At 38.2% G+C, this 133,890-nt stretch overlaps 6 protein-coding genes across 15 annotated transcripts; 1 reads left to right on the top strand and 5 right to left on the bottom strand.

The window, feature by feature from the left end:
- Positions 1 to 3,173: 3,173 nt before the first annotated feature.
- Positions 3,174 to 21,538, bottom strand: LOC131786505 (bone morphogenetic protein 1). Of its 2 annotated transcripts, XM_059103557.2 has the most exons (18): positions 21,303 to 21,538; positions 14,796 to 14,948; positions 14,582 to 14,705; positions 14,172 to 14,347; positions 13,480 to 13,695; positions 13,114 to 13,282; positions 11,819 to 12,069; positions 10,968 to 11,135; positions 10,254 to 10,542; positions 9,468 to 9,589; positions 8,990 to 9,181; positions 8,509 to 8,658; positions 7,782 to 8,000; positions 7,286 to 7,528; positions 6,810 to 6,947; positions 6,183 to 6,432; positions 4,844 to 5,001; positions 3,174 to 4,289 (listed from the first exon to the last, which is right to left on the bottom strand). In XM_059103557.2, the coding sequence occupies exons 1-18, from the start codon at positions 21,433 to 21,435 to the stop codon at positions 4,171 to 4,173; spliced, it is 3,270 nt and encodes a 1,089-aa protein (XP_058959540.2). In that variant the 5' UTR covers positions 21,436 to 21,538; the 3' UTR covers positions 3,174 to 4,170. The 2 variants fall into 2 exon arrangements, with proteins under 2 accessions (XP_058959540.2, XP_058959541.2); XM_059103558.2 differs by lacking the exon at positions 8,990 to 9,181 and having other exon boundaries at positions 21,303 to 21,537.
- A 10,710-nt stretch (positions 21,539 to 32,248) lies between these two features.
- On the bottom strand, positions 32,249 to 39,638 carry LOC131786512 (uncharacterized). Of its 2 annotated transcripts, none has more exons than XM_059103566.2 (8): positions 39,511 to 39,638; positions 37,597 to 37,938; positions 36,712 to 36,987; positions 35,854 to 36,219; positions 34,957 to 35,238; positions 33,989 to 34,354; positions 33,332 to 33,601; positions 32,249 to 33,073 (listed from the first exon to the last, which is right to left on the bottom strand). In XM_059103566.2, exons 1-8 carry the CDS (start codon positions 39,587 to 39,589, stop codon positions 32,691 to 32,693), a joined length of 2,364 nt encoding a protein of 787 aa, XP_058959549.2. In that variant the 5' UTR covers positions 39,590 to 39,638; the 3' UTR covers positions 32,249 to 32,690. The 2 variants fall into 2 exon arrangements, with proteins under 2 accessions (XP_058959549.2, XP_066020172.1); XM_066164075.1 differs by having other exon boundaries at positions 37,597 to 38,019; positions 39,511 to 39,584.
- Positions 39,639 to 41,446: 1,808 nt separating this feature from the next.
- Positions 41,447 to 55,053, bottom strand: LOC131786499 (zinc finger CCHC domain-containing protein 7). 2 transcript variants are annotated; one of them, XM_059103549.2, is made up of 16 exons: positions 54,805 to 55,053; positions 53,658 to 53,739; positions 53,243 to 53,337; positions 52,234 to 52,473; positions 50,631 to 50,689; positions 50,128 to 50,173; positions 49,291 to 49,322; positions 48,384 to 48,503; positions 47,891 to 47,992; positions 47,632 to 47,703; positions 46,745 to 46,780; positions 46,019 to 46,114; positions 44,478 to 44,745; positions 43,944 to 44,056; positions 42,519 to 42,605; positions 41,447 to 42,007 (listed from the first exon to the last, which is right to left on the bottom strand). In XM_059103549.2, exons 2-16 carry the CDS (start codon positions 53,735 to 53,737, stop codon positions 41,717 to 41,719), a joined length of 1,737 nt encoding a protein of 578 aa, XP_058959532.2. In that variant the 5' UTR covers positions 53,738 to 53,739; positions 54,805 to 55,053; the 3' UTR covers positions 41,447 to 41,716. The 2 variants fall into 2 exon arrangements, with proteins under 2 accessions (XP_058959532.2, XP_058959533.2); XM_059103550.2 differs by lacking the exons at positions 53,243 to 53,337; positions 53,658 to 53,739; positions 54,805 to 55,053 and adding an exon at positions 52,798 to 52,862.
- Positions 55,054 to 55,169: 116 nt separating this feature from the next.
- Positions 55,170 to 59,497, top strand: LOC131786500 (phosphorylated adapter RNA export protein-like). 2 transcript variants are annotated; one of them, XM_059103551.2, is made up of 4 exons: positions 55,170 to 55,823; positions 57,101 to 57,297; positions 58,060 to 58,184; positions 58,915 to 59,497. In XM_059103551.2, the coding sequence occupies exons 1-4, from the start codon at positions 55,175 to 55,177 to the stop codon at positions 59,108 to 59,110; spliced, it is 1,167 nt and encodes a 388-aa protein (XP_058959534.2). In that variant the 5' UTR covers positions 55,170 to 55,174; the 3' UTR covers positions 59,111 to 59,497. The 2 variants fall into 2 exon arrangements, with proteins under 2 accessions (XP_058959534.2, XP_058959535.2); XM_059103552.2 differs by lacking the exon at positions 58,915 to 59,497 and adding an exon at positions 58,379 to 58,880.
- Positions 59,498 to 59,762: 265 nt separating this feature from the next.
- LOC131786501 (TBC1 domain family member 9) lies at positions 59,763 to 79,674 on the bottom strand. The gene is made up of 26 exons (XM_059103553.2): positions 79,524 to 79,674; positions 79,322 to 79,433; positions 79,136 to 79,187; positions 77,911 to 77,988; positions 77,351 to 77,530; positions 76,472 to 76,605; positions 75,617 to 75,682; positions 74,323 to 74,399; positions 73,258 to 73,311; positions 72,213 to 72,290; positions 71,912 to 72,044; positions 71,349 to 71,459; positions 70,261 to 70,346; positions 69,951 to 70,112; positions 69,748 to 69,856; positions 68,586 to 68,680; positions 68,338 to 68,432; positions 68,093 to 68,239; positions 67,897 to 68,008; positions 67,211 to 67,271; positions 66,650 to 66,835; positions 65,613 to 65,729; positions 65,244 to 65,345; positions 64,233 to 64,409; positions 63,583 to 63,969; positions 59,763 to 62,302 (listed from the first exon to the last, which is right to left on the bottom strand). Exons 1-26 carry the CDS (start codon positions 79,565 to 79,567, stop codon positions 61,349 to 61,351), a joined length of 3,909 nt encoding a protein of 1,302 aa, XP_058959536.2. The 5' UTR covers positions 79,568 to 79,674; the 3' UTR covers positions 59,763 to 61,348.
- A 10,646-nt stretch (positions 79,675 to 90,320) lies between these two features.
- Positions 90,321 to 110,109, bottom strand: LOC131777303 (death domain-containing ATP nucleosidase). Of its 6 annotated transcripts, none has more exons than XM_066163393.1 (9): positions 109,898 to 110,109; positions 109,531 to 109,644; positions 109,085 to 109,179; positions 108,762 to 108,853; positions 106,830 to 106,899; positions 99,471 to 100,166; positions 97,992 to 98,177; positions 97,257 to 97,325; positions 92,228 to 92,403 (listed from the first exon to the last, which is right to left on the bottom strand). In XM_066163393.1, the coding sequence occupies exons 6-9, from the start codon at positions 100,135 to 100,137 to the stop codon at positions 92,378 to 92,380; spliced, it is 948 nt and encodes a 315-aa protein (XP_066019490.1). In that variant the 5' UTR covers positions 100,138 to 100,166; positions 106,830 to 106,899; positions 108,762 to 108,853; positions 109,085 to 109,179; positions 109,531 to 109,644; positions 109,898 to 110,109; the 3' UTR covers positions 92,228 to 92,377. The 6 variants fall into 6 exon arrangements, with proteins under 6 accessions (XP_066019488.1, XP_066019490.1, XP_066019493.1 ...); XM_066163396.1 differs by having other exon boundaries at positions 108,762 to 108,850; XM_066163394.1 differs by having other exon boundaries at positions 109,531 to 109,585.
- Positions 110,110 to 133,890: the final 23,781 nt, after the last annotated feature.

Genomic DNA, 133,890 nt, shown 5'->3' with positions numbered 1-133,890 from the left:
GTTTCTACGCTATCGTGTATCCACGAGTTAAACAGTTGTAGCAGAATTTTTTTCAATTTTTTTTCAATGACTGTTACGAAAATATTTACTGCTCCAAGTATTTCCAGTATTGCCGTATAAACAAATAAATAGCCTAAGCCACCAAGAGGTAATTTATTTGTTGAAGACGATTACCAAACGTTCAAAAACACGCCAAAAAGCTTCCAGGGAGGGAGGGAAAGGCATATTGCTTGATAAAAGTATAAGTTAATACCCCAGATCTCTCCTGTGAATCTGTATTTGTTCAAATAATTCCCGCACAAAAATAACTATTCAGGCTGTTGATTCCAGGCCTAATATCACCCCTGTAGTACAGTTGACTCACGGTGAGCGACAGGTTTGCTTCCGCTCAAAAACCCCTTGCAAACACTTTGTCAATGAAATCCCACACAAGTACGCATTGCGGACCTATTTTTTAACAATAACTATCTTGATTTATTCAATTTTGAACCTGGGATATTGCATTTCTAGCCTCTATGGCTTCACTCACCTCGGTAATCAGTCCATGTACCATATGACTATAAGTGGAAACTACTGAGCTTTCTTTTTCCATTGATATATTCATCTATCATTTTTCCCTCACAGCGAGGAGAAGAGATGAAGACAAAAAATTAAATAAAACTTGAGATGACTGTGCTAGATATGTTTCCCGATATTTTGGTTCGGGAACTGATGAACCGTCTTAAGGGGCTAAAGGAAAAAAAAGATGAATGGTTCATAACGCTGTAGCTCAAGAGTTCAACTTGACTCTTGTGTGGAAAAAAGCAACATGTCGAGACCTGTGGTCGTGAAATGGGATGAGAGAGGATTGGTCAGTAGATATCTCTCTGTAAGTCACTTTATTGTTTTTTAGAGGGCACGGTAACGAATCTTGCAATCTGAGTGGTTCTTTACCCGGTCAGTATTTTCCTATCTCTGCCCACGGGCCACGGTAAACGCTTTCGTGAGTCGCCGAGTACATCCCAACTTTCGTTGTCATTTTTCATAAATATACCTCGTTTCCGGCTGGGCAGTATTTTTAAGCAAAAAGGTCGGTCACTACCTCAAGCCGATAAATAACTTATGAATCTCTCTTTTCTCTCTATCAAATCACTTTGGTGACAGAAAAATATTGGTTTCAGAATGAATTTGTATAAACAATAGTGTCATTACGTTGGTTGACAAGCGGCCTAAAAACTGTCTGCAATTGATTTCAATCATTCACAAAAAGTACCTAGAAAGTTAAAACGTGAGGTATTGGTTTACAGGTAACTGAACAATGGAACTTCCATTCATAATCGTTCACAAAAAGTACCCAGAAAGTTGAAAGGTGAGGTATTTGGTTGCAGTTAAACTGAACGATGGAACTTTCATTCATTTAATATCTGAATTTTCTCGAGCAATTTGTTCATAGTGAAAGAGCGAGCGAAGTTTTAATTTAAGTTCTACAACAAATATACGCTCCTGGTGAGTCTTTCCAATTCCGTTCAATTTGGACATTTGTACCTTAAATTGCACAACAGAAATTGAAGGAATTTTTTGAGAAAAGGCTGCATTACATTCCCTTGTGTCTCGTTGGAGTGTGCCGTTCGAATTTAGTTTTTGTGAAGGAAAGATCAGAGTTAAACACGCCATTACAGCAAACAAACGAGCAAACTCTCACAACTTCAAATAAAAAATTGAATTTACTCACAACTACTTTCCTCGCCGTTTACTTAAAGAACAGAGGTAAATTTTCGTACATGAATGAAGGGTCGATGAGAGTGAATAATACTTTCCGTTAGATCATTAACTGATTTTGAAGAAAACATTGTCGTGACAGTCCTTGCCAAACTAGGTCTGTTTGTTTTCAAATGTTCCTACGCTTTTTTTTCTTGCGCGCTCTCTAATTGACTTTCAGAATGTATTTCGTTAAGCTAAAAAAAAAAATGTGATTTACCGGCTAAGGGTCGGTCCTCGGCCTTGAAAATGCTGCGGCCGAGGGCAGCATTTTCAAGACCTCGGTCACAGTTTTTCACCATACGGACCTCCCAGCCAGCAAATAACATATATTTATATACAGCTAGCAGCGCGCGCGGGCAAGGTGAAGTGAATCCTGTGTTATGCTTGGATACCTGAGCGGGCAAGGTGAGCCCACCCTCGCCCGCTCGGGATTCCTGTATTTTACCGTGCGAGAAAACTCACAAGGTTTTTAATTATGGACAATGTCGGCATATACATAGAAAAAATTTGACGACCCTCTTGGGTTTATTGTGCTACAAAAACAGTTGGCTTTCACTCTCGACTCTCGAAATAAAACAAGTCATTCTTGATTCTTATCAAAGCGAAATCTTTTGCTATACAATGAATCCTGGATATTAGCCTCGTTCTTTTTCTACTTTTTTTTGGACCGAGACTTCATCTCCGTTCCTAAAAACGCAAAAAAAAAAAAAAAAAACTCGGCCAATATCCAGCCATTTTGACCGAACGCTTGGTCAATAACGCATATGAATATATTTCAAGCAGACCCATACAAATCTGGCAAAGGAAGACAGTACAAAAAATGCACTTCCGAGCCCGGAATTTGTCAGACGTATAGGTCAGTAGATTTCTCATAATTCGGTTTATGACGTGTTAGCGTCAGCGCTGATCACACAAGTATATCGTCAAAATCTGGTTCTCTTAAGAGTCTGAGCCAATGATATAAATAGAGCTATTGGTCAGCGTTCTCATTGTTTTTGCGTCTGTCAATTTGATGCTAAAAGCACGTCAGTATAAGGTTTTGTAGCCAATGCTTCTCAACCTACGTCTCTAGAAAATAAAAAGACGCTGATTAATATCAGCGAGCCTGCAATATGCCATAATATTGGTCAGAAGATTTTTGGTGCAACAGCTGTCACTCTAACATCTCAATGTGGATGTCTGCCATAACAAACAGTGCACTAGCGCAGGGGGGTCATAAAAATGCTACAGAGCTTAAGGGAGGATCAGGCGAATCTTATCATGAATCATGATGAACCAAAATCCTCCACCAATATCTCCCTCCCCTCCCCCCGATTATAAAATAACGGTCTGTGCTGAATAGCTTGTACAGCCCCTCTTAAACAATTTGCACTCTACACGTTCATGCGCACAGCACAACAAAAACGAGAGTTATTCAATTGTCATAGAAAAGACTTGTTTTAAACATGTCAGTTAACTATTTATTCTCTTTGCACTATTCACATATTTTAGCATACTGCCGTCCAGTTTTAAGCTGTACTTTTACACAATATTTTAAAAGTACTACAGAAGTCGGCCAAGTAAATGAGCATATAGCCAGGTCTTAGGTTCTTGAACAAAGTAAGTAGTGGAGTGGTTATTGTTATTGTTAGTACAGACAGAATCTCACATACTAATGTCGACGCAAGACCACCCGCTTGCTTACCCGCTTGCAAGCGCTCTTTAACGTTTACCTAGTACATCTTATGCAGTTATTTGTGGTCTATCGAAAGAACACTACGATTTGACCTAAACCCTGATAACGAAGACCAACGTGCCACTGGAAGATGTTATCTACACTTTCTCGAGTCTCCTAGTCACTTTCTTAAATTCCCATCTTCTCGCTATTATTTGTGCAGTACTTCTCGAGGGTAGTCGGTCTTTCATAAACTAAAATGCTTCTTTTCTCGTCGCTAGATTTTTCATGAATTGATAACTACGCGCTAAAGATGACATCAGCTCATGCCGCACAGTTTGGGCAATTCGTGGAGCATGATACACTATTTCAATTAGGTAAGTAAAATTAATTCCATCGAAACAACAGTCTGAACAACATTTTTCTTAATAGGTTATAATGATGTAGTAAAACAACTGCGATTTCTTCGTGACTCCAAGTGAGGGAAACCTACAGAGCACTAAAAGTGAATCTGTGGTAAGTGTTTCTCATTCAGTTAAAGCAATATCGCTCATTTGTGTTGTTTATCCGGTTCATATGTGTTTCCTGATGTTTGATAAAAAGCGTGAAAAGTCTGTATATCTTACAGCGTTCCTCCATGATTATGATACAACCCTTTCATTCTCAGTCTTACTGGCGCCGAACCACCTGTAGGGAAAGGGAGCCGTCTGTCCCCGCTCTTCTCGTACAGGACCTGCTTTACAATGTCAAGGGGATAGTCCGTCTAGTCATCATAGTCATATTTGATATTGAGTGCTAAACATTACCAAATTCGCGATGTACAGCTTTACTGAATGGCTGCCTTTTATCTTGGATCTCGCCTCCTGGAGTGCAACACCTTCAACAGACAGACGACCTGCAGAAATTTCGAACAAAAATGAAACACTAGATCCTTGAGGCTTAATATTGATTAACAGATCACCAGAGAGAATGAAAGTGATGAAAAAAAAGGTAACCCAGCAAAAAGAATATCAGAGTAATTAAGAATATCTCAGAAAAAAATGAGATCATTGGAAAACGTAGCAGGATGTTTTTCTTGGTTCGATTTTAAAGAAAGATCGTTGTTTTTATAACAGCGGCATCCATCGTAAAGGTTTTGTTTTTACTCCCCCAACAAGTTTTGTCCAAGCTACCAGCTACGCACGTTTCCCTCCAGAGGAAAACAGGCAAAGGGAATTTAAGTGAAACGCCCCTCCCAGTCGTTGTTTTAAAAACCTTTGATTGTCCCGTGCGCTGGAAACTCGATGTAAATGTACGCTCCACTCTATACCTAATGTTTCAGGAGTTCGTCAAATAATTATATATTCACAAGATGGGAGAGTTACGGACATAATATTCGCACCATTCTATTTGCTATGAAGTGACTAGAATTGGCATAAAAGATGCCCTGTGCATTAATGTGCAACTTACTTGCTCTCGCCTTGCAGATGTATTTGAAGCGTGTGGTGCACGGGTAGTCATTCCATTTTCCGTCGGACTTCAAGACAGCGCAGTCCTCGTCTTTTTTTCTGGACCGACCCCCATTGTTTGGATCACCCGTCGCCCAGTTTTTATAACTTTGATGAGTTCTAAGAGAAAGACATAGCGCCTGAACTTGAATTGCCGGGTGAATAATCAAACTTCATTTTACCCTTGAGCAATGACTTAAAGGGCGATATCGCCTTTTATCATATAAACTACTGTGTGATACAAGGATTTCCAGCCCTGAGAAAAGCCGTAACAACACGCGTGAAAAAATATCGTATTTTTCACTTGTCCTTCACCATTCTCAATCCAAGGTCGCTTGTCGAAATTTTTTCGGATTATGGCTGCAAAAACGCTGAAATAAATTTGTTTCACGCACAGACAGCGACAGCGTTTATTGAAAATCACGCCCATCGCCCATGAAGTTAGTATATATATATATATATATATATATATATATATATATATATACATACATATATATATATGTATATATATAACTAACTGCAGACAGTACTGTTTCGGCCTTCTGGGCCTCATCAGTGCAGTGCTGATGCTAGGATGGAGGTAAGGCTATATAGCCACCCCAAGTGATCTCACACGTGTGGTATCATCTAAGCCATGCCAGAGTGCTCAAACTAGATAAACTAGTGAGCATGCATGCAATATATATATATATTATGTACATATATATTTATCCAACCATAAACTATATTGACCAATTTCCATTAAGCAGTAAACAACAAGGACAGTACACATGGTCAAACTCCTAACAGCTTTTTCTACCCAGTCCCCCTTTTTTTGTCTTGTGCCTCCACGCAGAGTTGTAATTAATATATAATAATAATAATAATATACAGTATTTATAGAGTGCTAATTCCCAATGGTCCAAAGCGCTTTACATAATAAAAATAACAAAATCCTAAACCTACAAAACTACATTGTCATTCTATAAAAATTCCCAATGGTCCAAAAGCGCTTTACATAATAAAAATAAGAACAAAATCCTGAACCTACAAAACTACAAAACTACATAGTCATCCTATAAAAACATCATCATTCTATACAACATCATAACCAATTTTAAAAAGCCACGTCTTGAGCTTAGATTTAAAAGAAGAAAGGGAATTACAAGATCTAAGTTCGAATGGAAGTGCATTCCAAACAGAAGGGGCGGCAATAGTAAAAGACCGGCCACCATAAGTTTTAAGATTAAATCTAGATGTAGAAAGTAAAAATTGATTGGAGGATCTGAGAAGTCTACCAGGTGTATAAGGCTAATTACCTGTCGCTCCACGCCCATTGTCCTTCCCTTTGTATATCATTGTAGCCAATCCACATGAATGACTCAGCCAGCAGATGTTTTGTGACAAATTCTTGTTCTTTGGCGTTACTGATGCTCAGCAGGTCAGAGCGAGATCTTATGCAATCATTTCTTGCCATGTACCACGTGTGCGTGTTGTGTCTGACCAGGTAACAGTACACCATGTCTGTTCCGTTCATTAGGTGGGAAACCCACCCACGGGGACATAGCGCTAGAGAAAAATCAATCAAAATAGGTTGTAAAGCCGCGTGAGATGAAAAAAGAGAGAAAATTTTGAATTTAGTCTTGGAATAGACCAAGTTGAATATTTGTTGCAGGTGGGGGACGAAGAAAAATATGTTACCCGTCGGAACGGCTCGAACCTCAGATTCCTCGGTCATGCAATCGGATGCTTTGCCCACTGAACTTCAGAGAAATTTGCTTCTTATTGGTTTTGTACCATTCAGTTGGTGAAAATACAATTGCGTGGATGGAAAATTTTAAGATTCAAACCGTCACAAGGGACTCGGATCTATTATCAACATCCTTTATCATGAAAAAACTCACTTATTTGATGTCGCCTGCAGATTATACAACATAGGTACTTACGTTTAGTGGTTGGCTCCTGTGTAACGACGGGTTTTCGGAGACTCCTCCATGTAAGAACAAATCCTTTCCTCTCGCGGGAACCGTCGGAATGCAGACGTATGCGAGCGTGGTTGGACATTGTTTGGAACTTTTCATCAACTGAAATGAAAGGAAAAAACTGTCAAACTACGAAAATCCAAATGGCCAGTGCAGTGCTCTTTTTCTCAGTATTTCGTCATCATTCTTGGAATCTGTTAAGGTCAACCTAGTGGTGTGGATGGTACCGTCGGAGACGACAAAGCACTTTAAAAATCAAACATATTTAAAAAGACAAAATTGAAACTGAGACTTCCCAGAGAAACTTGATATTTTATGTCTTCAAAATACGGGACGTAACAAGAAAGGAGACTTTGAACGAGCAGTCAAGTTTAAGTGAAAAACCACTCAGCTTATCAGTTTTATTTGGTCTGATGTATCGAGGAGCAAGAAGAAATTACCTGATTGTCCACAATGTCTTCCTAATGATGGTGAATTCCTTGAGTTACCATCACGTACTTCGACATAATCGTATCGGCAACCTCTACCGACTTTATGTATGTCAAATATTTTGAATTTCAGCTCAATGTAGTGGCCACGTGGCGCCGTAATTACCCAGATACAGTCCGCATTAGGAGGATAGCTGCCTGGATACCCGGGACTGGTCAGTGTCCCAGTAGACTCCGTTAGCTGCCGGCCACACTCTGTAAACATCAGGTGAATGAGCTTCGTAAGAACAAGCTAACTCTAGGTATATAGACCATGATTGGGCCTGTTGTATCTGAAAATGTTGTGATTGTTCTCAAATGCCCAGAGCCAGACAACAGTGTCAATAAAGTAATTGGTTTTCACCGATCACCTCTAATCATTTTTGATAATGGTGATGATGTTTTTGATTATTTTGATGTTAAATAATGCTCATGATAATAAGTAATTATATAGTACTAATAGCCTCACCATTTGCAGTTTCCTTAACTTCCACCTTCTTCGCTTCCCATTTGGCATTAAACCCATAGTAACCACGCTGTACATTTGAGTGGAATTTAACCAGCAGGACGTTGGAACTTGAACGAAGAACAGCCGGGAGTTTGGAGCCACAGAACTTGCCGATGCGACGGGACGAGACAGTTTGGCCATCGTACACTGAGACGGAATCATCGCATAATGGATAAGAGCCTGTTGATCGATAGGATAACAAAAGGTAATTTTTAAGTTGCATTCAAACTATATCGAGGAACGAACGCTTTCCTCGCTGCTCTAGAACTGTTACTCATTTGAGCAATCGCTGACAGGGTTGTACGCAAAGTTAACGGTTAAAGAAATTCACTTTTGAAAAATTGTGTTATACCAACGTTTCTCAAATCCACTCCAGATATAAAAAAAAGCGGTAGGATTTAAGGACAAAGTTGTCGAAGGGTCCTGCCTCCAAATTTTGACCGAAGCGAAGGGTACATGCTTCAGAGGCGCGTTTATTCAAGCGATACCTTAATTTAAAGGAAAACCCTTGTTTGAAGATATCATGTATCGTTTATAACGATCTGTACATACCAGGTTCATAGTTTAATGTTTCTTGATAAACGTTTTTGAAAAATATTGTGAAATATCAACTTAAAAAATGGCCACAGTATCCTCAAAATGTCGGAATGGTTTAACCCATGAAAAGGAAACATGAAGTCAGACTCACCATAAACATTAAAGAAGAGAAACTTAAATTCAATTCTTTGTCCATCTGGCACACGAATAACCCACTCGCAGTTCATTTTTCCTGGATAAGGCTTAGGATAGTTGGGTGAATTAAATCTTCCGCTGACCGCTTGGAATTCGTGACCACAAGCTGTAAGTGAAAACAACAGTCCTCACTTTAAACATGTCACATATATGTTAAAAAAAAGCAAAGGTACAGCAAAGAGACATGATTATGTAACATTTGAAAGGATCAATTTTTTTTAAACGCATTCATAGACGTAATGTTCTTTGCAACCCAATCCGTCGGGTAGCTTTACAGGATACGCATTCAAACTCAACGAAAGAGAGAACGAGACGCTAGAGTTTGGGGTAGCTTTATTTGGAATCACCGGCGTGGCGGATTTGGTGCAATATGACAGTGTCTATCAGGAGTATTGGTATTAGGCTTTCAAGGTCATATCGACTTCTCAGATACATACCGGACGGGCATTTCTGCTCATTGCATAACCTCTCATCCAACGGTTTTCCCTGGCAAGTGCGTCCATTTCTACTGGGTTTTGGATTGTCGCACTGCCGTACTCTGTGCTGTTTACCACTACCGCAGCTTTTACTGCAAGTGTTCCATGAAGTCCATAACGACCAACCACCATTAGTGATCACCACCGGAGTTACTGAAATCATATCAATGGAATATCCGCACAATGTGACTTTTTTCTTTTGTGCGCCACAAATGTTCCAAATTTAGACAAGATGGAAATGCAGTTTAATGAATGTTGTCCTTTTTTTTGGTTCTTTCAGGAGGACAGGGCGTGTATGAACCTCTGCTAAACTTCAGAATGAGCCAATTTCTTCCCACAGTGTTTAATAGGTAGCAATAACACCATTGTAGTTTATGCAATTATATGGCATGATAAATTTAAATGAGGGACACATATTTTCTGTACTTGCTTAACTTACCTGGAGACTTGAAGCGATCCTCAGCACATAAATAAGTTTTGTCCCAACCATCTCTTCCGTTCTTCGCATACCATCTCATACAAGGTAAGCCTGCAATGCGGTTCGAATACGACCACACAAATCTAGACGACCAAAGATTCATGTTAGTCTATGGGACGTTTAAAATTAGAAGGACTTTGGATATTACTGATACTCGACATGTCTCTCAGGTCCATCCTCTCAAAAGCATTCAGCTTTCCGTCGAAGTTTCCCTATTGGTTGTCTCTCCGACAGGAACTACAATTTTGACATCAAAATCGCTGTTCCTTGTACATAATTACAAAAGAAACATTGTGTCACGATTCCGTATTCTTGAAATTAGCTTTCTGTTTCTTGGGATCAGTAGAAATATAACACCACATAAACTGCGTCAATTCCACGGAATGTTTTTTGCTTTTGTTAAAACACAGAATCCAAGGAGGTCATCCTCTCTAACTCTGTTGTTAGCACCAGTTGGTTGTTTTATGAGGGTATGATACTTTTTTTATAGAAGTAATTTATGAAAGGAAAATCATTTTGTATTTTTTTTCATCTACCTGTAAATCTTATTGAGGGTGGAGGCAGTGAACAATCAAGCATAGCTACTTTTTCAACAATTCTTAGCCACGTTGAATTCAATTTCTTTGTAAAGAAAACGCTTGTCAACCAACCACTCTTCTACAATTTGTTACTTTTATTTTACTTCCTGGTATTTGAAACTAACCGTGAAATTGTTGCCTTAAACCACTTCGACCCTCGCTAGCTCACCTGTAGGGAAACCCGCCGTCTGTTGAGATACACAGGTAGTTATTGTCCCAACGACCTCTTTTAGTACCTTGTGAATCCTCAGGAACAAGGATTCGTGTACACTCCCTGTTATTAACTTCTCCTTGGTCTGACCAGCGCATTTCTGGTTGCCTCTTGTCCGCCGCCGAACACAGTAGGTAATCCTTAAAGGTGAAATAGTCCAATCGCTCAAATATTCTTACGCATGTTTCATTTGGGCCTGCTCTTGGTTTTCGACCAAAGCTGAAATCTTCCGGGAATTTTGGCCATTCTGTAAAAAACGATGATCGGTTGACCAATGGTTTAGAATAACGAAGAATACCTATGACATGCTGCATAGACCTCTTTTACAATTGCTGGGCTAATTTGTTCTCTCTTAAATGCATGTAGCTCTTCAAATACCTTGAACGTACACGAGAAGAAAGAATTATCACAGAAGCAGGCCAATGTGCAATGACGTTAAAGAACAATAACCATGCCGGCGTTAAACCAAACGAAGTCTTTGTCTTACTCTGTCCTTGAACAGGAAAATAATATCACATGTACTTTTGTGGAATTGGACTACACCAAAAGTCAGCCAAACTCGTGAGTTAGGGGGTTTATAAGGTAGGAGGGCTGGTACAGACAATTGAAAACTTTCTATGTTACAATACACACTCCCAAAGTATATGGGAACTTTTAATGCTTCAAACATACCTGCACACTCCTGTGTGTTACACATCCTTGTATCGGAGGCCTTACCCACGCAGTATTGACCCCCGGAAGACGGTTGAGGATTGGTGCAGGAGCGAAGGCGACTCTGAACTCCTCCTCCACACTTACGTGTGCATGTTGTCCAGGGCGTCCACCGGGTCCAGTTGCCGTCTGGGAACAATTTTAAAATAAAATTAAGGAACATTTAAGATGGAACAACTATAAGAATAATTATTTTCTTGTTGTTATTGCAATTTTTGTACAGAGAGCTGGCAGAGATGGTGTAGTATAAATGCACCCTCATGGAGGAGATTTTATTACCGAGTTCAATTCCAGGACGTAGTGTCATATATGGGTTAGGTTTGCTGTTGGTTTTTTTTGTGCCGTTTCCCAAGTTCTACTGTTTTCCATGCCTCTCTCTAGAAGTACCAACTTTCCAAATGGATAATGATGTAGATGGACGGTGAAACCACTTCGAGGATGTGCCTCGGTTTAACTCCCTGATTATATTTGTATTTTTGTATTATTTCACAATTAACTTAAAACTGACGCGAGCGTTTTCACTCTCTCTCATTTCTCACTGGTAAGAAACTAAAATTTACTTTCATACACGAAAGGTAAGGCGAGATAACCTTTCTGCCGAATAAGTTTTCAATCACAGCATTTACTTAGATTGTACTTGCCGGGAAAAAAAGCAAACACACGCACACACACATACACACACGTGCACATTGAAATAGCTAAAGCCTTAATCTGTTGCAGACCAAAACGCTTCCTCTGACGATTGAGGAACGGAAAAGGGAAACAAAAAAAACACGAATAAAAGGTAACACTAATTTAAAAAAAAAACCTACCGATGGGTTTTCGATCTTTTGTAGCACACAGGAAATATCTGTTGCGTCCCCAAGTCGGATCACGTGGTTCACTCCATTCCAAACAATTGGCTCTTTCCTCAGCAGTTGGCGCATGCGTTAACCACTTGAATTTGTAAATTCCGTCATGTGGCCAACAGAGATAAGATCTGTCCCAGATCTCATAGTAGGATTTCGTTGGTGTGCGAATTTGGAGGCACTTTTTGCCAGGTACGGGTCCTCTGGTTGAAAAACTAACACCAAACACAATTGAAAAATAAAATAACGTGAGACGAGGCAGTCATCCTGTTTGGTAAGTCTGATTGGTTTAGTTTGGCTTCCGAGACTTAAGATACACAATGCACGTGTTGAGGATTTCTTCATAGTGAAAAAGGGGCATTTTAGAGTTGGTTTTTTATGTCAGATAGATTGGTATGGTTGCCGATGTAAACGAACCTCTATAGGGACAACACGAAGAAGTGAGAGACAAGAGCTTTTACAATGTACCCAAAAAAAGAACTGGAAACAAAATATTTTTTATCTACAATTATGACTCCAGTTAAACTAAGAAGGTTAAACGTTGGGAACGAATAAGAACAAGCTTAAAAAATTTGTTCAAACTCGTGCAAAGGTCTCTTCCAGATAAATATACGGTGATCGATGAAATTTAATAAAAAAAGCCCGTACTAGTTCAATGGCCTTAAAATTAGGATCAGTGCTCTGCAATGAAATTGCAACTAAGTTATTGTTCAATTCCTCTAATTTCAATGGTCTCTAAGTACGGTTTCCGTAACAGTTGTATAGGTTTGCACTTATTCCCATTGCGCATCCTTGATGCACATTCGATTCAACGCTAAGGCATGCCTTGTCATATATTGAGCTCGCGCAAAGAATCAAAAACTCAACAAATTAGAATGCAGATGGTTAAAGGGGGTAAGTTTCTATAGAAACTATGGTGTTGCGTCGGTTGGAGAGTATAAAAGGGTAATTTAGAGTTAATAACGTAAATTGGCCACGTTAAAGGGTTTAAATGTTAACGTTTTGAGCGTTGGCCCTTCTTAAGAGCAATTGGTGAAGCTCTGACGGAGGGCTAACACTTACGGTGGCCAATTTACATTATCATCTCAGTTGATAGTACTAAATTACCCTTTAATGCAGATGGTTGCTGCATTTTACGCGGTGTAACCATATTGCCTTTGTATGTAGGGTGATCCCCACATTTTAAGGAAGATCACATCCTTTTCTTCTTCAAAGGACTAATTAAGGCGGTTTAACTTCAAAGCGGTGGCTGCTGTTACCTGAGCGAGAGAGATTTCTTGTCCTTTCTGTAGCACATATAGTTGTCTCTCCAACTAGCTGATCTATGGTGAGTTATTCGAATACATCTCGCATAAATACTGTAAGTCGCGTTCTTCCTCATCTGCCCATTGCTACTCCAAACAAAATCTTGCGGGAACTTTGGATAATCTAAGAATGAAAAGTTGAATGACACGAAAAAGTTGAATGAAACGAAAGACTGACTTTTAACAGCTGTGGAAATCGATCCTGAGTCAATTCACAGACAGTTCTTAATTTTATCATCTGAGTATAGGAGACCATGAGAGGATATTGCATTTTAAGCTATTTTCAGAGTGCATTCCGTAAAAAATAGTGATGGTACGAACCTGGACACCTGTACAGGAGGTTTACTTGCTGGATGTCCAGTATACTCAAGTTAGTATTGCCAAACGTTTTAATGGACCGTTGTCGTGCCACAATGGTCGGTAAACCGTTTTTAGAGAAGGCTTTCGCGCCGTAGTGCATGACAGACTTATAATCGTACTCCACACCAAGACTGTCAATCCTCCGTGAACTGTATTTGTGAAACGCGTACTTGAACTCTGCAAAATGAGAGAAGCAGATAAATTCGTCTGGGAACAAACGTTGTATATTAAAACAGAACATCATACATTTGGGTACCAATATTGTCGGAATCATGGACCAGTCGATTGGGAGATTTCCCAGACCTGAGGTCTGAGACACAAGGATTTGTGTGTCAAATATCACCCTTGTCCAATCGTAACTTACAAACAACTGATTGAGAGATTGATAGACTAATCGATTGCTTTATTGAAGAGTTCAAGACGCTGATGAGAGGTAATGCACGCGAAAATGTTCGGTGCGATAAGGTTGACTAAATCAGGTAAGGAATAACATAGTCCAACTCAACATCCATCAATAAATCCCTCTGTTAAACAATTGAACAAAAATCCCATCGATTAATGAAACATAACTAGGTAGCTCGTCGTGAGGATCTTATAGTGCAGAACTTCCTTAAGTGAATTAATGTGTTTTCTATTTACAATTTAAAACTCACTGGGTATTATGTTTTCCTCCTTGATTTCAATATAGTTATCTCTATCGGGGCGGTTCTGTTCGTGCCAAAAACCAACCAAATGCCCCAGTTCATGGACCACAATACCATGGTGCGCGCATCCTCGTCCAAGGGAAGTGGTTTGTCTACCACCAATTCGGCCAACATCAGAGTTACAACTTCAATGGAAGAGTAAAAAAGGGTTCAAACCAATAAAGCAATGTGCTATCAAAGCATCGGACGACGTCAGTTAAATTATTCCTTTTTACAGCTAAGATATTATACAGTCTAACCTCTGCCTAACGGCTACCATGGGAGGGAGGGAGGGGGGGGGAGGGAGGGAGAAAAGTGCACATATTGAAATAGAGGAAAAAAGCTCCATAATCAAAAAATATTATCGTACGGATACTTACCCTTCACCGTAATAAAATTCCACGTAATCCACCTGATTCTCCCTTTCTACGAATTTGATACAGGTATGTTTTTCGTATTCTGCCATGGCATCTTTTAGAAGTTGACGAATTTTGCTGTTTCCAGCTGAAATATAAAAAAGGGGAATTACGGATGATTACCGACTCATCAGCTTCTTCCATATGAAAGATATTATAAGAAACTTGGAAAACTTACGAATGCTGTATGCTATTGTATACGGTATGATTCCCTTTGGCCATAGGTTTGACCTGTCTCTTATTGGAGCCGAGCCATCAACTCCCTTTCTTCCTACATTTCTCCTTGGCAGTTTCATATCCACCTGCCACTCGCTGCCTTCTTGATATTTAGCTGCAAAACACCAATGATGATAAATGTGATTTATTGATACAATCGAACCTGTATCAAGCAGAGAATAACGGGGTGATTCCTTAATACAGGTTCCACAGACTAGGCGTATTTTAGAAAACGATAAACAACACCACTTTATGCCACAATTGACCACTCAAGGAGTCACCATAGGGTTTTCTGACCGAGCGAAATCTGGGTGCGAACATAGCGCGAGCTTTAAAAGTGTAAAAATGCAAAACAAAGATGGCGGTGTGTTTAAAAACAGTTTAACATAATACAGTTTTTATGTGGTGGAATCTAAGGTTTCTAGCAACCGCACCCGTAATATTCATAGGCCTTCTACGCCTGAAAAAGAGGTGAACCGAAGAGAAAACACCGTGGAAAAGATTGCCAAAAGGCGACAGATTCGAAAGTTTACGCATGCTCCGATAGAGATCTTGGCGAAGTTCTATACCATTACGTAATGTTTTGTGACAAAGAAAATTGAGATCTTTCGAGCAAGATATATGGCGTTTCCTTCGGTGGAATTTCCTAAGATTTTCTGGACCATCAAACATATTTGTGCCCTTCCTAGTGCCTTTTGATAGAAAATATTCATAAGACCCAAATTTGAGAATGAGCGAGAAAGCATAAAAATTACAAATAGCGAGGAAATTGCCTCTGTAACCCCTATGCTTTCGGCTTTTAAATGGTTGGCAAGACAAATTCCACAAATTGTGAAAATTTTGAGAGATTTCACTGGAGCAAATTGAAGAAACTTAAAGGGAAAGCCAAATTATCGCTGGCGAACGCCTCCCTTCGTGGAGAATTAGCTTAATAACGAAAATCATATTGATAATATTTACGACAGCAAATGATAGCCCGAACCTCGCTCATCGCCCTTTTAATGGCTTTTAGTGACCTAAAAAAGCGAAAACATAAAAATTTTCTAGGTAAGCAATTAAAACCCTATGAAGCCTCCTTAATGAGCAGAATCTCGCTCAAAAATGTTACTTTGATTTTGGAAAGAGTCTTGGATAAAAAATTACTTGAAAGATTATTCCTAGTTTTATTTGCGTGGTCCTACTTTGACCGTTTAATAGAGGTAAAAGAGAATAAAAACAGGTCTCTGGGACTCAGTAAAGGGTGACCGATTAATACGGTGCTGCTAAATACAGGTTTGACTGTGATGAGTAATTTGTTGCTCCTCTCATTTCAAGTGCAGGGGATGAGGAATATTTCCCAATCTATAAGCGGAGGACACAGATCCAATCGAAATTGCTTTTCGCGGTCAATTAAAGACAATATTTCTCCTGCTGTTGGTCAAGAAGTGATTTGGTTCCTCTTAACTGTTGTTAATTTAAATCTGCCAGAATTCTCACACAGCTGTTTTAGTCTGATCGACTACACTGCTCGTGAGTAGCCCTATAGTGTGCAGTTGTAAGACAAAATGAATAACTAATTCTGTTTCACAAACATACAGGCATGACGCTATCGACATTGCTGATTCTAACAGTATGCAGGACGGGTGTCATATGAACTTCGTAATATAATACGTTCACCGTAGAGTCTCTGTAGCTCGTTGGTAGAGCATCGGAGCGCGGAATCGATTCCTCATGGGGACTCAGAACTTTTTCTTTGTCCCACGCTCGTGACAAGACGAAACATATCTTTCACTATTTCATTATTCTGTTTTGTTGCTTAGTTTTGAACGACACGTAGATCAGCCCTAAACGACAGATTATGCGCTTTCGATTTTTACGCGTGGTGACTGATTTGGGCTTTGCCACGGGATAGAAATCTCTAGCTCATTATCCAATTGAGTTTAACACGGAACGAAGATAAGGCAATTAACTCTGAGAACAGAGAGACCGACCATGCTTGTTGGTCTCATAGAAGAGCTCTAAACGGAACTATATATATATTGACAAGCGCAGAAAAACATAGATACGATGATGGCGTCAGAAAAGTACTCACGATCTCTTGCAGAAATTACTTACGGGTTTGTTGAGAAAACCTGCAAACGTGAGACGTACGCGGCAAAACGCAACAAAACCCCAGAGGGTTTTGATTCTTCAGCTTTAAGTTCTGCTTGTGGCTGAGCCGAAAGGACAGAAAAGCTAATAAAGTGAGTTAGTAAAATCATTTTTTATTTTGCCGACTAACCATTCGAGGAAATGAAATGTCCAAGCAAAGGGTACCCAGGGAATGTTTGCAGGTAAGACGGTGAAGCATCAATACACGTCGATTGACAAAATGAACTAACATTTCCTGCAAACGTCGCGGGCGGCTCATGATGTTAATCGTTTCGAACGCCGCCAGAACTCTCCTTTGGTACAACAAGTGAGGACAGTGGCGTTGGATTCCAAATAGAAAAGTAGACAAAATGCCTTCGAGAGTCTCCGGACAATTTTTCTGCTCAATGAATATTTTGTTTTGTCATACCCTTGTCGCTGTCGCGTTTTATTATATTTATTAATCGGATTTGGAGGACATAACAGAACAGAGAAAGAAAGGCAGCGAACGGAAAAACAGACACTGAGTGTTAAAACAATGTGGACAACAGCCAAAAGGGTCATCACTTTCGTTAATTAATTTAAACCATAGTATTCGATTGGATTATTGTGTTGATAAGACGCGTTGAAACATATATCACTGATCACTCAAACGTCACTTTACAACAAACAAATTGAGAGCAGGTTTCTTTTTGTTCATGAAGAGCTGTTTTCTTATGATAACTACTTTACTCTTATGATAACTAGTCAATTTTTACTTATGTATTAAAAGTTATTTGATTATCTTTAAACTGGAACAGCTACCAAACTTTCCTGTTATCGCAAATCTACAACAACAACAAACAAAATCTCTTTTCTCTTATCAGCTTATCAGGTCATGGGTTAGGTTCTAGGCATTTCTGGACCAGATTCAAAACTCCTGCCACTAAAATTTGTTTTAGCTATCAAAATGTGACCTTGAAAGCAGTATGGAATTCCTTAATGTTTCTACATCTCAACAGTCTCAAGTCAGTCGTGTTTTGGCGTTTTTGTTCGAATTTCCAGATTGTTCTTCCCCACAAATCCCCTCACGTCCAATTCCAACCTTAAGACATCGCACAAGGAGCTGTTTTGTGGACGTGCTACTTAAAAATCCAATTTGTCCGATCATTAGAATTATCTTTGCAACACACCAGTGTCAAATGTTCCTGCGAAGTGTTACAATTTTATGTCCAATTGACTGCCGCTGACAGACGACTGAACTCCGGGTCAAGAGGTTGACGTGATCTTGAAAAATAAACGTGTCTTTAAAGTACACAGAAAGCCACAGGCGTGATCGACTTAATGGAAATCCTAAGAAATGAATCCACAAATCTTTTCAAGAAAACACCTTTTCCACGCACCCCCGCTCTTGCACGTGTGAGGTGCACGTGCTTGCTGAGCGTTCTGACGTTTGCATGAGTTAAACAGACCAAGTTAATTGCTACCGCTTTTTCTTCTTTTAATACCACAGTGAAATCATTCAAAAGCGGGTCTTTTTCAAGTGGACACTCTATCTTAGACAATGATGGCTATCCGCCTGATGTATTTAAAAAAAGATTTAACTAAATCCCTAGCCATAATGACACCTTTGATTTATTAATACACCTGAATAATGCTATTCGTAGAAAAGACTGGGCTCAAAGTCTAAGAAGAAACAAGACGGCAGAGAAACGAAAACGACCTCGTTAGATTGCCTAAGTCAGCTTTAGTAGTATTGCTCATATCATTGGTTTAAAATTTGAGCTTAAACCTTTTGAAGTAACTGCAGCAAAAAAAATACTTAATTTACAAAGTTCTCGAGTTAGTTTGTTTTTGATGTTGTTGAGTGTGAAAATCCACCATGCCTCAGAAAAAACTGAAATAAACAGTTAAAATAAGTAAAATACTTAAGGTAAGAGAGAATCATCCCGACTGGGTTAAATGCTAACTAGAAATGTACATGTACATAGAGTCCATTTTTATGACGATGTTCGTTGCATTGGAGTTTTTGAGAGCTTCCGTGAAGTCGTGCCGGTTATCATTAAAACCACTTTCGGACCCGATTTAAAGGAAGTGTAGTTCCGGCTTGGAACTCTTTACCTTTTCCTGTTATGACCAGTCAGCGCGAACGAACAATAAACAATGTGAAAATTCATTTGCAGAATCTACCGCCACAGACAATGCCTTTTATGAGAAAAAAGTCTTCAAAAGAAACTTTGAAATGCGACCGGTAAATGCATTTACGCTCACTCTCTTCGAGTGAATGGAATGCCAATTGGAATTGAGTTTTCGATTAAAAAAAAAAGGAATATAGAGAGGGAGAGAGAAAGAGAGGGAAGATAAGAAAACACACTTGTAGCACCAGAATAAATATTTAAACAGTTAATGCCCAATGTGCACATGTGCGTGTCACGATGTTTTATCCGCTTACCAAGATTACCTCACGAACCGGAAACAGTCATGACGTGCCTGTCTACACCACATGTGTGAGTCTCAATTAAATTCGCTATGTGTTATCTTAGAATCTATGCGGCTGATATCTTAAGAAAACTCAGCTACAAAGTATGCTACTTCCATCATCTAACAATCTGAGGCAGAATCACAGCTGGAGTGCTTGGTTTTCTCGCTTTTATTTTTCCAACGGATACCTTTTATATAAAAATTACTACACCAGGCAAGATTCAATAAATTTTGATGTCTGTAGTGAGAAATACAATCGAAAGTATGATGTAATCCGTTCGCGACGAGGCGTCGAAATCGTAAAAGAGCTTTTCAATCAAGTGATTATGAATTGGAGACGGTTTCATTGTGACAAAGTTGCAGGTCACGGGGTAGGCCGGCTTCTGTCATTAAGTAGTTGTGTATGTAGTATCACTGGTAAATACGTCAGTTAAACACCCGATATTTGTCGAAAATGAATATAGATTGAAAAATAGGAAAACTTGGCAAATCATTTTCTAAGACAACCAGTCAATTTGAAGGCCTGCGGACCAACCGGGGAGTGAAGACAAAAAGGACTGGATTCGAATGAGTGTCAAAGTCGGGCCTAATGACCTTCTCTTTATCTCTGGTTTAATCAAAGCCACGAGGATTTGCTACCAAAGCTTTTGCTTCCCAGCTTATATTTGATCTCTTGGCCACCTCGTGTTTTGTGCGACAAGCACAATGTTAGACAAATTTGTTTCATAGCTGAGACGTGGCTGTCACGGAGCTTGAAATGTACGAGAGAGAACTCCCTCCCAGACAATTATTTTTTCGCTGTGGAATGCTTTTCGGTGAAATACCGACACAAAATGACACAATTTTTTTCCTGAACGATGGATCAAATGAACCGACCAGGTTCTAAACATGTGCCCTGATCAAGTTCCTAATTCGTTTTTGGAGATTTTGAGTCTGCTCACAGTATGTTGTCTGTAATCACTTACGAAGTTTAGCATATTTGGTGTAATATAACCTAGTACAAACACACTCAAGAATTCTGCCGTGTTGAAGGTTTCAATCTCCTCAGAAACCGAACACAGATATTTACTAAGTGTTCACTAAAACATTATCAGACCCGTCAAAACCTGATTATTCGTATTGAAGGCGAAATTCCCGGCTTAAGAACACAAATAATCTACGCGGGACCACTGTTTGCGGTTCTCTCTTGTGAAAAGCATTGCGAAAGCTGAGATGTGTACTGCCCTTGCTGTTGTTTTGCTGCAATTAGTGTCATGAATCTTACGCATTGAAATCTGAGAAATAAACAGACTACTTTTATCCGCATCAATGCCTTCTTTGCCGAGTTTTATCTCTAGAAATTTATGGCCACTGAAATGGTTACGGCTTCCTCTTAAAAAATACCCTCGTCGGACAAACCATTTGAGTTATCTATTTAGAGGAACAATTTTCTTAATTGAGCGAAAGTAAAATAAATCTTACTAGGGAATAAAGCAATTTGATTAAAGGTTTAAACTATGACACCAATATTAATCTCCATGATACGTTTGTGAATACATGGATGGTGGGTTTGCTTTCTTAGCGATGAAACTGTTGAAATGCTAGCGAAATGTTGGTTTTATTGTGTAACTCTTAAAATCGATTACGAAAAGATTATGTCAGAACTGAGTGCACTGTGTTTCTTCTTGGAAGGGAAGAAGCAATTGCACTCAGGGACCTCACTGAAACCGATAAGGGCTCAAAGATCACTTAGCTTGCGCAAACCGAATGATTCAAACAACCAACCGATGGGAAACAAATAAACTGTTGTTGGCCTTAACACCAGTCTACATACAATTGATCATTCACATACTTTCAAGATCTTTCTCGTAATAAAACAAACATCTGCTATAACGAGAAAATGAGAGTGGAAAATCCTTACCATAATTCTGATTGACTCTGGTTATTTCATCAAAAGCTGCTGTATGTTGTTTCGCCACAGGCGACATAAGCGATCTGCTGATCCAACTCGTTATTAGGATAAAGTAGAGCAAACCGTTAGGTACCAGCGCCATTGCTTTCACGCGTCGGATGCAGTATTTGGAAGATTCGTGCTCCAAATTCGCGGCTTTATGTAGAGCGCTGAGCGTACGTCACACGGGAAACGATGACTTATATCTATCCCTCTAAAAGGCGATGGCAGGTAGCAAATTACCTTGACAGGAAGCTCATAAAATGTAACACGTAACCGCGGGATATCGGGTGACAACATTCTAACCCCAGAGGACTGCGCTAACAATTTGAAAACTTTCGCGATCGTTGACAAATATAGTGTGAAGTTTAAAGTCTTTTTCCTTTTAGTTTTTGCTTGTTTTGTATGCAATCAGAGTTGACAAGAATAACTCCCAGAATTTTTGAAATGCTTAGTGAAAGAGTTTTGTTTTCTCAACATGAGACTTTCAGTACCTTTTGTTACGTTCTTATGCGGTACTCAAACTTCTCAACGTTAGACCAAACAAAAAAAGTTTTTTCAGGATAACTGAACTGACCATATTTTGAGTGCAGCGGGAGATAATATTTGTTTCAGAAAATGGCTTAAACAATCTCTTTAACTTTACTGGTGATAAACTAATGAAATGATTCAAGAGGCAAAAATGACGCAAACTTGTTTGGTTTCATCAATACGTCCAGAACCTGTAGTAGCAAATCTTACATCAGTTGTCTCTTTGAAAGCCCAAAATGAAAAGGGCCCGTTCAAATTGCGTATTTTGGTTTACGTCAGAGGAGTTTTTCGGACGTGTGCTCTGTCAAAATTTCAGTGGAACTTTATATAGTTTACTTAAGGGTTTACTCGATTCGCTATGTTCGTTTGTTTACAAGGCCAAGACCAGATAGAATTCTGAATTTTTCAAGGAAATCTAGGTAAAATCGAGACAGATTTTTTTAGTTTAAAGCTTTCAGATAATAGCTTTAGGGTAATGAGTAGTCACCAGAGGTCACAGCCCAGAAAATGAAACACAAGTGCGGCAGGAAAAGCGCCTGGCTAAAATTTGAAGGAATCAATGAATTGATACGAGGAAGAAAACAATGATATCGAAAAGAGGATATCAAAAATCCGGAATGAAAGTAATAAGATTAGGTTTAATCCGAATAAACGTTTATATTGTTTTTAACTACAATCTGTCACTCTTGGCATTTGGGCTGAGTGCGGAAGCGAAACTTAAGACAATTTGTTGGATCAACAACCTCTCTACCCTGAATTCTTTTCTATATAAATTAATGGGATCACCTCGACAATGTTTTAAAAAAGTTTATCGTTCTAGTATTTGTTTTGTCCTGTTTGTATACGAATAATCCTAATGGCATGAATGGTAGAAAGATTTGATAAATGTTCCTCCTTATCTCCAACAAAGAGACTTTCGCTGAATCAATGTTACATTCTTGTGGTGCACATAAACCCTTTCCATATTTCGAGCAAACTCGATTGAAATTTAGCGTCTTCACGAAAATAAGTAGGAAACAAAATGATGTATTGTAACTTCGCAACTTATTATTCTTTTAGCCCGCAGATGTTGCCTTTTTCATTATTTTTTTGATCTTTAACCTTTCAGTGTCTACATGAGAAGTTTCATATTTGAGTGCTAAAGAAGCTTTGCAGTAGGAAGTTCCTTGACCCAGCATACGTTTCTCAAGGTGAATATCACACGTGTTAAGCAAAGAAAACCATTACAAATGCCTCCTTTTTCCTCAGCACGTGCTTAAAGGAACACGTGAGCCATACACGTGTTCATTTCTCTTTTCCTTCTATTTTGTGTTCATATATAAGTATTAAGTACGTGTTTCCCCCTTTTGCTGACTCATAAAGGCCGGGTTTGCCTTTGAGAGGCATTGGCCCGCCCAAAATTGTCCTTTTCTCTCTTTTTTTCCAGAAAGAAAAATGGGTTTCATTGGGTAAATACGAAGGACAGCCAATCTGTTGGGTGTTGAAGTTTGATGGCAGAGATGAAATAACCGCAGACATTATAAAACCACAAATGTCAAGCAGGAAGAGTGAGAGATTGCTTCGCCACTCTGTCATCTTCACCGAGCGTGGAGGACATCTCTGATTAAACGAACGTGACAAAAACAAGAGCATTAACCAGAATACAACCTATGATTTCCGGTTCCTCTGTATTTCTCGTGAAAGCAAATGAATGAGTAACTTTCACACTCAAAGTAATATTACTCGCTTCAAAGGAATATGAATCAATGCAGGAGAATTTGACGAATTGTTCTTGGTGAGGGAGGTCATCTTAGCAGGACTCCTTCCAATTTACGCCGTGAAAACTGGGCTAGACTCCAGGAGTCGGCGCCGGGTGACACTTTACTAGAGATTTCGCCCAATTTCGATATTCATTTAAATATCTTTGACAGTAAATGTGTCCCAGAATAGTAAAGTTATTTTCTTCATTTCAAGATAAAAATATCCATATTTATTTGTAAATTTGTCAATCCACGTTTAATGGGACATGATAAAATTTGTTGCACCGAATCTTCCTCCGCTGGTGTTGTGACATTCACTGGATGTTATAATCATAAGTGTTGAAACTCTATTACGACACTTCTACAACGAAACAGTTTCTTCAAAGTTTTTTCTTTTCAAGGAAATTATAGCATTTTTGTTTGAAGTTTTACGGTAAACAATGAAATATAACCCAGATTTGGAAGCATAAAAGAAACAAAAAAACCTTCATTGGACGTGAAATAATTCTCTACTTTCGGGTGTTAATTCCGCCTTTAAAAATTGAGGTTGTCCTCAAACCAGCCATGTGGGTAGGGTAACGATTCCGATCCAATGCGATGTTTTAAATTCTCATGATTTACTTTCCGGTCTATTTGTGGGCAAAAATATCTACCATTTCACAAGGATTTCTACTTTTAACCCTTTCACTCCCAAGATCTCATCAGTAATTCTCCTTACTATCTGCCATACAATTCTTAGGATGTTAGTTTGGAGAATTTGGTGATGTATCAACTAAAAATCCCCGCTATTTCTTTATTCTCATCACTTGTCTGCTTGATATTGCATCAAACTTTAAAGAGAAATTCTCTCTTGGTCACTCATGGGTGTTAGAGGGTTAACTTTCTGATGCGATGTTTACTGCGACGCGCAAATTATCGTCAGCTTTAAGGAAACCACAAAATATTCGATCGGTGAGATGGGAAACTTGCCATGGTAGGAGTACACCAAACAGGAACGAAGCTGATGCAGAAAAATTGACACAAACTGAACACGACAGACCGAAGAAAAAATCCAACGGACATTGGATCTGTTTGCCGACATAATTGAGACGACTTTGTAACAATAAGGGAATCAAAAGTTGGAATTTATGACGGAATTTGTTACCACACTGAACAGAACTAATACGGAATACTTCGGCTAGCACTCCTTTACCTGTAAATTCCCTTTTAATCACAAGTTGATGCTGGTAAAAAAAAACGGGAAAATACGAAAAGGCGTATTCACCCACATAAATGGCGAATCAGTCCGCAAACGTCGCCGCTGGATTATAAACTTTCTGTATCAGGAAATTCCTTGAGGCTGAAAAAGCGATGGGTGTGTGTAAAACGCCTTTTGTCTCATCGAAAGAAGACCTTTGTGACGCTCATTGACTTTCCCCCTTCGGTTAAGTTTCACGACACTGAATTTCGAGAAAATGGGAGGTAACCATCCAACGAGAATTGAATTTTGCTGAGTTTGGCTGAACTAAGTTTACTGTACTATTACTGATTCACTCATTGATGACTTGTTCGATTTCACTCGTAGCTCGGAATCAAATCTTCATTTTGCGCGGAAGACTTCGATAAGTCATTTGGATTTAAGATGGATTATCTCCAAGTTTCGAATATATTTTCATCAAAAGTTTTCATTTTAAAAATTTTTAGGTAAAAAATGATAAAATTTACACTCGCGGAAACAACAAACGCGGTTCAAAGGAAGCCTCATTTGAAAACAAAAGGCAGGAATCAGGAAAGAAAACAGTGATCTAGAAAAGCCGAAATTTAAAATCCGATAAAAAGGTAGTAAGATTAATTTAAATCCGAGTTCAGCGTCTGTTTTTGTCGGTTGTTGTTGTTGATTTTCACGAGTCTGTCGCTGCTTGTGTGTGTAATAAGAGGTCGAGACGTCGAAAATGTGCCTAATCGCATTCTTTCGTTTGCATTTAAAAGGATCTATTTTCATCACCAAAACCCGAATCAGCCTCTGTCTTTTTTATCTTTAACCTTCTTTCCGTGTTTGAAGCTATATCATCCTGCAACTGCAACTGAAGTGTCGCAGACTTGCATTCGTGTCCCAGGCCTGCATTCGTTTCCCACGATCCATTTCATTCATGGATCTGACGATAGCATGGATAAGTGTTCTTAATATTTATCAAAGATAAGTTGCCGAGGAAACAATCATTGCCGCCACATTTCACCTACGTTACCCTAAGTTATTCGAATCAAGCATATTTAGGGGTGTTTCCGTTTTTCTTCCTTTTCGGCGCACACGTGTGTGTAGGTGTCTTTTGCTTACACTGAATCATGCAATCTCCAGCCAACCTTAAACTTATCAGTCGTAATTTAAAAATTATGTTCGATGCACTGCGAGTTCTTCTTTTATTCGCTTTCTTCTTGTTTTTATTTTCAACAGAGAGGATTAGCCTGCTTTCATGGGTGAAAAACTATCCTTTTGTCGGTTATTATTGTCTGGGTAAAAACGAAAAAAAGGATCAACCAACAAGGTATCCTAATGTTGTTTTATCTGCTTCGATGGAGAGGATAGCTCTGATTTCACAAATGTAGCTAAAGCGATATTTTCTCAGAAAGAACCGAAAGGAACTTAATTTCCAGCTTGTTTTTGGATTTCCCAGCGATTGCCTCTTTCAAAATCAAAAAGGCATTGTAGAAATAATTTGATTCTTTTATCATGAATAAAAACCTTTGTAACAGACAACGAAAGTGTCATGTGTTTAAGTAGAATAAGGAAGAGATGGTAAAGTTCAAACTCGGTCGACGAGTTTATTGATGTAGTCTCTTGGGTGGGATGAAAAAAAATTTTGAGCCTCCTACGAAGAAACAAACCCCAGACATAAGCAGTGACCGCGGAATCCGAAGATTGGACGAATTAAAAACCTGACGACTAGGACTCTTTTTATAACCATATACAGATATACGAGTTAAGAAAAAAAATACCGAATAAAAGAGCATGGTTAAGGATAGAGAGATTGAGACGAATTGCAAGTTATAAGATACGATAGCGCTGTTCCTTTTTGGCATATAGACAGACTTTTTTCCCTCATCACACCTCAATTATCACAGATAGAAGAAATTTTGGTGTGTAGCATCGCTGAGTATTTTAACTCGTTGTTTGTATTTTGACTCACCCTGCGGGCTTGTCAAAATAAGACAACCTAAAAATACATAGCCATGATACACACCAAAACGTCTGATAAGATATTTATTACTCAAGAATTTCATTTTGTTGAGGAGCTCGCATTTCCATAACTAAGAGATTATAAGTCTAAATCCACCTGGCTGAGAAACGTTTTTATGGCGACATTGTCTCTGGAAGGGTTGAATATTTTTATGGCTATGGTTTTATCGAACATTTCTCGCCAGATCAATTATGACAAATAGCTTTTGAGATTTCGAGCGCCGGTGGTGTGGGGTTGATAGATTATGAACTTTTTACGTGACAGAGGTGAAGCAAAAAAATAACTTTAAAAGCTTAATTAGCAGGGTCCTAGTGAAGCTTTCCAAATTATGCGGAGAAAACTTTGGCCTGTCAAATTTCATTTTATGACGTTGATGCATCTTAGACTCAACGTGCTCAGTACATGATTGAAGATTTAAGTTCCTTGATCACACCCGCGAAGAGAGAAAAAATAGGAGCTCCATGTTTTGGCCCGGTTAAATTTATATTCTAAGTGATATTATGTTAAACATGTAAATGAAATTTCTTTATTGAACTACTAATTAAAAATATTTTAAAAATACAATTTAAACAAAGCAACCAAAAAATAAGACAAACTAAAGTAAGTCTTCATGACGATAACTCTCGTCTTGTCGTGAAAATCCATCGGTACTACTCAACGTCTGAAAATAAGAAATGAAAAAAAAAAAAAAGACAATCAATGTATTGTCAGCCCAAGATAAAAGGAAATCTTTCGTGCGAAGTTTACTGCAATTGAGTCGCAATTTTTTGGCGCGACCTCAATTTCACCATACTCGTAGGTGGGTGATTTCGAGGAGATTTCTTTGATAACGTTACTTAAGTCTCCTTGAGAGTTTCGGAATCTAAAGAAGCTTTAAAGGCTCCTTTTTATTTGTTGAAACGTTTCTTCAAGTTTAGAGTGAGTGGATGGCAGTTTTTTTGCGCTTCAGCAATCCTCGCGGCTCCGATGCTTGACACTTCAAAGCGCTTACAAAATCGGTAGCAAAACAGGCTATTTCAGTTTGCCCTTTGAAACTGCCAAGAATCCGTCGATCGCTAAATTTCGTAATCGCACTTCATTCTCATTGAATAAACGGATTTTTAAACAGATTTTTTTTCTGAAACTGAAAAGTTATGAAATATCAATTTAGACTTACCTCACCCATGAAAGATGTCGACGAACTACTAGAACCTAACATGATTGGTTTGAAGATTTCCAGAATCAATCGAGGTTTTAATTTCTTATACTAATAAACTCTTAGTAATCCTTCTAGAAAAGAACGCAGTGGCATGACCTGATGACATTGTTAAATCTTACTCTGTTCCTTGAGCTTTCTTCACTTTGGGTCTGTGCCAAATCTCTTTTTTTTTTTCTTTGAGCTTCCCCTCCCCTCCCCCCCCCCCTCCTTATGATATAAACATGGCTCATAGAATGTCACATTTAATGATTACCTGATGAATCTATAAGCACCAAATAACACAACAGCCAATGCACTGCATCCAATTGCAGCCTTAGTATAGTCTTTACATTGCCATTTTCTGCGTGACTTAGCTTCCCTCTCCAAACTTTCACGTAATAGTAGCTCCTCGACTCTGAATTGTCCATACGAAAGAGTCGGAGCTGACTGTGCGTAGTCAGTCATGAATCCACCAAACTCTTCAATTTCCGCAGCAGTCTCTATTGTTTCATTCATTGGAACGTTTGGCTCGTCTTGGAAATGACTGTCTCTTGTTTCTATGTCTTCTTGTACAATGCAAATTTGTTCTTCCTCTCTCTCTCTCAGCTCCTCGGACAATCTTTGAAAGTCATCTGTAAGGCCTCCCGCCAGCATGTAATGAGCTTTAAGTGTGCGCTTCATCTCTTCCGCAGTTTCATTCGAAAACAACGCACTTTCTCCTTCAAATTTCATTTGCATGGCTTCTCCGTATCCTCCAGGAGGCAAACGAAGCGGCTTCTTACTCTCCGCAAATAAATTTTTTATCTTTGAACAAACTGAGTCTTCCCAATCTTCATCAACCTCACTCCTTTCAACGCAGGGCACACACATCGACAAAATCATCTCGGTAATGTCCTCTACACGTTCCTTTGGTGTATTAAACGTCTTTAATTCAGCTTCCGTGTGTTGTTTCAATATTTTCAATGGCTCAATCTTGCACACCATGGACTCCGTACTCTTATCCAAGTTTCCTGCAAATAGGAAAGAATCGCATGGTTTTCATCTGGTTTCATCCAATTTTTATGCTTGAATCTAAGCGCATACCTTGTAGTGCTTTGGCCGTGCATAAGAATATAACTCAATCTTTAACGAAAAGTGACTACGAAAAATCATTTATTGGACCACATATGGAAAAAGTTGATAATCTTATATTTGCAATTTTATCAATTTCGTTGCGTGTAATATATTGATGTGCATTAAATATATTTTACCTGTCACCAGGACATCTTGTAACGGGTTAAATCCTTCTACTGTGCCTGCTATGATGTTTTGCACTGTGTAAACAGGTCCAAGCTTGAAGGACTCGAAGGAAAAAAATCGCTGAGCGCATGATTCTACGGACACTGAAACGAAAAAAGATTAAAGAAAATGTGGTGTATTTCTGCAGTGCGACTGTTTAGTAATAGATCACAGATGACGTCAAATTATGGTAAGAACAAAAAAATGGCACACGAGGTGCAGTCAGAAGTGTCACCGATATTCTTACCACATTTTGACCTCTCATCCGAAGCATATGGGCGTGAAATAAATAATGTCAGCTTCCGAGTCTAATAAACCGTCTTAGAAGTATAGGATATAGGCTAACCTGTACCCAGGTTTACTTATGAATTGAGAGAGGCGCTGTGAGATTAAAAATAAAGAGGAAGTCTTTATTTTACGTTAGTTTTAGTATCCACAGATGGACATGCAAAATCCTAGATAGATCAACGACTAGGAGAAGCACTAAAAAAAAACTCACACATGTTGTGTAGAATGACCCAAATCAACATTTCCAGTTTGTGGCTGTTTAGTTTCGTGAAGATTCCATGTATGGTTCCCATCGGTGCACGGTTTTTATCGAGCTTCAAAGACATCGCAACCGCAGTCTTACGTGCTACGAAAGAAAACCACTGTTATGTATGTAACGATGAGTTTAGGTCAAAAAAGCTTATTTAAATACTCCAACATAAACCGAGTAGTTACATGTTCGACAGCCACGAAATAACTGACAATTCGTAGAGCGCTCATTGGGATTAGTTTGCGTAAACGTGCGTATGTCCGCCGCTTATAATGATAGCCCGGTATTTTATGCCTACATACTTCCAACAGTATTTTGTCACAATGTAAAATTTTCATCGCCAACAATTGGCATGATGCTGTGGCATCTATCCTTTTGAAACAGCCTGAAGGTAAAGTCAATGATACTTTTTCATTAATTAAGGGGCTAAGTTTTGAAAGAAACTGTGGTGCTGAGACGGTGGAGAGCATTACAAGACAGTTTGGTTTCATCAACTCAGAGTTGATAATGTTCATTGGCCACCATAAAGAGTTTCTGCAGCTGATATTTCGAGCATTAGCTCTAAGGAAAACGTCAGTCTCAGAAACTCTTCACGATGGCCGGTTAACGTCATCAAATCGGTTGTTAAAACCAAATTATTTACTTTTTTTATGGGTGACTGACTGACTAACAGAATGACCGCCAAACTGACTGACTGGCTGACTGACCAACTGACTCATTGATTGTTGACTGATTGACAGTCTGGTTAGCCAACTGATCGATTGACTTATCAACCTTCTGATTGACTGAACGCATGAATGACGATGGAATTGAATGTTTCATTCGTCTTGTTTACGTTGGAGTGTAGCGATATTAAAACAATACAAAAGCTTTTATTGCAATTTGAATTTCAAAATAGTAATAACGCCGAGAGGAACCAATCATAGATAACACAAGGTGTGTTACAAGGTGCAGTCTCACTTACCTACAGAATTCTTTATCATTTGTTCAAGTGCATCCATGACTTCTTCGTTGAAGCGATTCCCAACGTCATGTTTTGAATTTCCACCATGACAAACATCGGAAGGTTTCACTTTCCTTCGACTGATTACATTCGTGATAATCACATGCATTACACACAAACTCCAAAGGAGAGTCTGAATGAGGATTTCAGTTTCAGCTGCTCTTTCAAAATCAAATAATCCTGGAAAAAGGAGAATTAGATCGAAGTTTTCAAATGAATATTGAAGTAAAGGTGTTGAAAAGAATGGGGTAATAAATGGAATGTTTAGAGAAAGGACTTTTACAATTTGAGGTGTGTTTTTCAATGGTTGTTGTACTAAAACTCCAAAACATACTTCCGCAAAATCTATTTTTATACGATATCTACTGGATATATTAATTGGATCAACTAAATATATTGATTGAATTTTGATAAGACGCACACAATTTTACGAATTTTCCAGCCAAACCAGTCAAATTTGAAGACGAGTATGCTTTTGTCTCCGAGAATTATCGAAATAGTTTTTACATGTACACAAATTCCGTCAGAATTGTGGACATTGTCTAAGTGGTAAAGCATCCAAAGTACTGATCAGAAGCTCGTGCGTTCGACTCCTATTGAGAGCAGTTGGTTTATATTTCTCCGAGTATCCCGGCGCCATTCACTGAATACCTTCATTTTTCATTGTCCCGGAATTTTAACTGATCTGGCGGGATGATTGTGAGTATTGAGGAAATTATCTTTGTCAATGGAATGTTGTGATCGATAACTTCCATGAGACGTTTGTTGCTTGTTTAAGGTTAATTAATTGGGTTTGAAACGAGAAATACTTTATATATGCTAACCTCAGGAAGCCACATACGGTGCAAAGTTATGATTCAACATGAAAACGCGGTTAAAACAATTAATGCCGTCGTTGCTTTTTTTGTTTAACTGTTCTTAGCCTACATTTCCAAATTTCTCAGTTATTCCCATTTTTCAAAAAGATATATTTGCGAGGTTATTTGGAAGTTTAATAGTTTTGGTAACCACCACAAACAATCTCTAAGGCAAGATGAAGAGATGTAGTAAACTTGGCGCCCGTTGATCGTTTAACGAAGTCTGTTATACTGGGAAATTATGTTGAAAGATTAATTATCTCTGTCAAATAAATCTCAACTTTTGTTATTTCTATCACTGTATGAATTATTTAAAAGGCATCCTTCTTAAAAAAAAAACCAAACGAGCCGCAAGAAATCATGTTACATGAGAAGCGCTCCTTTTCAATTACCTTTGGATTTCTTCTCGGATAGTCTGAATCCAACAATTGATTTCTCATCGCATGATAGCGGTGCCAACAGGATGCACAGTAAAATTTCAACGCACGAGTTCATCTTCGCAAATCCACGCAGATGAAACAGGACAAAATTTTCTCAACTGATAATCCATTATCCTTTATTACGTTATAAGCGTTTGGCTTTGCGCGCGCGCGCGCGCTTTTATCGAAAAACTGAAGCTACTTTATATAATAATTAACAGCTAGTCGCCGAAGTGGAGGATATTTCCCATTCTGCGAAGCGACGAGGTAAATTTCCACAGCTAGCCACCGGTACTGAGTTGAATAGTAATTTTACTGTATATTAAAACAGTGAGATATTATAGAGAAAAAAGATTATTTTAACTCCTTCACTCCTGCAAAGATTTCAAAGGAATAACAAAGGATATTCGGAGTTTAAGTAGCCAATCAAAAGGCGCCTTCAACGTCATTTTCTATTTTAGTATACACTAATTGTGGATATAGTCTACATTTTTAAAAAAAGTTTAATAGTCTCAATTTATGATACATTTGTACAAAAAGCGATGATTTTTTCAACGTTTTCTTTTTATCGAAAGGTAGTACGTATTGAATTTGGTTTCTTTTACTTTAAAAGGCGCCTCTCGCTGACGCTTTCATTCCTCGAATTAATGCGCCTGTATCTGCACAGAAAATAAACTTTCATCAAGGTCTTCACTTCCTTCTCCTTGTAGCTTCCACGACTTTCCTCGAGAATCAACACTCGATTGGTAAATGTTACTTCAGTTGGAGATCTTATGTGCCTGCTTCCACAGCTTCCCACGGGTATCTTAAAACGGACATGCTCGTTGTCAACATGGGATGGTTTGCAGAGCGGGTCATTGAGATGAATATGCATGCGTGCTATGTCAAGCCAGGGGAACCTGGAGCGATGCAGAGTGACGGTTGTAAATTGGGAGTCACATTTAGTCACAGCTGCTTCTTCATCAAAGATAACACCACGACGTGCTGCAAAGTAAAAAAAACATGATGAGGATCGAAAATGTAGTATGACCGCGCGCCGAAACGTGCCAATAACTGCAATCCAACACGTATACATTTGGCCTCATCGCCTGAGGAAGGCTAGCAGTGTAATAGTCGAAACGTTGCGATCAATACAATTGAAAGCCTGACTTTATCTCTAGTTTGAGAAACACGAAATGTCGTACAAAACCGGAACCTAACTATGATCCGATTCAATTGACTTGAACACCTACAACTATTTACCTGGAATTTTCATTTTTATCACATGCCTCTCGGTCTGTTTCCGGGCATCAGTTGCTTGGCACAAGTAACGCCCACTATCTTGAAACTGAGGCTTTAACACGTAGCTCAACACCCTCCCTTGCGCACGCGCTATCACCACGTTGCGCCTGCTGATGCTGACCTGTATCGGGGGCTCACCTCCGTGAAAAAAACATTTTAACTTGATTGGAATGCCGAGTGGGGCAAATATTGTGTGTGCACTGGACAGTAATAAGTCAGTAGAGAGCGGCTCTGGAAAGAAAAGAAGAAAGGATGAGGTAAGTATTCAAAATTTTCTTGCGAAAGACAATTTTATTCCGTGAATGACACAAGCGAACTTGTAATAATAGATCCGAGTGTTCCCGAACCTTCGACCTTCCAATAAGTAGTTCAGATGCTCTACTGTTGAGCTATAAGACACTCGTGGCAAGCTAGGCCACTTAAATTGTCTTGTTCACTATTTTGATGTCTTTTAATTACAATCCGGAGACCAAGACTCAACAAGAGTCTGTCCCAAGTGGTGTTAAGGTATTACAATTTTTGTCAAACCTTACATAGCCAAGTAGGGGTCATGCGTGCATCAGATTCTTATGCTAGTTTTTGTCGGTGGGATTGATTGTTTTTTTGATGGTAACTTACCAAGAAGTTTAAACACTGGCTTTCCAGCTGAACGGGTTATTTCATGACGACAGAGGAACGGAAAGTACACATCCGGTAAATATGTGACTCTGAATCCTTTTGGTCTCCGCACTCGGGCAATAACTACGTTACGAGACTCCAACACAAACTTATTCCTCCTCACTGTCCTTGTGCCGCAACTAAAGAGCGGAGCCTGGATTCTAATTATCATGTCCGTCGCGTTGTACGTGTTGCAATTTAATTGGACAAGACTAATGTGAAATTTTTCTGGCTGTAGCCATGGATACACGAGTCTGCTTAGAGAGATGTCAATGGTATTTGTCCTACACTTGACTGTTAGACCGTCCGATTTCATATCACGGGGCCCTAGGATGAAAAAGTGCATAAGGAGCCGGTCATTATTTATCGTCTGGAGGGGGATGGGGGGGGAGGGGGAGGGGTAGAGGATTTTGATTGTTCCACTCCATAAGGCTCTGTTATATTCTTTTGCTTCCCCCCCCCCCAAATTGGCAGGTAATCAGCAGTCAATTTTCTATATTCCCTCTCCATGCTCTGTTAGCAACGACTGAACCCACTCCATTCTCCAGCGTCGAGGTTGTCAGTCTGTGAATGTCTCATTTTGTTGCGTGAGTACCTCAGAAATTCTGCTTAACGAAGACTTATTGAATAATTTTAAAATAACCAATTTATAATGAGTGGTATTCATGTAACTAAATAGATAAATAAATTCGTAATATGTTAATAGTCAATAAGTTAGTTTGAAACAAAATTTTCATAAGAGTCCTGATAGAGTATGTCTTACAATAGAATAATACTATAAAGTAGTGACTCACAGACGCAGTTTTGACAACCTTTGTGTTAAACTTGATTTGCAGGGTTTTTCTTCCTTAATGACCGTTTAGACTGGTCACTCAGCCATCTATCTTTGCTTCCGGTATTTTAAAAGTTTCATCCTCTAAATTTCTTACCTGCTTTCCTCAAATGAATTTTATGCTTTATTTTCCTTGCCTTCGAATCTGTTGCTATACATTCGTAGGAACTAAAAACTTTGGTGTGAGTGGTCTTGATGGTAGCGTACAAAACTGTTCCCCTCACCACCACCCCGCGTATAACTCTTTTCCCTCTCCTGGTCAGTTTGATGTTGACCGGAGGGTTCCCACCCTTAAACGTACAAACCAGTCTGACGTCAAATCCTTTGTACGTTTTAACCACTGGTGGGCTACTCTTGGACTTGTCTACGGTCAGCGGTTCTATTAAAAAACGGAAGTGCATTACTCAATTTCAATAAATAATATTACATTTTGTTAAACATTTCAGAGAATACATTTTTCGCAATATCACACGAAGCCGATAAAAAGCTGGAGATACAAGTTTGCTTAAGATTTCGTAGTTTTTTAGTGACTTAGATGCTAAATAACGTATATATATCTTTAGCAGTACTCCTCAGCAGTCATTGTCAACCTCGAGATGAAAATTATCGTCAAGACTTGATTGACAAAGGCCTTAAGATGAACGTTAAAAAAAGCATATTGACAGTCCTTTTTTTTAAGCAGTCCTTACCGCATTACTGACTAATTTATTCGACTCTAAGTGCAGCCTTTGTCTCTTTCTCGTTCGATATTTTGTCTTCCCTGCGTGGGGAAAGGAGTGTGTTGCGTGACAAGACCAGACAACGGCTGCTTAAGATACTAGTGAACACTTGGTGAAGATATGATAAGCATGCGAGCAATCTTTTATTGACATTGTCACACGATAGCCGCGCGTTTCTGTCTAACCCAGACCCCGCTCAGACTTCTCCGCGACTCGGATTTCTCGGTTAATATTTCATTAAGCTAAAAAAGCTTTCGTACTAAGTAATTCATTACCTTTTGGAATATCTTTTGTTGAAATCGATGATAATTTTCCATGATGAGGCTGACACTGAAAAGGGAATAGAACATCCGGGACCCTCGTTATTATTGTCCCTGGCTGGGGCCTTAACAATGCAATCAACGTGTTTCGATAGGTGACACCACTTGGCGAATTCCTTTTGACTGTTTTGCAGTTAACGTATTTTGTTTTCACCATGATATGTGTGAAGTTCACGTGATATGGTCGACAGTTGCTGTCGAGCAGATGCATATCAAAGTACTTGGGGTGTAACCATGGATACGTCAAACGGTCAAGAGTCAGTTGCATGTCATCGTGCGTGCAAGTGATCTGTTTTCCAGCCATTAAAATAGTTGATATATCTGAGACAAACAAACAGACAAACAAATTAATACAGAGGGTAAGTTTCTAAGAAAACTAGTCGAACGAACGGGGAGGAGGGTGTGGTTTACAAGGAAAGTTGTTTGTATCAACTGAGTTGATCATGTGAATTGGCCACCGAAGAAAGATTCTAAAGCTGAAGTTTCGAGCCATACCCCCTCGCCATTCGTTATGACGAAGGGTTACCGCAATTCGGTGAATAATTTACATTATCAACTCAGTTAAAACAGACAAACACACGATTAAAAAAATCTATTGATCTGTCCGCTTCACAACCTATGAAAGTAACCAATAAAAATTTAGCAAAGTTTATAGCAAAAAGAAAGCAGAGAAAAGAGATAATTTTGTCTGAATGAACTCATATCAACCACAATGTACTACACATTCTGTTACAGATTTAGCTCCTTTGTGTAACAATTGTAACAACACAGTTATACTGGCAACTATTCTAGCCTTATCAAGTAAATGCTTACCAATTTTCTTCAATTGGATTTCGTACGTGATTTTCTTGTGATTTGCGTCCTCTGCCTGACAAGTATATACACCAAAATCGTCGTTCTTTTGCCCAGCTGTGAGCGTGATAGCCTGGGTACTATTTTGCTGTCTGGCTACAATTTTCCCTTTGTGAGATATCACAGCTTGCACGGGATAGGCGCCATATTTGAAAGTACATCTTAACTCCACTGGTAATCCATAATAAGTCCTGACTTCTTTGGGACTCGAGCGGAGTTTGTCCAGTTGTAGGGAGGCTAAATAAAAACAATATAATTGTTTCTTGAAAAAGAAAGATCAAATCATAACATTGGTTTCTTTTTTCAATATTTCCTCTAGTTTTTTTAAGGTAAAATGTTCTAACTTCTTCTAACCCGTTAAAATATCCAGAAGAGATTGACTTATGACTGTCCCTTGCAATATCAGTGCGATATCAAGCAAATAAGCGAGACAAATTGCTAGTATGAGGTTTCTCTCTTGACGAAATGCCAAGTTCTCCTAACTTACTTGCAGGGAAATATTTGGTAGCTAGAAAAGAGAATTAAGTTTCAGATTATGAGAGATAAAATCGGTTGAGGAGAACAAGATATCTTAATAAAAGTGCATTCATTCTAAAATTAGTAATGGTAATTGAACTGAGTGGAATGCAATTTGGTCTGAATTTACTTTATTACATCCATTTTGAAATCGAAAAATTTATCCGCTCAGTAACAGGATTTTTTGCCAGTACAAATGTTTTGTTGATCCAATAGTGAGCTAGTTTTAAGAAAGTTGCAAAGTTTGTTTTTTCATTGTCCTGTGATTTGATTGGTTTATTTTAACAAACAATCGGTTGCTGTATTTTGGTAAAGCATTTCATCAAATACCTGAAACATGGAGAATTTTGTTCCTGTTGTAAGTACATCGAAAACCAACGTCCAAGTCTGGGATGGGAGACACAAGCTGTTTAGGTCCAGTCTCTTCTCGGGCAATGAAGGTGTTGGTGAAAATCACGTGATTTTGCGTGACCTTGAACTTTGTACCGCATTCATAATGCGATGTTCGTATGAACACATGTGAGTTGTTTGCAAAGAATGGCTTGCAGTATTTCTCCGCCAAGTGCATTTCCAGTCTAGAAGAAAGGCTTTGCCAGAGATGCGACTTAAATTTTATTTCAAGTTCGATGAAGTCGTCTGCACACGTCACGTGACTGTCAATGTAACGTTGCTCTGTTGAAAGAAGTTGAGGGACAGATCAGCACGTTTTCCTTCCTTTTGCTGTGTTGAGCACAACAGTACAAGTGACACTTCCTATACCACACAGAGAGATTTCCGCAGATTACCACTTCATTCTAAGCATATTATAGTAAGTAATTGGCATCAGGCCATCATTGGTTTTTTTTCTCTCTTTTTATTTTCCCTATTGAAGTGTTGCACATGCTTGAATCAGCGGTTTTGTGCTTCGGAGAGCGGAGATTTAGATCTGAATGAGTCACAATGATTCCTTTGGATTTTCTTCAAGATCTTATCCAGAAGGGAGTCCTCTTTCATTCCACCATAGAAAATTACCCCCTCTACCTCTTTTTCGCTAAAGCTTGAGAAATCAGTACGCGCGAAATTGAGGTTGCGCATAATACCGCTGCGCATCGGATCTTCAACCGCATGCCCAGCGCACGCGCTATCAAGTAACAAGAACCACCTGAAAGCCATTAAAGGATTACTGGACAATTAAGGGAAAATTAACAACATTCCTGCTGTTTAAAAAATCAAAAGCTACAGGGTAACAGCGCCATAACAATGCTGGCAGAAAATTCACTTCAACTTTCCGTGACCTTTCTGAAGTGAAATGATGAGGGAGGTATGTTAAAACGATGTAGGAATAATTGTTTCTTCCGTTAATTAGAGCACGTAAGAGTTAAAGGAGTCTGCACAAAATTATTTAAAGCTGTGTTTTGTTTTCTTTCTCTTAAATCATGGAAAAGCGAGTGCAAGTATTTACTGAATTTTTTTCGCATGTTTATGTTAGATTTTAAACTCGAGCACAGACCTTGAAAAGACTGATGAAAAGCTTTTCAGCACAAAGATATGCAAATATTTTATAATTTCAAAAAAAAAAACAAAACAAAAAAAAACAGAGTACTTTAAGTGTGTTGTTACAAGAAAACCATGCCACTTTCTGGCTTCATTCCTCGAAAAAGTTGTACATAAATGTATTTCACTTTTTTGCTATTGTAAGAGTCAAAAAATCGACAAAAGTTATTTAAGGTACAAAACAATCTTTTAAAATTGCGAGCCGTAGTCTTTCTATTTCTCCCGGGAACTCGTTGAAGTTTATTTTTAGACTGGCTCAAAGTCCTAGTTCGAAAACAAATGACCTGCCAACAAACATTTGTAATACATCGAATGGAGAACTTTGCAAAAGTGGGTTACGTGATTAAACGTACATTTCTCATCTGTACATTTTGTTATCCATGTTCATTTCAGACATGAATTATCATTGAACATTATCGAGTTAATGTCAGCTATGAAGAATCGCCGGTTTCAAGTAGAGTAAAATTGAATGATGTCTGGCAATAAAAAGCCTCCTGTTATTTTATCTGAGGTGAATTTCTCACACTTCCCTCCCCGTCGCAATGAGTTCAGCTATCAGATCTTCATCAGAATTAATTAAATCTTAAGTCTTTGAGATTTCCTCACTGACGATAATCTGAGAGGGAGACTACGCTAAACCTTACGCGCAACGTTATCAGGTGAAATATGCCGGAAAACTTGGTGCTCATGTAAACAGACAGAAACAAATACCTTCCAGGGAAGAGACGTCACATAACAAAAACAACGTGAAGAAAAGAACCCATTTGCCGCATAATACACCGGCGGACATCCTGATACGAGATACTCGGTGTGTTGTGAGAAAGCTCTGCCTTGCAGGTTTGCTGCTCACGTAATACGATAAATACTTTAGTTACATGATTAAAATGGAAACCGGTCCACGACATAGTTGGTTTGGATCCAACTTTTTCAGTAATCAGAGAAGGGAACAGAAAATCATTTCCGGTCGATGAAAGACGAGACAGCTTTAAGGAGGTCGCTCTTAATGTTTGTTGTTCCGGAAAGGTTAGGATGCTGTTTATAATGCGAACAAACTCTTCAGGGAGTACTTGAGGATTTCGCAGGTCACGTAAACTTCTAAATCTCTTTACTGTATGGCATGGACTGTTCCACTCGTTCAGTCAGTAAATCGGAGCGAAACAGTTAACGGCGAGTTAATGACGGCGGAGCGAAAGAGTACACGGCGTGATAAAAGCGGCCGAGCGAAAAAAGCAGATGGTTTGGGTCGAGTTCATTTTCCTGACTGAACGCGTGAACATGCTGGTATAGCTCAATTAGATTCGCCATTCCCTGAGTACATCTTTTGTAAGTCTGACTGGTTAATGAAGCCGATTAATTTCTTTATCATACGTTTTTTCTTTTAATACTGTTGTATGTAAGTTGAAAGTTAATGATGATTGTTAACTACAAAAAAAAAACGTTTTATTGCGTGACCATGTACAAATTGAATAGCTTCTCAATCATTTTGGAATAACAGACCAATAAAAACCTCCTACTTAGTTATTGAGTCGCACTGTGTGAAAACAAAAGCAAAAGAATGAGTTAGGGGGCAGCACGTTTGTTTCCATCTTTCATTTGTGGCGTCTCCCAAAGAGTTTCCTTCACAAACTAAGCCAGCTGTTTAGAACATGTGTCTTTAGTTCTTATTCTTAACCCTTTTTTCCAAGCAACAATAGCTACGTCAAGATTTGAACTGAAGTGTTGTCGTTTTTAATCATAAAACTGAACTACCTTCTTTTAACGTTTCTTAATTTTTTTGCACGGTTCAAATCTTGTTTTGCCCAAATGCGTGTGCAACAACTACCAACGACGGTGCATGCAAATAGATTCCATGTTGCTGTGGGTCTCTTCGTTAATGGATCACAGACCGGACGTCAAAATGTGGTTAAAAAAAAAAGTGGCATACGAGGCGCATCTGAGTGTCTGATGCTCTTATCACATTTTGACGTCCGGACTGTGATCTATTACTGAACAGACATACGGCAACATGGAACCTATTGGCATGCACCGTCGTTGGTGTACGCAGTTTTCATCTAAGCGCCTGTCCTCCAACACATCATCAGTGGGAACCAATAAAAGTGCATCTAAAATATTGCATATGCATATTTTTGGCGGCAGTGCTCAAACAGTCCCGAAAGTACCAACAATACTGTGCAATCGTAACTGACTTAGATGTAGCGAATGACCCTCGGTACCTTCATGGATGTGTCGAACTGTGATACGCATCATCATCAAGCACCCGTGCGCAAGTACGTTTTACAATGCATTTCGAATGTCAAGTTACAAAAGAAGGCATTTCTGTTTCCTGTAAGCCAAGTGAGAGACAAGCGAAGGTTTGTTAAGGACAGGGTACAAAACCACAACGACGCAACAGAGTAGAAGTGGAGAAATGATCCTCGCAGGTGAGCTGAAATTCAGGGAATTGCGAGGGAAACATGACGAATTGCCGGGGGCGCGGTGAGGGAGGGGGAGGGGGGGTATGGGGGATAATCTGAAATATACTTTCGATGGATAATGGAAATCATCCATGACCCTCTGACATCAGAAAATTGTGAGCCCCTGGGTGAGATTTCAATCGACTTCTTCCCCCTTCGCAAGTTCTAAACCATTGATTGAAAAGGAATCGGTTTCTGATCGTTTAATAAAATTCGTTGCCGTTATTCAAATGTAAGGATGTCCTTTGTGAAGGTCGAAATTTGAGTACGCCAACAAAATAGTCTCTGGTCAGTTGCAGGTAAAAACTTATCCAATAAATCGTAATACTGTTTTGAAACATCATAAAAAATTCTGAGATAAATACAGATTTAGCTGAGGATTGGAGACTAAAAGCTTAAAAACGAAACTTGGTTAAAGGTGCAAATAAAATCGTCAAAAGGTCATTCAAATATATATTCACAGTTCAAAAAGTATATCTCTTTAGGAATTGCGCATTGGATTTCTTTCCACGCTTCTCATTGTCAAATCGAAATCCTCTGCGGGACGTAAAATTGAAGTCTCTCGCTTGCTCAAATGAAGTATTTCTAGAGTCAAACTCTCCGTCGTGGAAAGACCTGTGCTTGAAATCTCTCTTGTGACGCGGATTTTGGAATCTTCTGTCGTTTTTTTGATGTGAGTTACTTCGGGCATTTATCAGTCGATTGTCGAAGTTGTCGTCAAGACTTTCCTCGCCTCGCCAATGCTGTTTTCCTTGCTGCAAAGAAGGAATTAAATAAATTCAATATAGTATCCAATTTGCTGCAAAAAGAGGGGTTCAGTTGCGATCAGACATAACAAACCCAGCACGTATGAGTGGAGTTTCTGTCGAAGGGTCAGAGGTGTGAGTCCTCGTATGAGACTCCACTTTACTTTAGCTCACAATCGTAACAAGTGTTTGAAAAATTTCCTAGAAAATTGGTGCGTATGCATCAGATAACCAGCGAGCTTGCACACGGAAATGAAAGAAGGTTTGATTCTACTTACTTTCTCTACATCCCTTGCACCCGCCCACAAAGAAAAATCACTTTAAAAGTCATGTCCCAACTTAATCCGAGTATTTTAACTGAGATGCACGATCGGCTGAATTCAAAAGGCAACAAGTTTAAATTTTTGCCGTTTGCTGTTTCCGTACTCCAATTCACTTTTTTGAGGTTTCTATTTTCAATCGAGACATAGATTTCTGACTAGAACCGCCAAAGGGTTCATGGATGGAAAAGACGTCTCACCTTTTTCTTTTTCCTTCTATTTACTTGATACGGTTCCTCTGCCAGGCCATCCTCCGAGAGATCGAGTTCTACAATCTCAACAAAACGCTGAAAAAATAAAATTAAGTTAGCAAAACGTAAGTGACATTTACAAAGAAAGAAGCAAAAACAAAAAGAGAAAAAGGCAAATAGGAATTTATTTCACAAGTACTCGTCGAAGACGAAGTAAATATATAGAGGGTATTACATGACCACACGGAGATACGAAATTACTCTTCTCGTGTTGAAATATTTTTTAGCACCCGAAGAGAAATTTCGTACCTCCAAGCCGCTATGTAACATTCTAGTTATTATACAAACACCAACGAAACACTAAATCATTTCACTTTAACATTCTTTAAAAGGAGAACAACGTGTCATGAAAGTAGCCATAGAAACAGTGATCCTTTTATGTGTGAAGATAACATGTTTCCGCGCAAAAGCTCACTTGGTATTTCACAGATGTTTATATAATAATGTTGAATAATCCTCGAGACGAAGTCGAGAGGACTATTCAACAACATTCACTGAGCCTGAGGCGAAAAATTCCTTTGGTATATTTGCTCAGGTGCTTTCGAATTCTGTTAAAAATTCGTTTGTTGTTGAAACCAATAAATTATAATCTTTTTGATTACTCGTGTCGAGATAAGCAGCCATTCTCCACAGGAATTCATTGGGTAAATTTAATTCAATTAGCAAAAACTTCAAATCTTTCTTTTGAGAAGTGTTATACCGAGCTAAATAGGATCTATCGTTCTCTACGGAAATGAATTTTTTATTATCACGTTTATCACTTGCTCGGTAACATTAACAAAACGCAAGGCAGCCATTCTAAAATTTAGCACTTCTGCTATAATCTTCGCGCGTGAGGTGATTATAAACAATTATTGGATGAGGTTTTTGTGATATCCAGAATTATCAAGGTCAAGGTGGGGTTCGGCTGATAGCCCTAACCAAGACCTTAAATATTCTAGAAATCACAACAACCGAATCTAGCAATTGTTTTATAACACAATGAAGGAGAAAAAAAATGATCACTACATTAAGTAGAACTGATAATATATTTCTATACAAAAAAGTACACAAATCAGCAAGCAACACATAGCGCACGATCTTGACATGATTACTCTTAGAAATCACGCACCGCGGTCATACATGAAATGAATACCCGTGACCTTGAGCGTCCTTGACATGATTATTGTTTAATCTGCTACTAGGAGACGTCCGAGGCACTGATTAAAAAAAATTCATTGTATGCTTTCGGCCAATCAGAAAAGAGATAGTGAGTTGAATGTTTAATAAATGCGAGATATGACGCAATCTTCGACCAATCAGAGCACGTGCATCTCTTTAATCACCGGAACAGTTATACTAATAGCAAACAAAACTATCCTCCGACTATATTACCTCGTTCCTTCCATTCGTTTCATTATCCTTCTGCCTTTTCCTTTTCCTTTTACGATCTGAATAAGGTGAATTATCGAAGTTCCTGCTTTGGTAGTCGTCAGTGTAAAGAGACACTATACAGGAGGCGAGAAAAAGATATTCTATTATCAGTTGAACAAGATGATAACAAATAGTCAGCAACTGTGAAAAGAAAACAAAAAAAAATCTGTATCAATGAACCAGTTTGTATACAGTTAAACCTAACTTATGAACAAGGCAGCTAAGCAACACGACCCCATTTTGCATTTGTACGCGCGTCGCGCGCGTTTCAGTGTCGAAGCGAACCTGAACAAAGGTTGGAACAAACCTTCATCTATGAACCCCTCTCACCCAAGAGTAGACTTCATCTCCAAGATAGCTAAGTCAAACAAGAATATTATCGGGAGAAGTCAAGTCACTAGGCAACATGAAGAAAAAAACCGCGGGCTCAGTTAAACTCAACATCGCTGCCAACTAGTACTTATCCTCCTCACTATGTTATAGAACGACACTCACCTTTTCTAGCATCATGATCTACGCCTCCGCCAAGCTTCCTTACTTTGCCCGGGGTAGGTTGAAACACTCCTTTACCAATGTCGAAATTTTGATCACAGAACTCTTCGGACAGGGATTGATGATACGTGATTTCTTGTGATTTACGCTTGTGTTTGTTTCTGTCGTAATCCTTTTCCATGAGCGACGAAGACGCGTGACAGCCGTCGTAGCAGACAACAAAAGGCAATGGCAGTTCTCGTCTTCTAGTCGCATTTTTTTCCTGACATTCCTAGACGATGTCACAAAAGAGAAAAGGGATAGAAGGTGGAACAAATCTGCGGAATGTATTACGTCACAATCAGGCAGGTGTGTGGGTCTGTGGCGGGATTTTTGGCGTCCCACTCAGGGGATGCTTTCCTACCTAATGAAATAATTCGTATTAAATTAACTTAAATCCTACGCGCATTTTGAATGGTTCTTGCTTATGAACGATTAGAGGAAAGGTGCATAGATGACGTCACCAATGATAAATTCTGCTTTTTAATCAATAAATCAAATAGATTCCATATTGCCGTGGGTCTCTTCAGGAATAGATCACAGATGACGTCAAATGTGGTAAGAATATCAGTGACACCCGGCTGCACCCCGTGTGCCACTATTTTGTTCTTGTTTGCAAATAAAATAAGAGGCATGGTTAGTTTTAAGCCCGGTAAAGACATAAAGAAAGATGTTTTTCGTCTTGTCACGAGCGTGGGACAAAGAAAAAATTCTGACTCCCCACAAAGAATCGAACCTCAGACCTTCGGATTCCGGGCTCTGATGCTCTATCACTGAGCCACAGAGACTCTACAGTCAGTGAGGTCTATTACGAAGTTCATATGACACGCGTCCTGCATACTGCTAGGATCAGCAGTTCGATTCCTCATGAGGACTCAGAATTTTTTCTTTGTTCCACGCTCGTTACTGGACGAAAAAAATCTTTCTCTATTTCTTTACAGGGCTCAAAACTTAACATCTCTCTTATTATATTTACAAATATTACGCTATCGACATTGCTGATCCTGGCAGTATGCAATATGCGTGTCATATGAACTTTGTAATAGACCTCACTCACCGTAGAGTCTGTGGCTCAGTAGTAGAGCATCGGATCGCGGAATCCGAAGGTCTGAGGTTCGATTCCTCGTAGGGACTCTGAATTTTTTCTTTGTCCCACGCTCGTGACAAGACGAAAAACATCTCTCTCTATTTTGTTCTTACCACATTTTAACGTCATCTGTGAGGTCAAATTAACAAATATATTCCATGTTGCTCGGCAACATGGAATATATTTGTTAATTTGACTTCTAAATGAAAAGTGATAGTGAGATGATCTCAGGCGAGAAAGAAAATGCACGGTTGGAACCCACGCACTTAGTTTATGGTCAGTTGCTTCCATCAATTTAGTTACACAGTCAGATGTTGGGAACGATGAAAATTTTGGGATTTTTTTTCTTTCTCGTTACAGTAATTTCCTTAGTTTTAGGGCTCGATTAGCAAGCCTTTTACAACTATAAGATACTCACATGTCCATAGTGACCCTGCTGGCCACAGTTATAACAAGATACAGACTTCGGAGGAGATAAAGGTCTTTCAGGACGAGTTATTGGACCCACTTGTATCTGGGATCGAAGAATATCACGCAGTCAAAGTTAATAGCACAAAATTATATTACAAATTGTTGGAAAGGCGTTGCAACTCAACTGACTACCCATGACTGTGACAACCACAAAGTAGGCGGCAATCACCCCTTTTTCTCTTCACTCTGTGAAAAAGATAACTGCAAAGAAAACAATTTGTTTCTAAAGAAACTGTTCGACTTCGTCGGTAGCGGGTGCGCAAATTACTGGATCAATCACCAATGCGGAGATGATAAGGCTAACTATAACTTGATAAAAGGGCCTTCGTCAACAAAGCACATGGGAGAGGAGGGTTACTGTCGAGAAGTCTAGCTTTTAAATCGTTTCCTGATAGAGCAAGTGACTCGGATAATTCTCTATTGAGTAGGAGGGCCCGTAGAGAAAACATTTGGTCGAAGTTACGGTCGACGATCAAATTCAGTCATCAAGCATTTCATTACATGACTGTCGAGCCTTTGTTTCTCCCCTTCTCCAGCGCGCAGCTCGCGGGGCAGTATGGCTCTTTACTGCCCTGCTCACGTCATCTCATATGGAAAGCCTAACACGAGGATACTCGGTTAGGAGTTTTATAAGAAAAAATTTTTTTTTCATTGAAGAAACTTTGTTACTTACTGTAAGATGGTACTGCCTCCAACGGTCAGGGCAATCCTGTTAACAACAAACACATGAATACAAAATATATAAAAATTAAGTCTTTCTTTCGTTTGAGGGACATGTTGTATTAAGAAATTTGATCAAGATCAAAGCTGTCATCAGCGAAACCTTAAAAGCTCAGTGAAAATTTGGCCATAAAGAAAATATTATCGCTCTGACGAAGGGCTAACGCACGAAATGTCAACCATGAACTCTTTACGGTGGCCAATTTAGATTAAACTCAGTTGATAATGCTTAATTACCCTGTTATACTCTCCCACCGACGCAGTACCATAGTTTCTTTAGAAACTTACCCCCTTCAAATATTATCCTTGATTTATTTGTAACATAATTAGAATATGATCTAAGGCATCTAATTCAATTTGTTCAAACCACCAAACACTTGTAGATAGATAGAAATAAAATCACAGCTCTAGATCTGAACTGGAAAAAAACACTTGACGAACGAATTTGAAGAATTTTAAAATAAGACCAGGCAAAAATTGGATACACGGGAAGATACTTGGTACTGTGCTCCCCCAAGCATAAAACATAGAGTACTTTTCGGTTGAGTGCGTAAAACCAAACCATTGTAACAACAACGGTCAAACAGAAGAAAGGGAAATACGTCTAACAGCCAATGAGAACTCAAAGTAAAAATAACCAGACTCCGTAAAGCGCGGGAAAACGCGGGCGACCAAGTTATGAATGATTTTAATTTCGAATCTGATTGGCTGAAAGAGAATGACGCGAGTTTTCTGGACTAATCAGAGAGCAGAGTAAAGCAAAACCAATGCAGTCTCTGTTTATTTTCAAAACTCAATATAAAATTTCTAAATTAAGCGAACTGGTTTATAAAAACTTACAACTGCAAAATGACCGAGCACATGACATCTGTTACAGCGATCAAATGGCCGTCGTCTGGGCATCCTACAATCCTAAATGACAAATACAGTGTAACTTGTAATGTTAGACACGACTTTTTTTCGGATTTACCAACTTTTTTCATGTAAACAGAAAACACCTTTTTTCACCTTTTCGCTTTGATTTCTGAAAACTAGATTAAGATTTATCTCTCGTAATTTCTAGGACTCAAATTTCCATCAGCAGAGATAGTACACGTACCTTTGACTTGTGACCGGGTTCACGGCAGTTGAAGCAGAGTTCATTCGGACAGAATCTCTTCACGTGTCCAGAAACTCCGCATAAGAAGCATACGCTGGTTTTCTATTCAATCACACAAGGAGCGTTAAGAATAAGTATAGGGTTAAGTTCGGTGAGAGTTTTCGCTCAGTGACCCACTACAACTAAGCTCATCTTGGTTTTTGTTCCTCTATGCAACTAGGAGTATTGCTACTCACCTTGGATGAGATACTGGTCCATCACAGGTTACCCCCACCCCCACCCCCCATTGCAAAAGCTGACAAGATTTCAATCACATGAAAAGATTAGCACCCATGATTTTACATGGTACCATTTGCCAGCACTAAAATAATGTGATGAAAGAAGCAGCAATTACCAAATAGTCATGGAAATACAAATGGTCCATATCTTTCACTCTGTTCAAACAAAAAAATCAATTGTATCTGAAAGACAAATATCAGCTAAAGATGTGTACCTTGGGTTCTGGACAAAATTGAGACAAGTGACCCTTTTCATTGCAATTGAAACACCTCATATGTGGTAGTTCCTTCCCGGGCGTGTAATATCTTGAACGTTTCTTGCCTCCTCTGGGGTCCTGGAGAAAACAGAGATTATTTTATGTAAAGTGCACGTGAACAATTTTCATTCACGAGTTGCGATGCATCGAAAAAACGAACGAATGAGTGCAGCGAACGAGACAGTTCTTCGATGCATCCCAACCAGTGAATAAAAATCGTTTGTGTGCACTTTCCATGGAATAACGTTCTTATTTCATACATATTAAGACTTTTTCACATTTCAATTCTAAGATTGGAAGCGAACGACTGTAAAAATGCATCGTTCGACCAGTCAGAGACAAGAATGATAGTACTTCACAGCGTGTATCTCAGTATGTATGAAATAAAATATAATCCTTAAAAGCAAACATCCCTTAACCCTTTACAATCTAACATCAGCAAGCATATTCTCCATACTGCTCCATACACATTTCCTAAGGTGCTGACAAGGAGAATTTGTTTAACAATCGAGAGCTTTTTTATTTGTTGAACATTACCTACATTCTCCTGACCTTAATGTGTAATTCAAGGCCGATTATTGTAAGACAAAATACCATGGGTTCAACTAACAAATGTTATCCTTTCACTCCCAAGATCTTAATAGTAATTCTCCTTACTGTCTGCTATACAAGGCTTGTGATGCTAGTTTGGAGAATTTGTCATTGGATTAACTAATAATCCCCTAATTGATATCTTTCTTTATTCTCATAGCTTGTCTGCTTGATATTGTATTGGTATTGTAAGGAGAAATTCTGTCTTGGTTGGTGATTGGAGTTACAGGGTTAAACATTAAATGCAAGATAAGATCAAAATAGTGCAACATACCTCAAGGTCCCTTTCAATCAAGTCCCAGTTTTCTGTGGAAAAATGGGAAATATACAGTTCAAAAGACTGGCAGCCAATAATAATGAATTAATAGATGTATAATTATAAGTAATGGTAATAGGACTGAATGGAGTCCAATTCCATCCATAATCATACAAATGATAATAGAATTGGACAACCGTGCAGCAGGAGTCTGATTTGTTTATCACAAGTATGATTACAGTCCGAATTGGACAACACAAAGTCTTATTAGCAATTAAGCATAAAGATTACAATTTCCAATAAACAAAATCACTACTGTCTTCTAAAATATTGTCATTGTTCAAGGGAAAAAAATTCTTCATTTTGAAGAGAGCCCCAATTTAGGAGTCTGTTCACTGTTTCTATGGTGATCGGAGCCAAGGCTGTGATAAGTTGATTTGTATTACAACTTTTAATGTGATTGGTTGATTTATACTACAACTTTTGATGTGATTAGCCTTTTTGACCTGTTAAATAACAAACTGTCTGATAAAAAACTGTCCGATAACAACTTGGCAAGTGAATAAGTGAAAAACAGGAGTTTTTTTAACCTATCAAAAATTGAGGAAATTGTAATTTTCATGACTAGCATAGATAACATGAGTGACAAGGGGTCTCTTGGCATAACACTGATGAATGGGGACGAGTGCTTTTGCATACCCCCTGGAAAGGGATTTTTGTCCACTGTTTTTCAAAAAAAGGGCTTAGGGCAATAAGTAGTCTCCTTCATAGCTGTTTTTGAGCTTGTTGTGCAAAGAGACTGGGCTGTAGGAGGGCATGCGATAACTTTGTTAGTTATTTCTTAGGGTTAAGTACCTGTTATCTCCCCTTGCTCTCCTTTCTTCTTTTCAAGTGTTGAGTTCTACAACAGAAATAAAACATATCAACACTGTTTTGTACATGTACAATATGTGCCATCTACAAACATATGTACATAGCACATACTTTAATACTGCAGGGATAATGACAAGATTACATGCAGCTGAAAGAGGAGTATATAACTTTGTGATCAAGATGACAGGGTAATTTAGTATTATCAACTGAGTTGACAAAATAAATTGGCCACTGTAAAGAATTTCAAAGCTGACATATCAAGCGTTAGCCCTTCAACAGTGCAAATGACAAATGGCTAACACTCAAATTGTCAGCTTTGAAACTCTTTACTGTGGCCGATGTACATTATCAACTCAGTTAATAATACTTAATTACCCTGTTTGACTCTTCCACCGACACAGAACAACTGTTTCTTTGCAATCTCCCCTCTGATTTATTTATTGGTCATATGACTGTCACAGTAGAATCAACAGTGGATATAATACCTTGTTTAGTTTGTCTTCTGAAGTTGGAACATTTTCATCAGGAAAGAGATTGACAATTTCTATAAACCAAAGGATATAAATATGTGTAAAGTAACAAAACTTCATACAGCATTGGTCAAGACAAGAACTACCTTCAGAAAATCTATGCATAAATCAGTAACCTGTGACAGAACAAGAATCAAAGAAAAAAGGAAAAAGGGCAATGGGTTCCTGCCAAGAGAATATTATGAAATGAATTATATCTGTAGGACATGCGATACTGAAAGTCTGAAAATCTTTAACTTTTGTAATTAAAAAAAAAACAGTTCTTAGGATGCATTTCACAACTCCTAATGCATTGACCAAAAAAAAATTAAGAAATATTTAATTCAAACAAATTAGAAAAAACATAGTAAATGCACATAAACACAGAGTTTAAGAACCCCAACAGGCAGGAGGCAGACTAGTTGGTTATATACAATGAGAGCAAAGGAGTTGAACCCAAGGCAACTGAAAACAAATCCACTGAATAGCAGAGTGGAGGGCTTGAACCTTAGACCATCAGATTACAAGACAGACCAGCTCCCTAACCACTCAATCACACTGCCTCCTTCTGACAGGGTAAGTTAATATTATCTACTGAGTTGATAATGTAAATTGGCCACCGTAAAGAGTTTTAAAGCTGACATTTCAAGTGTTAGCCCTTCCTCCATTTTCTCTGATGAAGAGCTAATGCTTGAAACATTAGGTTTTAAACTCTTTACTATGGCCAATTTACGTTATCAATTCAGTTCATAGTACTAAATTACCCTGTTATACTCAGTCCCACCAATGCAGCACCACAGTTTCCTCAGAAACCTTCCCCACTTTATTCATTTGCCTCCCTCTGAGTCCCATATCTCACTCCCTATTTTAAGGAACTCTATCATTACTACTACTCTTGAAACCACATTTAGTTAAGTTACCTCAAGTTCTGGATGGAACAAAAAGGAACATTGTTTGAAAACTGTGCTTACAGTTGAAAAATACTAATTTCACAATCCAAAAACTAAAACACTTGACTGACCTCCTTAAAAATTACATCCTAACTGTTATCTTATGTTAATGACTTCTATACACTGTTTGAAACAAAAGTGTTTGAAAGCCCTAATTAATACTGCAACAATAGTACCTGCATAACTTGCTGCACAAGTGGAGACAACCCATCCCATATAAATCTGAGACCCAGTTACTAATAGGTAATAACATGATTTTGGGGGCAATTATTTGTTAATAAGCATGGGTAAATTTTTGAAAGACAACAACATTGCACAAGCCTGTAGAACGAGTGCAATTTGTAGTCTGAAAAATTTAAATGTGCTTTTTACACAAAAGTGCATGAGAAATGATTTTATGTTATTAATAATTTACATAAAAATAGCATCACAGAAAATGAAGACATACAATTTGACAACATGCATGCTATTTGTAATTTGCACTCATGTCACAACTTTGCTTTTGTGTTGATGAAAATGCACTGGTTCTCAGCCAACCAGAGACACATAATTTTTTCATGTGTATTATTATCATGGTAAGGTGAATCAAGATAATGAAAGGCTCCTCTCTTTTTTTTTTTCCTACATACCTGGATAGTTAAATGAAGATTTTAGATTCAAATTCTCCCCTGTATTATTACTGTCCACCAAATCTCCACCTTCATTCTCATCATCATCATCATCACTGCCCTCATCCATGTTGTCATCATCATCACTGTCCTCTTCATTGTCACTGGAAATTTCAATCACAGAGTTGTCTGACTGATCCTTGTCTTTTTCAGTAACTGATTCTGAAACTACCCCATCTGTCCTCTTTGATGTTCTCTTATCTGAAACATCCAACAGCAAACTTTAATAAAGTTTCAATGACATAGACAATTGAAGATAAAATCCATTGTATCGTAATAGTTCAGTACAGTCTGACTGCAAACAATCTGGAAGTTTCCATCCACTGAGGTATATAACAGCTTAAGATCAACTGATACATTGCAAAAAATAAACAGTTACCCACAGTTAGGGTACATCAGTGACACATTTGCCCGAACCTTGTATGCCACTTTTTAGTTCATGCCATATTTTGGCATCATCTGTGATCTATTACCAAACAGATGCAAGGCAACATGAAATCTATTAGTAGATTAGAATCTACTAACCCTTTACACCCTAACATCAGGATGCGTATTCTCCATACTGTTTTCTGTACATTTCCTAAGGGGCTAACAAGGAGAATTTATTCAACAATCAAGAGCTTCTCTAGTTGGAAACCATTTCCTTTATTCTTGTGACCTTAATGTTTGATTCAGGAATGATATGCTAAGGAGAAATTAGATGCCGGTCACTCTTTAAGGGTTAAAGGGCTACTGGAATCTACTGTCCCTATTATAGGATGGTAGCTTGTGATGTTGTGATCTGGCCTTGATTCTGAAATTGTGGGCATCTACAAAATTTCCTTCAAAAATTGTGAAGTGCTCAATGTAGTCTAGTCAAAATCTCCCACAAAGAGTTGTAAAGTGCAATTAGCCAATGGATATGTCACTATAGAAATCCTTTATTATCATTATTATTTATTAAACAGATATCAATTTGAGAAGTTCATACCTGGAGTGGACTTCTCTGATACCAATAGAGAAGAAGCGTAATGCACATGGCTATAGATTGTCTCTTCTATTTCACTGTCTGCATCATCTTCACTTCTACAAAAGTGTAACAAAGCATTATGTCAAATTCATTTACATTCAATTAGACTGAATTTTGCTAAAATATCAGACTCATTAAAATTCAATATTTTCTTTCACAAGTAGTCTTAATTCTTTCATTTGCAGATCCTATAAATAATTCTCCTTACTGTCTGTCATACAATTCTTATATGATCTTTGTTTGGAGAATTTGGTATTGGATCAACTAATAATCCTCTAATTGATATCTTTCTGCTTGATATTGTATGGATGTTGTGAGAAGGAGAAATTATGTCTTAGTCACTCATGGAAGTTGAAGGGTTATAAGCAACACTAACCCAGAGGAAGATTGCTCCCCATACAGCTGATCCTCATATGCTTTGTAAGCATCACTGTCAAACTCATCATCACTGCTCATACCTTAAAGAAAAATTTGTTATAGCAACTCTAATGAAATGTTAATTCATCAAGAATAAGGATATGTCCAAGGGGGGAAGAGGGAGTTTCTCACATGTAAACAGTCTTACTGGGGTGCATGTAAGTTCCATACCTTTTTTTAAAAAAAAAAAAATTTCAATAGTGCTGATATTTCTTTTGCTATATTTATCATCATAACTCATTGTAACTCACAATAAAGTTTTGGTCTATGCCTAACTCAGTGTTAAACTACCCGCACATTCTAGCCTTGCTGACTTATGCCATAAGGCTCTAGCTTCAGCAATCTAACAACACTGTCTTTTTTTTTTAATACTCTGAAAAATTTTATTATTTGCTAAGATCTCATGATCCAGTTTTAAATGTGAATGACTGTATTTATGGCTTTGTAATGTTGAATAAGGTTGTCACTGAGTGATTAAATTAATTCATTAATTATTGGGTGAATCACTGCCAAGTTATCAATGTTTCAATATTTAAATATGCATTATGCAACAGTTTTGGATTGAACAAGGAAATTAAATGCATACATCACCCCTTCTAGTCTACTGGGAGTCTTATCATACCGACGTTGAGCATTTGTTTATAGTTTGATGATAAATGCACTCTTACACGCTTTCATTTGTGGAAAGACGATCTTCAATAACTGGCGTGAAATCTCACAGGTTTCAGTTGAGATCATGGACATATTTCACGTGACAGAAACTATTTTGTAAATATTTAGATAGGATGGAGTGATAATGGAATGACTGTTCGATTGGTATTGTGTAAACACCCAACAAACTGTAATCACTTTTTGTAACATAACGAAGAAAGAGCAAGAAACATTAGCTTATAAAAAACAAACTATCCGTATAGTGCAATAATATGGAAACGAATTGTGTATCTTGACCGGAAAGTTAAATTTAATAGCTCCACAAAAAGCACTATTTCGGACGTGAGGTCTGATTTACCCCATTTCCCACTTCCGGAATAATTTCTAATTCTTTAGGAGAGTTAGAAAATAACTGATCATCAAAATAGAAGAGACACAGTTTGGATTTCACTTACCTTCCCCAGTTGTAAGCTAAAATAGCAAATATAAAATCATCTATATCCTAAACGAGAGTCTACTCTAATTTCTGTCGGTGTTATGTCGCAACGTGCACCTCAAAATGTCTCAGGCGTTGCACACTAAGAGTGAGTACGCCATGTATTTTCTCATGGATTGTTCCGTTGTATCAATCTTTGAAAAAGGTAATTCTTACTTGAAGGAAAACCTCTTAATATTTTCTTCCTTAAAAATATTATAAGTTTTTTGCTAGTCTATTGTTTTTGGAACACTGAAAATTTCAAATGAAACAAAACGATTTTTGTAGTTATTGTTATATGAACAAACAAGTACTAAAGGGAACTCTCTTGAGCCCGCACAACACACAACATGGCGGGTGATCGAAAAAGCGAGCAAGAACGTTTCGAAGAAGAAATAGATTTAGAGGTTACCTTCAATGAGTTCGACGATGAATTTTCAGAGTACAGTGAGAGAAAATTAGACGAAACTGAGGAAAACGGCCGAAAAGACTCAAAACAAGGGGAATATCCAAACAACATATTTTTTAACGACGCTTGTAATCTTCAAAATGAAACTGTCAAAACACATAGCGTTACAAATGGAAACCACGCCGAAGATGTGCTAAATATGGGAAGGTCAGAAGAAGGCGAAGTTTTTAGTTCGAGTGAAGACGAAGGTGGAGAGAAAATGGATTTTGATGAGGAAGTAAACAATGACCTGAAAGCAGTCTCTACGGCGAATTTCACGTCTGGTGGAAGTAACATCCAAGGAACACTTGAAACAACCACTTTTAAGTTTTTACCTCCTGATTCAGGTGAAGGAGAGGGAAGTAAAATAGAAACTGCATCGCAAGAGTTAATAAAAGATACGGTTAGGAGTGTTGATGTAACAGAGAGAGAAATACTTTCAATGGAATCTGATAATTCAGTGGATGATCAGAGTTGGAAGAGACATAAACGGGCCAGATTGGAACTGGAAAGCCAAGAGAATTCTGTGGAGAGGAAAAGAGAGGGAAAAGGTGAATAATAGAGAGTGGTGAGCATACTTACCTATCCCTACCAACATGGTTAAACATTACCTGCTGCAAACAAAGCTGAAGGAAACTCGAAAACGTTCAAAGAAACTGCACAGTCAAATAGTGAACCCTTTACACCCTAACACCTATATCCACATTCTCCATACCCCTCTCTATGCATTTCCTTGGTACTGACAAGGAGAATTTGTGTAACAATCAAAGTATCTTAGGTTGGCAGTCATTTTCGTTATTCTTGTGATCTTCATGAATGATTCAGCAGTATTAGAAACTGGTCATTGTTGCAATTTAAAGGGTTAAAACAGCATACCTGTAGGTATGTATTGGTCAAATGCAAAAATAGCTCTCTTCTTTCCCCCCCCCCCCCCAAAAAAAAAAAAAAAAAAAGAAAAAGAAAAAAATTCTCTCAGTTATCTGTTACATTTATATTAATCCTTCTTGCCCATTCAAAAGTCTCCTGGATATTAAGTAAAAATTTAATCTCTTGGTCTCTCCAATAGTTAGCTAATTATCCTGGTTTGAAAACAGAAGAAATCACGAAAATTTTATATCCATGGAATTTCTTTATTAACCCTTTGACACTTAAAACGTGACTAGCATCTAATTTCTCCTTACAATATCGCCTCTCAATCACACATTAAGGTTAAGAGAATCAAGTAAATGATTGCAAATTAAAGAAGCTCTTGATTGTTAAACCAAATTCTCCTTGTTAGCACTTTAGGAAATGTATTGAATGCAGTTTGGAGAATATGCAGACTGATTCTAGGGTGTTAAAGGTGAACTAACAGATGGTTGTATTTGCAACATTTGTTTTATTTTGCATTATGTATGTCCAATTTTCTGGCCCTGTAATTGTGAGGAGAGACTTGAATGGAGAGTATGTTATTAGTATCTCTGTTCTGAGCTGGCCAGATCTGTTTTTTTAAACCATTGAACACTTTACAACTTAGGATCAATGAATATATTCTCCATACTTTTTTTTATACATTTCCTATGGTATTGACAAGGAGAATTTGTTTAACAATCAAGAGCTTCTTTGGTTAGTGATAATTTCCTTGATTGTCATGGCCTTAATGTGTGATTCAGAGATGATATTGTAAGGAGAAATTAGATGCAAGGCACTCTTAGGGGTTCTTGCTGATCTGTTAGCTGACAGGTGATCAAGGAATAGTGGAGGAGAGCTGTGCTTCACAATCACCAATATTTTTTACAATACCATCATAGTGTGCTTGATTGATGGCATGTCTTTGTACATTTTGTAGATGGTGAACAAATGAAAAGAAGAGGAGGTAAAAAGAAACGGAAAAGACCTGTTGGTAACCATTATGATGGAGGACGACATCATAGAAGCGATACCCAGGAGGACCCAAAGTTAGGAAATCTGTTTAAGCCCTTAAAAGTTACTGCAGAAGATTCTGAAGAGGTTGTTGCTAAAGAAATAGCATGGAAACTAAATGAAGTAAGTACTGTAGTTGTAAATGATTCAGTTAGTGCTGTTAGTGTTTTAGACAGGTACAGAGAGGTTCAAAAGCAAGTCAATTTAGCATTAGCGAGGTGTTCCTTGATTAAATTATCCTTCTTAAAACAAAAGTTATTGTGTATCAGTCTAATGCTTTTTAGAACAAGCCTTGACTAAGTTCCAAAGGCCTATGTTACAACCAAGATTTTTGATTAGAGAGCAATTTTTTTCATGCAAACAAGAATATTATCTGTCTTTAGATCATGAACCTATGTATCTTTCTAGGCTTGGTTAGCTTAATTCTCACCATAGTACCTCTCCTTTAGTGCACTTCTTTTCAAGGACACCTTCATTCAAGCTACATGTAAACAGACTTGAGATATAACCAGGACTGACCATAGAAATAAAGTAACATATAATGGAGAAAAATATTAGGGCATGTGAAACCATTTAGGATAAGAAGTTGCAAGAAGTACACTCCATATGATACTTGCATTTAGTCCTAGACATTGATGAAAATCTTTAGTTCCTCTTGTAAAAAGTTCCTCAAAAACTTTGTACTCATTACATGAACCATTATTGAATTTAAACCTTTAGTGAGGGAAAACTTTTCTAGTTCCTGTGTGAAGTGTTCTCTAAATGAAAGTTTGAGAGGCCTGTTAGAGAGCCTTCCTGATCTTGCTGACAGGCTATTCTGTTATGTCATGATGAACTAGATGTACATCTGGCTCAGTGTATTTTTCTTTTGCATTTTTACGACAGACAAAAACGAATCTCATTCAGCGAGTTGTCAGTTGCATTGGTTGTGAAAAAGCACTCAAGCTGTTTAGAGACACAAAAGAGGTTCAACTGCATGGAGGGATGTGGACAAAGGACAATCAGCGAAGGTAAACTATTTGCTAGTCATATGTAAAAAATCAAAATCACTCTCAGTCTCCTTTAAAGCCATCAGTTTATTTTGAACCCAACTCTTGTGTGTTACTCAGGTTTTTTTCCTTCTATGTCACTGTCTGAAGACAGTCAATTAAATGTAATATTTCCTGTAATTCAATCAAAGTGCTATATTTTTTTTTCCTCAAAGGGAAATTGAAGGGAACTTTTCCCAGGAAGGGGCATAGTAGAGACACTTTCCTGTGAAGGGACAATGTAAGGACACTTTTTCATGAAGGGACACTTGTCCATGAAGGGACATTGTAGGGACACTTTTCCAGGAAGGGACATTACAGGGACTCTTTTTTAATTTTTTCTAAATTAGTGTCAGTTTTTGTTCTGTAGTTTGTTTTCAGTTGGAAGAAACAACAGTTTCATCATTACACATGTAGTTAATTATATCAGCCAACCCTTAAACTCCCATGAGCAACCAAGACAGAATTTCTCCTCACAATATCAATACAAAATCAAGCAGACAAGTGATGAGAATGAAGAAAAATATTGATTAGATGATTATTAGTTTTTCCTATACTTATCCTAACTAACATCATTAGAACAGACACTGAGGATGTGATCTTTGGAGTGATGGGGTTAAACCCAAGTCTTGTGTTGAAATCTGTTCTCAAAGGAATGTGGTAAAAAATCTGGTAACTCCGCAACTCTGACCTTTTACTTTGTTTTTCATAGGCGTACAAGTGGAGGGGTATTTTTGGCGATTCTTAAAGATAGATACGTCTCTAAAGAACAAAACAAGTGGATTTTCGCGGTTGAAAACGAGATCAATAAAAAGAAAGCAAAAGAACAACAGCAAAGACTGAAAGAAGTTCAAAGGAAAGATATAGAGGACTTGAGAATGAAATTAAAACAAAAAGATCAGGAGTAACTCTCGGTGTAAAGTCTTATCTGAGAGAAATGAGCGAGAAGCCGCCTAAATTTTTGAATATGTGTACAGCCACTTCAAATGATTTGACGTACTGTGAGGACATGTAAGATGATAGCAAAACGATTAAAAATGAGGTGAACTTATTGTTGGCAGGTATGAGTTCAAACTTCTGTGAGAATTTGCCTTTCCTTTGGCGTGACTGTGTGTTTGAAGAGCTTACCGTAGCCTCTGTCGAGATTACGGCAAAAAAATTTTCTTTTATTTCAACGATTGGGCCCACTTTCCTCTCCGAAAACGCTCTTCGAAGTGAAATTCGCAACTTCTACTTCTAGAAGACTACTAGCCATCCCTCCATCATACGAGTTAAAAAAAAAAGAAAAAAAGCGAAAGAAGGAAGAACGTGCGCCTTTCTCCCAGAGTTCCGCGCTGCGCGTCAACAACAATTTCTACCGCGCGACGGACTTCGCCAAAAAAGGGGGAACTGGTAGCAAAAACGTTTGGCTGACTTTTTTAAGCAGAAAGAAATGGGATGAACAATAAAATTCTACCAATGTGGATAAGAGAAGGGAAGGGTGTTTCCCCACCGCCTTTCCCTTTTGTCACTCTCCTTGTCTTGTCACCCTAAATCAAACATGACGCTTGAACTGCCAGCTTAAAAGGCTTGATAACAAGTTTAGGACCTTTATTTCTTTCTGAGATTAAGGAAAACTTGCCAGCTATTTTGGACACTACTACTCCAGTGTGTTAAACAAAATCACATCGCGCTTAGTTAAACATTGGGATCATGAACAAATTACACCAGCACGTAAGATACACGCCCTTTAATTGTCAATCCCATTAATTAGTTTAATTTGAAACTATCATAAATATCAAATTAATGATAATTGTAACAAATCTTAGCTCCCAATTTGCCTCTTTCCTCGATTACTCGCTTAATTAGTGTATTTTTCCTAGCACCTCTGACAAAGCAAATTTATTTAAGTACATTTCAAAAATAATAAGAATGTTATATTCAAACTGTATTTACTGGAAAGGACTCACAGTGGAACGACTTCCGTCCAAAGGAGAAGACAACAACTAAAACATACTTTAAATGGTTTATGGGATAGTTGAATTTAATGAAAGAAATAAGATGAATTCTTTACTTGTGTTTTTTTTTTTTGCTTTGGTTGTGGTTGTGGTTGTTTTGTTTTGATTTTTTAGTCTTTTTAGTATCGGCTGTATATGGTTGAAGTATTTGCACCGTTATAAAAAAGTCCTGATCACATCACCTCCTCAAATCATGGAACAATGATTTCACGTTAGACCAACTTTAGCAAGCAATCAAGGGTGCGTTGGTTTTCACTAGGAGGTTCTGTGATGGGCAAACTCGCGCCCGTCTCTTAACCAATCAGATGTTAGACCAAAACCAATCGCGAATTGGTCGCTCGCGTTTTCCCGCGCGTCAGTAGTTCGGTTCATTTTACTTTCAGATGCCATTGGCTTTTTGAGATATTTCCCTTAGGTCTAATTGGCCAATGTGATAACTTGGCTGTAAGGCAATCAGTCAAAAAATGTATTATAGGAACATTTTGGTGAGCGAAACTGATTTGGAAACGAAATGGTGCAAGTGTCTCGCATCGTTCGGCAGCCACAAAGACCTCATTGATGAAGGAATGAAACACACACAAACAATAATGTGTTTTGCGTCCGATAGCTGTCCTTTATCATGCCTGAGCATCATTTTAAATACACAAATTAGACGCTTAATTCCTTAGATGTGGCCAGTCACTCTTGAAGCAACCCAACCCAGAACAATCTGCGCGATAAAGCCCTGCTAATTGTTCTACTGAGAAATAATTCACAGGACTGTTGACATTGACTAAACCGCCTTATTCGTCCTATTTCATGACTGATGCCAGACTGGTCTTATTAGAAATCATAGTTACCATTAGCCTTGATTTTCACAATGATCCTGCATCGAAAAATCGCGATATTGCAACGACCAATAAATCTAATTTCAAAATAGCAAAATTCTACGAAGAAACTGTTGATCAAGCTTCAATGTGACCGTCTAACCCATATAGTAAGATGTACATTTCTCTCTCTAGACAACCAGTGTACTTACACTCACCTTATGTAATAAACGTTTCCTTGAATAATTTCTAATTTCACTCTGTTATATACTTACAAATATTTTTGAAAAATATTTCACGGAACTTAAGCAGATATACTGTAAGTGCACCCACAAATAGCTCTCTATTCTGCTGAATTCAAGTTCGTCCTTGAAGCGTTTACGAAGCTTCCGATTCCTTCCGTTTTCATTTTCTTAAGGCGTTGAACGACGTCAACAGTCTCGTCAAAATAATGGACAAGATAAGGCTCAGTGGACATAGAAGCCAGTAATTGTTCAAAACAAATCGACCAATGAAGGTCGATGGCACCGGGCGAAAGTCTATCGTTTGACTGGTCAGTATCTAACGCACCTGACAACGGTCTGTCATTTGATTCGTCTGTATCTAATGTCCCGGATGAATGTCTGTGGAGTGATTGGTTTCCAATTGCCGTTTCGGAAGAAGAGCTGTCATTTGATGGGCCTTTACGTTCATCAAAAATGCTTTCGGGGTAGTGGCCTTCTTTGACAACAAGCAATTCTTTGAAGTCTTTTTCATTAGAATTTCTACTTTGATTAGAGTTTTCACCTGTCGAAAGGGGATCACTATGACTCAGTTTGTTATAAACCTCGTGTAAAGTATCTTGAGTGTCATTCTCTTCGCACGTTACAGCTTCAGGTGTACTAAACCCCTCGTCGCTGCCCACGAGAATAAAGTCATCTCCCGCTGCACTTCTCACAGGACTACTGAGCGAAGATTCACTGCTCCTGGCGGCATCAATCAGTTCTTCCTTTACTAAAGTCGACGATTCAAGTTCTGACGTTACAGTTATTTCGCTAGGTGTACTTAACACATCTTCCGTGTTTGATGTCGATGTTTCAAATTCTGCTACGTGAAGTGGGTCCATGAACCGGTCCAGATCATCGCTCTTAGACTGCTGACCAGTGGTTTTGTCTCCACTAGTGTTCACCTCTTCTCCAAATTCCCCCAGCTTAAGCAAAATGTTGCCTACTGATGCAATGGCTTGATACATCTGTTGTTCATTTGGCAGCTCACGGAAGAGCGAGTACATAGTTTTCCACAACAAAATAAAATTTCCCTTCAAAAGAAAAGATATCACAGCTTGAGAATAAATATTTTCCGTTGACGCGTGAAACATAGAGGCTAAAATAAAGTAAAAAAAAAAAAAAAACAAGAAAATATTTAGGGCACTGTTGGCAGGCTTATTATTATGTGTGGAAGAAAGGGTGGCCTAACATTAAGCGCGCTAGACTACGAATCGAGAGGATTGGGTTCGAGACCTGGGGCCTGTTTCTCGAGGGTTCTATTAACTAAACGAGCCCGGAAAGCTGTCCTGTTTTCTTCAAAGATGGGGCTTTGAAGAGGTTTGAAAATTCTATAAGAAAACTATCAGCCAAAGTAAAAAAATGGAGTGGTTAGAGTGCCAGAGCCTGCTTCTCTAGTCTTTAAATTTTAATTACAGAATGTGGGTTCGGGCCCGTAAAGTTTCCGGGACTTCCGAGGAACGAGCCCTTGGCCGGGTCGTTGTGCTGAATACTGAAGCAAAACACCTCATTCTTACAGTGCCTTTCTTGGTTCAGAGGCTTAACTCTTTATACCCTGACATCAGTTTGCATATTCTCCATACTTCCTCTAAACATTTCCTCACTTGCTGACAGGGAGAATTTATTTAACAGTCAATAGCTTCTTTAGTGGGTGATCATTTCCTTTATTCTCGCGACTTTGATGTGTGATTCAGGGATGATATTGTAAGGAGAAATTAGATGCTCGTCACTCATACGAGTCAAAGGCTTAAACGAGTGCCAGCGAAACATCAGAAAAGCCTGACGAAATACTTGAGGGGGTGGAGTAGCCTAAAATCCACTTTCATCCCGTCCAGGGAGGGAGAAGGGGTTAGATTATTATATTTCTTGTCGATTTGTGTTTCGGAAACCGAGATAACCTCCGGCCAGATGGCGTACTTGCCTCGAGAATAAACTAAATCTTTACTCTGGTAACTTATGCAGCCACTATACCAGATACTTCTCATGTTACGTGTACTGTTGATTGCCAGAGCGTTGACACCTCAAAGGCATATTCCGTGAACGATAAGACCCAACAGCTTTATGGGAGATATTCGCATAGTTACGCAATCAGTATTCATGGAAAATCTCTGTTGGCTTCTATCATTTACCACATGCAACTAACACACCTTATTGTGTTTATCAGGTACATTTGTACTCATGAAGCTATTGGGCATCACCGTTCACTGCCAAGGCCTTTAAGGAATCAACCAATATGCAACCAAGTGTACATAAAACAAGAAGCTTGCAGTTCGAACAATGACTCAAAAATTGATTCAAAGAACCCTCATTTTACCTGACTCATTCGTGGTATTTCACTGCCTCTCTTTTCACTGTCTTCATCAGTCAGAGTTCTATGACTTCGTGCGACTGTTTTCAACGAAACACTCACGGGTGACTCCTCTTTAGTGCGAACCCTCGAGACGCACTCATCAAGTGGCGGGAGCTGATCAACTGACTGCGTCGTCATGTCCTCAACACTTTCACCTTCAGTAAGCTCATCACAGCTGTCTACTGACTCTTCATCGCTAACTTGCGCAGTGTCGTCGTCGCTCAGGGCGGGAGGGACGTGCATGCGGTACATGAACTGCATACGATCTTGGAGTTCACCCTTACAGATAATACCCAGCCCTTGCGCAAACTCGCGGAAACTAATGAGTCCGTCTTCATCTCGATCAATCACCTTAGCATGGAAAACAACAAGCAAGACGACGATAAAAATCATGTCAAAAGAGAGCCGCATTAAAGAACATTTTCCCAAACGGAATATTCAGAGAAGTTTTAAGCCCCATCCACACCAAAATGGACAGAATATTCCCTCTGGAAACGCTGTTAAGAGTATTCCGTTCACTATGGAAGACGGGTTAAAAGTTTACCGTTCACACTACAACAATAAGCAGCGAATGAAACGCTTCCCAGCAATCCCAGATATCTAAAAGCACTGACCTTGAATGCCCGCTGAGTCAAGATAGGACCAATCTCCCCAGTCCCCCAGTTCGTAAGGCACTTAAATAGAGGCGCGAATCTCTCGCAGTCGATACACTGATTCTGTATGAGCGGAAACTGGGGCGGAGTATCCTTACTCTCCGGGTTACCATGATTACGCGTCAGAATGTGTCCTGCCTGGAAAGTCAATTTGCACAAGAAACAAGGTGAATGACAATAGGAGATTTGTAGAATGCTTACAAAGTCTTGAGTTTTCTGTCTATATACTACAAGCGGTACGAGCTATGAGCAAAGTACGCAAACGAATTGAATCTCGGTTGATCCATCCAAAATTGGGTTATCACTCCACTATCATTTCATTTACTGGTTTTCGAAATGCATCCTACGGTATCACCCGAGAATCGAATCGATCGCAAAAGGCGTAATCACATACAGGCAACCCTGAAGGAAGTAAACAAATCAATGTTTTGTGCAGCTGTTTTGATGCTCCGCTTTGATCTGAGCTTTTCCTATATTCAGCGTATACCGTTCCCAATTTGGACATTCTTTTGCCCTGATATGGTAAAATGACGCAACAGTGGAAGAACAGATATATATGCTGTATTGGGTCTTTTAAATCAAGAATTCCTCTTTAGAACACCTCTATTCAGGGGACACTTTCCTTGGTCGCAGGGGTGCCCCCTGCAAAGATGTTCCGATGTCTTCTGTCTTTGTTTCTCTCTAGTGACGAGTAACTTGATAATCTAGCTTAAGATTAAGAATCATCATTTCTATCGTCATTGGACGCTTTTGACTCTACCAATCCTGGAAGGGGACAGACTACTTAAAAACGGACTACCTCGTAAACGAGGTCAACGAGGTCGCTGATCTCAGCTGGGAGAGAATGCAAGCAAAATATGAATTGGAAGGTTTAATTCTTCTCCCTACCTTGCACAATACATTTTGAACAGATTTTTACCTCAGTAGCAAATTTATTGTTTTTAACATTCATGACTATTGATGTAGACTTACCTTGAAAACAGCATACAATTGTTCCAGTTCCTTTTGCTCAAACAGACAGGTTTCCACTCCCATGGATCTCACAGCATTTCTTCTCATACTGTCCTCGAGGCCCTTATTAGTACCAGAAGAGAAATAAAAAATTTAACCTAACATAAATCTATTTTCAATTTCATGCATACTTCACAAAATTTTGCACTGTGCTTATTTCTTAACGCCTCCGACTAACCGTTTTTTTCTTAACTGAATCGCGGACAACAATCGCGATAAATCACATTTGTACTTATAAAATAAGACAGAAATATATGAAATATATGTTTTAGCTCACAATGTCTCGCTTTTTCGATATAATTTAAAAACTGCCGTGGCGCGTCTCCACACCTGAACAACTTTTAGTCTCTGTGCATTTCTCATGGAGTCAATGGTCTCTGCTGTGATGAAGCCGAACTTCTGATATGATTCCAAAATAAGGTTGGCTACATCCACTGTGCTGTGGTACTAAAAGGAAAAAAAACTATCAAATATTACTTGACTGCTTTCTACCACTTTGAGAATTGGCTCATTTTGAAAATTTCAAATTCAAAGTCAAACTTAAGATCTTTTAACCACAGATACGGACGCGATACATTGAGGGACAATCCGAAGCGACTTGCTTTTGTAACTTCGAGCATCGCACAAATTCAAGCCTCTTTTAATTTGTGCAACTTGCTACGGACACGAAATTCCGTCACAGAAAAAGGAAAATTGATAGAAATCATCCTCCTCCCCCTTTCCGTTCAAACGACACGAATTCTAGCCATAACTTGAACCCAGGACATATCACAGCAACGTGTCTCGCGGCTCTAACACTGATCCTAAATTTACCACAGAAATTACGTAACTGTGGCATTTAATTCAAGATTAGAATTACTCGTGCTTTGGACCAAAGCTTTCGGGAATTAACCTGCTACCTCTGATTTCCCAAAACTGCAAAATATCGAAATTGGGCGACAAAATTTTACCTCGTCCAATATCAAACCAGCAACAATTTCACAGGCTTTCATGAACTAATAACAATTACTTATCCTTTTGTGAACCTTCTGCGCTTTCATGGACTAAAGTGAAATACTTAAACAAGGCCAGTCTGACAAAGAACCCTGCGCGTGCGTGATAATGCAAGAATGACTCATTACTGCATTATCAACTCTCTCGCACAGAAAGACGAGTTTGCGACAACAAAACGTTTGTGATGGACGATGAAATAGTTTTCGTTTTGAATATAAAAATTGTTTTGTTGGCAACATGTTCTTCCAAGTAAAGTTCCCCCCGTGATATACAAACTGGGTTCTTTCTGTGATGGTCATTTGAAAAGTTATCAATAATTACTGCAGAAATTCTGAATTTCACACCATTCTCTCCCCAATCCCCAATACAATTACCCCAGAGGAAGGCGATCCATTGTTTTTGTTGTAACCTCCTTGGTAATTGGTCAGCGTGGTCGCGTCCCTGTTGGTCACGTGCTCCAGGTAATTCCCTAATACCGTCATTGCCTCACCATCGTCTCGGACGGCTAAAAGTTTGTTTCTGTTTGCGTCAAGTGTAGCCAAGGCAATCTGAAACAGTACCTGGAAGAAGATCGTTTTTTGATGGTTGAACTCACGAGAAGATGGAGAGGTTGCAATGTAAGTAAGCTTTGAGTTGCAAGCTCTTGACTCAGTTCTTCTTGTTTATCAAGAGGATAAAAAAGACGACAAATAGAGTAAAATTTAGGATCACTACCCATCTCGAAAAACTATCAGAATCATTTTTCCTCTAACGCATATGGAAAGAAACTCACGAGTTCACAAAAACAAAAAAAAATTTTTTTGTAAGTAACAATGGTGATCGCTCAGAGATGAACAATAGATTCTAATAAAAGATCAGTTGAAATGAAAAAATCTTTATCAAATAAAGTGAGTTACAGGTTTTATACCACTCAGAAGACAAAACGTCCTCTTTACCTTGGTACCGTCATAGAAAAAGCAATCTATGATGCTGACAGCACTGGTAAATGGCATGACACTGAAAACAACAAGAAAAACACAAGTGTCTTATCAGAAAGGAAACAACACGTCCCAAAATAGATTATCTTAACAAAACCACCAACATCGCTAGCATAATTGAATTTTATAACTTAAAGTATTAGTAAAAGAAATTGATTTCTAATCGACACCCGCAATTACAAAAGCCCTCGCCCATACCATGGGATTCGAATTAGGATCTACGGAAAAATTTTATATACACCGTGTTTTGAAGGTAGTTGTGACGCAACATTCAACACCTTTATTTAATCTAGCCTACAAATAGTTGTTCTAGCCCCATACCCCCCTACTCACGCTGGTTTTTGTAACGAAAAGTCATGGGAAGCAGGGTTTTTGGAGGGGGGGGCGGGCGGGTGGGGGCAAGAGTGAAGCAGGAAAGTGAATGGGTCGTGGGTTGATATCAGGTGCGTTGCAGGTCGTGACAACATCTGCGGGATGATTACAACGGGAACGGTCGCTTTTTATTAACCTGTAACACTCAAGGGGTGGCATCCCAAAAAAACTTTCATTCGCAAAGTCATATTTCAACACGTTGGCACATAATTTATCAGCCTGAACTCCGCTACCAGGGAAGATGGGCAAGTTAAACTTTAAACCAAAGTTACCTGAGGAAGAGTGTAAGAAACCAAGACAAGGAGATCATGTTGAGAATTCCAAGTTCCATCAGGTGATCATACAACTCTGGCAAGTGATCACGGGTAAGGTCCTCGAACACTCCTGGAGGACACAAAAAGGTTTAGAATACCAACACTTTACTAACAAAAACCATAAAGCGAAAAAAGAAAGTAGCTAGACAATCACCTTGATCAACAAGAGCTCCAACAACTCTTGTGTTATAGTAATCTGGCAAAAGACGCTCACAAACCGCCACTAACAACCAGAAAGCTTCTTCTTCTGTGCAGTATAACAACAGCACTGATGCTACAATATTCATGGCTTGACAATACCCTAGAGGTTACACGACATGCAAAGAACGTAAGCTGATAGCAGGTTTGAGAAGTCACTTAAAATTGGATACCTCTGCAAATGTACGTCTACATACAAACCTATGCTTGGGTTTCTCCAGGCGTAAGATGTCAGAACTCTCCGCAAAGCTGCTATTCCTACTTCAGACTGGAAGGCAGGGTGTTCAGGAAGTGACCTACAGCGGGCAGATGATTTACAGCTTAAAATAGTTTGTACCATATTGAAAACGTTAGTATCACAGTAGAAGAACAAACAAGGTCAAATTTGTTTTTCTTTTCTGTAGCGAAACGCTCTTGCTGAGCGTTTTTTTTTTTCTTTTTACACCCACCTGTGTAGATCTCTTTCAATCTCCTCAGTTGCCAGAGTGGTTTTTCCCTCGCACTCCTCCACCAGTGTGGCATAGTAACCAGGGTGAGTTTGAATCTGTTCAGATTGAGACAAAACACGTTTCCCTCATATTCAGCATATGACCTTTTCGATCTAACCCGTACCAGTCTCCCTTAGGGCTTCCATATATTTCCTAGTGGGTTAATTGGGATAGTTTGCTCCGCGATAAAGACAACACCATCTGGCTAATTAGCCTGACTGTTCTCAGACCCTGTTGTCTGTTTATTTAAACAAAGTTTACAAGTTGTTTATTAAACCTGTGTACTAAAAAATCCAAAATTTACTGAACCTTTCAGCCGAACTTTTATTTTTGTAAACAGTGCAAAGAGGGCTAATAGCTATCAGTGGAAAGACATGAATTCAATTCAATCAAACCTTTTAAAGAGAAAGGTTGAAGCCCACTCATTGCGTACAACCGTGGTTTGTGTTAGACTTCGTGTAAATAACCAGTCCTGTATGTTTGGTACTGATCATTTTCAGAGAACATAATGAATGGCTATGCATGGGTCAGCGCTTTTCGATTGATTGCCGAACTCTTTAACTCCCAGAGTTCCCCCTTACAGTGTTTGATTGTGTTCAGTTTAGTTTTGAATCTGATTGGTTGAGAAAGTGGAGCAAGTTTTCCCGGCCAATCGCTATCGCTCCCGGATACTTTTGGACACATACTCCATCAAACAGGGAGATTACTAGATAATCACTTCTGGTAATGTAACAGCTGAGCTTAAGACAAACGAGACCTTAAAAGTAAACATCTATTGACAATCTGAATCCACCAATCTTCACTGGTGTCTGTACTCTTTCTAGTCTCCCTTGCAGCCGTTGCTTAGTCTCGTCACGCAGCGCGTAATCTCTAACAGGGTGAAGGGGGAGAAAGCGCGTTGCGTGACGAGATCAACGGCTGCGAAGGACACTAAATTCTTTTTTTTTGGCCTTATTACAAATGATTGGTTAAAGAATAAATTCAATTAAAGTACTGGCCGCCTAGAATAACAATTGGATCCAGCGAAGCTAGGCAGCCAGAAAATAGAATATAAAATTGTCATCACAAGTCAAATATATCATCTGAAAAACGCGTCAACCCCTACATTTGTAGCGACTTGTACCTGATTGATAGCACCAGAGAATATTAGCCATACTTCCGCCCTCAGACTGTCAGGAACGCCTTTGAGTATCAAATCCTGGGTCTTGACAGTGCGATACATACAGACACCCCTGAAAAACGCCAATAAAGTTTAACGACCCGCTAAATTGACTAATCATATATATATATATCATTATCTAACCAGTTGTAATAATCTGTTTTTACCTTCCGTAGTCTGCAAAATGCAACCGCCACAAATGTTCTTTGATAGTCTCCTTGGCATTCACATGTGCAGCGGGTGTGTTGGAGAAAACTGTGGTGAGAGGCGGCTGGAATGTTGCCTTCGTCACACTTCCTTGGAAGTCCCAGTCTCCTTTGTCACTAGATCTGTTTCCAACAAAAGCACAAGATTCACGTATCTACGTTAGAGTAGAGGCCTTTAAAGATGATTTTACAAGCACCATGACCGAACATGAAAAAAACAAAACAAAAAAAAAATACATGAAGCGGTAAAACAAGCGTTCATTAAACTCACTTTGGCTCTGGAGTCTTTGCTAAGAAGTCAGAAATTAGTCTTGTCAGATAGTCTCGATCTTGCAGAGATGCAAACAAAAAGCTGGCCTGCAGAGAAAGAGTGGAAAAGGAGATCTAACAACATGCAGTTTTTTTTAACCCTTTCACTCCCAAGATCTTATATTTTCTCCTTACTGTCTGTCACACAGCTCTTATGAAGTTAGTTCAGAGAATTTGGTATTAACTAATAATCATCTAATTGATATTTTTATCTATTCTCATTACCAATCTGCTTGATGTTATGTCCATATTGTAAGGAGAAATTCTGTCTTGTTCACGCCTGGGAGTTAACCCTTTAACTGACCCAAGATCTGATGTTTAATTCTCCCCTCTAGCTGCTATACATTTCTTTGTAAGTAAGTTACGAGAATTTGGTGTCGGATCAAGATAACAACAACACCTTCAACCTGATAAGTTTGAATATTCTCACGACCTGTTCGCTAGATAATGTTTAAATACTATAGGGAGAAGTTACTTGTTAATCACTTCTAGGAGTAAAAGGGTTAAAGGGTTATAGCACGGTAAATCACTAAAGAAAAATGAAAAAGTCCTTTAAAAATATATTTTTTCCTTATCATTCCAATGATCTGAGATGTAATTCTCCCTTTTGCTTGCTATTTAATTCGGCGTTCATCACTTTTGTGAAATAGGTGCCGTATAAACATGAAAAAAATTCACTTTTTGGAGGACTTACAAGGCTGGGAATGCCTCATGGTAATTAACAACTATTCACCAAAATGGACCTGACTAATGGTGGATATTCACCGGCCCGCGAGGCAGCAAGATAAATATCCACTGCTAATCACGGACACCGAGGAGAATAGTTGATTTAGTATATACTAAAGCAGTGAGATAATATATCACAAAAATGTGATTTTAACTCATTTATTCTTGCCACGATTACAATATTTTCGGGGACAAATCTCGCGCGCATTGCGTGAAGATGAATAGCAAAGGATATTCAGAGTTTGAGTAGCCAATCAGTGCGCACCTTCAATGCCATCCACTGTTTTAGTATATACTAATTCAATTTACTCTGAAGATGCTCACCTTTGATTTGGTTGTGATGTGCACTGCATTTGGTATTATTGCTGAAGTTTCCACTTTTTCAACCAGTGTAATTTCTCTCATTGGAATCACCACCGACATTAACTGTCTGACCTAAAGGACAAACAAAGCAGTACTTGCTACCTCTGACAAAATTTTCACTGACTTTATACCGCATCACTGTTTTACTTCTACGCCAATTTACCATACTGGGCCAACGGAACGCGCAAAATATGCCACGGTATTACACTGTACAACAGAGAAGAAACACGGACGGGAAACAGAATAGCCCCGCTAAACGATCAAACGTTTCCCTTTTTTTTTCGGCTTTACTTTTCATTAAACAAACTTTACAGCGCTCCAAATTTTCTTGGTGATAGCAAACAATATATAATATATATTGTATATATTATATAATAATAAACCCCTTTCTCGATGCTTTAACATATAATACGAATAGAAATTCAGTTCTTTACCAGTATTTTACCACAGAGCTCGCAAAATATCCGCGCCTTCTACATGTTTAACTATCAAATAAGGTGTATATATCATGCCCTTTGTCTCACCTTGCTGCTAAAGCAGAGGTAGTTTGGAGAACAGTACAATGTTCCCCATTCATGAGCCTTTTCATGAGGACTCCACAGGGTGCATTCACAGTGACCATCAAGCTTCTCCTCTACAGGCAGCCGAAACAAGTTTCTGAAGATCAAACAAGATATCAATGGCATACCTACAGAAGGGGGGAGGGGTTTCTTTGGTGCCAGTGACATACTTACCATGTACTTCAATCATGAAAAACTCACATCTATACCCTACAACAATAATCTAACATTCACATAAAAAATGCCTCACATTTTTCTAGTTTACCTGTAAAATTCACTGTGTGCTCTGGCATCTAAGTCTCTCTTCAGAGATGGAACCTTTTTCAATTGTTTGCCTCTATTTCTATGATAAGTCAGTCAAAATATAATAATTATTTAATGCATACATTCTGAAACAAACAACTTAACATTCATTTGTCCTTACAACCAATTGCATACAGCAGATGACATCATTAGGAATTTTTTCCTGTATCTATTCACTAGGACAAATAATTATGACCCTTTACAGCATTTCAGGCAAAAATGTGACAAAATTAATGCATGTGATGGTGCAGCATACAACATGTGTAATGTGACACAGATACAAATACGCTCAAATATAACAAACACAACAAAGAATATCATAGTACCTTTAACCCTTTCACTCCCAAGATCTAATTAGTAATTCTCCTTACTATCTGCCATACAGTTCTTATGATGTTAGCTCAGAGAATTTGGTATTGGATCAACTAATAATCCCATGATTGATATTCTTCTCTATTCTCATCACCTGCCTGCTTGATATTGTATTGATATTGTAAGGAGAAATTCTGTCTTGGTCACTTGTGGGAGTTAAAGGGTTAAGGCACTCCTAAAAGGCCTTTGTTTATGTGCAAGCTTATATCACCATAATGAAACAGCAGTTCTCAAATAGCAATAATTGACAATCAAAATATCAGAAAAGAGAGGTGACTTCCTTTAAGCCGGCTTACAGTTTATCTCCCACAGTAATAATCTGTGTATTTTCTAAATTGACTGGGCCTAGCTGGACGGAAAACACTATACAACAGATGAATTGTTATTCAGCTGGTAAGTGTGGACAAAGCATTCTGTGCTACCCACCAGATACAGATTTATCCACCCTTTGCTCAATGGGTTACTGGTGCATAACTTTCATTTCAAATTCTAGGCTTACAAATTCACAGACCAGTTTGATTTTCATTTTCTTTTGTTACAAACAAAGGCAAAACATCAATATTGGTTTGACAAATTCTAATGTTAGCTTTGATGAACAATCTGAGCCAATGAGAACAAAACACTGAGTCCCTTACTTTGTGAGTAAAGGCAATGTTTTGTCTTCTTCATAACCTTCTTCTGATAGCAACCTATGACAAAGACAATGTAAGAAAATAAAATCAACAGAATTTATTGTTACAAATAGCATTGAATCATAGGCTGTCACAATTTAAAGCCTTTCAAGGCCTTTTCCCATCTTGATGTCAAAATCTGGAATGAAATACCCTGTGAATATAAAATTTGCTGAAGAAATCCTTCAAAAAAGAAACAAAAAGAGCTCCTCTCAATATTCTATAGACTGAAAATTATTTTATGGAGCCTGATGAGATAATACTAACATTCAAACATGGCAAAACTGTGGCAAATTGAACCAGTCCTGCACAATTTTTTGTACACTTAGAAACTCTGAGACTTTTTCTCCTATACAATGAATGTCTTTCATTTTCCTCTTTTTTTCTTCTTAAGTATCTTTTTAGGTCTTTTAACATGTATTTCTTCATTTGTGTATTATTCCAGTGTAATTTAATTGCTTAGGGTTAGAGTAAAATTAAATTTAGTTAAGGAAAAATTTAGCTGCCTGATTAGGATCTACTATCTGCAGTTCAGAGGAATATCTTAATATATAGATATATCTAAAAAAAAAAAAAAATAATTAAAAATAAGTGTGAAAGCAAGAAGTTACAGCAAGTAGACCCTCTCTCATACACAAAAGCAAAAGTATGCTATGCTAAAAAAATTCAAAAGTGGTTAGCACAATAGTCATTGAAAACAAGTAACTTGTCCCCAACCACTATCACCTGTCTTATTTGAATTTTGGACAGCTTCATTGAAAAGTCAAATAATCCCTGGTGAACATGTGTTCTAGAAATCTCCATCAAGATTTTAAACTATGTCATCACAGAACAAGTTCTTGAGCATGGAATTTTTCCCAGAGCTCTTGCTACATAAATTACACTCATCAAGACCAGAATTTATATTAAACAAATCATGTTTTTGTCTTTGAGTAGGGTTGTACTTTACTAATCACTGACTGACACATCATCCTTCATGTAAGCAACATACTGTACATTGTAAATACATTGACTAAAATGATTCCTTACTGTCGCATGGCTAGATTAGCCAGCTGCTCCATGAGACCAAATGTTTCTGTTATGTGAAGCAACAACGAGAAACAGAACTGCAAAATAATACAAAAATAAATTTTACAATAAGGCTTACAATCATGGCTTCTAACATAGAATAATTACTAAAAAGCATCTATGGGACTGTCCTGGAAGAAACCCATTCAAATTCCAACAGTACTCTTGACAAATTTTTAATTACATGATAAACTGAATGATACACATGTCCTGAATGGTTCTTCCTTGTACAAATCTCTTGGAGGACAGCCAGATACTTGACATCACCATAAACAATATTTCATTTTTCATTGTACAAAACAAACAGATTCCATGTTGCTGAGCATCTGTTCAACAATAGATCACAGAAGATGTCAAAATGTGGTAAGAACATCTGTGACACTCTTGGCTTTGCAAACAAACTGATTTGAGATGAAAATCTACAATTTGCAGAATGAACTAATAATCTGAAAGTTGCAAAATGCAATGTGTAACTTGCAAAACGAAAATCTGTTCTCGGAGAATGGAAATCTGTAACTATTGAAAAAACACTTTCATTTTCCCACTAAGCATGATATTTTATTCAGAAACATGTTGTTTACACTTTTGGTTAAGCTACATTTTTCATATTTATGTCCAGTCAGGGCAAGTGTCATGTCAAACATTGAATTATTGCAGTGACTAAACACATTGCTGACACCTTATAAACAGCACAGTCACAGCACCAAGTAATTTTTCAAATAATTAATATATATTTGCTTTATATGGCTGAATAGCACAGCACTTCTTTCAAATAGCCAACCCACCATTTTCTTTGCAAATTGCAGACTTTTATCTTGCAAGGTACAAACTTCAACTTTATTTTGCAGATTACGGAGCGACATTAAACAATTTAAGCCTCCTTTGTCAGTCTTTTAATGCAAATTTCCCTTTCTTTCATAACTTGGCTATTCTTCTTTTCAAGGAAATTGTTATTTTATGATAAATTGGTAAAAAGACTTTGCATTGTCCAATTTGGTCAGCAATCATACCCATGATAAACAAATGACATTCCTACTGCACAGTCGTCCCATTTTGTTCTCACTCATATGATTACAGACAGAATTGAACTCCATTCAGTCCTATTACTATAACTAATAACTTGATGGCTCTTTGTGAAATTTTCCTTCTCTCTAATTTGCCATCATGACTGCTTTGGTTTTCATTCCAGAACACTCCATCAAAAAGCATTCTAACAACAAAGGACATTTTTTATGTGGAAACTGAAGATAATCACCTCCCCTTCTCTTGTTGTGACTTTGACTCCATCAGTAAACAGGACACTACTGCTTCTCTCTAGAGACTAAAATATTGAATTTTCTATCAAAATATATGAAAAGCCAGTTTTTACATTGTATAGGCATACAAAAATCAATTGATATGAAACTGGAGAAATTCTGTATCATCAATATCTATGGTATATTTTAACAAGTTTATTTATCAGAATTATGACCCATATGTCATGTGTGCACTTGTGCATGTATTGGAAAATAATAAAAATTCAAGCATGAGGGTCACGTATGATGGTGTAAGCTACAAAAGCCATATGACCCAACAGTGTTTAGTTTGGGCTTCATGCAGAAATATTCTGTTCTTGGTTTTGATATTTTGACCTGACTGTGCTCAATTTCTGTGTCATGACTGCAAACCAAATATTTTTCCCCTTGGTTCACCCACTGGTGTGATAAGTAAAAAACATACAGAACATTGTAAGGTCATATCAGTTGGTCCCTCTGCTCCACCCCTCTAGGGTATAGTTCATCCAATATTTCAGAGAAAAGTCTCTCTAGGGAGGTGGGGTTGACGTTTAAATTTCATTTACATTTCCTACAGGGGGTATTTTCTGAAAACTGTACTGGGTATTGCAAAATAATATAGCAGCAAGAATTGTAGTTAAAGACTGTGCAATCTTTACATCCTAACTTCAATATGTATATTCTCTATACTGATCTCTGTAAATTTCCTGAGGTATTGACAGGGAATTTTTGTGTGACAATCAAGAGCCTCTTTAGTTTGTGATCATTTCCTTTATTCTCAGAAACCCTAATGTGTGATTCAGGGATGATACTGTAAGGAGAAATTAGATGCATACCACAACATCCAACCATCTGATGACAAGCCTGGCCTCTTTTCCCATCAAAAATGAATAAAAGCACATGTAGTTAACAGATAAATACAGCCAACCCTGACGAGGAACTCTGCCTTTCCAGAAGCTACAAGAATAGTCTGAAAAAATATAAATAAACAGTATTTATCAACAGAAGCTGAGTGCTGCAGCTGATCTGTGCTGTTTGAAACACAAATGTGGAGTATAACTTAACCCAGTTTAACCCTGAGAAGCATTTGACCCTAGGTAAGTTAGTAACAACTTTATTAATAGAGGTTGACACATAACTCTCTGAACTGATGACCTAGCTACCCTCTGTCCTTAACGATCTTGTAGAAGAGGTTAGAATAATCTTAAAACATGCAAGTTTAAAACATAAAAATGTATCTAAAGCTTATCAATATAAGATCCACATTTACACTATGCTATAAAATATTTTTTGATTGCAGAACTAAAAATATTGAATTGACTAATTATCCCCAAAATTAATATTTTTCTTTATTCTCATCACTTATCTGGTTGATATTGTATTGATATTGTAAGGAGAAATTCTGTCTTGGTAACTCATGGGAGTTAAAGGGTTAAGCAGCAGCCAGTTTAACCCCTTTCAGTAACAATTCCCTCTAATCCATTATGTCTGCATCCAGGATAACACTCAGTTGATAACAACACTAACATATACTTTGAGCTATAATAGGGTTACAAAGAAGGATGCCTGATATTGTAAAAATAATTTATGGTCACTTGAACACTGACAAAATATTCAAGTTCCTTCCTGTAAATATTTTATCAACTTTTATCATTTCATCACTTTTTTTTCTTATACACTGTAAAAATTTTAGTAAAATAAACTTTTGGACTTACAGTTAACCAGTTTTTCCTCAGCTGGGATGTTAAAGATCCTATGAAATCTCACTGCAGCTGACTTAAACCTGTTGGTTTCTGTTTCTGCTACAATGTCTTGATCTGCTGTTTCATTAGCCACCAGACTTTCAATCTTTGCCTTCACAAACTCTCTGATGTCATCTTCACTTTCAATAGTTTCTGTTGAATAGAACAAAAAATTGCTGGGATTGATTTACATGATCTTGGTTCTTTTAAGGAAATACAAAATGCACTGTTTCAGTGAAATACTCTACTCATCAGTCATGGCATGTTAAGCTTACTTATGGAGTAGAGGGAAATAAGATATCTGGGTTACAAGTACATGTAAAATTTGAGATTGAGACAAGTATTTTGCAGCTTTGTCTTAAAAATTAGTTGGCACTTTAAAAACAAGTAACCAGTGAAACACTGGTACACCTAGAGAACATTTTTAAATCAAGAAAATTGATGCAATAGTCATCTAAAAACCTATAAGTATGGAAATTTGATTCCAGTGATGAAGTAAAATCCTTCTAGTAGCTGTTTACACTACAACCTACCTAATGTCCCAAGCAAATGTTTTGTTAGCCAGTTCCAGTCCTCCTCAATCTCTTGGAATGATGCTGCACTTGCAATCACTAAAAAAAAAAATACAACACAGCAGTTATTTAAGGTGTCTGCCACATGTGGTTAAATTGTTGGCTAAACACCAGGATGATTTCAACGCCGGCTAAAGCCACATTCTTAGATGTTGGTTTTAAACTTATTAGCGGAACAGTTTTGCTACTGATGAGCTGTAGGAAAGATCAGGTCAGGAAACCCACTCAAATACAAATCAATTAAGCCTTGAAATGGAATCCCCTTGGCAAATGGACCAGAGCACAACCAACAAACACCTGTTGGTAACGTGTTCAGGCCAAGCTGAAGAATTGGGACCACATACAGCCCGCACTCCAAAGGCTAGCCCAGGACAGGATAAGGTGGACAAGGGAGGTCATCTGGAGTACAGCCTATGCTCAAGGGAGAGCCAAGAGCATAACTAACTTGGGATTTGAACCAAAAAAACCTACAAGAGTAGTCTACATGTGATACTTCAAGTGTTATTTTATTAGCCATTGGCTTCTTCAAGCGCAATATCACTTCCTTTCCTTTCAATTTACATATGATGCAACCTGATCACTCTATGTTTGGGTATAATTATGTTTTGGTAGAGCGTCTGGTCAAAAGGAGTTTATTGTTTCCTCTATCCAAGGTAAATTAACAAATCCTTAACCCTCTGACCCCTGCTAGTGATTAACATCTACTATCTCCTTGGAGTATCACTGCTGAATCAGGTTTTAAGGTCATGAGAATAATAGAAATTATCATCAACTAAAGAGGCTCTTGAACAATACATAAATACTCTTGATGTTACCACAGGGAGTGTGTAGAGAATTCTCTGAAAAGTATGCACACTGATGTAAAGGTGTTAATTAAGGCTAAAACAATAAAACAATACAGAAAAAATATACAAATACAGTATTCTAATATCGCTTAGACTAGAATGTATATCTGTACTGAGTTCAGTTTGCTGTTCTTTTCAATCGTAAATAATGAGTAGGAATTTAAAAAAAAAGGATTCACAATCCCATGACCTACATGTGCACACCAAGGGTATATATAACATAGCAGAATGTGTGTCATGTTGAAACATGCAGGTACATGTACAGGTTAAAAAAATATAAATAAATCATTTCCCTAACGGACAATCCCTTAATCAAAAAATCAATTAGGAAAAAAACTCACCATAACTTATGTCGGAGCTTGGCAGTTGTAAAAGTATGCGAAATGGAGCAGGCTAAACGAAGAGCAACATTAGCATCAGCTCCAAATTTCGGATTCAGTGTTTCATAAAGATTAGAGTAAGTATACAAAAAAAGATGAAATTGGCATGTGGCAAAATGCCTTGTTCGATCGAGGAAAGAAGCCCACCTTCGTGTCGAGAACGTTGTCTAAAGTTCCGATCAGAAGTGAAGTCAAACCACCTCCACCGTGGCCTTTTCGTCGTTGAAGCACAAAGTAAGGGTTTGCTCTCTCAATCACCCTGAAAAGCAGAATGAAAGACGCAACAGTGAATCGAATAACAGTTTTGAAGCTAACTTTCGAGCGATCGTAAAGTTTCGTGTTTCATTACCAAAGAGCATTTGCCAAAAGAACTTCTTCGGGTTTTATCCACATCGCTGTCACGCGCTCCGATCAATTCTGAAAAGATAGATCATCATTTAGAGAGCGGATTTCTTCCCATATCTAATCGATTCAATTCCAAAACAAAGTTTAAATATAGCTGTTGTGAGCCTGCTCTGTTTGTGCAACTGCTGACGATCTGCTGACTCGAGGTCACTTGAAGTTGCGCCGCAAATGAACAGCAGTCGTTTTGAAGGGTGAAATTTATGTGGTGTAACTTTCATGTAATGCTCTGATATACTTACCAGGTTCCACTCTTGGGGCGTTTGAAGGGCGAGTCACAGATAAAATCGTTCTTAAGACTTGCTACAAAGCCCGGATATTGTTTCGTCACAAATGGGAGGGAACATGCCCCTCGTCAGAGCAAATGACATTCTTTTTGACGAAGGGCTGACGGGATTGGAACCTTACCTGGCTGGGTTGGGGAATTTGAACCGTAGGTGTCAAGTCTTTTCATCGAAATACAATTCTTACCTCTTTAGATATTGAGGTGTAAAGCCGGGTAAAGAGTTCACTTTCTTGAGCGAATGTCTCAGAAGAAAAGGTCTATGAGGGCTAGGTTTTAAGTCTTGTTTAATTCTTAATTAAAAGTCACGTTCGCTTATTTTACCCATTCCAAAAAAATTGCCCACCAAATCCAGCACCTTGTTGGGTCATTTGAACACAATTTCCGCCTGAGGGAGGGGCTGAGGCTTATAGATACACGTATCTGACGATTATTTAGTGCATCCATTGATAAGTGTAGTCCTTTTAGAGATCCATATCGCTCTTCAAATCTCAATATCTTTGTTAGATCAGAATCCTCTATCAGGGTCATTGCCTTTTCATCGTTAGTTTCTCCGATGTGCGAATCAATAATCAATTAGAAAGGGTCTGAGAGGTCTGCCTCTGACTGCGATCAAGAAGAAAAACGAGTGCTACCCTAACGTTGAAGTCGATACGAAATCCTATGTCATACATATTTTTTTCCTTTAAGGGGACACTTCCTCATTTGGCCTAAATACGTATGTACCGCCAGAAAGGTTATGGTTTTTGGGGTAGAAGTCGTGAATCGAGTTAAATAACTTATTATAGCTGTTTTCACTCACCCCTCCCAATCGCTACCCAGCTTTCAGCTTCAGAATCAAGAACAACTCGTCCATTTAGGACAGGAACAGTTTAGTACCTTTTCTCACTCAGGTTATTGCTTGACCACCTTTGAAGTCTATCAGTTCTCACTTTATGGTTTTAAAGTTACAGAATTCATAACGTAAACACAATGTCTTTCATCATATCGACACAAAACGATATATACAAAAATAAATTAAATAAACCATAGAATGATATCTAAATTAATATAATATCACCAATCGGGTTCAAGCTTACATATCAGGAGAAGTGGTACAGTAAGTCATCATGTGATAAAGGAGACTACATAAGCTTATCTGAACACTTTTGACCTATAAAGTCTAACTTTACCGTAAGATATCAACTCAAAAAAGAGGAAGACGCAGACCACGCCTTAATAATCTGATGACAGCACAGGGTTTCTGAAGCCTCCCTTGTGTCTAATTCAATACATTCTGCTGGCATGCAGTTCAGTTTACCAAGCACAGTTGAAAAATTTAATTTTTCTGGAGAACCTATTGACATGAATTTCAAAAATTTCCGCCCTAATCATTCAATAGAAAAGTACATGGAATAAATAGATAAAGTTAGTAAATATTTTTAGATGTACATGCCAAAAAATCACATGCTTAAAAAAGGATAATTAAATCCCGGTTTTTCACGTAAGAAAATTTAATCCTGAAGTATCATTTTCTTGGCGGTTTTGACAGCGCAGCTAATTTATCCTGAAATAAAAAATTGAACTATCGGATTCTGTCAATAAGGCATTTATTGATATTTAAGAGCTATTGAGTACTTGTTGCTCGTTGAAAGCATTAACGATTGACGCTCAAATTATGATGCGCCCTCTGCATTATTCTCTTCTACATTATTTACGATGTAAAGTGAACAGTAGTTTTAAAGTTAAGCGAATCTGCAATAAGTAAGACTTAAAAGTGTCTTCACATTTCCTCGACCTCTTGATAAAGACCTCAATCTGGGCCACGTTTACCTTTTCCAGTATGAAAATGACTAAAATGCCACGAGGAATGGCCACCACAGAGGGCCATAGATTTGTTCAAACCCGCATCCCACTGCTATTTTTAATTCCGCTATCCCGTTGCAATGAATATTTCTATCCCAATCCCGCACGGAAAACTCATTCCAGTTCAACGAACAAAATTACTTGCAAACGCACGGAACCCTAGGGGCAGCTAAATGGCGGTAGCTTTTGCAAATATGGCTAAAATCGACATGCAAATACTAGATAAAGGCGCTAACAAACCGCTCGTTTAGAGACTTCAACTCTCTCTTGCTCACCAACAGATACGTCGTCAACCGGTTCATTGACCAAGCAAATAAACACCATCCAACAATCAAATTTACGGCTGAGATATCTGTTTCAGAAGCTACTTCCTTTCCACTATTTTTAAGGGTGAAAGATTCAACATCGAGTGACTCCTAACTGGAGCTAAATAATGATCCCGCCTATACCCGTCCAATCCCTTATCCCGCCTATACCCGTCCAATCCCTTATCCCGCCTATACCCTTCCAACCTTTATCCCGCCTTCCAAATGGAGCATATCCCGGTCCCGCCTCCCTATTTTCATCTCGCATCCCGTCTTTAAAATTTATCATATCCCACATCCCACCTCGATTGTAAGCCTAATCCCACATCCCGCCGAACCTATGCCGGACCCTCCCCATAAAGATCGAATAAAGACCTCACCTGTTTGCAATTAACCCTTAAACTCCCAAGATCTCATTAGCAATTCTCCCGACCGTCTGCCATACAATTCGTATGATGTAAATTTGGAGAATTTGGTATTGAATGAAATAATAATCCTCTAATTGATATTTTTCTTTATTCTCGTCACTTCTATGCTTGATATTGCATTGATATTTTAAGAAGAAATTCTCTCTTGGTCACTCATGGGAGATAAAGGGTTAAGGAAATAAGAGATATCGACACACGCAGCGTAACTATAAACAGGATCGTTGAACAGCACATACCCGAGCACATTAAGCTAAAAAATGATGAAAGCCATCTTTTTAACTCAATAAAATGCAGATTTTGACGCTGAAATCCGAAAAGAGTTAATATGTGGCTCAGTAAATCAAAATTGTAGCCACAATCAAAAGATATCAAAATTCTCCAATCACATCCAAGGGGCGTGACATTTTGAGTACAGTGAAATAGTCAACATGTTCTCTTTTCAGACTGAGAACATTAAGGCACGTTAACATTCTTTAAAGACTTTGAATACTAGAAAAGGGATCGAAGTTTCTCGCGAATTGTTAACACTCAAAGCTTCCCCTAAACACCGAGTTAAATGTACTTTTTATAGTCGTTCGATGGGCGTCAACTAACCCATTTCCCAGAATGAACATTTTTAATATTTCCAATCCGAAAAACTCATACTAACTCATCTGTGTCAAGAAAACCGACGGAAAGATTGTTGCGTGACTACGCTATGTTATCCAAGTGAAAGCAAGTTTCGAGCGGTGATAATTATCGTCAAGATACGAAGTTTAAAAACAGTGCTTGTCTGGCTCGCAGCAGTCTCTTGTCAGGCTCTGAAAACCGGCATATTGGTGAATTATATGTTACCTTAAAATGTGTAAAGGTATTCAGCGTTGTCTGGCTCTTGTCCTGCTCTTGCCCCGCTCCTGTTAGCCTTGTCTGGTTTTTCATAGGCCTGAAAAAAGCGTAACATTTTCTGGCTCATTAGTTGAAAGCCAGGACAATATTTTTGTCCGGCTCATGTCGTGTCGATGTCTGGCTCTATGAATGGTAATCTGTCCGGAACAAGGCCGTCTTCAGGCTCTGTCAGGCTCCAAATTTTTGTACGGGATATGTAGTTAAAAAGAGCCGATCTCGTGTACTAAAGGCATCTGTTGAACGGGTATCGACCGACACTAACAGCCCACACAATAACTGGGTATCAGCCGATGTGTAGAGAAACACTCGGTCCACATGTTGACTGACATCAATGAATGAGTTGCCAGTAGTCGGATCCTTGTGTTTGCGCACAGATTTCTGGGATCGCCACGGGGCAAACATCGCAACTCATTGCCTCTTGACCGACATGTATGGCAGATGATACTCAGTTGACAAGAGGCTCATACTTTACCCACACTTGGCCCCCAAATGTTTTCCTCACCTTGCCTAAATTCATGTACAAGAAATGATACCGAGACATGCATCTTGCTTGGTTGGAAGAATTTTTTTCTGTTACAAAATTTCAGTGGGTTGCTGGAGGTTTTATTGCAAATATCTCTAAGGGTAAAGACGTCTTGTTAAAAGTAAATGCAAATTAAACTTCAACCTAACTACAAAAGGAACGGGAATGTATATAATAACATAATATGTGAATATCTTAGCCTACATACTGAACGATTATACGCCACCATCTGCGTCGGTATAATTATAATCATGAATTAATATATACAAAATAACATACTTCAAATATACTAACTGTAAGAAATTAATTCCTTTCAGGTTGTAAATAAACTTACTGTAAAATTTTACGCCGTTAATTAACGGCATAAAATCTCCGTGTATAAAGTACATTCAGACCTAGGGTTAGTGGCTTAAAATCTCACAGTTTATAGACTACGATAATCACATATTACGCCGTTATCTAATTACCGAAAAGGAACGTGATTAGTTTCAAGATATCACGTTGGAAATTCCCTCATCGAATTAGAAAACGACGTGCTTGATGATAATGACTGATAAGACTTAATTAACTTCTGCTATCAATTAATCTTGATTAACCTATACCTGTGAGAAAAAGTGACTTTGACCTCAAGTTTTACACTATGTCTTACTTATTTTGTGTTTTAAATTTTACTTTTTAGGAAAGTCCTGGGTTTCAATGCTGAATTTTTTTTTTCTGAGAAGCCCATTTTATACACTTTAAAATGTAGGTGTTATTCCTGTAAATGTTTGTTGAGATATGAATTAAAAACTGAATGTGGACAAATTTTTGCTAATTTTTTTGGAATGACATGGGTGCACATAAAAATTCATAAAAAATTCATTATTTATTCTTTTTCTTTCAGATTTTCAGGAAATGCTGCTGACATGTTAATAATTAACTTCTGGTATCAATTAATCTTGATTAACCTATACCTATGAGGAAAAGTGACTTTGACCTCAAGTTTTACACTATGTCTTACTTATTTTGTGTTTTAAATTTTACTTTTTAGGAAAGTCCTGGGTTTCAATGATGAATTTTTTTTTCCTGAGAAGCCCATTTTATACACTTTAAAATGACATATTGTAGGTGTTATTCCTGTAAATATTTGTTAAGATATGAATTAAAAACAATGTGGACAACTGATGGTGTTGGGTTAAATTAATTCAAGAAATGAGATTTTTATTTTTAATTAACATAAATTTAAGATTAAGAGTTCTATGTAAAGCATCGCTCACCTTGATATTCGAGTCAAGATTACATTTACTTCTTTTTCGATGCACTGGTTTATCTTGAAAATTCCAAGCAAGTGTTATTACCATTAAAAGTCTGAACAAGTACGGCAATTAGAGCTTTCCCGCGTATGTGTTCTGGAATGTGCTTATCAAATCATGTCCTTCCAATACTCACTGTGATATTTTCGAGGAATCTGGAAAGAGGCAATGTTTGTGTGACTTGGGTTTTCGCAAGTCACGCGATCCACTTGTCGGGGTAAAAAAAGACTTCCTAAAAGTTACCGCTTCTTGAAAGTGCACTTGATTATAGACTAAGTTTTTCATACGTAATGATAAATCCGAGGGAAAATTCAAATATAAAGTTTTGCCGATCCTTACTTAAATAACTTCTATGAAACTATAATAGTGAGTCGAGTGGAAAAAACTGAATATAACCATTGCAAAGCTAAGAGTTCAAAAGCAAAAGTATAGAAAACCTTGCCCTAAATATTATTTATTATAAATTCATAAAACGACTTTCGTATGGTCAATCACCTTCGATTTTCAAATTAATAAAAATCTCATTTCCTCTTGATAACATTCCTAAAACCTTTTTGACACATTTCGATGGAGCGTCGCACATTTTCATCCGTTTTCATGCATGGTTTTGGTTGACAAATTGTTTGGCCGATTGTCAAGTTTTAGTTTTCAATTAAAGTGCAGCTCTATCATTTTCAAATTTGAAAATCTTCCACCAAGTGTTGGGAAAGAAACTATTTTCACTAGGTTTGTCATTCGGTTGACAGCTCAGTCCATCCATAGCTTGCAATTAAGATGAGAGGGTTACCCACCTCCGTAAGGAAATAATAAAGAATGTTTTTCTAGTAGACGAGCTTTTATTGGTAAATCTGGCAATAAGAGCTTCTGGTGAAAGATCGTCCTCCACTACCCGATTAAATACCTTATTTCCGCGCTCATTTCAAATTTCGGCTAAAAGGAGAGGCGCTCATTGGAAGGAGGGCGATTAACCGCGGGGGGCCAGTTATCAAAGAAACTATCAACCTGTATTGATTTCGCTGTGGTTGAAGGCTAAAAAGTTGTAAATAAAGTGGTAATAGAAACAGGTTTTCCTTGTATGTCTATAAATTAAGAAAGTGAGAAAAGAGAAAATTGAGGAGTTTGATTTACATGATAGGAGCGTGAGCGCTTATTCGAGGAAACACGGTACTCGGTTGCTTTCCTTCAACAATAACGCAACATCGATTTAGCAACCAGGAAACAGTCATTAAGAAAAAAACTCACGGACCCTTTCGTCTTCACACTGCTGGGAATTTTCCTGTAAGGGCTGAAATTTCGGAATCTTTCAAGAATGTGGCATACAGTAAATATCAGCCAGTTCCTCAGTTTTATTTTTTTGACAGGCTGTACGGGATGTTTTGTCAATTTGTAATCGGTTTGATACACCTTTCATGTACCGTTGACCTGATTACAGCATTCTCTTCATTTCAGTACAAGCACACAATTTACTTCCTTCACTGTATGTTTTTTCTCCTTCTCGTTTCATGGAATACATTTCAATCACGATTCTTAAAACAGTTTTTCATTACATCACAATTCAAAAATAAATAATGGCGGATTTTGGAGATTACAAAAATATCCCCACGGTCCCCCTTCCACTATAGTTTGCAAATTGATGAATTTGACCAAGGCTTCCTCTTCTACTTGATCAATTGGAGCATGACACATCAAGTGAGCAGTTGTACAAACAGAGCAGGCCTGAAACAGCTAGACACTACAGTGTGGATAAAACCACAGGCGTTCCAAGCTCACGTTTCGAGAAAACGCAAACAATTAACTAATGAAGGTGTCACACGTTGTGTGACTTGGAATATGGGGAACAGGAATAACAGTGCCCTTGCGAAATGGCTTTTGGAATTCCTAGGAATTCCTAGGAATTTATTCCTAGGAATTCCTAGGAATAAAGGTGTGAATTTTCACGGTAAATTCGGACTGGGAATTCCTAGGAATTCCTAGGAATTCCCAACCATAACAACTCTGGTTCTAAAAACCTAGAAATTCCCAGAAATTCCCAGAAATTCCCAGAAATTCCAAGTTTATAGCCAACAGGACTTGGAATTCCTAGGAATTCCTAGGAATTCCTAGGAATTCCTAGGAATTCCAACTCAGAGAACCAATGACTTTCCCTGAAAAGCTGTAAATCTAAAAAATTCCTAGGAATTTGTGGGAATTTGTGGGAATTTGTGGGAGTTTTTAGGAATGTTTAAGAATTACTGGGAATTTTAAGCAAAAATTTGAGGCTAATGATATAAAATAAATACTTTAAATTAAAAAAAACCCAGCTAAAATTCAAGTATTCAATGAAATTTATTTAGAAGCTTAATTAAGGCTTACATGTAAAATATTTTTGATTAATTATTAACATCAATGTGTGGTAATATTAGGATGGAATTTGATTTATTTTTCTTTTCTTGAAAACTTCATACGGATTAATCCTCAATTACAGCTATTCATATAAAATAGTTCTAATCAATCATTAAATTTGGTTTGACACAAATTGTGAATAAAATCTGTTGATTCTTTTCCATAAAATACAATATCTTAAGTTATATTTATATAGTTATATTCTTGGGAGTGAAGGGGCTAATTACAGACAAATAAAATTGATTTTTTGATTAAAATCTTGTTGTAACTGTAACAATAAATTTGAATGAAGTTATCCTAAACTGCAAACTTAGCTGCTGTTTGTACTGTTTGTATTTTTTTTCCTGGGCTCACAATGAGTTGGCCTTGAATGAGGTTGTCAACAAGAACCTTGACCATTTTGTATCTAGATTCCTTGACATCTGAATTTGAAAAAAAATAATATATTAAAATATGTATGTTTAAAGCTCAGACCAGGCTTTTAAGATGGCTATGAGGAAAAGGGCATTCATTGGATTCTCAAATTGAGAAATCTCTGTTATATTGAGTGACTTTTATATTGGAGTTAGTACATCTCTCTCATGGATTTTACTAAAAAAGGGCTGAATACATTATTTTGTTTTTACCAAGGAGGGCTTCTTTATGTCCTAAGGTTTGTTATGAATCTTGAATGTTCTCAAACGTGACTAGAGGAATCTTGAAACCTTACTGATAGGTTTATTTCATTGTAAAGCATAAGCTTAAGAAACTGCGGCATGCAAGTGACCGATTCGATTCTCAGAATTATTCTAGTTTCAGTTGCGCCGAGCGTTATGTAAGCTTAATTCAACCCGCTACATCTATTCTTTTATAAGATTTTGATCACAACGAATATCGCAATTTTTACTCACCACAAACTTTTAAAATCGTAGCTTTACAGATGGCCACTCGACCCTTGTTTGTACCGGTCCATATGTCAACTGTTGTCCCTTCTTTTAACTCCACGGCGCCAACGACTTTCTTCTCTTTTACAACACTCACGCTATTCTCGTTTTCCCATTGAACCACAATAAAAGCTATCTTTAGAAATGTTATATTAAGCAAAACAGTTGAGAAAAGCGATCAACCGATGAAAAGTACATTCAAAGATGAGCGCCAAATGGAGTCTTCTTTGTTTCCGATCACAGGCATGATCACGTGGATCTTTTAGGACTTGTCATTGGCTAGCAAAGTGAATCCGCTGCCTTGCCGATTGCAGTGTTAAGAGAAGCGCCCAACTTTATTCTGACTTCTCCGACCGGTTCTCTCCCTCTAGAAGATAATTAGCTTGGTGATATAAATAAAGATGTGAGCTCACTCTATGTAGAAATAATCGACAAGAATCGATCGTATTATAAATGCACGATTTGTGGCCGAACGTTGTCGAGGAAACAAAGACTCAAAACTCACTTGAGTTGTGTTAATGGCAAAGGTGAGAAATAACACAAGCCAATCACAGTTTTGAATGCGACTACAAATCGTCTTTTACCCTCATATTAATAAAAGAAGGATACCACATTCGGAAGTGTAAGAGATACATAGATGATCCCAGTGTACCAGTACCTAAATCTACAAAGCTTGACCGTAGCAAGCGTTCAGCAACACGTTCCAACACCGCCATCTCGATTCCTCAGTTAGTCGTTTCCACTGAACTTAAAGCAGTATTGATAACAGAGTAGAGTGCGTCTTACAAAGGAGAAACATTTGTACAAGAGACAGGAGTAGCTATATGCGATTACAGAGGTGCGTTGGAACTCTGGTCCACAAATAGTTATGCACTGCCCGAAGTAGAAAACAATTTTGTTGATAGCTGACAGACAGAGAAGAACAACAAGTAAACTTAAGAGCTGTTATTATTGAAGTGTGACTAGCACTTTTCATTTTTATATAAAGAAGGACTTGGAATTTGCACCAAAAATAAAAAGATGTAATATTTTTTTGGGAGATCCAGTGATTGGGACATTTAAGAAATTAAGTTATGAAAGGAAACTTGGTTGGTACTTCTCACTACTAACAAGTCTTGTTGACAAATATTTTCAGATCAGAGTTTCAAATAAAGTAAATTGAAGACGTCATATAAAAGGTGTTTTTCCTCAAAGGGTACATTGACTACCTCTGTCTTGTCTGCATGCCAAATGTTTGCAAAGTGTGTGGATGATCCACAAGTATTGGAACTCTTACAAAAATGTTTTGTAAGAATAAAAACAGCAAAACAAATTACAGCAATAAGTCATGAAAATAGAGCAAAAAACTGAAAAAAAGCAGCAACAACAATCATGAAAAAAGAAAGATTAATTAGGTGTTGAATTTGTTTGTCTAAGGCATGAAATTTCTACTAAAAGTATTGTCAACAAAAAGTCTCTGACAGCGTTTGAGGCAACTGAGCTTGACTGTTCCAAGGTTTTCTAACAAAGGCAACCAATAATGTAGGTTAGGGAAGTAAGATAACAATGTAATTATTGTTAATTATTGTGAAAGTTGGCAATTTCCATTTAACATAACTGACAGCTGGTTCATGAGAAAATCCATATTAATGTAAAGATTTACTAAAACTTAGTTTGAGTAATAAATTTCATGATCTTTAAGTTATAAACATGTACATGTATGTATATCTCTTGCTAAGTTTTGTATACCATACCTTTTATTGAGCCAAAGTTTTAAGCCTCTGAAATTACTCTTTTTCTTAAAACCTTCACATTCAAGGTATTGAGAATTTCTTAGAATTTATGTGGACCTCAGGGTATTAAAATTGCCTCAAATTCAATTGCCAGAAATTCCCAAGAGTTCCACACTTCTTAAATTATAGGTAGTTTGTAAAGCTGAGAATTCCTAGGAATTCCTAGGGATTCCAAGTCCTCACAAAACTGGAGTCTTCCTTTCCCAGAAATTCCCAGTAATTCCAAGCTTTTTAAATCAGAGTTAATTTGCATAGTTGGGAATTTTTGAGAATTCCTAGGAATTCCTAGGAATTCCCAGAAATTCCCAGAAAACTGGGAATTCAGTTTGCAAGGGTCATTTGCATAATTGGGAATTTTTGAGAATTCCTAGGAATTCCTAGGAATTCCCAGAAAACTGGGAATTCAGTTCGCAAGGGTGACGGCAAAACAAGCTTAAAACGGTAGAGAACACCGGAAACCACGACGGACACACAAGATGTGAGTAAGTTCTGATGATTTTACTTGTGAAATGTTCATACTTCGAAATATTTATCGAAGCGAATCGACCATGTTTCTTTCCCCATACTTTTCCTTAAAACGGTTCTCTCCGTAACTTAACACCGAGTCACACAATGCGTGACGCTTTCATGAATTAATCGTTTGCTGTTTCTCGATACACGTGAGCTTGGGACGCCTGTGATAAAACATAATGGTCCGATTGGTTCGTCGTGATGACCTTCGCTAACATCACAGGGCTCAAAAGTGTTCCCTTTTTTCTAATTTGATATAATTAATTTAGTGCATTTCTACAATTGCAAAACGGAACACTTAAAAACAGAACTTATCACTGAGAAATCAGCCTTAAAGGCTTAATATGTAAAAATCAGGAGATAGAGTCAGTGTCTTACAATGTGCAACGTACAGCCACATTAGAACATGTCACCTGAGGAACAATTCCAGCTTCTCAAATAAGAAAGATATAATATAACAATGACTTAACTGTAACTCACTCGACAAATTTGAGAGTACAACCATACAATACTGTATTAAATTATTTTACCATTCAGAGTTAGGGAAATACTTGTCAAACACAGTCTCCCTCTTTCCATCAAACTCAACTGACTTTTGAAAGCTCTGATGACTGAATGTCAACCACAATGCAATATTTACATTAATCACAAATGGCATGTTTAGAAATTTAGGCAGGCAGAAGCCCATCCCAATTAACAAACAGCTAAATTCATTCACAGCATCTTGAATACCATGAAAATAAGAAAAATATTAGTTATGGTTTTGCTCTTTGCCACATTGAAATACTGGTATCTATGATTTCCTGAAGAATGGCTGCATTGAGGACTTCTTACATTTATATCAAAAGAAATGACAGTCAGCCTAATGAATTAATTCATTGCCAAGGCAGCACATGACCATTAGCCAACTAAACTAAAAAATGACAAAAAATACCTCAGTCTCTAGCTCAGTGACATGAAAACCAAATTTTGAAGCCCAAAGCTGTAAATCAAAACTACAACCAACAATTTTGGACATCGAAAAATAACCTAAAATATATCCAAATCCAACAATCAATTTCAAGGATGAGACACTCTGACTCCAGATGAACATCCCACATGTTCTTAGTGATGTTGTGGAAGGGAGTTACCATGTTGGTGAGGGTACCAATTTACCTAAGCTGAGTGACTCTAAAAATATATTTCCTTATCTTTTGTCCAACAGTCGATTGTTTGTTCATTTGATCACAACACTGAAGTCTCCTACCATTGGTCAAAAACCAACCAAACCAACCAAACCAAACAATCATCTTGAAATGTGCTTTGTTTAATCAGGTTTCCTAAACTTGTTTTCAAATTTTGTTCAACACAATGACTACAACTTAGGTATTGACTTCTCTAACTGGGCAGATCTGAAGGAATTCTATCAATGGATGGACTGGTCTGGCCTGACAGTTCTGACCAATGGTAAATTTCCTTAGTTTCAGGTGGTCTACTGAGTCAGTCCTAGTCAGTTAAGTTTCCAGGCAGGACCCAGGCTCCTCCTTGTCACCTGAGGTAGTAACTGACCCAGGCTCCTCCTCCTCACCTGAGTCAGTAACTGACCCAGGATCTGACTCTTCTTCTGATTCCCACCAATAATCACTCCAGTACTCATCTGTTGGCCATTCTTCTTCAGGTTTGACATTCCCTTTGTGATCCTGTCATAAATCACAAACCAACAATCAACATCATCTTGTCAAACAACATACACCTGTACTCCAACTTGTTTACCCTGGTTACTTTTTATATGAAGAAAAATTATGCGATGAGTATGTTTGACTGGGTCAATTCAAAACAACTTTTATATTAAGGAACGTTCCTTGTAAGCAAACATCACAAGGCTCACCAAAATTTAGATATATTCCAATTACATCCATGGCGGGGCCTATATTGATTATGTTATTAGAGAAATATCCAAGTGACCACCTCTCCTAGAGTCTCATAGGTACTTGACCTGACAAGCCCATGCAGAGAATACAAGTAAAGGTAACCTTTTAAGGAAAAGAAGAAAGTGAGAACGAGGAACTGCTGATGTCTCCTCTTGAAAGGTTATGAATATTTACTTAGTGGCTCATCCACAGCTAGTACTCATTTTCAAACATGGGAAACTGCAAAGGTGGACATTATTTGTGAGCATTTCAAGTGCTGCAATATTTTTGTAGTTCAGCAGCTCATCAGCTTAGCAGTCTGCTTAGTAAGTTAATATGAAAAATGTAAAGACATCACCAGTTAGGGAAAGTTTGATTCAGACAGATGTAACCTTCATTATTATTTTTACACAGGCTGATTAACAAGAAATTCTCTGGATAGAGTAGGATAAAAACATGTTTGAAAAAAGTAACTGCAAACCATTGACATTAGAGAATCTCTGCCGGCAAAATTTGAACCAGTATCTCTCTTACAGTGGTAGCATTCTTTCTCTACTAATTTTCAAGTGGAAGCCCTTGGACATTTCTTTTCTAATCGACAATGTTCCTGGTGACTTCTGGTTAGGACCAGAGGAAGAAAAGGAAAATCTGTGTAAAAGGAAGTTTAAGGGAAAAAATTCTGCTGTGCCTTTACAGCATTTTTTTAAAACCTAAATGATATAGCAAACCACTGAGTTAATCAATCAAATAAATTTTACAGATTTATGCTAACCTTCCTTCTACAAAACTCCCAAATACTATTCCAGAAGCTCTTTCTAAGGGAATACTCAGGTATTAAAATTTTTTTCTCAGAGCGTCCAGAAACACACCACATTTCCTTTGAAGTTTAGCTTTTCCTCCATCAGAGAGAAGCTTCAGCTTTAAAGTATGACATTGTTTAACAACTCCTAAGAGCTGTAAATAAAACAAAGTGAAAAAACTAGGGTCTCAAATCATTTCTTACAGACAGATGCTCAGTTCATGGTAAGTGCAAGCAATTGTTTACTCCCTCCATTCTGTTGCCCTTACGGAAATCAAGACCATTTTCCGAAGGAAAAGAATAGCTAAACGAATAAACAAAAGTCGAAAACCAGTCCTAGCAGATTTCCTAAATTTTAAGACAAGTTTAGAAAGTAGCTCCTTGACCTCTTCCAAACACTGACATTAACATTCTGCCATTAATATCTGAAAACACGCGGCCGTCCTCACATTCAAGCGCACAGAGTGGAACGCATTTACTTTCATTTTACTTTATTTTCTACTTTTTTCTCTGGTCCTAATTATAAAAGGAATAGATTTATCGAGGTTAATGGGATGAATTAGGAATGGAGTGTATCCAGTTTCTGTGTTTCCACTGTAGACACACAAAATGATATTGTTTAAGACACTCAAAAACACACTTCACACTTCAGACTTCACCCCTTCTCAAACGTAAACAAAAATACTTAAATTGGCTCTCTCATCTTAACTGAAAAAAAATGACTGGCTTTGCTTCCAAGTTTAACAAATTAAATGGTAGCAAGTGTCTCTTGTGGCTTGGAGATAAATACATCGCAATTGCAAAACAACACCACAGGAAATTGAACAGAATCTATAAGAATTATGACTACATTTGTGCAAACTAAGATCACAAAACTTACATGGTATTGCGTGTCCAACAAGATGTTACTCTGACGTACAGCTGCACTCAATTCATTCACTTGTTGCTTTGTCATTTTAACATCAGAAAGCTTCAGCCTCTCCAGGTGAGGAACACGGCTGAGATGTTGAGTAAGAACACTTACTCCTTCACCAAGAGGGTTCTCTGACAAGTCGAGGTGTTCCAGGCCAGGAGCCTGGTGCAGAGATTTGGCGATGACAGCGGCAGGTTTGGCCATTAAATTGATATTAGAAAGTGTTAATGTGCCAAGTCTGTCATTGAAGATAATACGAGACACCATGGTCTCTGTCAACTGAGCATCAATGATTTCAGAGGGTTTACCAAAAATAAGTATCCATCGCAGAGCAGTGAAAAGTGGTAAGAAATCAGCCAGCATCTTTATCTCTTGCCTTTCTGCTTGGCAAATAGAGATCCGCTTCACACAGGAAAGGCTCTGAGGAGTAGGACCAGTGATGCTATCAGTGTTCTGAGTCAAACTCGAAGCTGTTTCGCTGTCGTGTTCATTTAACGGATCAACAAGACGCGTCACCTGAGTAGACTCTGCTGTTGGCGAAATGAGCTCTCGCAGCATTTCAGTCGGAAAAGTGTTACCATTTCCTACTTTGTATATTTCAGTAACATAAAGGACGATTTTTCTCTCTCTCTTCAAAAATAACTCGCCCAAATAACCACGCGGGAACTTCTTCAATAAATCTGCAGCTTTCTTTTCGCCCGAACAGCTCAAAAATACTGCATTTGTGTCCTCCGCTATAGTGATCAAGTCTCGATAGCTTTTCCCTAAATTGTCGTAGTCAGAGAAAAAGATAAAGTCGGGTATCATGCCAGATTTCAGCAAATGTTCATTTGCAGTAATGTTCAGCCTGTTAAAATCAAGATACAAAAAAACATCTCCGGTGCAAGAGGGAAATACTGAGTAGAGATCCCGCCTCTTCTCGGCCGAACAACAAACGTAGCTATGCGAGATAAGCTCAAGATAAAGATCTTCATATTGAGACCGTTCTTCATCCTCCAGAAGCAGCTCAATGAAATCACATTCCGACACAGATTCCTTTCTTCCAACAGACCCCACATGATGGAAAACTGCGCACGCGGCTTCTGTTGACAGCTCACAGGCAAATCTCAGAACTTCTTTCATATTTTGGATCTTTTCAAATGATTCAACTTTGGAAAGGCTAGGCGTACTTTCTTCTTTATTCGACAACACTTCCTCATTAATGTGCCAGGCTGCAAGGAACTCCTGTACGGATTTATGAATGAAATAGGCCCCTTTCTCAGGATTGAGACTCGTAAGATTGACAATCTGGAAAAGCCCAACTTCACTTAATTTTTCCAAACTTCTTGAAATATTGCCGGGGAGTTTGCTGCAGCGTACGTAAAGACGGTCTTGCAGAAGTGCTTCAAAGGCAGCCTTTCCAAGATTACTAAGGTCTTCTCTGGCTTCTGTTGAGGTCATTTTCTGAAATGGCATAGACTGGTGACTTCCACCTTTGTGATCCAGCATGGTGTGAATGAATTGTGTGAATATGTCGGCCCGTGATTTTGGCAGTCCTTCGTGACGTTTCTCTTTCCACAAACTACACAGCATCAGTAAGAGGAGAGGTATTTCTGCCATGTCAACGAGATCTTTTTCTTCCAGGTAGAGCCTAAACTCGTTAAGATCTTCTTCACCTGCCATAAATTTTCTCGCAAAGGTTTCTTTTCGTTTCCAGCTTTTGAAACCTTGAATTTCTAACTGAACGTGGCTGGGGCCTCTTAACTCGTCACATTTAAGTTGACGCGTGGTGACAATAACGTGACAATCTCTTAGTTGCTCACCCTTCCAAATTTCAAGGATGGGTGAGTGTTCTTCTGCAAAGCTGTACTCATCGTAGCCATCCAAAATAAGAAGCACTTTATCTTGATTGTTAGTTATGTAATCATAGAGACTATCAACTGAGATCGGACCATCACTGGCCAGCAATTTAGACGCACGTAAAACGTCGCGGATGTTTCCCACGTCACACACATCTCTCAACTTAATCAGAAGCAAAATGCAAAAGTTCATTAGGATTTCTTTTAAGGCTTTCGACCAATCATATGCAGCCTTCTTACAAAACGTACTCTTGCCAATTCCTGGCCGACCATAAACAAGCATTCGTGTTGGTTTGCGGTCATATTCATCTTCCTTGAACATGTCGGTGTAGTCTTCAAGTTTATCTTGAGTCATTCCGCTGGGTTTCCTGTCATCTTTGACCCAAGACAAAGGTGTGTAGATCTTCTCGATCTGAATGGAAGAGCTCTCGTCCCATGGAACGATTTTCACCTTCCTGAAGGTTTCATAATGAGACTTAAGCTGCTCTTGACACTTCTCAACATTCAACGGTTTTAAGAAAAATTAAAAAAAAGGAATTTAACTTTTATTGAAGGAATAACTATGCACACGATGCCAAGTTTCTAACATCACACGAACTCAAGTACAGCTTTCTCGGCATGAAAGGATTAAGATAATTAACCCCTGCCACCGCCCCCTTTCCCCCTCCCCCCCCCAATCCCGGAAAAAAAAACCCACCCACACTCTGTTCCTTTATTTTTCCCTTTGTCGGTAGCTCTTTTGAAAGTGGAGGGAAGATTAAATTTCCAGCATTTATTTTATCATGGATCAATAACGTTGGGAAAGGAAGCGGCCAAAGTAAAAACAAAAAACTTCATGAATTTTTATTTCGTAAAATTTTGCGCAGTACTTTTTCTTGAACAAAAATGACAAATTGGTAGAAGAAAAGGGAAAGGAAAGAAGTATGACTGTCTTGTCACGAGAGTGAGACAAAGGAACAATTTTGAGTCCTCACCAGGAATAGAACCTAACACCTTCAGATTCTGCGATCGGACACTCTACCGCTATAAGTATAATATAAGTTATTAAAACGAAAGCTTAGTATGAAATTTCTTCACTTGATAATTATAATACCTGCTAGCCTTCTTCGTTTATTTTCTGAAGGATCATCACTTTTAAAACTCTCCTCTCCCGTCGAATTGTCTGCAAAAAATAAAAGAAATTTATACTATTATGAGAATTAAAATACACTTCACTAAATTTGTGAAATGGGTAACAAGCAGGAGTCGAAACAAGTGCTGATTGAAGATGAAAATCTCGTGTGAGCCCGCACACGGAATTAAAGAGAAAAGGAAATTTATCTGACTTGAAGAATTGAAATTCATTGGGAGGGAATAAAAGCTACGATTTAGATCTCGTCAATGTTTTAAACTGGTCAGTAACAGTGATGTATTTCGCAGAAAGGTAAATAAAGAAAATTTGGGGTCATCTTACTGCGCAAGAGTCTGGAGAGTAGTTGATAAGCGTGTTTAATAAACGATTTGTAATACCTATGATCAAAGACGAAAGATAAAAGATTTAATTTAAGACTAATGAAATACAAAGGCAACGCAGTACATTATCCATGACCTCAAAATTGAAATTAGAACTACTTAAGTGAATTTGTACATTTCTCAGTTTTTCTTATCAGCAGTGCGATTGAAAAACAAAGAATGCCTATGTTTATCAGTTTTCTGATGTAAATTTAATTCCACTGTTGGCCTTCATGTTCTCATCAGCAGATAACGATATTCTACACCGAGGAAAAAAAGCAAGTTAGAAGACCTCTTGGAAGACGCAACCAAAGCTGTTACAAATGTGTACACGTACCTCCGTAATGAGGCCAGTCTCCAAACACAAAAGAGTTACTCAGTATGTTGGATACAACAGAAGCTGCCATAACACAAGCAAAAGTCTTCCACGAATCGTTTGTAGATGCAACGCCATGTACAAAACCACAAACACCTTTAACAACAAGCCACTCCATCTTCATGTCATGAGCTGCTGCAAACAAGCCTTAGGTAGAAAAATGAATAAAAAAAAGCAATAAAAATCGGAATGGATTTAAACAATGATATTATAGGGAAATAGTTACGATTGATTTGAGTAAAAGAGGCTTCGTTTTTCTGCAGATAGCCCTATTTGTTTTCCTTTGCTACTGGAAGTCTTTAAGAGATGTGTTTTTCTGCAGGTATATAAATTAGCACCACTCTTCATTAAGAGTATAATGAATTGGGCGGGGTACCTTTTTAGTCAGAAGCGGTATATCAGAGAGTAAGGATTTGGAATTCAGGAAAGGGTTTCCTCGAAAAAAAGTATTGAGTACCTCGCCTCCAACAAGAACCTGGCTTAATAGTCTAGCAACTAGGAGCTTTGAACAGTTCAAGAGATGAGGCTTGAAGATATGACAAGCTGGAGGGCACAGTATAATCAGTAAAGATTACCATTGTACACCTGTGCCGACCACTCCCCCTACAAAAATAGTTAAGTTCTTACCCTCCTCCTGGTTTAATAGTTTAGCAACCAGCCTCCTGTAGTTCAGAGGTAAAGCTTAAGAACATCAAAGTGGGGCACAGTGTAATCAGTAAAGATTACCATTGTACACCTGTGCCGACCACTCCCCCTACAAAAATAGTTAAGTTCCTACCCTCCTCCTAGTTTAATAGTTTAGCAACCAGCCTCCTGTAGTTCAGAGGTAAAGCTTAAGAACATCAAAGTGGAGGGTATACTGCAAAAATCATTATCATTGTACACTTGTGGTGATCACTCCCCATACAAAAAGAATTCCTAACTTTCTCTCCTCCTCCAGAAACCTGGCCTTACAGAGTGGTGACCAGAAGCTCCCCTCTAGTCCTGTGGCTCAGTGGCAAAGATTGAGAACATCAATTTGCGGGTAGAGTGTAATACACATTATGTTTGAAAACCTCTGGGACTACTCATAATTTATTTCTTGCTTGCAGTGTGCCTTTGTAAGTGACTGGGAATAATCATCTTTATGGTAATACTTTGGTTACTGGGTAACTGAGATGAGATAAAAAAGTTATATTATAAAGAAATGAACAATGATTCCATCTAAATTCACTTGTGCCAATCAGTGCTTGGGCCCAAAGCACACACATGAAAAAGAGTTTAAATAGAGTTAATTGACCGTTTTGTGTAATTGGGTTTGGTCAGCTCTGTGTGAGTGATCCTGGTAACATGAAGTCACACTGAACATGAGAAATACATGTAGTTCTTTTTATGGCAAAACAGTTTTCAGCACAGTGATCACAGATGCCAAGCAAGAGTAACCCTGAGAGTAATTCTCACCTTTTCCTTCCATATCAACTGCAATTGCCCCAGGGTGTGATTGACATTGCTGTTCAGCACCAATCAGATCAGAGCAACTCAAAATCTCTCCATCACAATGTACTTTGACTTCTCGTGCTTCTGGATTTTCTAATGGTGCCTCCCATCCATCAGCTGCACTTCTAACAAGGTTACCAACATCCCTACTCACTGGGGTTTTGTGGAAATCTGTTGTAAGCTTTGAGGATATCACCACATCTCCTAGCTGGGCTTTGTTAGGATTCAAACTGTGGCAGAAACCAACCAAAAAAGTAGCCTTGGGTCTCAGGAGTGTGACAGCACTTTTAGCTGCAGTTTGAGAACCTCCAGGATCTGAAGATTCTTTAGAACACCTCACTAGGGCAACTTTCAGTGACCCACCTTCCTCTTCACCCATCTTTCCAAAATACACACATCCAATGGATTTCTCATAGCTTTTAAAGGAATCTCTCAGGTAATGATAACAAGCCAAGAACTCGCAATCCTCCACAGTCAAGAGCAGAATATCAACTGCAGGATAGTCCTTGCCCCAAAGTTTGATCTTCTTTGGCAGATCTCTTGTCTTCTTCAGTGTAATACTCAGAGGTGGAGGGTCATCACTGCAAACCACAGAGCTGCTGCACTTGTCATCACTAGGTTCTGCCATCATAACAAACTGGATCTGTGTTCAAAGTTTTCCTAGAAGTGAACAAATGAAATTAGAAACTAATTCAAAAATAGATCAACATAAATTATTTGTAAACACATGTTTGCTTGTAAGCATGTCACATATCTGAAAGGTGATCAAAGTGTGGCCATGGCAAATGCTGATATATTGTATGACTATCAAGCCTAAACCATACCTGGTACTTAGCATTGAAAGTAAGAACAGAGGAGACAAGTGTCTTAGAAAACTGTGGTGCTGCTTCAGTGGGAGAGTATAGAAGGGTAATTAAGTATTACCACCTGAGGTGATAATGTCAATTGGCCACTGTAAAGAGTTTTAAAGCTGATGTTTCGAGCATTAGCACTTTGTCAGTTGCTCTAACAAACAGTATTACATTTCAAGAACGCCTTTGCTGCTGGGACCTCCATGTTGACAACCTAATAACCAAAGCAAGCACTTGACTGTATATATTGAGGGTTTGCAAGTTTTACAGCAATTCTCAGAATCAACTCAACAAGTTATTTGACTCCCTCATCTTATCCCTCTTTGTGTATAGCCTGGAAGTCTGGGGATTTACAAAATCATCACCACAATAAAACCATTAACATCAAGATCTGTTTGTTGCCAAAACAGTCAAGAATACCAAGGAAAATGGGGTATGAATTCCAACTTCCCCAGATAAGAAATGGAGTATTAAAAAACTTATCAATGAACAGATGTCTTTTTAAACTTGTGTGATCATATTTTGTTATGTTTGATTATTCCCTTTTATCTCTTTTTATATCATGTTATAGATATTAAATTGTTTCTATTTTTATGATTTTGCCTGTAAAGACTCACTTCTGTTGAGTCTGATTTTTTCAATAAAGACTTAATCATCATCATCATTATCATGAAGTATGCTCCATATTTCAATCTCTACCAATACAAAGTGTTCATTGATATTTAATTATAGACCACAGTAAGAGTAATTAAGTATTCTAACCATTACAGCAGTATTTCTTCCTCAGATGTGTAAAAATTTTAAAATGCAGATATCACCAGAACTTTGAAAAGTTAGCAACACATGCAAAACCGCAATGTGTGGTTTATAAACAGTTATCAGTAAGGTGTTGATGAAACCATAGAAAATCAGGTTTCAAGGTAGAATTCAAAGTTATGGCTGCCCCAATCAAATTTTTTTCCCAACCGTTTAGGTACCAGTATTGTATTCTCAAAACAAATTAGGTCATTGGTCTCCAGAGACATTTTAGTTGCCAGGCACAAAATAACACTACATATGTAAAGGCTAAGGCTAAAATTTAATTCAGATCAAGACAAGTAATTACTGTTTTGTCAAATCTAAGCAGTGTGTAGTGGGTGCTTCAGAAAAAATGTGTAACCAGCAAAAAATGCCAGCCACTCAAGTGCTTCTGAGGAACAATGATTCATTTGGATGAACATTAGTTGATTACATTTACTGCCCCCTTTGTACTACTTTGCTTTGTTTAATTTTTGTTTTTACCTCAGCGCTGTTTTGAAAATAGATTTTGAAATGTCAAAATGTACATGGATTTTGAACAGTAAAGTTAGTTACTTTAAGGAAGCCCTTCTTATAGCCCTTGCAAACTGAATTCCCAGTTTTCTGGGAATTCCTAGGAATTCCTAGGAATTCCTAGGAATTCTCAAAAATTCCCAATTATGCAAATGACCCTTGCAAACTGAATTCCCAGTTTTCTGGGAATTTCTGGGAATTCCTAGGAATTCCTAGGAATTCTCAAAAATTCCCAACTATGCAAATTAACTCTGATTTAAAAAGCTTGGAATTACTGGGAATTTCTGGGAAAGGAAGACTCCAGTTTTGTGAGGAATTGGAATCCCTAGGAATTCCTAGGAATTCTCAGCTTTACAAACTACCTATAATTTAAGAAGTGTGGAACTCTTGGGAATTTCTGGGAATTGAATTTGAGGCAATTTTAGTACCCTGAGGTCCACATAAATTCTAAGAAATTCTCAATACCTTGAATGTGAAGGTTTTAAGAAAAAGAGTAATTTCAGAGGCTTAAAACTTTGGCTCAATAAAGGGTATGCTCTACAAAACTTACCAAGAGATATACATACATGTACATGTTTATAACTTAAAGATCATGAAATCTATTACTCAAACTAAGTTTTAGTAAATCTTTACATTAATATGGATTTTCTCATGAACCAGCTGTCAGTTATGTTAAATGGAAATTGCCAACTTCCACAATAATTAACAATAATTATATTGTTATCTTACTTCCCTAACCTACATTACTGGTTGCCTTTGTAAGAAAACCTTGGAACAGTCAAGCTCAGTTGCCTCAAACGCTGTCAGAGACTTTTTGTTGACAATACTTTTAGTAGAAATTTCATGCCTTAGACAAACAAATTCAATGCCTAATTAATCTTTCTTTTTTCATGATTGTTGTTGCTGCTTTTTTTCAGTTTTTTGCTCTATTTTCATGACTAATTGCTGTAATTTGTTTTGCTGTTTTTATTCTTACAAAACATTTTTGTAAGAGTTCCAATACTTGTGGATCATCCACACACTTTGCAAACATTTGGCATGCAGACAAGATAGAGGTAGTCAATGTACCCTTTGAGGAAAAACACCTTTTATATGACGTCTTCAATTTACTTTATTTGAAACTCTGATCTGAAAATATTTGTCAACAAGACTTGTTAGTAGTGAGAAGTACCAACCAAGTTTCCTTTCATAACTTAATTTCTTAAATGTCCCAATCACTGGATCTCCCAAAAAAATATTACATCTTTTTATTTTTGGTGCAAATTACAAGTCCTTCTTTATATAAAAATGAAAAGTGCTAGTCATACTTCAATAATAACAGCTCTTAAGTTTACTTGTTGTTCTTCTCTGTCTGTCAGCTATCAACAAAATTGTTTTATACTTCGGGCAGTGCATAACTATTTGTGGACCAGAGTTCCAACGCACCTCTGTAATCGCATATAGCTACTCCTGTCTCTTGTACAAATGTTTCTCCTTTGTAAGACGCACTCTACTCTGTTGTCAATACTGCTTTAAGTTCAGTGGAAACGACTGACTGAGGAATCGAGATGGCGGTGTTGGAACGTGTTGCTGAACGCTTGCTACGGTCAAGCTTTGTAGATTTAGGTACTGGTACACTGGGATCATCTATGTATCTCTTACACTTCCGAATGTGGTATCCTTCTTTTATAAATATGAGGGTAATAGACGATTTGTAGTCGCATTCAAAACTGTGATTGGCTTGTGTTACTTCTCACCTTTGCCATTAACACAACTCAAGTGAGTTTCGAGTCTTTGTTTCCTCGACAACTTTCGGCCACAAATCGTGCATTTGTAATACGATCGATTCTTGTCGATTATTTCTACATAGAGTGAGCTCACATCTTTATTTATATCACCAAGCTATCCATCTTCTAGAAGCAGAGAACCGGTCGGAGAAGTCAGAATACAGTTGGGCGCTTCTCTTAACACTGCAATCGGCAAGCCAGCGGATTCACTTTGCTAGCCAATGACAAGTCCTAAAAGATCCACGTGATCATGCCCGTGATCGGAAACAAAGAAGACTCCATTTGGCGCTCATCTTTGAATGTACTTTTCATCGGTTGATCGCTTTTCTCAACTGTTTTGCTTAATATAACATTTCTAAAGATAGCTTTTATTGTGGTTCAATGGGAAAACGAGAATAGCGTGAGTGTTGTAAAAGAGAAGAAAGTCGTTGGCGCCGTGGAGTTAAAAGAAGGGACAACAGTTGACATATGGACCGGTACAAACAAGGGTCGAGTGGCCATCTGCAAAGCTACGATTTGAAAGTTTGTGGTGAGTAAAAATTGCGATATTCGTTGTGATCAAAATCTTATAAAAGAATAGATGTAGCGGGTTGAATTAAGCTTACATAACGCTCGGCGCAACTGAAACTAGAATAATTCTGAGAATCGAATCGGTCACTTGCATGCCGCAGTTTCTTAAGCTTATGCTTTACAATGAAATAAACCTATCAGTAAGGTTTCAAGATTCCTCTAGTCACGTTTGGGAACATTCAAGATTCATAACAAACCTTAGTTCATAAAGAAGCCCTCCTTGGTAAAAACAAAATAATGTATTCAGCCCTTTTTTAGTAAAATCCATGAGAGAAATGTACTAACTCCATAACAGAGATTTCTCAATTTGAGAATCCAATGAATGCCCTTTTCCTCATAGCCATCTTAAAAGCCTGGTCTGAGCTTTAAACATACATATTTTAATGTATTATTTTTTTTCAAATTCAGATGTCAAGGAATCCAGATACAAAATGGTCAAGGTTCTTGTTGACAACCTCATTCAAGGCCGACTCATTGTGAGCCCAGGAAAAAAAATACAAACAGTACAAACAGCAGCTAAGTTTGCAGTTTAGGATAACTTCATTCTAATTTATTGTTACAGTTACAACAAGATTTTAATCAAAAAATCAATTTTATTTGTCTGTAATTAGCCCCTTCACTCCCAAGAATATAACTATATAAATATAACTTAAGATATTGTATTTTATGGAAAAGAATCAACAGATTTTATTCACAATTTGTGTCAAACCAAATTTAATGATTGATTAGAACTATTTTATATGAATAGCTGTAATTGAGGATTAATCCGTATGAAGTTTTCAAGAAAAGAAAAATAAATCAAATTCCATCCTAATATTACCACACATTGATGTTAATAATTAATCAAAAATATTTTACATGTAAGCCTTAATTAAGCTTCTAAATAAATTTCATTGAATACTTGAATTTTAGCTGGTTTTTTTTAATTTTAAGTATTTATTTTATATCATTAGCCTCAAATTTTTGCTTAAAATTCCCAGTAATTCTTAAGCATTCCTAAAAATTCCCAGAAATTCCCAGAAATTCCCAGAAATTCCTAGGAATTTTTTAGATTTACAGCTTTTCAGGGAAAGTCATTGGTTCTCTGAGTTGGAATTCCTAGGAATTCCTAGGAATTCCAAGTCCTGTTGGCTATAAACTTGGAATTTCTGGGAATTTCTAGGAATTTCTAGGTTTTTAGAACCAGAGTTGTTATGGTTGGGAATTCCTAGGAATTCCTAGGAATTCCAAAAGCCATTTCGCAAGGGAGGGATAACCTCAGGGGCCTCTCTTTCAAATACTGTACAGTTGTGTTTGTATCGAGTTATTATTGTTACAATTTTTAAAATTATTATTCCATATAACTCTTTTAAAAATAGTGTAAGAAGTATATTGTTTTGTAACTCCTGTAAGATTCATAATATAAGATTAAGATTCCTGTAGGTTAGCTTAAGAAGGAGGAAAAATTCATAATTTATGGCTTAAATTTTACTTACTGCAGGACATTCATTCCATTTTTCTTTATTCTTAAAAAAATGACATGGAGAGAAAGGGTGGGCTTGTTAATTCTGGACCACCAGGTCCTATCTTGGGTTGCACTCAGATTGGATTTCCACAAAAGTTAATAAATAACCTCAAGGTCCTTAGACTTTGTGTGACAATGAATTGAGGGTTGTAACAAACCCTAAGATGAAATTTATTACCAAAAGCTAACACCCAAATGTGCATAAAACCAAGATAAGCCACTTGTATCCTTTTTTTCAAATTGCCTCTCATTCAGATGTTTTACTCTGCTATCTGACATAGACTTTGCTATTGCCATCTGTCTGCTTCTATGAAATCCAATAAGACCCCTAATTTTTCTTATCTTTTGCCTTCATCAAATAACTGCGTATACAGGTATGGACCTCAACAGAAACATTTTATTCTATACCCTGTGATGGTCTATGAATTAGCAAAGTTACAGTTTGTGGAATGTTAACTTTGATCCCAGTTAAAACATAGGTTTATGAATAAAGACAATTTTTAATGACTTGAGTGCTGGTCAATTAACTGTACTTGTCAATAATAAAATTTGAGACTAGATTTGCAAACTTAAAGATGAATGCAAGAGATGCTGAAAGAAGTGCTCTTAGGTCCTACATGTCAGGTCTTACAAGTATAGCTTTTGGTGACCTTAGGCTGGCCTGGATACAGCCACAAATTTAGTCAGACCATGCTGGTCAGGTTTATTTGATCAGCCAATTAAATTAACTCAGTTGTTTCTGGTCACTTAAACAGTCAATCCATGCTGTTTCCTTCCCCTAAATCATTGAAGCAATTTATAAATATTTATTTTATTTGATAAAAGAATAACATGCATTGTCAATGGCATTAAGGTATTAATAAAGAATTTCAAAGATTTGATCATATCTGAGAAAACAATATAGTGTCAATGATATTATGATTGGTACATTACTGAAAGTTATTTATGATTAAGTAAACTGTTAACAGTTGTTACTCTTTTTGATAAAACTTAACCCTATGACCCCTAAGAGTGACTAGCATCTAATTTCTCCTCATAATATCACTCCTAAATCACACATTAAGCTCACAAGAATAAAGGAAATGATGACCAGCTAAAGAGGCTCTTGATTATTGAACAAATTCTCTTCATCTGCACCCTAGGAAATGTATAGAGAACAGTATGGAGAATACAGAGACTGATGTTATGGTGTAAAGGGTTCATGTTGGAGCAATTATCCCACTCAAAACAAAACAGACCCACAATTATAAAATAACCAACATTGGGAACTTGCAATGTTATATCCACTTTAGGTCACTTCTTAAGACATTATAAAACTCACCCATGCTGCCACAATTTAGTTATTCCTGTATTCAGAAAACTTAGATGCTGTTGCCTTTTTCAACAGTTTCCTGTTGGAAATAAAAATAATTTTAACACATCATTTGGCACAGAAAACATGCTTGATAATCCTTAAGATTTTACATCATAAACCACCTTGCCAAATTTGTGTTTCTTCATAAATTTTTCCTCAGATGTCAAGGTTCTTAACATAATTATATGTAATCTGTGCTTGAATAGTTTCTTTAAATATCAATCATTGTCATTTCCAGGTAATTGGTACAAGTTGTACCTCCAGGTGATATTCCCAAATTTATATAATCATGAAATTTGATACAGCAAGTCTTAGTAGTTAAAAAACTTAAACCAAATATAAAAAGCAAATGTACATGCTTTGTGTTTGTATTAATTTACGACTGTCAACAATTTAATATCAAAATTACTGACAAGAAATTAGACTGATCTCATTTAGACATATTAGTTTTGCTTTTAGTTCAATTTCAGTATGTTGAGATCAATCTGAGTAATGATCCTTGTCAGCCTGCTTTAAATCTGTCCAGAGAAAAACATTCATTTTTAGAGTATTGAGTATTGGAGTGCTGAGCTTTAAAAATAAAGTACTAAAATAAAGTGCTTTGCCCCCAGTTATTATAAATTCTTCTAAAGAGCTGCAGAGGCAGCTCTTTAGAATAATAAAGCTATGACTGATGTATATTGACAATCTTATACACTGCATGGTATTTCAAACTTCAATTCTCAACTTTATTTTGCAGTAAAAAAATTTAAAGCTTATTGTAATGACATTTCAGTGATCATTTTGAACAACTATGAAGTATCTAAAGCATAGCCACCATAAACTATATATCAATGGAAAGGTTATGAAATGCACTATTTGGCAAAATTTATTTTGTATAAGCTTGATCTAATTGTAAACCAAATGAGGCACGAGAACTAGAAATGGACAATGTTTCTTTAAGTGAATTAATTGCATATAAAACCTCTGGACAACTTCCATCCTGATGGGTTGGTCTTCAAAACCATGTGGGGATTTTTCAATATTCTTATTGGATGCTTTGCAACTTGTCTGTCAAATTTGCTGTTCAAAATTTTACCAATACTCTTATAATGTTGCAGGTCATTGTGGAGATACATTTCTCCAGTTTTTTTTGGGTTGGTATCTTGGGAGTCTTTGAACCTAATTTTAAGGCAATTGGGAAAGTTTATATACCTTACTAATTTGTTCAAAGAAGACACATTTGCGTAAAAACAAAGGAGGTATTTTTTACTTCCAAATTTTTCCCAACAATTTACATCTTTGGGTGATTACCTGTCAAGATATGTCAACACTCTGAAAAGCGTGAAATACCTATGCCAATACAATTAAACAGAAGCATCCTGCAGAGTCTTGGGAGACTCAGCAGTGAAGATTGCCTAAAACCATAAACCTTTATCCAATTCAGTGAGATTCTTTCACCAATCCATCTCAAATTTCTTAACCTTTTTTTTACTTTCACCCATGGACTCTTCTCCTTTTTATCTTTCTCCATTTACATTCTAGTTTTAAAGATCTCCATGTGCAACCAAAATTAAGAGATGTTTGTGCAATTAAAATTCAAGGACCAGGATGTTTTGCCACAAGAAACCTTCCTGTAGTCATTTATGTAATGACATGTTACAAATGGTTCTTCAACTTGGCCCATTCAAAAATACTTTTGTGTAAATAACTTGTGCACGTTTCAATATTTTACCAATTTTTTCTTGGAAACTATTGTTAAAGTCATTATGCTTAGTTTGACAAGAAAAAAAAAAAAAAGGCCCTTGAAGGTCTACCATATCTTTAACTTCATGCACTGCTTTTTGCTGCTGCAGATTTCCTCTTAATTCAAAAGGAGACAAGGGAGTTACATGTGGAATTATAGTTTTAATGCATTACCTTCTGTCCTCTTAATTTACACTTAGACTTCTGTATTTGTTGTTCCACTTAGATGAAGACCCTGGTCAAAGTCTTACTAATTTCTTCTGCTTCTACGGCAAAACAGGAATGAAATTCATGTCACCATCTTTCCACATTGTCCTAAACACATTACCTCAAGCTGCGAGTTACATTGCCCCCAAGTGTAATTATGTCACCCTTGGAGTGGCCCTGTTGCCCCCAGCTGTTATATAGCCTGAAGTAATTCATTATCAATAACAATACCATTAATATTTATTTTATAATGCACTAACTGACAAAAAAAGTATATTGAGTTAATTTACCTTCTAAGACTTGATGGCTGATCCTCATGAAGCTGTTTGTAGTATGTTTTAGTTTCCCCTTTGGTAACTGATGTAATATTGGAAATTAAGTTTATCTGAAATAAAAGGTTTGCATTAATATATGCTAAATTACTGAACAATGAAACCTCACTATCACAAGTTGATTATTTCACCTCATTCTCAGTCCACTTAATTTACACGAGTTTTGTTTATTAGCTTGGGTTGGTGCTAGTTTTTTGTCAATTTGTCCTGATCAAGCAGAAGAGTTTATAACAAGGGCAGTAAGTGAAGCAAATCATTTTGTATTTTTGATCCATGCATTGTGAGTTTAATCCAATAATGGTAACTTAATTTAGAATGTTTTGACCATTTAGAAGTCATAAAAAACTTGATTAAATCAGCTGGAGTGGCAGTAAACAGCTCATTTTAGAGGCTGTTCATCTTACCTGCTTTGACTAATTTTCTTTAATCCAGTTGTTGCTATCAGAAAATCACTTCAACCTTCAATTGAAAAGTATAATAACAAACTGATCAGAGAGTTGGAGGACAACGTTGTTACCCTGTAAAGAGGGGAAAAATTAGGAGTGTTTAATCAACAAGATAAAAAACAGATTGAAACTGTCTTAAAATTAGTTATAAACAGTGCTTAGCTTGTGAACGTGATTTATTTCAAGATATCACGAAGAAAATCTTGCTATCGCGTTAAAAAACGAGGAGCTTACAATGGCCGATAAGACTTATATGAGTTAAAGAAATGAGATATTAATTTTTAATCAACATTAATTAAAGATTAACAGGTAAAGACTAGCTCACCTTGATATTCGCGTCTCCGGTCGATCAACGCGGAAGTGAAGATCGTCGATGTTGCTGTAACTAATCCAAATTTCCCACCAAACACGAGTCAACATTATACTTATATCATTTTCGATGCATTGGTTTATCTTTAAAATTCCAAGAAAGTCTAATTACTCTTAAAAGTCTGAACAAGCACGACGATTAGTGCTTTTCTACGCACGTGTTCTGGAATGTGCTTAGCAAAGCATCACTACTCACCGGGATCTTTTTCGAGGAAACTGGGGAGAAGCGATGTTCATGTGACTAGCAAACAATTTTCAAGTCACGCGATCCACTTTTCGCGGTGGGGGTGGGGGAATGATTTTCTGAAAGTTAACGCTTCTCAAAAGAAAGCTTGATTGCCGACCGAGTTTTTCATCATAATGATAAAATATCTGGTTCGACAGATCGAAAGCAACTGCGATGCCACAGTCGCCATATCGGAACTTGTATGCAGAAGGGGCAAACTCAATCAAGCATTCAACACAGCGAAAAACACTTGATAAAGTTCTGTCACCAGCGTAATTTCTTACAGTCGGTGATATATATATATATATATATATATATATATATATGTATGTATGTATGTATGTAAGATTTTACGCTAGTTACTAACGGCGTAATTTCTTCCAGTCGGTGATATATAATGTAAATTTACGCCAGTAATATAATTTAATTATACATTAATTTATTATAATTAATCTACCGACTGGGTTAGTGGCGTAAAATCTTACAGTATATAGACTGTGTTAGTCGCATATTACGACTTTATATATATTCCCCTGTCACCAGAACGAGTGGACTCAATGGACTCGACAACGGTGGACTTCACCTTCATTTTAGAGGTAATTAACGAACAGTATTTTAACAATTTTCAAACGCATTTAGATTGAAATGATGTTCTATCCTCGATTGCCGTGCCCAGTGAGAGTGATAAATACAGCATTAGAAGCTTATGAGTACCAAATTATTGGGGTGTACACTTCACCAAAAGTTTACCTTGTCAGCGCGGTCTGAAACTAGCCTTTCTTAATTTCATTAACTCGACTACTCACATAGACGAGCTTAGGATATAATTCCTGGTGACACAATCGCGAATGGCAGGGGAGGGGTATGTTTTTATGTTAAAATAAAATAAATAAATAAAAAAAAACTCAATAAATTTTTTCATTTGGAAAGACCTACAAATGGATGTCCTAGAAAAGCTCTGCTTGGATATTCGAAGGTCTAAATCAAAACCGGTTGTAGTAGTCACGTGGTATAGGCTACCAGACGCTAATATTGGTATCTTTTCGCATTTCGAACCTCGGCAGTGAAAATGTTGAGTATTTGGTAATGGGAGATCTTAGCTGTAACGGACTTCTACCCGATATAACAAAAATACACTCAGGCTGATGAGTATTGCTTATGTTTATATACTCCATCAACTCATCTCAGAACCAACTAGACCTTGTGAGCAGGGTAACTGAGATACCTGGATGGTATTTGATCCTTGGAATCAAGTGTAGTGATACTACGGGTGTCGGACTAGTATACTGAAATAGTGAGCTCAAGTCTGGCCAAAGGCATACACCTATTTAAAAACGGGTGTCTACAAAACGAAGACCGAAGACCGAAGACCGAAAAACGAAGACCCTAATTTTTTTGCCCGAATAAGGCACGGACAGTTAAAAAACTAACCCAAAGCGTTCCTCAGCACAAACCGATGTGAAATTAACAGGGGTCTTCGTTTTGTAGAAAAGCCCCCCTAAATCTACAAAACGAAGACCGAAGACCGAAAAACGAAGACCGAAAAACGAAGACCGAAAAACGAAGACCCTAATTTTTTTGCCCGAATAAGGCACGGACAGTTAAAAAACTAACCCAAAGCGTTCCTCAGCACAAACCGATGTGAAATTAACAGGGGTCTTCGTTTTGTAGAAAAGCCCCCCTAAATCTACAAAACGAAGACCGAAAAACGAAGACCGAAAAACGAAGACCCTAATTTTTTTGCCCGAATAAGGCACGGACAGTTAAAAAACTAACCCAAAGCGTTCCTCAGCACAAACCGATGTGAAATTAACAGGGGTCTTCGTTTTGTAGAAAAGCCCCCCTAAATCTACAAAACGAAGACCCTTACTAAAACGCTTTGCCAGACCCCTGGGAAGGAAGAATCTATTATACGTTGCCGATTTCAACCGCGCACGACAAAAAGGGGTGCATCAGTTGTCTAGACTGATGCGGTTTTAAATCGCAAAGGAGGCCAGCTTAGGGGGTGCAGGAGTTGTACAGCATTAAAGTATTTTTGTAACACGAGGTATTTCACAATTTCTAGCTGATCTTAAGCTTCCCATTATGTAGTAATTTTACAGCATGTAGGTAATATTCAGTACTCTGCTTAATACTAGGAAAGTTACTAGAGATAGTAGCATTCACAATGAGAAATGGCAAAAAACATCAGTGCAAAATCAATGTGCGTCTAAAAAAGGATTAATTTTGTAATTTCTTGTTCGAAACTAAAGCAATTATGTTTAAAATGTCGAATTTTGGGAACAGTTGACGCATCAAAATTTCCGCAAGCAATGCATCAACAGCATAGAGTAAATCTCCTTTCCAAAATTTGCAAAACCTGAGAGGGGTGGCATCCAACCCTTTCTCCCGCCATTTACAAAACCCTGAGGGGGTGGCGTGCAACCCCCTCTCCCCCACACATACACACATAATTACACAATTCACGTCGGAGGGTCCGAGGCGTCTGGATATTTCGCATCGAAATATCAGGAATTACAACGCTCTTAAAGCCGTCAAAAAGTCGTTATATCATCTGCAGAGCAAGATAAAGGTTTCTACTCCATGAGAATTTATGTTAATGCGACTAAATTTAAAGAAAAACCTTGGGGGTCTATCAAACCTGCCCCCTCTCCCCCCCCCCCCCCCCCACCAAGTGCACCGGATAGTAGTTTGCTTGTATGAAAAATGTTTGTATGGCTGATAATTCTTGCTATATTTTTAAGAAAAACATTCGTATAAAAAGTATAATTCCAATCGTATAAAAAGTACAAGATTACCCGTGGAATGTTTACTATGAATATAGTGAACATGCACATGCAAACTATCAATCAATCTTTGTTTGCTCGGATGTGCTCAACCCCGATGCATATACAGTGGGACCTACCCTAGATAAAAAGGAAAATTTAATCGAAGGTTAGCCCAAACTCGTTTGCAAGATAACTTTTGTGGGAGTCTCGAAGACTTTCTTTGACGTCACTGGGAATGCTAATGTAATCGGCAGTGAAGTATGGAAATCTTGTTAGCAGGCACTTCATCGAGGCATAATAATATCGGACTGTCTCCCGTTGAGATGGCCTGCAATTCGACCAATCTCCATTGAAAGGATACATCAATCGCTCTTTGTGAGAGAAGATTACATCAAACGGAATGACCTTCTTTCTATGACAAAAATCGAGATGACACGATTTGCACCTCTTCACACTTTCCACGAGAAACACCAACTCAAATGGATTTTCATTGTGGTGTATCTCGGAGTACAAAGGCCCTGTTTGCGCAGATGCACTCGAGCTTGGCTGTGCCTTGCCCCTCGCAGGTCGATAGCCATACTTGTTCCTTCCACCCTTCTTTCCCGCCGTTGCTTTTTGGACATCGTGCTCCGCAAGAGCCGTTCTTTTACGAACTTGACCTGATTTACTCCTGACGAAATTTAGATGTTCCGTCAGAATTGCTTTGGAGGCGGCTACAGCTAGGGAATGCTTGCAGATTTTATCATACTTATACCTTCCACAAACACAAGTTGCATGATCCCTGTAGACAGAGACCTGCACTGTTCCATTCTTGGCCCCTGTACTTGCAACTTCAAATTGAACTACTCCCTCGGTTTGCAGACTTGCTTTTCTCTGGATGGCAGTGGGGTGGTTCAGTAGATAAAGAACTTCTTTTTCTAATGTTTTTGCACTTTCGTTAGAATAGCCATGACGGTCGACCAGTTCGGTTACGATGTCATCTCCTAAGGGCCTAAATTCTGCGTCAATATCAATGGTTTCCAACTCCGGCCACGGCACATCTTTCTGGTTGTATACATCTTGCAGGGACAGCTTTTGAACCCCCAGAACGTACGTTTCCCTCATCTTTGGCGTCCACTCGAACCAGATATCCGCTGGCACTTGCAAATAACTTGCATGGTCCGCGAGGATGTAATCATCACTCAGCCCTGCGATTGCTGAGTGTAGCTCTTCCATCTGGTGGGCATGCGCAACCTCGAACACATTCTTCGTAAACTGGAACTTGTTCAGCTGTGATACACATGGATTTCCCTTTAGGTACGTTTCTTTTGCAGCTCGCATGACGTTATTCATGGATTCCGAATTATTCGTATAACAACGCACTGGTTTGCCGTTGTCTCCCACCACCATTCCAGCTTCATTGCGAATACTTGCCACCATGTGGCTAACCATCATCTCGAACCGTTCGTTGAGATACGACCAAAACTTAGGCCTAAACGTCTCGTCTTTCCTCTTGAGCACCTCCCTCTCTCTTTTTTCAATTGCAGTCTTTGCAGAGTCCAAGCGTTTTCGCAGATCCTCTCTGTCAGCTGCACCTAGAATGCCGTCCTCTTTTTCAGGAACCCCAAAGACGCGTTGCATGAAGAAACGTTGTTCTTTTGCTTCCCGAATTCCAATGGCTCTCAGCTTTTCTTTGCAGTTAGTTTCAAAATGTTTGAAACAACGTAAACTTCTTGTGTTTTTCAGCTCGTCTTCAAAGGCTCTAGAAAGGGCTTCCTCGCCATCAGTTATGAAACCTTTAGCTTTTGACAGCGCCTTGCATTTTGCAGCACATGTTGCTGCCAAAGTTCTGTAGGCTTCATAAGTCTTCTTGTGGTGAATCATGGTAGGGCCTGAGAAAACAGGACTCTCTTTTGTCCTTTTAGATCTTAAAAGAAGGTGCTTGTATACCACAGGAGTTACCTCAAATCCTCCCATTTTGAACGTTGGGTCCACACAAAACGGGTAAGACAGCAGATCGGAAGTCGTGTACTTCGACAGGTCAGAGCACATGGTGGAAGTCCCAAATACCCATCGATCTTCAGGGAAGTCGGCGTGGTGTAGAAGCAGGTCACCCTTGTCGCGTGCGTACTTCAATAGCTCTTCGACGTCGTCCTCTGTGTTAGTGCATGTTATCCTGCACTTAGCGCTATAAATCTGCTGTTTCCCGCGTGGTAGTTCAGAGACGGAGGAAGCGCCAAAAGCTCCACCAGCCTTCTTCCTCCGGTCGTCATAAACCCCCTGAGAACCTTTCTTGATTACATTATCTTTAATCGATGATAGCATGCTCTTCTTAAGTGGGTAGAATGGTTTAGGGTTTGTCCATCGACTGTTGCCGTGCTTCTGTATCTCCAGATCTTCAACGCGTCCATCTTTGTTGCTGACATGGTACTGAAGCAGGCAAACATTGTTAACTGAGTTTCCTTTGACGTCCTTCAACAAAAAGATTGAACGTGCTAGAGCTGGGGCAACTTTGTTCTTCCTGGAATTCTGAACCAAATGATAGGCATCCTTGGAAGGTAGGGGGACTTTTTTCTTCTCCAACAACGACCACAAACCGTCGCGCCATTCAATCGTCCACACAGCACAACGAAGGACGCCGCTGTAAACGCCATTCATATCGGCTTTAATATCTTCCCAGTTGGCAAAACCATTAAGGTCGACCAGAAAGGAAGCGTTTTCTCTAACCTTTAAAGGTTGACTGATGCATTTAGTGAAAGTTAGGCTGTGTTTGGTTATGATCTCTATGGCTTGATCGACTGGGTACCTCTCGGATCGTCCTTTTTCGAATAACGGCATCTGTCCGTCACCATTCCAACATTCCTGGGTCTGAAAATGTATGAAAAGATTCACTTCATTAACACTTTGAAGTGTATCGTAATTCAGTTTCCAAAAAAAGAAGGTTTTCAGTGTTGACTCCTATAGCTACACAATTACCAAATGCATTTCATGTCAACATCTCCCCATTACAAATGATGCTTAACAATTGCTGATTGTCCTATTTTATGAAATATAAGAAAAGTTTTCCTTAGCCCGCTTAGAAAAAGTATTTTATTTCTCTTTATAATATTTCCAAAATGAGTATATATTAAGTGTAGTAGCATAGAATAACGTTTTTGAAAGTACAATAACGTTTATAAACAAAAGGGAATATTTCTTAAATTGCTCTTACCTTATAAAAGGTAGATGTCATGTCATCTTCGCTGTTTACGGCGTAGTGTAGATCTGCCGAGTCTGGATTGGACGGTTCCAGTACAATCAAATCGTCGTCCTCCCCCTGAACGAAAAAAAACGCATAAAATAACATTATTAAACGGTTCAGTTTAGACCTTCACTCCAAATCACAGTTGCATACAAATGATGCTTAACAATTGCTGATTGTCCTATTTTATGAAATATAAGAAAAGTTTTCCTTAGCCCGCTTAGAAAAAGTATTTTATTTCTCTTTATAATATTTCCAAAATGAGTATATATTAAGTGTAGTAGCATAGAATAACGTTTTTGAAAGTATAATAACGTTTATAAACAAAAGGGAATATTTCTTAAATTGCTCTTACCTTATAAAAGGTACATGTCATGTCATCGTCGCTGTTTACGGCGTCGTGTAGATCTGCCGAGTCTGGATTGGACGGTTCCAGTACAATCAAATCGTCGTCCTCCCCCTGAACGAAAAGAACGCATAAAATAACATTATTAAACGGTTCAGTTAAGACCTTCACTCCAAATCACAGTTGCATACAACTTGACCAAAGCAGGTCTACAGACCCTGGAGTTTAAATGCCTCTTTTCTAGCAAATTCAAAATGTCTGTTGTTCAAACAATATTATCATTGTTTCAAAAAGAAACAAATAACATCGTTTTCATTTAAAAAGTTTTCTAATATATTTATCTAAAACTCTATTCCCGGTGCTCGCTCGCGAAATACAGGCTATGATTTCGACCAATTACTAACGCGAGAGTAATTATTCTGGCGTGCATTCGATCTTTTGACTTAGGAGAGGCTTACAGTATATAAATCAACAGCAAAGTATTTAAAATTAATCATGCCAAATACGGGAATGGTTGAAAGGCGAGTTGATCTCTGAACGTTGGGTTCACCTTCGAAAATCGTCGTGAAAATTCGCCTCAGATATGGAAGGCAGAGCATCTCCGTAGTCCAGCTAACAATATACCAGATTAAAGTGCTTTCACTGAGTGCACTACAAGAAAGACTTCATAAGTTGCCAATTAAGAAATTTACCATACCTCATCGGAGGAAGATGTCGTGTTATCGTTGCTGTTTTCAGAGTCACAGGCACCTGCCATATATTGCTCTGAGGAACGCGAATCCACAGTAAACAAATCATCATGTCGACTCTAAATAAAAAGACATCGAATAATTACATCTTTAGCCTGTCAAACGTTGCGTGCAAAGTTCCTGCCAAACTGTTTATTTCTGTCAAAGTTGAGCTCTACCTGTCTTATGTCGTCCTAACATATTTAAGAAAAGAACATCCTGAGAGTCTCCCAACTTGTTCTTTTGTTGCCCAGTACTATTCTTATAACATTCTCGTACAAATCTCTTGCATATTTCCTCTCTTTCGAATACCAGTTTTGGCAATTGCCATTTTTGCAATTGAACGCTACGAACATTTAAAGTCCCTCCCAAACATCTTCTCGATGATTTCTTTCCTAACTACCTAATAGCTTTAACCTACCTACCTACCTACCTACTACATACCTACTACATACCTACACACTTTCCTGTTAGCCTGCCTGCCTACTTACCGACCCACCGAAGTACCCCTCAGCCTAGCTGCCTACTTGTTTGTCTGCTTGGATGTCTGTATTTAGTTTATATACCTTTTCGCTACATGAAGGGCTTTCATCTTGGCTTTTTCGGTTTTCTTCGTCTCTCTTATCATTACTCTCTATTTCTCTTCTCTTGGTTTGCTGAAAAAGAATAGAGAAATGCATTTGCTAAATTGCAGTTACAAAAAAGTTTATATCCTTTGCTATTTGAGTAGTTGCTTCATATAATCATCTAGCCGGAGTGAGGGTTCCGTGGTTAGGCCTTTATAGATTATGCTTACCACAATAAAATGAAATTAATCATGTTTTCGTTCGGATCAGGCATGACAGACGCCATTTTGTAGCCTAGCCATCGAAGCACTGGAAAAAACGACTCAAAACAACGTTTTCTTTTAGTTTTACCTTTTCGCCTCCTGAAGGTCTTTCGTCGTTCCTTTTTTCGGATTCTTTTTGTCTTTGGGCGGCAGAGTCGATCTGTCTTTGCTTGGTTTGCTGAAAAAAGGACATTAATTCGCTTGAGAAAATTGCAGTTAGAGAACATTTATATAATTTTCTATTGGTGTAATTGTTTGGTAGAATTATCTACGTTGAGAAAGGGTCACGTTGTCTTGAACATGCTAAAGAACTCACACTGGAGATTGCAATGTGGAGGTATGGTCAGTTATCTCTGAGTTTTTTCCACTGTCATCTCCATCTATCTTTTAACCTTTACCTTTTCGCCTCCTAAAAGTCTTTCGTCTCTCCTTTTTTCGGTTTCCTTTTGTCTTTGGGCGGAAGCGTCCTTCTCTCTTTGCTCGGTTTGCTGAAAAGAAGACATTCTCTTGAGAAAAATGCAATTAGAGAAAGTTTATGTGGTTTACCACTTGTGTAGTTGTTTGGTAGAATTATCAAGTCGGATAAAAGGGTTACGTGGTCTTGCGTGTGTTTAAATATTTACACTGCAGTCACAATGGGGATTTCACTTTGTATGTATAGTCAGTTACCTCCAATTTCTTTCACATTCATCCCTAACCATCTATCGAAGGACTTCTGAAAAAACGCAGGACAACGTTATCTTTAACTTTTACCTTTTCACCTCCTGAAGGTCCTTCGTCGTTCCTTTTTTCGGATTCCTTTTGTCTTTGGGCGGCAGCATGCACCTCTCTTTGCTTGGTTTTCTAAAAAAGTAGACATTAATTGGCTTGAAAAAAGTGCAGCTATAGAGAAAGTTTAGAACGTTTGCTACTTCTGTAGTTGTTTAGTAGAATTCTCTTGCTGTAGAATAGTCTTCAAAGTGTTAAAAGAACTCACACTGGATATTGCACTGCGTAGATAAGTTCAGTTATCTCTGAGTTCTTTCACTTTCCTCTCCATCTATCGAAGCACTTGTAGAAAACTCAGGTCAACGTTATCTTTAACATTTACCTTTTCGCCTCCTGAAGGTCTTTCGTCGTTCCTTTCTTCGGTTTCTTTTTGTCTTTGGGCGGAAGAGTTCATCTGTCTTTTCTTAGTTTGCTAAAAAAAGACATTTATTCGCTTAAGAAAATTGCAGTTAGCTGTACCCGAGCCCGCGATATGGTCATGTGATTACTTTGTAGTTTGCACTGGTGTTACACATTTTTGTACTGGTGTAACACATTTTTGCACCGGTGTTACAGGAAAGCTGCACTCCTTTTTTAGCCAATCAATTAAGTAATTTTTTCATGTATATCTTTAAGTGCGTTACTTCTAAATACTTCTTCAGTACATTCCTACCTCGGGTTCCTTGTTTGCTTCATCGCCAGTGGTAAACAGTCCTTTGGTTCCTGGTTTAGAAACACTTTACAAACAGGGTGTACTTGAGTTATTTTGGTGAACTAATTCTGCATAATCAAAACCGAGATCGCATTTTTTAAGATTCAAGAGATAAACAGACTTAAAGCAGTCTACTAAGCTTTTTGGCTGTATTGATCAAGGCTTGGGATAAATATATACACCTCAATGGATAGTTTAAAACATAATACGCGCAGATATTTTGCAAGCAACGAGCAAAATGACCGCACGTATTATTTCTTAATCCATCTAATAAGGGATTTATTATTCCACTATTCTTGTATTGTATTTTACTTCCCGGTTAAACCAATTTATTGATTAGGAAATGACATTTAGCATTGCTACACTTTGTTGGGTTTTTAGATAGATAGCTAGCTAGCTAGCTAGCTAGATAGATAGATAGATAGATAGATAGATAGATAGATAGATAGATAGATAGATAGATAGATAGATAGATAGATATGTTATTTGCCGGCTGGGAGGTCCGTATGGTGAAAAACTGTGACCGAGGTCTTGAAAATACTGCCCGAGGCCGTAGGCCGAGGGCAGCATTTTCAAGACCGAGGTCACAGTTTTTCACCATACGGACCGACCCTTAGCCGGTAAATAACATATTTATTGTTTTTAAACTTGACGAAATTCTTTCCGAAAGAACCCGAATGATTTACGTCCGTAAATACGGCAAGATCTTCCATAAACTGAAAAATTTTTGAGTGGGTAAATGGTAGTTAAATAGAGGTGATGCAAATTTAAGAGAGATGCCTCAGCGAAACATTTTCATTTCCGTAACGATAAAGATGATTTAAAAGGCTTCCAAACAAACTTTGAAACATTATTTTTACAAGTATCTGTCACAATCTGACACCTGTCAATTAGAGAGCGCGCAAGAAAAAGAAAAGCGAAGGAACATTTGAAAACCAACAGAACTAGTTTGGCAAGGACTGTCACGACAATGTTTTCTTCAAAATCAGTTAATGATCTAACGGAAACTATTACTCACTCTCATCGACGATTCATTCATGTACGAAGATTTACCTCTGTTCATTAAGTAAACGGCGAGGAAATTAATTGTGAGTAAATTCAATCTTTTTATTTTGAAGTTGTGAGAGTTTGCTCATTTGTTTGCTGTAATGGCGTGTTTAACTCTGATCTTTCCTTCACAAAAACTAAATTCGAACGGCACACTCCAACGAGACACAAGGGAATGTAGTGCAGCCTTTTCTCAAAAAATTCCTTTAATTTCTGTTGTGCAATTTAAGGTACAAATGTCCAAATTGAACGGAATTGGAAAGACTCACCAGGAGCGTATATTTGTTGTAGAACTTAAATTAAAACTTCGCTCGCTCTTTCACTATGAACAAATTGCTCGAGAAAATTCAGATATTAAATGAATGAAAGTTCCATCGTTCAGTTTAACTGTAACCAAATACCTCACGTTCCAACTTTCTGGGTACTTTTTGTGAACGATTAAAATTAATTGCAGAAGGTTGTAGGCCGCTTGTCAACCAACGTAATGACACTATTGTTTATACAAATTCATTCTGAAACCAATATTTTTCTGTCAACCAAAGTGATTTTATAGAGAGAAAAGAGAGGATTCATAAGTTATTTATCGGCTTGAGGTAGTGACCGACGTGTTTGCTTAAAAATACTTCCCAGCCGGAAAACGAGGTATATTTATGAAAAATGACAACGAAAGTTGGGATGTACTCGGCGACTCACGAAAGCGTTACCGTGGCCCGTGGGCAGAGAGGAAAATACTGACCGGGTAAAGAACCAATCAGATTGCAAGATTCGTTACCGTGCCCTCTAAAAAAACAATAAAGAAACGTTATTTACCAACGGAAATCCTTATCACTAAACAGTGGTCTTCTAAAGAGCCGTGCCTTAAAGTTACAAATCACATTATTATTATTAAAATGATGGACACACTCACCTTGGATCCAGTGTAACAACTGCTAATGATTGAGCTGTGGTGGGACTCACTCCGCCGTGGTGTAGTCTTTGCCAGAGCCACACACAGATAGACATCCAAACCTCGGGGGTGTTGTTGTTACCTACGAGAACGAGACCATTTCCATTCCCTGCTGGTGGTGCAATTGGATGTGTATCGATGACGTAAGGTTTGCCGTTATGACACCCAATAGTCAAGACAAGTGGATCACTCATGTAAACTGCAACGAAGCAGTCAGCACCAAGAACACAAAGCTTTGAAAACAGTTTTTCTCGTCCTTCTTTCGTAAAAGCACCGTATGCGTATGGTAGTTCCTCGGAGAATTCTAACGGAGATTCGATTAATTCTCGACGTCGAAGAATTTCATATGCTTCTAGGGCATCGTAGTACTTTCCCAGGTCGCGGTGTTCGTTTATTTTCTCTGGTAACGACCATATGATGGATTCCACGGCTGTCGGCAAATTTTCGAAGAAGACTTCGGTTTCGATTTCCTGGAGGATGTTTTCTGCAACACCAATGCACAGGAATGCGCACGCGTTGGTTCCATCGTTTATGGGCATCACGTTGGATTGTAAGGACTTCGCCTGCTCTTGGAGCTCTTCAGCCACCTTTTGATCAAACTGCTCAAGAGCGGTTGCCTGGCTAACCCTAAGGTTAATGACCTGAAAGTCCATTGAAAATCTCTCCTGACGCCTAGCTAATAGATGGGCTGCCTCTTGTAGGGGGAAGCGTTTGTCTCTGTTAAAATTAAGGCAACCTCGACAGACTTCCTCTAAAGCAAACCAAACAGTAACACGATCGACGTCGTACTTTTCATCGTGTTGTGGTAGTTTCTCTTTCCGTAAAAGTTCCGTGATGAACTTCTTCAGCTGCTCTTGATTCCTTACACCTTCTGATCTCATTTCTAAGATGTAAGGATTTTTAAGGCTTGGGTTAAGCAGCGTAAAGATAACCATACCCAGGGCCCAAACGTCTGCCATCATTAGATCTGCGATAGAAGCCTTTGTTAAGCGCTTTTCTTCAACCAGAAGCTCTGGTGACATGTAGACCACTGTCCCTCGATCAACAGTGGTGGTCTTGGAGCTATAGAGTTGCTGCGTCTGAACGAATAGTGACCGACTTTCACCAAAATCAGTCAACTTACAAGCAATCGGCCTTTCATGATAACTTTCATGTAAATCACGCGACTTTACTGACATAGAGCAATAGTGTTGGTTGCTCACTAAAATGTTCGCCGTTTTGAGGTCTCTGTGGGCGATTCCTGTTTGGTGCAGATACGCTAGGCCACTTATTATCTCTGTGGCTGCATGAGAAACCAATTCTTGATAACCAGCACTGTCATACTCGTCGATTTTTATCAGAAAATCGGACAGTGTACTCACACGTTCGTCTAGGCCAAACAAATTGAAATCAAAACGGACATAAACTTAGACAAACGGACATAAACTTCACCACATTGGGATGGTTAAGGCCACTTAATAAAGCTACTTCTTTTAAGAAGAGTTTTTTTTCTTCTGCATCCATGACGTTAATCATTTTTTTTATAACTACCGTCTCTTTACTGTCCTTACCTGGCGCCTGGTAATCGGCAGTAAAGACATCGCCAAATGCGCCGTGGCCAATGCGATCTTTGATAACTAGCTTGTTGAAGTCGAACCGCGGTATTCCATCACTGCCCTCAACTTTGGGCTTTGGTTGTCCGGGTGATGTTCTATCTAGAAGTCGAGGAAGTCCGAATTTTCGGAACTTCGACATCGTGTTTGTGGCTTCAACGCTCTCACATATTGATATGACCGCAATTCAACCAAAGAAGAGCGAAATAATCAGGCCGGCGGTAAGTCAGGCTTTTGCCAAAATGCAAAACGCAAAAAGGCGAGAACTGTCAATCATTTATGGTTGGTGAAAAGCGGCTAGATTTCATGAGCTTTATGTCTGTAGAGTGCAATCAGCCGGCAAAAAGTTCCGTTGTACGTGTTGGCACTAAAGTTAACGTCAATAGCTTGCAGAGAAAAGGTATTTGTCTGTTTAGAAATTTTAAAAATTGTTTCATTTGTGTTTTTTTATTCTCCAGAAATGTTTGGCTTGTGTCAGTTAATTGCTCTGAAAGTTTGTACTTCCGGTAAAATGTAAATTACCTTTTTTCGGGTTCCGGACTAAAAAGTGAGAAATTTACAAGTCAAGTGAGAGCAACAAGAGTTCCAACTAAAAAGAGTTTTTCAAATGAAGACATTCAATTATGACCCAAATAAGACCAAATAACGCTCCCGGTCTTCCTTAGTGCTTTAAATTATTTGTTTACTCGCAAACAGTTTTAGCAACGGTCTTTACTTTTTAGATCCACACGGTTCTTTTTAAACGGAAAACAAAAGCCCCAGTTATTTCGCGTCAATTGGCGTCTGACAAAGCGTTTTTGTCCAAAAGTTGGCGATCCATCACAACCGAAGCTGCTTTCTGACACAATCGCGCCTATTTTTTGACTGATACACTGAAACGTTTGAACTGTTTTAGCCACCCCCACAAAAAAAAAACAACAACAACAATATGTGCTTTCTATCACCTATCCTAAGACTAAATCATTTTGCTACAGTATTAGGTCACAGCCAAGTCTTTAAAATTGTCGCGTCAGTCTTCACGCTATGCTACTGAACGGCATAAATTATCAACCATGACATTAGTTCAAATATTTATTTCACTCCCTTTGTCTTTTTCCTCCCTGGGTTTACAGAGACTTTTTTGTCGCGCGCGGTTGAAATCGGCAATGTATAATAGATTCTTCTTTCCCAGGGTTCTGACAAAGCGTTTTAGCAAGGGTCTTCGTTTTGTAGATTCAGGGGGTCTTTTCTACAAAACGAAGACCCCCTTGATTTCGCGTCTATTGGCGTCTGACAAAGCATTTAAGTAAGGGTCTTCGTTTTGTAGATTCAGGGGGTCTTTTCTGCAAAACGAAGACCCCCTTGATTTCGCGTCTATTGGCGTCTGACAAAGCGTTTAAGTAAGGGTCTTCGTTTTGTAGATTCAGGGGGGCTTTTCTGCAAAACGAAGACCCCCTTGATTTCGTGTCAATTGGCGTCTGACAAAGTGTTTTTGTCAAAAAGTTGGTGATCCATCACAACCGAAGCTGCTTTCTGACACAATCGGGCCTATTTTTTGACTAATACACTGAAACGTTTGAACTGTTTTAGCCGCCCCCACAAAAAAAAAACAACAACAATATGTGCTTTCTATCACCTATCCTAAGACTAAATCATTTTGCTATTAGGTCACAGCCAAGTCTTTAAAATTGTCGCATCATCACGCTATGCTACTGAACGGCATAAATTATCAACCATGACATTAGTTCAAATATTTATTTCACTCTCTTTGCCTTTTTGAGAATAAGTAAAATTGCCAGGCTAATAGCCAATGTTGCTGCTGCCACTACAAATTGTGAATGCTACTATCTCTAGTAACTTTCCTAGTATTAAGCAGAGTACTGAATATTTCCTACATGCTGTAAAATTACTACATAATGGGAAGCTTAAGATCAGCTAGAAATTGTGAAATACCTCGTGTTACAAAAATACTTTAATGCTGTACAACTCCTGCACCCCCTAAGCTGGCCTCCTTTGCGATTTAAAACCGCATCAGTCTAGACAACTGATGCACCCCTTTTTGTCGCGCGCGGTTGAAATCGGCAACGTATAATAGATTCTTCCTTCCCAGGGGTCTGGAAAAGCGTTTTAGCAAGGGTCTTCGTTTTGTAGATTTAGGGGGGCTTTTCTAAAAAACGAAGACTCCTGTTAATTTCACATCTGTTTGTGCTGAGGAACGCTTTGGAAGCGTTTTAGCAAGGGTCTTCGTTTTGTAGATTTAGGGGGGCTTTTCTACAAAACGAAGACTCCTGTTAATTTCACATCTGTTTGTGCTGAGGAACGCTTTGGGTTAGTTTTTTAACTGTCCGTGCCTTATTCGGGCAAAAAAATTAGGGTCTTCGTTTTTCGGTCTTCGTTTTTCGGTCTTCGGTCTTCGGTCTTCGTTTTGTAGATTTAGGGGGGCTTTTCTACAAAACGAAGACCCCTGTTAATTTCACATCGGTTTGTGCTGAGGAACGCTTTGGGTTAGTTTTTTAACTGTCCGTGCCTTATTCGGGCAAAAAAATTAGGGTCTTCGTTTTTCGGTCTTCGGTCTTCGGTCTTCGGTCTTCGGTCTTCGGTCTTCGGTCTTCGGTCTTCGGTCTTCGGTCTTCGGTCTTCGGTCTTCGGTCTTCGGTCTTCGGTCTTCGGTCTTCGGTCTTCGGTCTTCGTTTTCTAGACACCCATTTAAAAACATAGGCATGTTATGCATGCAAGAGTTATTTCTTGTAGGGTGGGTGGATTACTTGGAACATTGTAAGTGGTCTACATTCTTACAAAAGAAAAGAAGAGTATTAACACGGAAAAGAACGAAAATGTCGAATTACCTCACACACAGGTATTTTGTGGTTGATTACGTATGTTGTGCGATTAAATGTAACCAAAAACAAACTGTGTTGGTGCCACGGATACCTGTTAGTACAAAATGCAGACAGCAGACTGCAGACCGGATACAAAATATAGACTACAGACTGCAGAGTGGGTACAAAATGCAGATTGAGAATTTGAAGAGTTTTTACGTCTGGTATATAATAACATGTCATCTTACAGCTTACCGAGCGTCACGCAATCGCTCTTCCGCGATCAGCCTTCACGATTATTTGCACTATTGTGGAATATTCCTGGCCCATTTCTTGATGAAAATCGATCGTAATATGATTTCAAACCTTCAATATAGTCTTCTTACTTTGTGCGCGAGTTGGTTGGCGTGATATCTGTACAGATTTTATCAACGTATTTAAAGTAGATGACGCGGCGAATAACAGTGATGGTAAAGCAAGCTTAAAACGGCAGAAATCGCCAGAAACTACAACGGATTCACAGGGTATGAGTAAGTTTTATTGATTTTACGAGAAAAATGTTCATATTTCGAAATATTTATCGCTGTAAATCGACCATATTTCGTTCACTATACTATTCCTTATAACGTGTTCAAATTTTCAACGGTTCCTCTCGTAACTTGACACCGAGTCACACAACGCCTGATGCGATAATGAATTAAAAGTTGGCTTTTTCTCGAGGCGTGAGCTTGGCCGCCTGTGACAAGAAAATTGCGTAAACAATACTTAACATAATAACATTATACACAAAAAACACAGGATTTTGGATCATGTATTTATTAAAAAAGAAGATCCATACAACTACAATGAAAACAAACATAAGATTCACCCTTCTGATCGTGAAATTAATACCATTCGCACTGTTATCGTAGCTACATTCCCTGACATCAAGTGAATCCAACATGGCGTCTTTCTTCACAAGCAGTTTGCATCCATTAGAGTTTTGTTCTTCAGTCTCACGGTAGTAGTGTTGTTCAATAGATTGCATAGAGTATATGCAGTTTGGTTTCAGATTTCAGATTTTGCTTTTTCAACTAAGACATTAGCATACTTGGCATACAAGACATACAAGGCATTCAAGGCTTTCATGGCTTCCATGCGTTCGCGACTCAATCCGTTCCAAAATTACCGCTCAGTAACATCTTTTAGTTTGGATTGGCCGGGAACAATACGACTTGTGTATGCGTCTGTAAGTATTTTGAGCGTTTGCGCCATAATGCTCCGGGTGATCATAATACTTTCACTTTGAAATACAATACGACTGACAAAAGAGCTTTATAAGCAAAAATCTCGTGGTTCGTCATGTGACCCGGCCCTTTCCGTGCATGACAACGTCAATCATCATCAAGATAACACGCGTGATCAGCATGTGAACACCTCATTGGATCACAGTTAGTTGTCATGGTGTTGAGGGCCCAATGACCACCAGGTACTATTGCGCAATTTTTCCATTTTGTGGCGGAGGAATAAAAAAAAGACAACAAAAAAAAAGGCATTTTATGCCTGGGCTACCACAAGTATCCCAGTAACAAGGATAACACTTACCTCGTCAACTTTAATCGCTCTCATCTATTCAAATTGTGCGGACAAGATTGCGTGTTCAGGAGTCCGTCACACCGCGATTACTGGTCATAGCGTGGTTTTTCCTTAGAGAAAACTAGCCATGAACGGAATGTCTAATGGAAATAATACGATAACTAACAGGAATTTAAGTTTTGGAAATTTGACCGAAAAAGCTTTCGAAATGAAATCTCATCCCAATCTTAGGAGAACGTTTATGCATTCTCCAATCCAAATGAGATGTGGCTGGAATGGAAACATACATTTTTGGCAATAGCTAACAAATACGCTCCACTAAGGACAAAGCGCGTTCACGCGCGTTCTTCTCCTTATATCACATAAGGAATAAAAGGTTCAATGCATAAACAAGACACCTTAAAAAAAAAAAAAGCTCTAAAGTCAAATGCTGTCAGTGACTGGATGTAAAACAAAAGACAACGGAATGTAACCAACAGAGAAATAAGATTAGCCAAACAAGCATGTTATCACCAACGCTTTACAGAGCACACAGGTGACTCTCAAAGGACTTGGCAGACAATGAGTGAGTTTACGTCCCGGAAACCTCGGGAAACGTCAGTGACGTCACTTAAAGTGAATGGATTGACGATAACCAATTCAGCGGAGATATCAGACGAGTTTAATGACCACTTTCTCATCTCCATCCAACCAATGCAAACAACGTATTTTCACTTATCAGCCTTTAATTCTTTATTGCTATATTTTAGCCTCGATAAATCTTACCTATATCAATCAAAGTCAACATATTTGTAAATGTATTTTGTTTTTTTTCCTCAGCAAACATATTAGTAATGTATTTATAACTGAAATTTTGTTGTTAATGTACCATCATTATGAAGAAAGGGAAAGACTTACTAAACCCATATCTAGACGGCTTAAAAAACGGTTTTTCCTCGGTGTGTTTACGGTCTTTACAAGTGAGACAATTAACTCCACCTATGGAAAGACCAACAGCTCCTGTCATCTCAAAGATTCAACAGACTTCATCAACTTCATCGAAAAACACGAACAAAATTACTTGCAAACGCATGGAAACCCTATGGGCACCGAAAATGGCAGTGGCTTTTGCAAATATCTACATAGCTAAAATCGAAATACAAATCCTAGACAAAGGCACTAATAAACCGCACGTTTGGAGACTTAAACTCTCTCTTGCTCACCAACAGATACGTCGTCAACCGGTTCATTAGCCAAGCAAATAAACACTATCAAACAACAAAATTTACGGCTGAGATATCTGTTTCAGAAGCTACTTCCTTTCCACTATTTGTAAGGGTGAAAGATTCGACATCGAGTGACTTTTAACTGGAGCTAAATAATGATCCCGCCTATACCCGTCCAATCCTTATCCCGCCTATACCCGTCCAATCCCTTATCCCGCCTATACCCGTCCAATCCTTATCCCGCCTATACCCGTCCAATCCTTATCCCGCCTATACCCGTCCAATCCCTTATCCCGCCTATACCCGTCCAATCCCTTATCCCGCCTATACCCGTCCAATCCCTTATCCCGCCTATACCCGTCCAATCCTTATCCCGCCTATACCTGTCCAATCCCTTATCCCGCCTATACCCGTCCAATCCCTTATTCCGCCTATACCCGTCCAATCCCTTATCCCGCCTATACCCGTCCAATCCCTTATCCCGCCTTCCAAATGGAGCATATCCCGGTCCCGCCTCTCTATTTTCATCCCGCATCCCGTCTTTAAAATTTCTCGTATCCCACATCCCCCTCGATTGTAAGCCTCATCCCGCATCCCGCCAAACTTATGCTGAACCCTCACCATAAAGATCGAATAAAGACCTCTCCTGTTTGCAATTAACCCTTTAACTCCCAAGATCTCATTAGCAATTCTCCCTACCGTCTGCCATACAATTCTTATGATGTCAATTTAGAGAATTTGGTATTAGATCAACTAATAATCCTCTAATTGATATTTTTCTTTATTTTCATCACTTCTATGCTTGATATTGTAAGAAGAAATTCTCTCTTGGTCACTCACGGGAGATAAAGGGTAACTATGAACAGAATCGTTGAACAGCACATACCCGAGCACATTAAACTACAAAATGATGAAAGCCATCTTTTTCACTCTGTAAAATGCAGACTTTGAAGCTCAAATCCGAAAAGGGCTCATATGTGACTCAGTAAATCAAAATTGTAGCCACAATCAAAAGATATCAAAATTCTCCAATCACATCCAAGGGACGCGACATTTTGAGTACAGTGAAATAGTCAACATGTTCTCTTTTCAGACTGAGAAAGTTAAGGCACGTTAACATTCTTTAAAGAATTTGAATACTAGAAAAGGAATCGAAGTTTCTCGCGAATTTTTAACATTCAGAGCTTCCCCTGAACACCGAGTTAAATGTATTTTTTATAGTCGTTCGATGGGCGTCAACTAAGCCATTTCCTAGAAAGAACATTTTTAATATTTCCAATCCGAAAAACTCATACTAACTCGTCTGTGTGAAGAAAACCGACGGAAAGATTATTGTGTGACTACGCTATGTTATCCAAGTGAAAGCAAGTTTCGAGCGGTAATAATTATCGCCAAGATAAGCATTTTAAAAACAGTGCTTGTCTGGCTCGCGACAGTCACTTGTTAGGCTCTGAAAACAGGCGCATTGTTGAATTATATGTTGCCTTAAAATGTGTAAAGGTATTCAGCGTTGTCTGGCTCTTGTCCTGCTCTTGCCCTGCTCCTGTTAGCGTTGTCAGGTCTCTCATGGCCCTGAAAAAAGCGTAACATTTTCTGGCTCATTAGATGAAAGGCAGGACAATTTTTTGTCCGACTCATGTCGTGTCGATGTATGGCTCTATGAATGGTAATCTGTCCGGAACAAGGCCGTCTTCAGGCTCTGTCAGGCTCCAAATTTTCGTACGGCATATGTAGTTAAAAAGAACTGATCTCGTGTACTAAAGGCATCTGTTGAACGGGTATCGACCGACACTAACAGTCAACATAACAACTGAGTATTAGCCGATAGGTAGAGCAACACTCGGTCCACATGTTGACTGACATCAATGAATGAGTTGCCAGTAATCGGATCCTTGTGTTTGCGCACAGATTTCTGGGATCGCCATGGGGCAAACATTGGAACTCATTGCCTCTTGACCGACATGCATGCCAGATGATATTCAGTTGACAAGTGGCTCATACTTTACCCACACTTGGCCCCCAAATGTTTTTCTCACTTTGCCTAAATTCATGTATAAGAAATGATACCGAGACATGTTTCGTGCTGGGTTGGAATAATTTTTTCTGTTACAAAATTTCAGTGGGTTGCTAGGGGTTTTATTGCAAATATCATCAAGGGTAAAGACGTCTTTTTAAAAGTAAATGCAAATTAAACTTCAACCTAACTACAAAAGGAACAGGAATGTATATAATAACATAATATGTGAATATCTTAGCCTACATACTGAAAGATTATACGCCACCATCTGCGTTGGTATAATTACAATAATGGATTAATATATACAAAATAATATATTTCAAATACACTAACTGTAAGAAATTAATTCTTTTCAAGTTGTAAATAAACTTACTGTAAAATTTTACGCCGTTAATGAACGGCATAAAATCTCTCAGTATGTATAAAGTACATTCAGACTTAGGGTTAGTGGCTTAAAATCTCACAGTTTATAGACTACGACAATCACATATTACTCCGTTACCTAATTACCGAAAAGGAATGTGATTTGTTTCAAGATATCACGGAAGAAATTCCCTCATCGAATTAGAAAACGATGTGCTTCAGTGACTGATAAGACTTAAATTAGTTCAAGAAATGAGATTTTAATTTTCAATAAACATAAATTAAACGTAAATATGAAAGTGATCTTCGCATTAATGAACACTACTTAAGCAGTAGTGAAAAGAAGGCCTGAAAAAAAAAAAATCAGGCCTGTACGGGATTTGAACCCATGACCTCTGCGATACCGGTGCAGTGTTCTACCAACTGAGCTAACAAGCCATTGCTGCACCGGTAGATCGCAGAGGTCATGGGTTCAAACCCCGTACAGGCCTGAATTTTTTGAACAAGCACGGCAATTAGAGCTTTTCCGCGTGTTTGTTCTGGAATGTGCTTATCAAATCATGTCCTTACAATACTCACTGTGATATTTTCGAGGAATCTTGGAAGAGGCGATGTTTGCGTGACTTGGGTTTTCGCAAGTCACGCGATCCACTTGTCGGGGTAAAAAATTACTTCCTGAAAGTTACCGCTTCTTGAAAAGTACACTTGATTACAGATAAAGTTTTTCATACGTGATAAATCCGAGGGAAAATGCAAATGTAAAGTTTTGCCAATCCTTACTTGCATAACTTCTGTGAAACTATGATAGTGAGTCGAGTCGAGTGAAAAAAAACTAAATATAGCCATTACAAAGCTAAGAGTTCAAAAGCAAAAGTATACAAAACCTTGCCCTAAATATTATTTATTATAAATTCATAATACGACTTTCGTATGGTCAGTCACCTTCGATTTTCAAATTAATAAAAATCTCATTTCCTCTTGATAACATTCCTAAAACCTTTTTGACACATTTCGATGGAGCGTCGCACATTTCCATCCGTTTTCATGCATGGTTTTAGTTGAAAAATTGTTTGGCCGACTGTCAAGTTTTAGTTTTCAATTAAAGTGCAGCTCTATCATTTTCAAATTTGATCTTCCACCGAGTGTTAGGAAAGAAACCATTTTCACTGGGTTTGTCATTTTGTTAACATTTCAGTCCATCGATAGCATGCAGTTAAAATGAGAGGGTTGCCTACCTCCTTAAGGAAATAATAAATAATGTTTTCCATATGGCAATATGGCAATAAGAGCATCTGGTGAAATATTCTCCTCTACTATCCGATTAAATACCTTATTTCCGCGCTCATTTCAAATTTCGGCTAAAAGGAGAGGCGCTTATTGGAAGGAGGGCGATTAATCGAGGGGGCCAGTTATTAGAGAAACTATCAACCTGTACTGATTTCGCTGTGGCTGAAGGCTAAAAAGTTGTAAATAAAGTGGTAATAGAAACAGGTTTTCCTTGTATGTCTATTAATTAAGAAAGTGAGGAAAGATAAAATTGAGGAGCTTGATTTACATGATAGGAGCGTGGGCCCTCATTCGAGGAAACACGGTACTCGGTTGTTTTCGTTCAATAAGGACGCAACATCGATTTAGCAACCAGGAAGTAATAAATATAATAGTCATTAAGGAAAAACTCACGGACCCTCTCGTCTTGACAGTGCAAGGAAATTTTCAGTAAGGGCTGAAATTTCGGAATCTTTCAAGAATGTGGCATACAGTAAATATCAGCCAGTTCCTCAGTTTTATTTTTTTTGACAGGCTGTATGGTGTTTTTTCAATTTGTAATCGGTCTGATACACCGTTCATGTACCGTTGACCAGATCACAGCATTCTCTTCATTTCAGTACAAGTACACATTTACTTCCTTCACTGTATTTTTTTCTCCTTCTCGTCTCATGGAAGACATTTCAATCATGATTCTTAACACAGTTTCTTATTAAATCACAATTCAAAAATATCCGACGGTCTCCCTTCCACTATAGTTTGCAAATTGATGAATTTGACCGAGGCTTTTCTAACAGAAAACCATTAGGAGGTTAGGGTCCGAGAAGGAAGGAAGGAAAGGAAATCGGAAATCTTGAGATACTATTAGGAGATATATGAGAAATAGAGGCCTCGTGAAGAGTTGGGCGGGGGGTGGTTGAAGGGGTGGGTAACTTTCAATACCGTCCCATAAATCCCGTAATCCTCTTCTACTCGATCGATTGGAGCACGAGACTTCACGTGAGCAGTTTCACAAACAGAGCAGGACTGAAACAGCCAGTCACTACAGAGTGGATAAAGCCACGGCGTCCTAAGCTCACTTTTCGAGAAAACGCAAACAATGAACTCATGAAGGCGTCACACGTTGTGTGACTCGGTATATGGGGAACAGGAATAACAGTGACGGGTATCCAGTTACCTCGCCACCAAGCAGACTCGCCACCAGCGAACTCGCCACCAAGGAACGATCTCGCCACCAACGTACTCGCCACCAAGCGAAGTCTTCTCGCCACCAACCACCAATAAAGAGATTAGTCGAGGAGAGTAGGATGTTCGGCTGATAAGTTTGTTCGCTTGTCTGTACTCAAACTTTATAAACGTATGTTGTCGAAAGCACGTTCGAAACCGATAAGTTTGTTCGCTTGTCTGTACTCAAACTTTATAAACGTATGTTGTCGATAGCACGTTCAAAACTGAAGGTGTTGTGCAACAACATTTCGTTCGTATCTCGTAGTGTAAAGGCAAACTATTTCATCTAGATTTAATATTCAATAAAGTTTGTTGTTATTTTGCCGCGGGGAAACTG

The sequence above is a fragment of the Pocillopora verrucosa genome, chromosome 3, assembly GCF_036669915.1.
Source record: "Pocillopora verrucosa isolate sample1 chromosome 3, ASM3666991v2, whole genome shotgun sequence".
In the NCBI taxonomy this organism is placed as follows: domain Eukaryota; kingdom Metazoa; phylum Cnidaria; class Anthozoa; order Scleractinia; family Pocilloporidae; genus Pocillopora; species Pocillopora verrucosa.
Note: the sequence above shows the minus strand (reverse complement) of the source record. Positions and strands in the feature narration are given on the sequence as shown.

Excerpts from the sequence above, each read along its gene's own strand:
- LOC131786499 (XM_059103549.2), bottom strand. The coding sequence starts at position 53,737 with ATGAGCAGTGATGATGAGTTTGACAGTGATGCTTACAAAGCATATGAG. Across the intron at positions 47,993-48,383 it reads AATTTTGTCCAGAACCCAAG|AAAACCAGCGTATGCTTCTT; the intron begins GTACACATCTTT and ends GTGATTGAATAG. Across the intron at positions 46,781-47,631 it reads TGCTCGGTCATTTTGCAGTT|GATTGCCCTGACCGTTGGAG; the intron begins GTAAGTTTTTAT and ends TGTTGTTAACAG.
- LOC131786505 (XM_059103557.2), bottom strand. The coding sequence starts at position 21,435 with ATGGCGCTGGTACCTAACGGTTTGCTCTACTTTATCCTAATAACGAGT. Across the intron at positions 14,706-14,795 it reads TACAATAGCATACAGCATTC|CTGGAAACAGCAAAATTCGT; the intron begins GTAAGTTTTCCA and ends TTTATATTTCAG. Across the intron at positions 5,002-6,182 it reads CAATGGGCGTGGAGCGACAG|AACTCATCAAAGTTATAAAA; the intron begins GTAATTAGCCTT and ends TCTTTCTCTTAG.
- LOC131777303 (XM_066163391.1), bottom strand. The coding sequence starts at position 96,518 with ATGACTCAAGATAAACTTGAAGACTACACCGACATGTTCAAGGAAGAT. Across the intron at positions 92,404-94,292 it reads TGTTGGACACGCAATACCAT|GATCACAAAGGGAATGTCAA; the intron begins GTAAGTTTTGTG and ends GATTTATGACAG.
- LOC131786500 (XM_059103551.2), top strand. The coding sequence starts at position 55,175 with ATGGCGGGTGATCGAAAAAGCGAGCAAGAACGTTTCGAAGAAGAAATA. Across the intron at positions 55,824-57,100 it reads GAGGAAAAGAGAGGGAAAAG|ATGGTGAACAAATGAAAAGA; the intron begins GTGAATAATAGA and ends TACATTTTGTAG. Across the intron at positions 58,185-58,914 it reads ACAAAGGACAATCAGCGAAG|GCGTACAAGTGGAGGGGTAT; the intron begins GTAAACTATTTG and ends TGTTTTTCATAG.
- LOC131786501 (XM_059103553.2), bottom strand. The coding sequence starts at position 79,567 with ATGTGGATAAAACCCGAAGAAGTTCTTTTGGCAAATGCTCTTTG. Across the intron at positions 77,989-79,135 it reads AAGCTCCGACATAAGTTATG|TGATTGCAAGTGCAGCATCA; the intron begins GTGAGTTTTTTT and ends TTTTTTTTTTAG. Across the intron at positions 69,857-69,950 it reads CATTTTGCAGACTACGGAAG|GGGTGTCTGTATGTATCGCA; the intron begins GTAAAAACAGAT and ends GGCGTTTTTCAG.
- LOC131786512 (XM_059103566.2), bottom strand. The coding sequence starts at position 39,589 with ATGTCCGCCGGTGTATTATGCGGCAAATGGGTTCTTTTCTTCACGTTG. Across the intron at positions 35,239-35,853 it reads AACAAAAGATATTCCAAAAG|AACCGCTGACCGTAGACAAG; the intron begins GTAATGAATTAC and ends GTTTTTTAATAG. Across the intron at positions 33,602-33,988 it reads GCCAGTGTTTAAACTTCTTG|AGCCGCTCTCTACTGACTTA; the intron begins GTAAGTTACCAT and ends TTTTCTTTCCAG.